The sequence below is a fragment of the Amaranthus tricolor genome, chromosome 2 (assembly GCF_026212465.1).
Source record: "Amaranthus tricolor cultivar Red isolate AtriRed21 chromosome 2, ASM2621246v1, whole genome shotgun sequence".
Classification (NCBI taxonomy): Eukaryota; Viridiplantae; Streptophyta; class Magnoliopsida; order Caryophyllales; family Amaranthaceae; genus Amaranthus; species Amaranthus tricolor.
Window position 1 is genome coordinate 12410952 of NC_080048.1, and position 122500 is coordinate 12533451.

At 34.2% G+C, this 122500-nt stretch overlaps 5 protein-coding genes and 2 non-coding genes across 8 annotated transcripts; 2 read left to right on the forward strand and 5 right to left on the reverse strand.

Moving 5' to 3' along the window:
• Positions 1 to 8814: 8814 nt before the first annotated feature.
• Positions 8815 to 16234, reverse strand: LOC130805919 (uncharacterized). Its single transcript, XM_057670758.1, has 5 exons — positions 15809 to 16234; positions 13110 to 13232; positions 12591 to 12690; positions 10411 to 10526; positions 8815 to 9608 (listed from the first exon to the last, which is right to left on the reverse strand). Exons 1-5 carry the CDS (start codon positions 16148 to 16150, stop codon positions 9399 to 9401), a joined length of 891 nt encoding a protein of 296 aa, XP_057526741.1. The 5' UTR covers positions 16151 to 16234; the 3' UTR covers positions 8815 to 9398.
• An 11016-nt stretch (positions 16235 to 27250) lies between these two features.
• LOC130807176 (U4 spliceosomal RNA) lies at positions 27251 to 27396 on the reverse strand. Its single transcript, XR_009040541.1, has one exon. It is a non-coding gene; the product is annotated as a U4 spliceosomal RNA (small nuclear RNA).
• A 26073-nt stretch (positions 27397 to 53469) lies between these two features.
• Positions 53470 to 54643, forward strand: LOC130805531 (uncharacterized). The gene is made up of 3 exons (XM_057670303.1): positions 53470 to 53757; positions 53875 to 54314; positions 54400 to 54643. Exons 1-3 carry the CDS (start codon positions 53470 to 53472, stop codon positions 54641 to 54643), a joined length of 972 nt encoding a protein of 323 aa, XP_057526286.1.
• A 10578-nt stretch (positions 54644 to 65221) lies between these two features.
• On the reverse strand, positions 65222 to 76569 carry LOC130805258 (reticulon-like protein B8). 2 transcript variants are annotated; one of them, XM_057669950.1, is made up of 6 exons: positions 76306 to 76421; positions 73939 to 74129; positions 73660 to 73840; positions 73422 to 73563; positions 66249 to 66318; positions 65222 to 65671 (listed from the first exon to the last, which is right to left on the reverse strand). In XM_057669950.1, exons 2-6 carry the CDS (start codon positions 74120 to 74122, stop codon positions 65502 to 65504), a joined length of 747 nt encoding a protein of 248 aa, XP_057525933.1. In that variant the 5' UTR covers positions 74123 to 74129; positions 76306 to 76421; the 3' UTR covers positions 65222 to 65501. The 2 variants fall into 2 exon arrangements, with proteins under 2 accessions (XP_057525933.1, XP_057525932.1); XM_057669949.1 differs by having other exon boundaries at positions 65224 to 65671; positions 76282 to 76569.
• A 3457-nt stretch (positions 76570 to 80026) lies between these two features.
• Positions 80027 to 83697, reverse strand: LOC130805260 (uncharacterized oxidoreductase At1g06690, chloroplastic). Its single transcript, XM_057669951.1, has 10 exons — positions 83157 to 83697; positions 82427 to 82518; positions 82298 to 82338; positions 81975 to 82139; positions 81855 to 81877; positions 81679 to 81750; positions 81420 to 81587; positions 80835 to 80917; positions 80684 to 80746; positions 80027 to 80458 (listed from the first exon to the last, which is right to left on the reverse strand). Exons 1-10 carry the CDS (start codon positions 83422 to 83424, stop codon positions 80273 to 80275), a joined length of 1161 nt encoding a protein of 386 aa, XP_057525934.1. The 5' UTR covers positions 83425 to 83697; the 3' UTR covers positions 80027 to 80272.
• Positions 83698 to 96898: 13201 nt separating this feature from the next.
• On the forward strand, positions 96899 to 96971 carry TRNAF-GAA (transfer RNA phenylalanine (anticodon GAA)). Its single transcript has one exon. It is a non-coding gene; the product is annotated as a tRNA-Phe (tRNA).
• A 590-nt stretch (positions 96972 to 97561) lies between these two features.
• LOC130805532 (NAD(P)H-quinone oxidoreductase subunit J, chloroplastic-like) lies at positions 97562 to 98163 on the reverse strand. The gene is made up of 3 exons (XM_057670304.1): positions 97915 to 98163; positions 97684 to 97857; positions 97562 to 97591 (listed from the first exon to the last, which is right to left on the reverse strand). The coding sequence occupies exons 1-3, from the start codon at positions 98161 to 98163 to the stop codon at positions 97562 to 97564; spliced, it is 453 nt and encodes a 150-aa protein (XP_057526287.1).
• Between the last annotated feature and the right edge of the window lie 24337 nt (positions 98164 to 122500).

Consider the following 122500-nt stretch of genomic DNA (forward strand, 5'->3'; position numbering starts at 1 on the left):
TATCTTCATTCAAGTTCTTCATGCTTTCATTAATGGTTTTGTTTATTGATTTTCCTCTAGTCATTTCTAGTATAAGTGAGTAGTTTTCTTAGGGGTTTGGTTTGGTGAAACCTTAGGTTCGGTCTTGTTCTTCATGTGTTAGGTTAGGGTTTGAGATTGTTGTTATTTGATTGATTGATATTCAATGTGAATCTTATCCTGCCACTCCTTAGGAAACATAGGGTGATTATAGGTTGTTTGTGTGATTTATAGGGTCACAAACTTCCTATCATCATCTAGAGTGTCTTGATTGATTGTGGAATGATTTTCCTTCAACTAGTTTTTTGTGAGTTCGTATAGACCGACCTAGGGTGGATCCAATCCATCCCCGTTTGTCTTTCATTCCTATTTATCGCTTTTACTCTTGTCTTGTTATTTTTTTAGTAGTTTAGTTCTGCCAACCCTATATCCCTTATTCTCCCTACATCAAGTGTTTAGTCTTACAAGTCTTACTTTTGTGGTTGATCCCATAATCCTGCTATACTATGTGTAGTGTTTTGGGTGTTAATAATTGTTTGCATAGCCTGGCCTTTGGTTGACGATGCTAGAAGCCAGTTATCATGTCTCCATCATCTTCTTGTATGGTAAGTTCATGAGTGAGAAGTTTGCCGAGGATATCATCAAGGGGCAAAATTTTCAAATCCTGAGCTTCCTTTTATGGTCGTCACCTTTATCCCCATTTACACTTTGGAAGACATCTTAGAATCTTCCGAAATTTTTCATCATTTGTAAAGGATTTTCCCAAATAATGAAGATTATTCACTATGAGTGTGAACCGAGTGAACATCTCTTTTATGGATTCATTGGGAGCCATTTTGAACCACTCGTACTTATGAAGGAATATGCTTATCTTGGTTTCCTTGACTTGACTAATGCCCTCATAAGTAACAATGATTTTATTCCATATTTCATGGGCAGAAGTATAAGAGGAAATTCTTTCAAATTCATCTCCATTCAAATTGCAATACAAAAGATTTATGGCTTTGTACATTTTGGTCGCATTGAGCATAATTATTTCACATTTTGGGACCCTGATTCCATCCCTTTTAGTCACAGGCTGTCTTAGGATCATTTTTGATAATATCCCAAATTTCAAGATCTTGATCAATAATAAACATTTGATTGAGAGAACGCCAATGAGCAAAGTTGTTTCCACAGAAAAGAGGAGGATAGTTAAAAGCACGTACTTAAGCAAAACCACCATCACCTTGAGGATTCATAATGAAATACCTCACGGATTTTTAAATCAAGCTTTTGTGAGTTAGGGTCTAATTTCTAATTAAAGAATCAATAAGGGTGATGGAATACTCTAGGGGGTTGAATAGAGTATGACAACATTTCCAATTTTTGCTTAAGAAAAAGTCCAGGCCTTGACAAGGTAAGTCGGAACCTTGACAAACTAAAAACAAAAGTTGTTATGCGTAATAAGTTTGAGACTTGTTATTTGAGCAAAGATAAATACAGAAAGTAAAGAACAATAGTAAAGAACACAAGGACATAAAGATTTCAGTCCTTTAATGAACCTAATCTCTACCTTTGAGCTTTTCCGTAGCTCTTAGGATTTTGGAAAATACTCTTTATTAACCTCCCCTTTAGATTTCTAAATATAAGCTTCTTCTAACAACTCCCCGTAGCCACAATGCTACCAAACTAGAAACCCTAATCCTAGTGAATTAAAGGTATTTCTCTTTTACTTTTCTTTCTTGCAAGAATCAAATATTTCAATTATGAATACAAGAGATTACTCTAATGTATATTACTAGACAACCTAAAAAAGTTAACTTGAATGTAGAGCTTTAGAGTAATTCTTGAATGAGGATTCCTTGAGACTTTGAAAGACTTAGCAACTTATGCGTAGAATGACTCTTTGTGTGTTATATTGTCTCTTGTAGTGCGTTGTCTTTCTTCTATTCAAGTTTCAGGTTATATCTAGTAGTTGAAACTTCGAATCCTTAACGATAACTTGCCTTAATTGACCCTGTCAAGGCCTTGAAATTTCTATACTGTACCTTTGTATCCAAGGTGTTTTGTTCCTAGAATAAAACTTGTTAGCATAACCAAAATAATACCGTAAAGTGAAATTATTACTTGCGTAGAATATCTCATATGATTTTAGACAAGTAAATATACCAAATACCTTTTAATGTATATGGCAACCTTTTATGTCATATATTTGAGATCTTTAACAAATCATATAAATATTACCGAATACAAATACATATGGAAATCATATATTGTAAGATCTAATATGTAAGGATGGAAATCATACCTTGGAAGATCTTGTACCAACCGTTGGATGAATTATTTTAAGGCAATATAGACTGCATTATATTGGTCCGGCATAACATATGACGAAGGCTCGATCAAAGGGGTCAAGTCAATCCTTTTTTCCAATTGATTTTGAAGGATATGAGCAAAACAACCTAACCTTTTGGCTTATACAATCATTAGACATCTAGAAATCCTAAGCTTTAGAGATAGTTTTAAGAAAACCCAAAATTTAAAGTTCTCGAAAAGGCAATATTTTATCAAGGAGAAAAGAAACAAACAATTTTTAACTTTTAGAATTATGTTTATTATGAGAACTTTGAATTAGCTTATCGAGACTTGTCAAATATGTAGTGGTTAAAGAATTGTGAAATAGTTTTCCCCATCAAATTGGTGTTTCCTTAATCTAGGAGACATAATAGGCTTTAGGCATGTTGTAGGAAATATAGTACCTGAGGAAAATGACATTGTTGGTTTGTCACTAGCCTAGGAAATATAGATTGCATTATTTCGTCCAGATGGTGTTTATGATGCTAATAATATTCAGTTTCCTAGAAAGTGTATTGAATTATATACTAAATGCATTATGCATGATATTACGCTAGCTAAGGAAAGAATAAAATTAGAAAAAATGACCAAAGAGCAAACCTTGGTGAAGGAATACCTTTGCGGACCTTAAAGTTCCGTGATCATACAATAGATACATGTTCAATTGTGTGTTCATTGATCCAAATAAGTGTTTTCTATCCCTTTTTAATCCATTCAATCTCCCATTCAAGTTCTATGATCTACCTAAAGGCCTCGAATTGATGTTTTTAACACCCTTTGGTCTTGTTTGTGTCTCTAGCCATCCTTTATAGATTCCATGCAACATTCTCAATTTTACATCTCAATTAGCGTTAGGGAATTATGGATAACTAGTAACCTACACTTGAATCAAGAAGATCCTTAGTTTGAAGGCCAAGACCATTGTAGAAAAGGTTTTCAAAATATTTTCATGTTCGTGGTGAGGGCAAACTCTCAACAATTTTAAAATTCGACCCAAGCTTCTTTTAATTTCTCAATCATCCTTTTCTAACTTGGTCCCAAATGGTTAACGAATTTGGTTTAGAACTTTATATCGTTCTTTAGCCTCAAAAACTAAAGTTCTCCTAAAAAGTGCATGTTTGCATAATCGAGGCAATCTAGACATGGTGGTATAAGAACATATCAAATTATGAATCAATCTAAGTGCTCTAGTGGCCCTTCCTTATCTTACCCAACGAATAAAATTTCCATCAACATTATGGTATAGGCAAGATGAATTTGGTATTCTAATCCCATTGCTAGGGGTGTAGTCACCCGGCAAATCAATTTTTCCGACAAGGATGTGTAAGGGTTGGCCATGTTAAGGTCAAGTAAATCAAATGGTGAGGGTAGAAAGTGGAAGGTGCAGTGAATACTCTAGCAAAGAAATCATAAAAACAAATACACACTAAATAAATATTGGTAATAACAACTCAAACAAATCAACTAACATGAAAATATTCAATTATTTACAAGACCACTAATAAAATGCAAACTAGCATACCTTGCTTCCCGATAACTGTGACATTTTGATCGATGGTTCTTGGATCATTGAATCCTATGACCAATTAAATCAAACAAATTTTAAAAATCCCCATATCTTCTAACAAACAACTTTTATTAGTGGTAAGAATGAGTACATCTACATAGGGAGCTATGGGTAGTCTTACACAATCTAAGTGATCAAAGTGAAAATAGATTTTAGGTTAAAATTTTAGGTTGTCTAACAAACAATAGCAACTACAATAATAAAACTTGATATAACACATCTAGGATTTTAGGACATTTTACTTCATAAGTTAATAGGCTAATAATCGATATTGACTAGGCATTAGGCTAAATAAACATAATAATTAAAGAGATATCCCCATGGCGGGCCTCAAGGCTGTCGACGGTTAGGTTTGTGGTCGGCATTTGATGACTGGTTCTCATTAGCGTTTTGATTTCTCTTTAGAGGCTATATTTTCCTAGGGTTATAGCTATTTGCGGTGGCGTTTGAGCAAAATTTTAATATGGTGGTGGTATTTGTTTACGGATTCTTATCCGGTGGAAGGGTTGATGTCCTGATTGTAGTACTAAGTTCTTAGCTTTCGTATTCTTTCACTGATGGTTTAACGTCAAGTATTGTGTTTGTTTTATTGGTTGTTCTTTGCTGTTGATTTTAGGGTGCTGGGTTTTTGGGGTGGTTGTGTTGGTCGCCTGGGTTCTTTTATTTGAAGTTGGAAGCTGTGTTTTCCAAAAGGTTATGGTGGTGTATGTTGGTTCAAGGGTCCTAGTTTTTCTAGTAGCATTTCATATGGTAAGTAGGTGTTAGATTTAATTTTTTAGTGAAGGGGTCCTAGTGTTTCTGATGGCGACTTTATATGGTATATGGGTGTCAGATATAATGGATGTTGCGGAGGTTTTTTTTATCTGGTTTTCGGAGCCTTTCTTTTAGTGGAGTTGTCACAGATTCTGGTGGTGATGCTTGGGTGCTATAGGCTATGTTCCTGGTGGTGTTTCGGTAGGCCCTGTGAAGGTTGTTGTCTAAATGTTGGGTGGTGGTGTAGTTTTCAGTGACCACCTTATTTCTGTTTTGGTTCATGGGGTTTTGTTTTAGGTCGGTTTTGATTAATTCCTTGATGGATTTGATTTTCCTATTGGTGTTTGGTAATTCTATTTGCTACAATGGTTGTTGTGGTGTTTTCGTCTGGTGCTTTTTGTTCTACAATTGGTGAGGTGAAGCTTGTTTTCTCTAGGTATCTAGGAATGTTGTTACACGATGAGCGAGTACTGCTACTGTTATTTTTGGGTGGTGTATTTTCGGTGATGATAATGGACGGAGGAGATGTTTGTTTATACTCTAGTGGTGTTATTGGTTCCATGGTTTTATGTCTACAGGCATCTTTGAGTCGTTGAGTGACTATTCCGACCCCTATTGACTTCTAGTTTTGAGCTTTGCTTCCATACGGTCTTGGGTAGTGATGGTGGTTACTGGCGACGCTTTGGCGTCTGCTCTTAATTTTGGTGATGGATAGTAAGTATCGACTGCAACTTCCCTAAATTAATCAAAGTGTCGTATTAACCCTCTTTTTGTGTCATTCTTTGACTTCCGTTGTTGAGCCATGGCTCCATGTTGCCATAGGTTGTAATGGTTTCTATTCACCTTTTCGTCAACTTCTAATGTTTGAGATCCTGGTAGTGTTGGCTACCACATTATTTTTTGTGAGTTCCATCGTGTTGGCCACCATCACGTGTTGAGGGCATGACGGTGAATAATAACTCTAATGATCAATTATTTTATACTTGTTTAAATGCTCAAGAAGAGGAAAATGACACATGGTACATTGATAGTGGTTGTTCCAACCACATGACCGGAAATAAAATTTTCTTTATCACTCTTGATGAAAATATAAAATCACAAATAACTCTTGGTGATGGGAGTAATCAGGAAGTTTCTGGAAAAGGAATAATTCTTGTTAAAACAAAAAATGGCTCCTCTAAATTCATCCCCAACGTCTTTTGACAATTTAAAACTGTTAAAAAATAGAGAAATGGTGATTGGGTTACCACCAATCACTAATGAAAAGAAAATTTGTGAGGGTTGTATCTATGGAAAAATGCATAGATCACCATTCCCAACCTCATCTTGGAGGGCTAGAGCTCCATTAGAGCTTGTCCATGCTGATATATGGGGTCCTACCAGGAATCCGTCTCTTGGCGGAAAAAGATACTTTCTGTTGATTGTGGATGATTTTTCAAGCATGATGTGGGTGTATTTCTTGGAGAAAAAATCAAAAGCATTATCCCACTTCATGCAATTTAAAGCCCTCACTAAAAAACAAAGTGGGCATTCGATAAAGGTTCTAAGAACCGATCGTGGGGGAGAATTCACAAGCAATGAATTCAACAAATTCTGTAAACAACATGGCATCAAAAAGGAGCTCACAGTCAGACGCACACCACAACAAAATGGTGTTGCAGAAAGGAGAAACAGGACAATTGCTGAAATGGCTCGGAGTATGATGCAAGGAAAAAATCTGCCTAAATATTTTTGGGCAGAAGCTGTCCACATAGCTATTTACATACTTAACAAGTCTCCCACAAAAGCGCTAAGAAGCAAGACGCCGTATGAAGCTTGGCACAAAAGAAAGCCAAGGGTTGAGCACCTCAAAGTTTTCGGGTGCATTGCATATGCCCACGTCCCAAAGGAGAATCGGGATAAGCTAGACGGAAAAGGAGAAAAATGTATCTTCATTGGATACAGTGACGAGTCTTAAGGATATCGTCTCTATCAGCCCGAAACTAAGGAGTTGATCATCTCCGGAGATGTCATATTCAATGAAGGAGCACAGTGGCAATGGAACAAGAGCAATCCAGAAGTTCACAATCCAGAAGTTCCAGTGACAGTCATTCCACCTCCAAGCCCAGACCAAGGCGAAGGTACAAGCAGGCTAAGATCAACACCAAACAGCCCAAGATCACCACTAAGCAGCCCTAGATCACCATCAAGCTCGAGTCCAACACCAAAATCAAGTCCAACACAAGAAGTTCGACGATCACAACGACCCAGACGTCCTCCAGCCTACTTGGATAAATATCAGTGTAATCATTCTATCATGGCTCTCATTGCCAACGAACCACAAGGCTTCCAAGAGGCAGCACAAGAAGAGGAATGGATTGACGCCATGAATGAAGAAATCAAGATGATCAAGAAGAACCGCACATGGAAACTTGTTGACAAGCCTCGAGATAAAGAAATAATAGGCCTCAAATGGGTCTATAAGATCAAATACAATGAAGATGGCTCCATTGAAAAGTACAAGGCTCGCCTAGTTGCAAAAGGCTATTCACAACAACCCGGAGTTGATTTCAACGAGACATATGCTCCAATTGTTCGAATGGAGACGATCAGGTCAGTCCTTGCACTCGCAGCTCAATTTAAATTACAAGTTTTTCAATTAGATGTCAAATCTGCTTTTCTTAATGGCGAGTTAAAAGAAGAAGTATATGTTGAGCAACCGCAAGGATATGTAATCGAAGGCAAGGAAGAAAAGGTGTATCGTCTTCGAAGTGCCCTCTATGGGCTCAAGCAGGCTCCTCGTGCATGGAATAGCAATATTGATGGCTATCTTATTCAAAATGGGTTTACAAAAAGCCCAAGTGAGCCATCACTTTACATCAAGACACAAGAGTCACATGATTTTCTCATCTTGTGCCTTTATGTAGACGATCTCATTTTCATGGGCACTAACTCAAAAATGATCGAAGATTTCATGAAAGCAATGATGTTGGAATATGAGATGACCGACCTTGGAGCTATGAAATACTTCCTTGGCATGGAAGTTAAGCAAGGTCCAGGAAGAATTTTTCTCTCACAGGAGAGATATGTTGAAGATATGCTCAAAATTTTCAACATGAGCGATTGCAAGCCAATGACGACATCAATGGCTACGTTTGAGAAACTTTCCAAATATGATGGAAGGGAGAAAGTAGACGCATCGCTCTATCGTAGCATGGTCGGATCTCTCATCTATCTCACAAACACAAGGCCCAACATAGTACATGCAGTCAGCATTGTCTCTAGGTTCATGAGTGAACCTAGCAAGGCACATCTTGCAACAGTAAAGAGGATTCTAAGGTATATCAAAGGAACGAAGAGCCATGGAATAATGTACGAGTCCGAAATCGAGTACAAGCTCACAGGCTACACAGACAGCGACTGGGCTGGAAGCATTGATGATCGAAGAAGTACGAGTGGATACGTGTTTCAGATAGGATCGAAGTCCATCTCCTGGTCATCAAAGAAACAGGCAACGGTGGCACTATCATCATCAGAAGCAGAATACATATCAGCTACGAGCGCAGCATGTGAATTAGTTCGGCTAAGGAGAATTCTTCAAGACCTACGACAAGATACATAAGATCCAACTACCATCTATTGTGACAATATGTCAGCCATAGCCATCACGAAGAATCCAGTTTTCCATAGTCGCACTAAGCATATCGAGATACGACACCACTTCATTCGAGAATTGATCGAGAAACAGGAAATCGAGTTACAATTCTGCAAGACGGGAGAGCAGCTCGCAGATATATTCACCAAGGCACTACCAACAGATAAATTCATCCAGTTCGGAAAACAGCTCTGTGTTGAAGAATTTTCATATTAAGGGAGAGTATTAGAGAATTAGTCTAGAAAATTCTTAAGATAACTAGAAAAAATATGTATACAAAATATCTATGTAAAATATCTAAGCTATAAACATCTAGGATATATATCTAGAATATTGTATAAAGAAAATCTAGTTAAGAATATCTTAGGAAAAATCTAGATTAATAATTCTTCTAGAATACACTACCCAACTAGAAGAATAACTAACATAACCTACTATAAATAGAAGCATATACTTGCATGTAACAACTTAAGCATTACAATAAATCCATTGCATCATTATTGACTCCATCCCACAATACAAATTCATCAATTACAATTTCACTACAAACCCACCACATACCTACTCCTTAAATTTCTAACATTCCTCAACATATTAATCAACAAGCTATTCATCCTTATGTCGCGATGATCATTCGTTCATAAAAAAAACCTATCAACTAGATAATGAAGTCCAAATCTCAAGACACTAGGAAAATTCTAGTGCGTTAAACTTCATTGGGAATGGGGATAATACCAAGACCACAATATCAACTAATATAAGAGCCATGAAAACTATTGAGCGCCCACTTGATACTCAATAACTGTCTCTACTAAACAGAATGTTGACATTAAATAAATATATCAAAATTAACAAGGCTATGCTGGTGTATATTGAATTAGTGAGTAGCTGATAATTGTTCCAACTCCACAAGGCCACGTCAAAATATTTTCTTCATTTTTGCATATGAACTAATTATTGAACCACAATAAATACAATGCACATCCTCAAATATGTTACTGATGGGAGAATATTGCAAAATTATAATATCAATAGCAATTTTTCAAGGCCCAATTCGGGTGGGAGGGGTGGAGCTAGCCCAAAGCAAAATTAAGAAGGTGGTTGTAGTCGACGGCGTGCTGCAGCTTTCTCAAGTGCCTTCTGTCTTTTGGCTTCCATAAGTGATTTTTCTTCTTCTGTAATCTTAGGATTGGAGCTCCCACCTCCAACACTAGATGGCTTATCATTTTGCTCAGTGGATTTTTGGCTTTGCAGCACACCGACACTTGTGTTATTAGCTTGCCTAGTGATGGATGTTTCCTGTAGCAACATATCAAGCATTAATAAGAAGTAACATCAAGTATAAGGAAAAAAGGTTAAGGCACAGTCTATTTATGCATGTTGAAGTGATTGTTTTATCAACATAAATATAGCGCCCTAGATTGGCTCTCTGGAGCTAAATGATTATTCATTTTCTACTGCTTGCATTAGAAATGATTTCAATAGCTCTATCATGCCCAAAACTTATTCATTGTTGAGTGATCACCAATCCTAATGCAATTTCTTTATAAGACACAAAGTTGTTCGTATTGAGTTAATTTTTTCAGCACCTCCAGTCCTTACATATGAATAGCATTTATTCCGACATAGAAAATAGACATTCTGCCTTTGGGGACAACATATTGCTATAAACAAACATAGCTAATTGAAGGTAAAATGAAACAGATGATTATCTAAATGGAAGTAGGCATTCGAAAAGCTTGATTCTCTTCCAAGAAAAGCTAGACTTTGAAAAAAAAATTTTAAAGATTTTTGATCCCTTCTATGGTTGTAAGAACTATTACACCTATCTACTTTTAAGAGCATATGTGATTCCCTTTATCATATTCCCCCTTATCACCTGCACGCCTTCTCTAAAAACATCCACGCAATTGATGTAAACTTTAATTTTGCTAATATCCCTCTATCTGATTGATGAAATTAATTTCCTGCAGCCTAATCTTAACCAGTGGATTAGGTAATTCCAACATTCACCTCCTTTAACCAGTTTATATCACAATGTTGACACCAATAATACAGTTATGCGGTACACACACACATAATGACGTTGTAATTAACTTACTTCCAAAGTCTCGTTAAACATTTCATTGAGTATATCTTCTTCCATGTCATTAGCACAATTTCCATTGAAAGTCAAGTCTTCTTGATTATTAGTAGGCGCCTCCATATTCCGGACATCTGAAAGAATTGAATGGCACAACAATGTGAGGACGAAAGAACAATGATCTACTAGTAATACACGTCATAACTAAATAGTGAATGAAAGCTTCATTAAAAGGATGTACAATTAGTATTTAATTTCATAATTTTATATAATCCTCTTTATGTATATATACATAAAAGAGGAACAGAACGTCTACACTGATGAGTTTCCTATCAATGCAACGAAAATAGTTTGTTTCAACAAGATAAATGTGTAGCTTGTAGGTCTTTTTTCTTTTTCTTTGCAGTTCTTTTGTTACGCACAATATATAACTATGAAACTGAAACATCTTCAAGGCAAAAGGGTAAACTGTGAACCTAAGTTTAAAAAGAACTTCACATATCTGGAGTGTTTAAATGGATATTATGCCTCACTTTTAACGAGAAGAATTCAAGGGACAAAAAACAAAGTTTCGTAGATTGATTGTTATTTGTCTGGACAGACTGAAAAAAGGGAAGGTAAGAAAATGTGTGCGCAATCTACTGTCCTTTTTCTTCAATAAACTAAATATTACATTATTGGATTTTTTATTTTTTTTTTGAGAGTTAAAGTGAATTATATTGCTCAATCTAACCAATTTACAACAAAACTCCAAAATACAGCGAGGTTTATAAAAATCCTAGACTACGCCTGCGCCTAAACTATAGGGAGTAAAACCAGGTTCTATCCCTATCAGATAGTCTATCTAATTTATTTACATAAATTATTGGATATATTTGTATAGATGATATTAATTTCACAAAAATAATCAACTAGAGTTACAAGTGATAATAGGGTCCCAGCATGATAACTTTACATCTAACACTTTTAAGGCCACCAAATCATGCAACCATCTTCCTTAAGATACTTTGATGAGCAGAATAAGCCTAGAAGTTAAATCTAATTGCTAGTATTATCATTCCACTATGAAATCCCCACCCCTTTCACTATTTTCTTTATCACCTCTTAAGTTATCAAGGACTTTATCAATCAAATATGAAAGGAATGGTACACCAAAAAGCCACAATGATAAAGAACAATTATCTCCAACTAAGTGTATCTCAAGGCTTTTCATAACAAAGCTAGATGTATCTCATGGTTTTATTTTCAAATAACTATATTTAGTTTTTCCAACTTTAACACTTTTTGAATTTCAACAGATAGAGCATCCGACTCGTGACTATACCATTTTTTAATAAATAATAAAACAAGCACACTCTTGACTGTAATTCAACAAGAAAATAATTGTAGTAGATAATTTTCACCACTCCAACCTTAATTAGTGTAACTATTAAGACATTAAAAGGTTAACATCACAAAAAGAATCAAAAAGTATATTTCCCTGTTAAAAGAAGTAAACCATTCTTTGAAACAATACAAATCAAAAAGTAAAATGCTTACGCTTGGATACGGACAACAATGACAATGACAAAGTCTTAATTCCAACATATTGGGAAACATTAGAATAAGGAGAGCTACAAAAATACTATAAACCATTATATGGATCATGTCTAACATACTCAAGGTTCATAATACAATTACAACTCAATATGTCATCAATATAGAGGTTAATACAACAAATGCTCATTTAAAAAAACAGTAAAATTTAATGTTAGATCAAAAGAAGAGTGATTGGAAGCACGAGAACAAAGATAGACAGAAAGATAGATGTTTGTTGTTCATATTCAAAACTAAAGCAAACCCAATAAATACTTGATGCCCTTGTCTTAAAGAGTAATGACCATGCCGAAACCTTTTATCTGTCAAATATTAATCCAAAATTATTGTAATAGAACCTAAGTTTAACAGTAATCAACCAAAGAAAATAAAAATTGAAAAAGAGAACAAATTCATATTACTTCACGAGATATGATTACTTTGTTAGGTTCTTTATCTTCTTCGACGAGTAATCATTTTTCCCCGCGACAAGTTTACTTTAATCTATCTTACTATTTCCATTATTCTCCTTTTAAACATCAGAGAATACAATTCACAATAAGGTCCAGCCTCAAAACAGTAAAATAAGCATATATGACAATGTAATATGCAAAATAAGATACCTTCTTGCTCGTTTAAAATCTCATTTTTAGTATTGTTCTCTTTCAGCTTTGTGGGATCCCCTCCATTGGCAACTCTTTCCTTTAGATCAGCAATGCATGACTGGAAATTTCATGTACAGGAGATCAATCATAAAAAAAATTGTATGTTTACAAGTTAAAAATGATTATATCAAACAAAAAAATGACATAAAAGCCCTTAGCGTTATAACCCATGCATGCTCCCCACATGCATTCAGAACGCCAAAAAATTATTCTTATTCTGAAGCAATAATCCTTGTCTCTAATGAATAATTATTATGAAAAGAATATTCACTCACTATGTGTAATAGACAAAGGTTGTCAAGTTATAGAAATATTTTAACTAAAATAAACTTTAACCCACACTACTTTTATTAACTAAATACAGGAAATTGACTAGGGGAATCACAGATTTCCAAAGGAAAGGCAAAATTACAAATGGTGGTTGAGAGTAAGTCATTGATAATGCTGGCAGAATTTAGTAAAAGGAATTCACTGTACCTTCAAACGTTTTGAAGATCCAGCTTCCTCAACTTTGTGTATGAACTGATCAAATGGGAAGTATGGAAGAAATTTTTCATGCCATTCAGCATACATACGAAGTAAATTCTTCAAATCATTTACCTGTAGAAGATAACATGGAAGTTATAAAGTCATTTCCAATCAAGTTTTCAGTAAAATAATAAGAATGATATACAAGCTTTTAAATATGCAGTGATTATTTTTTCTTGCTTATCAATTTTACTTATGGGTTGTCTTGAGAAACAAGAGTATGAGGAAGCACATGAGCAGTTTAAGGCATCCTCAAAAATTGAATGTCTTTTACAATTTGATATATTATACTTGTAACCTTGTACATTCTATTCAAATTTTAAAGAATAGGTTGCAACAAAGGTCATTGCTAAATGATAATTTTGTTAATGGGCTCGTACACAATAAGACCCGCATAAGAGAAGAGTTAACTGCACACAAACCCAATAAAGTTAGCATCCTAAAACCAATTGATAGTAGGAGGAGTGGCCCATTAACCTTATATATTTGTCAACCTCTCTCTAATTCTTCGATGTGAGATCATATGTAGGTTATTTTTCCAACACTAAATATTCACAGCACTACTAGAAAAACCATGAAAAACACTTTCTATTATTATTGAACGGATTTAATATTACATCAATAACAGAGGTTTTCGCATAAATACATGCTTAATTGTTTAAATAAAGCCTAACTTTGGCATTCCCAACCTCAAAATTTATGTAGTCATGCGAGTACTTCTCATTCTATTATCCTAGCCTTCCATAAAATTCTTCAGTTGTTTTGAGATTAGAGGTACCGAGAAAGATTGAAATGACTTGATCTCCCTTTCACTCAAAAACCTTATCTCGTCACTACATGAAACTTAAAAGTTGGTACATTGATTGCTTGAAAAGTTATAATTCAATTGCTCGAGATAATGGTTCACGTTTGGCAGACTGTTGCAATTGTTAATTTTACAAATAAACATAGGAAACATTAGTAGATCATACAGATAATTACATGTGGAATCAAAGTTCACTTCTTCTTGCCTTTCTTTTAGGTCTTCAACATGGACTCTAGTAACATATAAAGATTAGCAGCTTATAAATGGCATATTTCCTAGAGTGCCAATGGTTCAATATGCATGAATATGTCTGACTATGTCAAGAATGTCATATATGGAAGGAAATTGGTTTCTTGGCATGCTTTCATAATAGACATATCCCTATCTGACATATTAAAAGGGCACGTATACACCTAAGTTTATGCTAATTTGATTGTTGCTTTATGCTACGTTTGGATGGAACGAAAGAGAAAAAGGAAGGGGAGACATATGAAGGAATGACATTTTCTTCATTTGGATGCCAAAACAAGAAGGGAGGGGAACAAAAGGGTAAGAATTAGAAGGGAATTAGAGGAGCAAACTTCCTTAGAAGTTATATAAAACCAATCCTTCCGACAATGGAAAATTTTGAAAGGAAAATACATCAATCTTCCTAAAATGTTATCAAATACACTCTTAAAGTAAAGTATGCAATGGTTTGCCTCTTGCGTGATATATTTAGATGACCAAGAAATTATTATGCAGATCCCTTTTCAAGTTTCCACTAAATTGTTAGTTTTCACACAAGCCATATGCCCTTCTTTAGCACTATATTCTTAAAGGACCACTTTTTAAGGAGATCATCATAGACCATTAATTACCAACTCTACACTGATGGAAACTAGTGCTTTCACATGCGCATGAAGTACATTATAAATCTACTGTACAACAATCAATAATAGTGAAATTGAATTTAATGAACAACATCATTTGATCACTCAAGTTTTGCAAATACCGAACTTGATGTGCTTCTTTAACTCATCCATGTCACCAACACACAAAAGAGTGTATTTAGATAACATTTGAGTAAGGAGATAAAAGGAAAAGGAAGTGAAGAGAAGGGATATTGATGTTTTTCCTTTCAAATCATTTTCATATTGAATTTTTTTGTTTAGTACAAAATGTGAAATAACTCTTCATTACAATTCCATTTCCTCCATTTTCCTCCCCTCCCCTCCCTTTTGGAGTTTTAGTATCCAAATGAAAGAAACTATCTCCATCCCAATCCTTCATGCATTTCTCTCGATCCATGCATGGCACAATTGTACTTAGTGTAACACACCTTGTTTTATATCTTTCTTATTTCTTATACAGATCATTCTTGGTTTGATCGTTAAACACAGCTCCTATTAGTAAATAAAAAATTGTACGGCTCCCTGCCAATTGTTCAAACTACCTGGATGCACTCTGGATATTGAATCTTAACAAAATAGTCCTGTACTGATTAGTAACTTTCAGATTTTGAAAATGAAAAAAAGGATTGTAAATGAAATCAATTCCTCGCAATTATTTGCGTTATAATTTTCAGATTTTCCTGTTCCTTCCCCCTTCCATACCCATTTTGCCCTCATGTGTGACTCCAATATACGAGCCAGCTACTAAATTGGTACCAAAAATGGAAAAAAAAAAAAAAATCAATTCCAACACACGCCATTGATCTTCATCCTCAATTGAGACAGACATATAGAACCTAATGGAAAATGTTTTGCCAGTTTCACACCATTGATATTGAAATTGAACAACGCAAAATAAAAAGTAAAAACCAAAACATAACATAATCATAAAGATAGAACAAAAACATTACCTCATATCCACGACCTCTAAATTTGAAATTACGCGGAAAATAACGGAGAATATATCCAAGACCTTCATCGGCAAGTAGCAAGTCAGGGGTGACCTTAGGACGAGTTCTGGGAACCTTTTTCGGCTTCGAATCTTTAGCAGTGGGCTTCAATTGATAGTTACTGTTACCTCCACCACCATTACTGGTCTTTGAGTATTTAGTGGAAAAATCGGGAGCAGAAGTAGAATCCAGATTAGAATTATTAGGGTTAGGTTTAGAAGAAGGACAGTCGCGAGACCAGTGTCCAGGTCTACCACACTTGAAACATCCAGTCGGAAGGGCACCACCGCCGGTATCCGCCATTTTTGTTGACCGAAGAACTGAATATGGGTTGTGAGATGTGATTAGGTGAAGTTGATCCGACTTGTTCTCTTTTGACCTATTTGTTTTCTTTGTTGGCGGGAAATGTGAGCGGGAAATCTATTTTTTCAGTAAAGCTTTATAGACTCAATAAATTAAAAAATTTACCGTGAATAATATAATATTTTATTAATTTTTTTATAATAATACTAAGTATTGATTAACTATAAATAATACCAACTTAAAAGGGTGTTTTTTTAAAACATCCCTAACATGTTAAAAATCAAACTATAGGTGATTATAAGACAAAAAAATTTATATATTAGTTAATAAACTAAAGTTGATATTATTCTAGGAAAATACCCCACTAAGTTGATATTATTCTAGGAAAATACCCCACTAAGTTAATATTATTCATGGTTAATCAATAGTTGGTATTATTGTAGGAAAATCAACAAAAAGTTATATTATTCACGGTTAGGCATGGCCACGGGGCGGGTTACCCGGAACCGAACCGGTCCCGAACCGCTTGGAACCGGATCCGGAACCGGAACCGTTTGCGACAGGTTCCGAACCGCCCCGAACCGCGAAACCGTGAAACCGCCGGAAAAAAAGTTGCCGGAACCGTAAAACCGCCGGAAAAAACCATCGTGAACCGGGTAAAAAACCCGCGGTTTGGAACCGGAACCGGTCCAACGGTTCCATGGAACCGGTTCTGGAACCGGAACCGGAACCGGGACCGGTCCGGTTGAACCGGCCCACCGGTTCCATGGAACCGGTTCGCCAAAATATGACCGTTTGTTACCGTTAACTAGCCGTTGCATTCTCCTCTATATATACTCATCACTTTCAATCATTTTCATTCACAACTCATCTCTTCTCCTACTCTCTCTACTTACTCTCTCTACTTAATTCTTTAATTACGCAATTATTCTCTTAATTACATAATTAGTCTTTTAATTATTTCTTAATTTAGTTAGTTACATAATTAATTATTTATTTATTTCTTAATTCTATATTTCTATTATTACTTCAATATTATCAATCATGTCTTCATTTTTGAAAAAAGCCACAAAAAAAGTTACTAAAGTGGCAAAATCATTGGGAGGTTCCAGTTCGTCCAAAAGAAAGGCCACTTCTACTCCGTCGGTATCAACAACACCTTCCATTAGTAATTATAATTATGAACATAATTATCCGGAAGGGTACGACCCGGAGTTACATAATTATGCAGAAGAAATGGAAAGAGAAATACAAATTGATGAAGAAGAAGAACAAGAAGAGGAACCAATGACCCCAATTGGGATAAATATATCTCGACAGTCATCAACAAGATCATATGAAGAACAAGGAGAACAACAACAACAAAGACAAGCTCGTGGTAAACGAGTCAATTTCCAAACTATCGGTTAGTTTTATAATTTTATTCTTCAAATTAATTAAACTTTAAATTATTTATTTATTTGATTATAGTTTTATAATTTTAAATTATTTATTTAGATGAAGATGAACCAGTAAGACAATCTTTTCCGGCAATGCCACCTCCTAGTGGTAGAGCTGTTTCACATGTGTGGTCGTATTTCACAAGGACTAAGGAATGATGATGATCAAGACGACGATGATGATCCATGGATGATGATGGATACATCTGCATCATCGTCAGGAGGAGAGTCAGCGGAAGCATCTAATCAACCACATGATGATGACGAAGACGAATAGGATCAATCCGACAAACGACAACGATAAATCAACATTCAACAACTATAAATAAAAGGTATGACAAAGAACTACGTGGGCTTTGATTCCTTCGGGATACGTAGGCAGCTTAGTATTCATTTGGGTACTAGGTTCAAGTCCATTTTCTCCCTCTTTTTTTATTAATCATCTTTATCGACATTATCATTGATTCGTTTCTTATTAATTTATTTTTTTCATTCTTTTTAGTAAATATTTCAATAACGATGACAACTTGACATGCAATGAATTTCGCTAATAATCAAGTAATCATCAAAGGTACGTCCGCGATATTATAGTATTTTTTTATTATATAAATATTTAAAGAAAAAATAAAAATGGAACCGATGGTCCGAGCCGCCCGTCCCGTGAGTTGGAACCGCCGTAACCGCCTCATGAACCGCCAAGGAACCGTTTGGAACCGCCCGGAACCGGAACCGTTCGCGACAGGTTCCAAATGGAACCGGAACCGGATGGAACCGGAACGGAACCGAACCAACCCGGACCGTGGCCATGCCTATTCACGGTAATTTTTCCAAGAAAATTTATCCTTTTTTGTTTGGAGCTAAGGATACTCGTTTTGTCGTTCAAAGTTACAAGTAAGAGGAGATAATTGATTTTCATCTTCGTTTAGTCTTCTTAACCAAATTAGGTTAAGGATTTGTGTTTAGTTTAATATATATAAAAAAATCAGAAATTTTTTGATTTGAACTTAACTTTTTAATTAATCAGCGTGAAAATGCAATCTTAACCTGCTTTGTAATATACAAAGGTAATATTATAAAATTACATGTAAGTATAAATTATAATAGATCCATAAAAAAGTAATAATCAATATAAATTGTTTATAACAACATAACTGATATGTATATAATTGATATATAAAATAAAAAATTATTCAATTTAAATAAACAATAAAGTTTATATTAGGTGTATTGAACGTGTTCTCTCTCCTCTTTTGTTTTCTCTCTCGGTGCGATTGCCCAGCCATGGCGCGAGGTTGAGGAAGAACCAAGAAAAAAGTGACTCCTCCACATTTGTCTTCTGCTTCATTTTCTTGTAAACACTCTTCATCTTCTTCTCTTGCTTCTTTTCACAATATTCCTTCTTCTTCCCCTGGCCTTCCCCAATTTTCTCCCATTTTGGAATCTGAAACGCGGGACCCTTGCACCTCAGTACCACCACATGTTGAGGTTGTTAGGGTTTCTAGGCCTGTTGTTAGTCCTGTACCGGTTATTCCAAACCCGGTTACTGTTTCATTGCCCGTTAACTTCTGAAAATTGCTCTCCAATTTCCCATCTTAAATTTGATTTTGTGGAAGTTGCTAAGGAAGTAAGGTATTGGGAAGCATCTGTAGTTTGTTATGTTATGGGTGCTAACCCCCTGTGAATGTCATTGAGGATTTTGTGAAGAGGATTTGGGCAGTGGATGATATTGATAAGGTGGGTATGGTAGACAAGGGTGTGTTCATTGTTCACTTTAAGACCTCAGAGAGTATGACGGCTGTGTGTGAAATGAGTGGGATTTTTATTTGATAAAAAACCTTTCGTAGTTAAACCTTAGGCAAGGAATATTTCTAATGATAAGGAGAGTCTTACTACATTACCTATATGGGTTAAGTTCCCCACTCTAGAAATGCACTACTGGGGTGAAATGCTTTGAGACGAATAGCTAGTCTGCTAGGGAAAATGCTACATATTGATAATGCCATTCTCAAGAAGGACCAGATGATGTATGCTCGTGTCTTATTGACATGGATCTGTCCAAGGGTTTTCCAGAGGAGATCTTCTTTACTAATGAGGTTGATGAGTTAGTGTCGAAGAGGGTGACCTATGATTAGAAACCTACCAAGTGTACTAAGTGTCACCAGCTTTGGCATGTGGAGGACAGGTGCAGAGGTGTTGCCCAACAGAAGTGGGTACCTAAAGCCTCACAGACACACCCCACAATGGCTAAGGAAGATATACCTAATGATGTCTTTCAGATAGTTAGGAGTAAGCATAAAGGCAAAAATATTGCTTTGGATCAGTCCACTTCTGTGGTCTTCTTAGATACCACTAATGGTTTTGAGGTTCTAACTGAGGTTATGAAGGAAGGCACTGAGGCTGTGGAGGAAGGCATGGATGCTGAGGTGCCTGAGGATGGGATTACTCAGTTAAAAGCGTTGGGGGCTACACCCCATTCAGTCTTATGAATAATATTCTAGCATGGAATGTGAGGGGGCTAAATATGCTTCGGAAGCAACGTGAGGTATTTCATTTCATATCTCAAAACAATATTTGCTAATTTGGCCTTCTTGAGAATAAGGTGAAGAGGCAGAACTTAGGTTCTCTTACCAAAATGTGTGCCCTGGGTGGAGTTTCTCTCATAACGCATATTATAATGGGGGGGTAGAATTTTAATTGGGTGGAAGCATGAGGAGGCAACGGTGGATATTATCTACAGTAGTAGCCAGATTATGCATTTGAAAGTCCTACCCAATACAGGTTCTTCCTTCCTTTGTTCTTTTGTCTATGGTGAAACTGATAAGAAATTGAGACTGTAGTTGTTTCAGCAGCTTGATAGTATTGCCCTCTCCTGTGTTGATCCTTGAATTATATTGGAGACTTCAATTGTTTAGAAAATTTGGATGAGAGCAACCTGTTCGTACACATGAGGTTAAACATCTTAGATTGTGCATGATATGAAGAACTAAGGGAGATTTAATACATGGAATAACAAACAACAAGGGGCTAAAAGGGTTATAACTAAGATTGATAGAGTGTTATGTAATAATGTATGGATGACACTTATGCTAATGTTGAAGCCTCTTTCCTTCCTGAGGGTCATTTTGATTATTCCCCCCTTTTGATCAAATTTTTTATTCAATGTTTGGGTAAAAGACCTTTCAGGTTTTATAACTTCTGGTCTGAAAAAGACTCTTTCAAGGACCTGGTTAAAGAGGTGTGGCAGATGAATATGTCGGGTGTGGTGAGTTTTCAAATTCAAGAGAAACCTTAAGATTCTTAAGCACATGTTCAAGGAGCATTATCAACGTACCCCTATACAAACTGCACTGGTAGAAGCTGAGAGGAACTTTGCTTTGGCCCAGGATAATATGCATAAATACCTTAGGGACGAAATGCTAGTGAATGCTGACTGCCTCATGGCCCTAAAGCTTGCTCAGATTAAGAAAGATTATGCTTCTTATTTGTAACAAAAGGCAAAGGTTGATTGGATCAAGTTTGGAGATGAAAACACATCCTTTTTTCATAATAGTCTGAAACATAGATACACCCATAACTGAATCAGATTCACATTGATGGTGAGCCTATGTATGACCGGCATGTTATTCAGAATGTGTTTACTTCTTTCTACATTGATCTGATGCGTAGGAGTTTGGAGACTTAGAGCAGGATTAATATGAAGATTATCAATGCTGGCCCCATTCTTACTCAGGATATGAGATCTCAGCTACGTCATTGTTTTATAGCTGAGGAGATCAAGCAAGCTTTGTGGAGCATTGCCGATAATAAAGCCCCAAGGATTGATGGCTTTAATAGTAAGTTTTCCAAGGCTGTTTGGCCTATTGTTGGGGAGGATGTTGTCCAAACTATTCAATCATTTTTCCACACTGGTAAGATGCTAAAATCTTAAAATATCATGTCTATTACTCTTATCCCTAAAATCCCTTGCCCCTCTTACCCTGGTGATTATAGACCTATCTCATGTTGCCATATTTTGTATAAATGTGTGGCTAAGCTTATTTGTTACGGGCTTTCAAAGGTCCCTAGTTCTATTGTTAGTCTGAATCAAGGGGCTTTTGTCAAAGGGAAAAATATTTCCCATAACATCTTATTATGTCAAGACCTAGTCAAACACTATTCACGGAAGGGTTGTTATCCTAGTTGTTTGATTAAAGTGGACATTAGGAAGGCTTATGACACTCTAGATTGGTTATTTGTCAGGGACATGATGGTGGCTCTTAATTTCCCCTCTCATTTTGTTAAAATCATAATCGCATGCATTACCTCAACACAGTATGCTTGATTATCAATGGCTCCCCTTCTGAGGTTTTTAAGGCCAAGAGAGGATTACATCAGGGTAACCCCCTTTCACCATTACTGTTTGTTATTGGGATGAAATATTTATCTCGTAGTTTGTTGTGTTTGATGCATAATCCCCAGTTCAAACCATACCCTAGATGCAGACAACTTAAATTGAATCACCTTTGCTTTGCTGACGATCTTATGTTTTTCTGTACGGGTGACCTCACATCAATTAAGTTGCTATGTTATGACCTTGAGGGATTTGCTCAAATGTGTGATTTATGTCCTAACTTGGCTAAATTCGCTAGGGGTATGCAAAAAAACCCGATCCGAAATATCCGATCCGGATTACCCGGTATCCGATTTTCAAAACCGGATAATTTACCCGATTTTTGTAAAGCGGATAATCCGGATCGGGTACCCTGTTTTTAAACCAGATACCGGATCCGAATCCGGGCCACATATTTTTGGAAATCGGGTACCCGGTATCCGGTTTTTTTTTTTTTTTTTTTTTTTTTTTTTTTTTTTTACTTTTTCATAAATAAAATAATGATGGTATCTATTAAGATAATTTTGGGTTGAATCTCTCCCGTAGATAAATTTTTTTTGTATGATTGTTCTTACTTAAACCAATGTGTAACAATATTATTCTTTAATTTTCTTAATTTTTCTTTTATGACTAATTGAGTTAAATATTTTTAAAGAGTTAGTATTTGAATTTTATATAAAAAAATATTTTAAATAAAAATAGAGATAAAAACGCATAGTTGAACGAAAAAAAGACAAAAAAATTTTTAAAAAAAAACATTCTAAGAAAACCGGGTATCCAGTTTCCGACCCGATTTAAACCGGGTCGGAACCGGATCACAATTTTAGGTACCCGAAAAAGCGGGTAGCCGGATTTTCGGATCCGAGTCGACCCGGTACCCGGTTTTGAACACCCTTAAAATTAGCCATATACTTAGCTGGGATTCCTTCAGAGGTTCGATCTCATTTTTCTCAGGAGGTGCAACTTCCACTTAGCTCCCTCCCCTTTAAATACCTTGGTATCCCTCTCATAACTAAGAATATTTCAGCTGCTGACTGTGAGGCTTTAGTGGACAAAATGACTACACGTATTAGAGTCTGGTATGCTAGAAACTTGTCTTATACTTCTAGACTCCAGTTGATCACTTCTGTTTCGATGGGTATTACTTCCTACTGGTGTCAGTTGTTCATTCTTCCGAAAGTGGTCATCAAACGGGTTAATGCCATATATCGTTCCTACCTTTGGTTTGGTATTTACAACAAGGATACTGCCGGTAACGTTAACTGGAATCATGTTTGTTGGTCAAAGAAAGTTGGAGGCCTTGAAGTTAGGAACCTTGAAGTGTAGAATATTGCTGTTGTAGGCAAACTTGTGTGGCATATTAGTTCAATTCAGGAGTCTTTATGTGTAAAGTGGGTTCACGGTGTATACACTAAGGGTGCTAACTGGGCTATCTTCAACTCTCCACCTACTGCTAGTTGGGCTCTTAGGAAGCTTTGTGGGATCAAAGATAAGCTCAGTAGATTTATGAGCCTTACTACATATAGTATTCAAGAGGTATATAAGGAGCGTTTGAATCTAAGCCAGCCTGTGCATTGGGATAAGTGGGTGTGGCATAGACTCAATACTCTTAGGGAGAAATTTGTTTCATAGTTGGCTATGCTTTGAAAACTCTCTACAAAGAAAAACCTCTTTCATTTTGGTGTTGTTGCAGATGATTTGTGCCCCTTGTGTTGGATCATAACTGAATCAGTCCACCATCTCTTTTTCATCTGCCATTATAGCACTTTGTGTCTTTGGGGTCTGGAAACGTGGTTGCAGCTAAGATTGAGAGCCACCTCTATCCTAGATATTGATCCAAGGAAGTGGTGTACTTCCAAGATTAAAAGGAAAGTTGTTGTGGCTAGTGTTTGTAGCTTGTTCTATCATTTATGGCAAGCTAGAAATGAGGCAGTATAGCATTACAAGCGCAAACATCCTGATGCTGTTTTGAGAAGTATTATAGATGAAGTGCAGCTGAGATTGCGCTCCATGCTTTCAAATGTTTCCTTAGCTTTAGTATTGTAATGGGTTTCAGTTTTTGCTGTGCTTTGGTTTTGCATTGATGAACTTTGTTCCACCCTGGGTGCTTTCCTTGCTTTTGCACATGAAGAGTGGAGTTGCACAAACCTTCCTCGAACGTGGGTGTTTCTTCCACACTGATGCAATATAGAGCGAGGGCGGTTTCCTTGTGTTTGAGCTAGTCTCGTGTTTGTTTGGATTAATGAAATTTTTTTATTTCTCTAAAAAAAAGTTCATATTAAAAATAGAATGTAGATGTTTTGAAAAACCTTTTTGAATAAAACAATTCTCATTTTAATTAGGAAAAATTATCCTAAATAACTCAATCTTTTCCTGATTTTCCTACAAGAATCCTACCTTTTGATTAATCATAAATAATCCCAACTTTTGATTAATCATAAATAATCCCAACTAATAGTTTACTTACTCAAGAATGTTGTTGCTCATATTGTAACTTGCTTTTTGTAGGTTACCTTCCAAAAAAAAAGATAAAATAAAAAAACAAAAATATTATAGGGAGTCTTTTGAAAGACCGTCTTTTATAGAGACAACTCTTAAGGCCCGGCCCATCAAATTTCATTTAAAAAAAACTAATGTCAGGTTCAAAAAATCACGCACGTGAAAAAGAATGTGAAAGGTCTCATTGTTAACTGTCCATCTTCCTCTTCCCCACTTTTATTACTTCCTCGAAATGAAGAAATTAGTTTTTTCATCTCCCTTGTACAAGTTTCATCTGTACCATCCTTATTTGCTCTTCAAATCATCCAACAATACAAAGATTTAATACTTGAATTCGACTATTGTTATGCGAATACTATGTTCTGATTTTTTTTTTTTTTTTGAAATTCAGCTTCATCATTGGTGAAAAACAGTGATTTTGAAGAAGACAACAATGTTTACCGTTTGGGGAAAGGTAATAAAAACAATTGTGGTTATAATTCATATATTTAGGGGTATGACCAAAGGTAATTTGTATTATAACTAAAAACATTTGACATTAGGTTCACTGAACAAAACTTTTTCTAAAAGGGTTTGGAGTTATAATTCAGAACATTTTGTAGTATAATTATACGTAATTGGTATTATAACTATGCATGTTTGCTTGTATGATCATAGATAATCATATGTATAAAAAATGTGTTAAGATCCTAAGTTAAACATATAACCCCAACTAAACTATATTATAACTCTAACTAATCAATGTTATAACCCCAACTAAACTATGTCATAACTCTAACTAAACAATATTATAACCCCAACTAACCAATCTTATAAACCCCAATTAAACTATATTATAACCCCAATGAAATAATATTATATTCCCAACTATATTATGTTATAACTCCAACAAAAAAATTGATATAACCCACACTAAACAATGTTATACTCCTAACTACATCAACCTATGTCAAATATTTATAATTATAATATAAGTTATATTTGGTTACATCACCAAATATATGAATTTATAACCACAATTGCTTTTATTACCTTTCTCCAAATAGTAGACATTGTTATCTTCTTCAACATTACTGTTTTTCATCATTAATGAAGTTTGATGACTTAATTAAAAAAAAAAAACAGAAGATTGTACATTTATAATTACAATCATTTTCAACAAATAAAATCTTAAATTTTCATACCTTTCAAAACAATCGCATTCCACATTAAATCTTCCATTGTAATATGATGTGAGAAAAAACCCGAAATAGTATACTTGAAAAAGAAGAAGTAAATCGACCCAAAATTATATACTTGAAGAGGATGAGAAAGAAAATCAATGTCATGGAAGAAAAAGAGAGTAATTGAAATAATTAAAAATGAAAGTGTCACAATTATTGAGGGAAGACGTTTTAAGAATGGGATGTCTCTTAAGAGACGGTCTTTAGTAAGAATTGGGTAAAATATTAACATTAAAAGAAAAAAAAAATCAAAAATAAAAAAACAAAAACCCTCCCTCCCTCCCATACTGCCACCCCACTCCAACCACTTCAGTCACCGAGCCTCCTAACCAGACACCCTCTGTATTGCCTATCGTTCTCCCTCCATCATCCACCCAGCTGGCTGCATCACCACCATCGATCCACTGTACATCATTCCCACAATCACCACCGGGAAATCAAGTATTATTTGTCAACAACATTATAAGAGGGATATTTCTCAATTTTAATCCCAAATGAACTCGTAATCTATAACATGTTTTCTTAATTGAAGTATAAATTACCTAAAAACTGCCATCCACTAGATCTTTGTACCAGTCAAGCTTCAGGTAAAAAATGTTGTATTGTTAATTCTTACTCTTCTTCCACCACTCCCTAGGACTGATAATGAAGTGCTTTTGATATCAATAGTTTGAAGACTCTTAACCTATATTACAATTGGATTACATCTCAATTATTACAATTGGCGGTGGGGGAGGGGTTGGCGGTTGAGGAGGTGTTGGGGTGGCAGTTAGGGAGGGAATTGGGTGGTTAGAGTTCTTTTTTACATATATTTTTTTGTTTTTCAATTAACTTTTTAAGTTTTGTAATTTTATTTTAATTTTTCTTATTTTGGCAAAATTTACCTGTTCTTGTAAGGACCTCTTAAAATTCGAATTATTTATGGTTAGTCCATAATTAGATTATTATAAGACAAGTTAAGTAAAGGTTGAATTATTCAGGTAATTTTTCCTTTTTATTAACCACTCACCTTAAACCTATTTCACCATAAATAATTTTTATATGTTCATATTTTTATTGCAAAAAAATTACCTAAAATAACCCCTCACCTATTGAATAATTCCAACTGTAGGGTGTATTTGTCTAGAGTTATCTCGGGTAATCGGATGACCTGTTATAGTACGTAGTTTACATAAAAAAATTCTAAATTATATAAAATAAGAAAAAAATAATTATCATTTTCTTACGTCTTTTTTAATATTTTAGTTTACTTTATCTTTTTTTAAAATAAAATTCAATAACATCTAATTAACAGATACACTCTAGGCAAATATCTATTAACTTTAAATTATTTATAGTTGATCAATAAGAATAAGTTCCTTAATCCTCATGCTAATATAACTTATGTATGATTATCTAAACTAAATAAAAATAATGTCATCTAAAAACTCTCTCGTTAAATATCTATACAAAAATAATCTTTTTCACAATATTTAAAAAACTTTTTTAATGAAAATAATGTCATTTAAAAACTCTCTCGTTAAATATCTATACAAAAATAATCTTTTCCACAATATTTAAAAAACTTTTTACTCTAGAACAAGAGCATTTCAGAAATTGTCAACAGCCAACGTTTACCCCAGGTCGAAGAGGAGGTACAAAAATAGTTTTCAACCAGCAATTGACGCACCCCGGTTATTACCTCAATAGTTGTGTCATTACCCCAAGCACAAAGATGTTAATTAATACTCCTTCATTTCATTTTTCTTCCTATTTACTTTTTCATAGTTTTCAATAGAAATTTTAAACCTTAATATTTCTAAATATATAATAAAAAATTATAAAAAATACATAATAAAACATATACATTAAGATGAATCTAATAAGATATCACATAGATATATTTTATCTTCTAAATATAAGTCAAAAACATTATTTAAATTTTTCTTTCCTTAAAATGGAATTTTACAAATAAGAAGAATATTAAAGAACGGACAGAGTACTTTGGATATAATAAGAGATACAACACTTAGATTAACACTAATAATGGTCATGGGGCGGGTTTGGAGCGGGTCTAGCCAGACTCGAATCCAGACCAATTTATTTTTAATGGATTTAGATTTCAATCCAGACACTAAGGGTCTAAAATTTTCAGACCCAAACCCTCCAAATCTAATAGCTCTAGAATTCTTAATGGGTCCTTAATAGCTGTAAAAGAGTCTCTCATATAAAAAAATAGTTTATATTGCTTGATCATCAACTACTAGTACTTCATTGTTTTTTATACTCATTCTTCAGTTCTAACATGCTTTTTGTATAAATTTTTTATGCTATAAACTTATATAACATTTTATAATGAATTTTATAACAATTCTCATACTATATTTGGAAACATTTCACAATGAATTCATATTTTTCAACAAAAATATAGTATTGGATTTTCATTGTTTTATATTCTGGTACATATGAACAAAACTAATTTATATGCAATTCACGGATTTCTTTGTGTAAACATCTATAAAAAAATTAAATTTTCAAAATAACGGGGAAAATATATATTAACCTCATAAGTTTAATTTTTTAATTTAAAGTATAATACATATAATTAATTGAATCCAAACTCAAGTATGTCTTCTCCTCTCTAGAAAAAAGTGATAATATATGTTCGTTCACCTTATCAATAATCTCATTTGTTGGTTCTAGTATCGCCCTCTCTTTAATGAACGCACTATTCTTTTTATTTTTTCTGCTATTAAAATAGAAATCGATAAAGGTACTATGAAATCTGTATTACTCATACAGAAGATTATTTTGTTTAACATAATTACAACTGCAGTGTATAGAAATAGTGTTGAAATTAATTTAAAAGATTCTGCAAATAATATTGTAATTTATTTTATAGGTTTTTCTAACCTATGCCACAATAGCATAGGTTAAGAGCATTAAATTCTTTTATGAGCTTACTTTATTCTCTTAAATATGCTATTGTAATAATTTCATATATACATTACTTAAAGTATAAAATAAGAGAATAAATAAGGAAATCCTTAAATAAAGTTGGTAAATAAAGGTCAGTAATACTCCCTTAACCTATGTCTTGTGGCATAGGTTAGACAAACTGAAATTTTTTATAAATGCAAATTTGTCTCAGCCAATAAATAACTGTTACCCAATAAATGTAATTTTGCCTCAGCCAATAATTAGGAACAAATATGGTAACCATCTATAAAAACTGAAAATTAATTATACGGAATACCATATTAAAATTTTGTTTAAGATAATCAAAGCTTTTGTGTTTTGAAATGCTAATAATATTATTCTAAAAGACTTCATGCAAATTATATTGTATTTTATTTTATTTATAATTATTTTGATGATTCTATGCAAATTATTTTGTGATTTGTTATGTCATTTAGTATAGTATAAAATGATTTTAATTAATGCAAGTGCTTATCAATTATCAATCAATTTATGTAAATTTGTCTCATTCAGAAATATCAATCAACAAAACAATCAAGGCAAATTTGTCTCAATTAGTAAAAAAGAAAATACAAATGGCAATAAAATTTTAAACGTGCAAGTTTTTTTATTGCAAAAATCATAGTTAATCATCCTTCAATCTGTGCGAAACTATATTATGCAATAAATTACAAACAATGCAAAATCTCTACTAATAAGCATTCAGCCAATAAAAAAAATACACATGACAACATTATGTTAAACTTCCATTTGTTAATTTACCTCAAAATTATTAGTTTGTATGATTGCTAATCTATAAGTGATATTATTATAAGTTCCTTAATTCTCATGCAATAAAAACAATTCTTGTATGACTAACTAAATTAACCAAATAAAAATAATCTCATCATAAAATTGTCTCATGTAATATCTGTGCAAAAATAAATAAGAGAAAATATTCTTTACCACAATGTTTAAACTGTGAATAACATAACCGCCTCCATTTTCTTTACTCTCTACTGTCTCTAAGAAAAACCCTAATCTTCATAGTTGATTTTGGGCTATCATCAAGGATGAAGGGGGACGAGCTCTCTTGAGACAAGAGGAGATCAAAACCAGATGACTCTAGTACTTCTTCCAGCTACTCAATGAGTCTAGGGGGCCAAAGGAGGCGGATAATCAAATTTTTGACGTCCAAAGACCACTGGAATATGGGTCAATGAATGATATTACCACAGGAGAAGCTCTCAAAAAGATGGGGAGAATAAAGACAGTCGGGCCAGATAACATCCCGATTGAGGTGTGGAGGGGTTTAGGAGCAGAGGGCATTCGATGGTTGACTAACATCTTTAATATTATTTTGAGGACACATAAGATGTCAGAAAAATGGAGGAATAGCACACTAGTACCTCTGCTCAAGAACAAAGGCGATGTGCAAGTATACGACAACTATAGAGGTATCAAACTTCTAAGCCACACAATGAAATTGTGGGAAAGAGTGATAGATGAGAGAATTAGACAAGAAACGGTGATTAGAGGGAACCAATTCGATTTTATGCCAAGAAGGTCAGCCATTGAGGCAATTCATATTTTGAGGAGACTAATGGAGAAATATAGGGAGCGAGAGAAAGATCTGCATTTGGTGTTCATTGACATGGAGAAAGTGTATGATAACATACCACGACGTGTCATCTGGGATAGTCTCAAGGCTAGAGGTATTTCTTCTGTGTACATTGAGGCTATACGGGATATGTATGACAGAACTTCGACTAACATTCAAACACTGGTGGGGATAACAGAGCCTTTTCCGGTTAAAGTTGCACTACATCAGGGATCAGCTCTAAGCCCTTTCATTTTTACTGTCATAATGGAAGAGATTTCTAAATCTGTTTGGGAGACGGTACCATGGTGCATAATATTCGCTAACAACATAGTGTTGGTAGCAGAAATTAGAGAGGAGGTAAGTAATAAATTGGATGACTGGAAGGAAGCTTTAGAAGGTAAAGGGTTTCGCATTAGCCGTACGAAGACCAAGTATTTGCGCTGTGACTTTAGTGGGACATCAACAGTAGGTGAACCAGAGGTATCCATAGATGAAACAGTTGTTAAAAGTACAACCAAGTACAAGTATTTGGGATCGATCATTCAAAGGATGGGGAGATTGATGGGGATGTAAATAATCTTATACATGCGGGTTGGCTCAAGTGGCGAGCAGTCACCGTAGTGCTATGTGATAAGAAATTCCCAAGCAAGTTAAAAGAAAAGTTCTATCGGGCGGCAATCAGACCTACTCTGCTATATAGGACCGAATGTTGGTCTGTAAAGAAGATTTTTGAACACAAGATGGAAGTGGAAAAAATGCATATGCTAAGGTGGATATGTGGGCACACATTGATGGATCGAATTAGGAACCAAGATTTTAGGGACAAACTAGGGGTAGCCCTTATATCTTGAAAATGCGCGAAATAGATTAAGGTGGTTTGGGCATGTGCAGAGAAAGACTTTCGACGCCCCTATGAAGAGGGTAGAAAGCATTATAGTAGAGGGTAAGAGGAGTCGAAGAAGACCCAGGAGAACTTGGGACGAGCAAATAAGAGTTTACTTGCGTGAGTCAAACCTCTCTGCGGACCTGACTAGGAGTAGGAGTAGTTTGAAACGCCATATCCATGTCTTAGATTTCTCATGTCCTCTTAGTTTACCTTTTAGTGTCCTTTTACCTTTAGTTTTTCTCGTTTCCTTTCCATTAGTTCTTTGTTTTCTTTTTGTAGTAATTCTTCTTTTTATTTTATTTATAAGCCTTAAAGTTATCTTTCCCGTGTTATTACGTCTCTTTATCTTCCTCGAGCCGAGGGATTCCTTTGGCGGTGCTCTCCTTTATGGGTATGAGTTGCTACCGTCTTTCCCTCCCCAGACCCTGTCCTTAGTTTTTCTATGAGCAAGATATACTGGGTAGGATGATGATGATGATGATGATGATAAATCTTTTGGTTGATGGTAAGCTCCTAAATTTGTTCATTTTAAGCTTTTTGAATATGATTAGAATAAATATTTGTCCTCTCTCTACAGGAGAGTTGTTCTACCCATTCATTGGGTTGATTCTACCCATATATTGGGTTTTGATCTCTCTCTTCGTGAGAGTTTGAAGTTATGAAGGTTGGTTTGTAATTGATTTGTTGGTAGAGATTAATGCGATAATACAGCAGACACCAAAATTACAATTACCATCAACTACATCAAATTTATTTCTATTTCAAGACTACAACAGATCGAAAGACCCCCTCGTAGAAGGCTGCATCAAACATCGATATGAAAGAGGATATTCAGAATTGTCAGATCTCATATACAACAATCGTAGTTTTGTTAATTTTGAATTATCTTTGATTAAAATTATTATATATTTGCTAATTTTAATCTCTGAGGTAAATGTCGTATGCCTCTTTATTAATCAATATTGTTTTATTAAAAAAATATGTTTAAACTGTGAGTTGTAGGTCTTTACTCTAAAAATAGAGCATTTCCAGAAATTCTCAACAGCGAAGGTATCTCGGCTATTATCTCACTAGCTGTGTCAGACTTTGTTTTTATATCTCTTATTACTTGGAATTTTTGAAATTGTTGAGCGAAAAAATAAAAAAAAGTAATTAAATAAGCGAAATTTTAAACAAATCCCAAAAGTAAGCGTCCAAACCCCAAAGCTGTGCTTTGGAGCTGTTCCCAGTTACTAACTGCGAACAGCTATAAAAGACAAAAGAGCTGTTCGCAGTTAGTAACTGCGAACATATATTTTGTCTTTTATAGCTGTTCGCAGTTACTAACTGCGAACAGACCTGATATACAAAATCAGATCAGTTTCTGTTTTTCGCAAAATCGCATTTCTCAAACCCTACTTCATTTGACATTTCCACCTTCTCCCTCTAAAACCTTTGATTCATTCCATCAAATCGTGCAATCCTTTTTCAATTTGGCACTTCAAAATTAGTGTGGGATACTATAGCTTGCGCAAAGGTAAATTTTTTTGTGTTTTTTTGGTGTATATTTGGATTTTAGGGTTTTAACCAAATTTGTTTATTTTTTCAAATGTAGGTTTGTAGTTGTTAAATCAAGACTAATCTTAATCATCCATAAGCATTGAAGGTAATTTCTAATTGTTTTTATAGCTTTATGTTGGATTTTGAAGTAATGTTGTTGTATTAGTTGAATATTATTAGAAAATGTTGATGTTGATGTTGGTATTAAAAATGTTATTTGTGAACTTATGAATTGATTTATTATTTGGATTATGTGTATTATATATGTATGAACTTAGCTACATTATGGATTTGAATAATTTGTAGACCAAAAAAGATTATAATCAAATGAATATAATGTACTTGTATGGGCATGAGTTGATGTTGATGTTGATTTTCTTTGTGTTAATGTAGAAAATGGCATCATTTCGCGTCACTATAGTATGTTTTTGGAATGGTTGTATTAGAGAAAATAATGGCAAAGTTCATTATGTTGGGGGAAGACGTAAGTTGTTTGCTTGCAATTCGAACATGGATTTGAATCACTTTAGACGTTTTATATCTTCTAAGATTGGATTGGACCCTACTAGAAGTACCGTAAATATAAGCTTTAAATATGCCTTGAGTGGAGAATTTATTGTCTTTCCTGTTGTGGGACCCATACCCAGCGGAAGCCTTCGCAGCTGTACCCGAACACTCGGGGATTCATTTCGGGGCGTGGAGGGCTTCTGTGCCACTCATATGCTTTGACATTGTCGAAGTACATCTACCAGAGCGCGTAATGCGCCAATATGGGTTGGTACAGGGCATTCCACCGCCTTGTGACACTGAACCCCAGCTACATCTAATTTCGCGAAGAAATCAAGCTGGGGCAAACTGGATGGAGATCAACGGGCGCCACATCGCTCGTTGGGATCATAGACTTGAGCTGTTGGCACAAGGTGCGCCGATCGATGTTGTCGGCGCACCTACTATGACTGACTATATGCCATGGTTCCTCTCCATCACGCGCAGATGGATGACACCACGTGCCATCTTGGAAGCAGCACATTACGCACCTGCTGCGCCTACGATGACCCAATTTGTAAGTCTTCATTTGCATTTATTTGATTAAGTTGCCAATTAAATAATAAAATGTTACATTATCTAAATATTAATTGCAGGCACAAGGTGCGGCAAACGTGATGCGGTATAGCCAGAACGAGCCGGTGAGGGAGATTGCGCATGGCATGCACTTCGGCTCGCAGTTCCAGCACTTCATACCGGAAGTCGCTCCACAGCACTCACCGACTACATCCCATACGCACATGGCATGCTCTCCTTCTCATGACTACCATTTGGAGGAGATGGATCATTCATATCCCGTTGACGCTGCGGGGACCTCGCAGGCTGGGCCATCACAGTACCAGTCCCCTCCACTGCCAGAGCGTCAAGCGAACGCCTCTTTCTATCGTAGGAGGCGAAGGAGACCAACTCAGTTGGATAGGGTAGATGAGGGTTCGTGAGCGTTAATGATTACCTTTTGTGTATTTGGATCGACTATGTACATATATATATATATATAATTGTATATATATATATATATATATATAATTGACTTGTATATTTCAAACATTTGTATATATTTTGTTGTATATACATGTTTAATTACTTTATCATAGACCCCAAACTTTGACTTATGAATGATCGGAGTTTTGGCGATGAATCATGCCGCCTTAAAGATACATCGACTTGTAATTACCTATTCTAATGTCTCTAGTGCAATTACAACAAACAACAACTCAAAAATAAAGAGAAAAAAAAATTAATTAGCTGTTCACAGTTAGTAACTGCGAACAGCTATAAAAGACAAAATATCTGTTCGCAGTTACTAACTGCGAACAGCTCTTTTGTCTTTTATAGCTGTTCGCAGTTAGTAACTGCGAACAGCTCCAAAGCACAGCTTTGGGGTTTGGACGCTTACTTTTGAGAAAAGTTTAAAATTTCGCTTATTTAATTAATTTTTTTTATTTTTTCGCTCAACTTTTTCAAATTTTCTTATTACTTGCCACCTACATTCATTTATTGATGTGGGATAATATTTATATGTAAAGTTTACACTCATGCTAATAAAAATCAATTTATTATTTTGAATGTTAAAATTAATACTTTACATATGATAAAACATTCAACACTTTGATTAATATACTCAGGGGTATTTGGTATAAACAGTGGAAAGGAAATGAAAATGTTAGTCTTAAAGAAGGGTAACGATAATGATAAGAATTATTATAATTAGTTGTTTGGTATAATTAGGTAAGGGAAACACATTGTTTCCCATTATTTTGCTATTTGCCTCTATAGTAATCAAAGTGATGAACAACAATTTACAACAAACAAAGTCAAACCTAAAAAATATAAAACAAAAATAAATTTTAATTTTCCTCTACATTATTGGGTCTACTACTGACAACTAGATTTAAAAAATATAAAATATATTATTTTAAATTATTCACATGGGCTGAAATTTGATTTTTCATAAGTGCAGGTGATAAACACAAAGTTATGATAGAAGTGTTTCGAAGTTTTTGAATTTCGCAAGATAGAAAGAGGGAAGAAAGGGAATTTGTTACCATTGTTAAATGAGAGGAAACAAAATAAGGTTATTTGTTACTCTTAATTAACGGATTCGCTTAACCAATTTTGATAACAAACAAAAAGTAAGCTTATAAGTTAATTCAATCCCTTACCTACATAGAAAAACCTTTACCAAACACCCCCTCAATTTGAACCTATTTCAACATAAAACAATTTTTATATGTTATTGTAAAGTTTGACATAATTTTTTAGAAAATTTACATAAAAAAATTCTGAATTATTAAACAAATAAGAAAATAATTTTAATTTTTTTTACATTTTTTGAACATTTTATTTTAATTTATTGTTATTTAAAAAAATTTGGAACAGCAATTAATCTTATTACCGTATTTATTTAGAAAAATACCCCTAAACTTTTAGATTATTTATGAATAATCAATAAATGGTATTATTTTAAGTTCTTAATTCTTATATGAGTAACTAAATTAACCTAATAAAAATAATCTCATTATAAAACTATCTAATTTTGATGTCTAAAAAAAAATAAGTAAAAAATGGAGTAGTCTTTACCACAATATTTAAACTAGAAATTATAGGGCTTTGCACGGTTATTACCTCATTAGCATGCTTCTGCCCCAAATGCAAAAATATTAAGGAAAAATTACCCTGAATAATACGAACTTTCACTGATTTTTCTACAATAATACGAACTTTCAATTAACCATGAATAATACGAACTTTAATACATATTTCCCGCTAGCATACCTGACCGGTTCTTTACCTGGAGAAACGGTAAATTCCCCATTTCTACATTATGCTAGCGGGAAATATGTATCAAAGTTCGTATTTTATTCATAGTTAATTGAAAGTTCGTATTATTGTAGGAAAATCAGTGAAAGTTCATATTATTCAGGGTAATTTTTCTTACATAGTTTTATCAGCCAAAAAAAAATTTTTTAAGGAATGAGTAAGTTTACCGGTAACAGGTAAAATGGTATGCCAGCGGGAAATATGTATCAAAGTTCGTATTATTCATGGTTAATTGAAAGTTCGTATTATTGTAGGAAAATCAGTGAAAGTTCGTATTATTCAGGGTAATTTTTCCAAATATTAATTATCATTGTCAGACTTTGTTTTATATCCATGATTACTTGCTAGTAGCAACACTTATGTTAAGGCCATTATTATTCATATTCATCCTTTTTATTTTATCGCCACTATCTAATAAAATTATAATTTTGTTCCTGGACTTAAAATTTGTTTAGCAAACGTAAATCTCACTTAATAACACTATTATCTCTTTAAAAATATTAAATTTAAAGTTTAAATGTAATCCCGAACATTTTTATCGCGAGCCTATAAATATTGAATTTTCAGTAGCGCCCTTGCATGATATACAAATTCAAACACAATACTATCTCTCTAAAATCTCTCTAAAAACGTTCTTTGATTTTAAACAAGCTGATAGTTGGAATCGATTTACTATGGCTAACGAAAGCGACTATGAATCGGATCGCGTACGTACTTAAATCGAACTAAATGTTTTTTTTAAAAAAAAAGAGGAGTGGCACAAAACGTGCAAGTGGACCACGGAGGAGTCGCACAAAACGTGAACCGCGGTCCAGTCGCACGTTTTGTGCGACTCCTTCGTGGTCCACTCGCAAGTTTTGTGCGACTCCTCTGTGGTCCACTCGCACGTTTTGTGCGACTCCTCGGTTTTTTTTTTTTATTTTTCTGTTATTTATTTATTTTTGATTACTTACATTATTATTATGTAAATTGTATAAATAATTTTTTTTTATTTAGTTATTTATATTATTATTATTTAATATACTTTGTAGTAAATTATTTTATTTTCTAATTTATTATTATTTTTTGATTTATTATTTACTTCTTCTTCTTCTTCTTTTTCTTCTTCTTCTTCTTATTATTATTATTATTATTATTATTATTATTATTATTATTATTATTATTATTATTATTATTATTATTATTATTATTATTATTATTGTAGTTATTATTATTATTATTATTATTATTATTATTATTATTATTATTATTATTATTATTATAATTATTATTATTATTATTATTGTAGTTATTATTATTATTATTATTATTATTATTATTATTATTATTATTATTATTATTATTATTATTATTATCATTATTATTATTATTATTATTATTAATTTAATTAACTTATAAATAATAATATTTTCTTATTATTAATTTAAATAGTTCATAATTATACATTATTATTATTTTCTTATTATTTAATATTAATTTGTTTTATTATTATTACAATTATTTTATTTTATATTTTGTATTGTTATTATTTTAATATTAATCATTGAAGTAAATTATATTTTTTATTTAATATTAATTTGTATTATTATTATTTTAATATTAGTTATTAAAGTAAATTATAATTTTTATTTATTATTGAATATTTTTATTATTAATGTTTGTATGTATAATATTTTAATAACCTAATGTATGGTTTATTTCATATTTTAAATTTGTAGGGCTTTGAAAACTTAGGAGACAATATAGATTACTCTGGTAGATTTGTTACGGATAGGGAATTTGATTTCGTAGATGAATTACATAGTTGCGCCGATGAGATAGCAATAACAATTGGTTTTCAATTTACACGTGCTTCTTATAAAGAAAAAGAAGGACATTCTAGAGTTAGTTTGTATTTAAGATGTCAACGCTATGGTACTATTAGGGGTAATTTGCATAACCTAGATAATGCTGCCCGACCTGGTTCTAAAAGTAGAACATGTCGGTCTAAATTTAAGATTGTAGCAAGTAGTCGTAAACCAGAAGAAAGATCTTGGATGATGAGGGTGTGTCCTGGGGAAAAAGGTAGATATAACCACCGTTTTTTAGTGTACAGAGATGGTCATGTAAGGGCAAAAAGGTTGAATGTGGATATTCGGCAGTACATACGATAGCTTAGTGCAACCGGCATGCAACCTGCCTTTATCATGACTTCAATTAGAGAGAAATTTCCTGGGTTTTTTTACTAGAATGAATCAAATATACAACGTTAGACAGTCAATTAGAAGAGAAGAGATGGAGGGTAGGACTCCTCTTCAACACTGTCTTTATATGGCCATAGAGCATAATTACGTGGTTTGGATAGACTTGGATAGTGAAGAGGATTTGAGCAGATTATTAGTTGCAAATCCTACCTCAATCTAAATGATACGTACGTGGCCGTATGTTGTGTTGATAGATACAACGTACAAAACAAAAAAACAAAAGTGGCCACTGTGTGAAGTAATCGAAATGACGCCAACCAATCACAACTTCTTGGTTGCGTTCTGTTTGATGTGAGATGAGGCGGATGTGTCATATTCGTGGGAGTTACAGGGATTGAGAGATATTTTTGGCACAGCTCAGACTCCTAGCGTCATTGTCATTGATCGAGATGAAGATTTATCTGCATATATTTGTGATGTCTTCCCAGGTAAAAAGGTTTTGTTGATTAATTATTGTCGTTCTCTTTATTGAATATGTCTTAATTACGTTCAATGTTGTGTTTAATGTAGATGTGCGGCATTTGTTATGCATATGGCATATTTCCAACGGCGTTGAGAATATGGTGGACAAGTTGTGTGGTGGGAAAAGAAATCAACAATGGCATGTTTTCAGGAAAAGTAGATGAAACCCCTTGGTTGAAAGTTCTACACTCGACGAATTTGAAGAGAGATGGCAATCGATTGTGACTACCTAGTCGGTTAGGAACAGAAAGGTTGTTCGATATTTGGTTGGAACATGGATTTCTCTTAAAGAGAAATTTGTGTGTGCATGGATGAATGACTGTTTACACATGGGTAACCAGACTACCAGCAGAGTTGAAAGCCAACACTCATCTTTCAAGTATTATCTTGGTAGCGGTAATAGCTCATTTGATACCCTGTTTAGAAGGGCACACGCACAGATAAAAAATCAGCAAGCCAGGATCCGACAAGCGCTACAGGTTTCCATGAATTCTGTTTCAAGGTCGTTGCGACATCATTTCTGGAGTACTTTGACGTACACAGAGGTAGGAGATGACACAAACGAAGGAGTACGGCACGTAAACGCCGATGACAAAGAGTACTTTCAATCGTTGTTCGATGAAGTCTTAAAAGTATATCCGGCTGTTGTACGACGCTTGTCTCAGGTACTTGAACATGAATTACACCCTGATGGAGCCGATAAACCTGTGCCTTACGCAAGCCCACCTAGAAAGGGAAGACCAACCACAAGCAAAACCCTTAGAAGAAATAAAAGCGCATTTGAATATAGTAGATCATCTTCTCGTGGTCGAGGGTCTTGATCTTCATCCCGCGAGAGATCCAGCGGTAGGTCTAGTGGTCGCAAAACACAATCCTCAGTTGGAATTAAATTTAGTTTCAACTTATCCGGTACATGACTTTCCTTGCCGTTATTTAAATTAGTTTGTTACAGCTTAATCTTACTAACCTTATTTTCAATAATTGCAGATGATCCAGTAGGTCGTGATTTTTCACTGTTTCCATGGCCCAATCACATCCTGCACATTCTCCCTCCTTACTTGATTGATTGGATTGATGTTATAAGTGATGGTAATTGTGGTTTTAGAACTATTGTCATCACAGAGTTGGGAGGCGAGGAGGCCTGTCCACTTTTAAGATGTGCAATGTGCATGAAAATGCAAATGAACAGAGACCAATATATAAGTTTGTATCTATCGGAGGAGGTGTTAGACAATGCTATATTCAGAATTGGTTCACACAGGAATGGACCTGCTCCTTATATTCACTGAATGGAAGCACCGATGGCATTGTACTCTGTAGCAAAATTTCTTAACATTGGAATTGCTTAGTATGGTTCTGCTGACGGTAATCCGATGTACAACTGTTTGGTTCTTCCGTTAAGGAAAGCAGCGGGTGTACATAGTGTAAATAAAGTTATACATATATGTTGGGTGAATAGAAATAAGTTTGTTCAACTATTAATGAACGACGATTCATCTCCACTGTCGCCAGTCCAGCAATCAGGAGAGAAGCAGTTGACAATTCTTCTAGACATATAGAAACACATTTTAGTAGCAGGATTTTGCTTTGGAATAGACTATGCAGGCCACGTCCACCACAACGTAATAACACCGCTGAAGATGCTGTAAATTTAGATAGTCCATAGTGTAACACATTGTGTACATCATTATTTAGTTTAACCACACATGTAGATAGGATTCAATTTGTAGATAGTCCATGGTGATACTATTGTGTACATCATTATTTAGTTTAACTACACTCCACCTCAGCAGGTTCAGCCGGTAGTGAACCTTCAATACCTATGCATAATATGCGTTACACGTCGTGCAACATAATCATCATCTCCCCCCATGGCATGTGGAAGGTGTTCGTATCCGGCTGCCACATTTCCACGAATGCCGATATCCAAACACAGTCAATGTGCTGGTGCATAATGTAGGGTAGTCGGCCGAGGGGAGTGGCAGGTAGAACATCATAAAGCGCATCAGACATATCCGCAGTCCGATGATCGCCTCCAACGGCTTCTTTCTACTACAACACTCTAGAACCGAAGGCGTATGCTCAGAGCCGTCAAAAATAACTTTAGCTATGTGCTCGCCATAGCTATCAGACGCGTATCTGTAGGCCCTGGGGCTGGGGCGATGTGACCAACCAGTCCGTTCCAACGGATTGTGAGCGGCTGCTCCCCCGTGGCGGCTAATCATCAACGTGACTATGTCCGGCATGCTTGGATGCGTCTGCAGAACTACGGGCGGCACGTGTGAATTTACCGTCGACCCCGCGGACAACAGTGCAATCCCCTGAGCGACCAACAGCGCCTTGGTACTCAACATCATTATCATCATCATCACTAGAAACCCCCCAACTACTCTGGATGCTAGCATGGTCATCAAATCGAGTGCGCACTTGGTGCAGCGTACTCGATCATTGGGCCTCATTGTGTCTTGCAGCTTCTTCCTGCCTAGCCCTCCTAGCAGAACCCGTTACACCCTTCTCATGAGGGTCCCCTCTGAGTAGGGTAGGCCGAGAACTATTGCTGCTCAACAAGTGTCTAAAAAACCCTTTCCTTTCCCTTGACTACCAGCCATTTACTACAATTTTGATAACAAATAAAAATAATCAAATTTTACGTTAAATTAACCACATGAACAAAAGACAATAATTAATTAACATATTAAACTACTCATTATCAACAAATATAATTTAACAACAACAATATTTAACTAATCATTATCAACAAATATAATTTAACAAAATAATAATAATAATAATAATAATAATTATTATTATTATTATTATTATTATTATTATTATTATTATTATTATTATTGTAATTAATTTTCTAAATTAACAATAATCATAATAATAATAGTAAAAATAACAATAACAATAATCATAACAATAATAACAAAAACAATAATAATAATCACGACACTAATAACAAAAACAATATTTAAAAATAACATTAAAGAAAAATTTACCAACAATAACAATAATAACAATAACATCACCAACAAAAATAATAAAAATAATATTTAAAGGAAAAATAAAAGTTAAAAATAATAATAATAATCATAATAATAATAATAATCACAATAAAATAATAATAATAATAATAATAATAATAATAATAATAATAATAATAATAATAATAATAATAACAATAGAAATAATAATAATAATAATAATAATAATAATAATAATAATAATAATAATAATAATAACAATAATCACAATAATAATAATAATAATAATAATAATAATAATAATAATAATAATAATAATAATAATAATAATAATCACAATAATAATAATAATAATAATAATAATAATAATAATAATAATAATAATAATAATAATAATAATAATAATCACAATAAGAAATAAAAAAAAAATACGAGCAGCAGCCCTCCCTTCTCTCTCTACTCTCAGCGACCTGTTTCCCCCACCAAATGGGAGGACCCGCTGTGGCTAAGGGCCGAGGTAGGCCGAGGAAAGAGGCGGTGAAGCTTGCTACACCACCACTGATCTCAGGTGCACCATCATCTTCAAGTTCCATGGAGAATTTCACAAGTATGGAAGAGAATGACACAAACCCTAAACCGCCCCAATTGGGGGTTATCTCTCAATCACCACCTTCTTTGAAGCCAAGTTGGTCCTCCATTGTTCAAGGACCATCGTCCCATGACCGAAATCAGCCTCTACCACCACCATCAGCTTCACCCATGCTTCAGGAGAGCACCACACAACAAATAGCAAGCCAGGTTGCGAGTCAGCCCCCCACGGTGGCCACCCCTGTTGCCAGACCACCGCCTAGTACAGCAGCTTCCACAACTCTTTGCTGATTCCATTCTAGTGCCCTCGCAAGGTATGAATTCCACTAAAATTAGCTTTGTTGATATTGAGGATGAAGTTAAATATTGGGAACCCGCTGTAGTTTGCTATGTCATAGGAGCCAATTCCTCGTTACATGTTATTGATGGATATGTGAAACGTATTTGGAAAGACCTTGATGTGGAGAAAGTTGGAATGGTTTGGAAATGTGTCTTCATTGTGCGATTGAGTGACAAAGTAGCCAGGAATAAAGCTTGTGAGATGAGTGGTATCCTTTTTGATAAGAAACCTTTCATGGTGAAACCCTGGAAAGTCAAAATGTCCTTGGAAAAAGAAGCCCTATCTACCATCCCAATATGGGTACAACTACCTGCTTTACCGATGGAGTATTGGGGAGAAAGATGCATAAGGAAGATCATCGTGATATTGGGGAATGTAATCAAAATTGACAATGCAACTAAGAACAAGGATAGACTAATATATGCTAGAGCCCTTGTAGAAATGGACATTAGGGAATGCCTACCAGACGAGGTGTTCTTCACAAATGAGTATGATGAATTGGTTAAAAAAAACCCGTATTATATGACTGGAAACCACTGTGGTGCCATCAATGTCAACAGTTGGGCCATCACTTAGGTGCCTGCAAGCCAAAGGAAACCTTGAACCCAATACATAAGAAACCACCAAGAAGAGAATGGGTTAAGAAAGGCAGTCAATAAGATCGTTTCACAGCACAAACCAATCACCAAGAAAATTGTGAGACCCGCAAAATCATGGCAATACAACCACTAGAAGAGAATATCCAATTGGAGAGCCAATGCACGATGACTACTATCTCCAGAGGCGAGTCACTCTAGGCACCGAAACACGGAAAGTGAATAGGCATGGCCTACATGTTGATTCGGAGGATCAATCCCTAGTGTCTAACCCTTACAGTGTGCTCGTTGTTGATGATATAGGTTACCAACCTGACGATAGAACCCAAGATAAGATCCTTCCTATCAAAGCGCTGGGTTACCCTATCCAAGATCATGAATAACATCCTCATATGGAACGTAAGGGGGTTAAACAAGGCCAATAAGCAAGTTGAAGTGGCCCGTTTCATCGCAAACCACAACATAAGCCTATTTAGCCTCCTGGAGACGAAAGTAAAGTGGCAAGGAATAGGTGCCCTTTACCAAAGAATCTGCTCGTCTTGGTGCATCACACATAACCTAGCTCTCCACAAATGAGGTAGGATTATAGTAGCTTGGAAACCCGAGGAAATGAATGTTGACATACGGTTTGTTAGCAATCAAATCATCCATCTGAATGTAAACCCTATTGTGGGTCATAGCTTTGGGTGCTCATTTATTTATGGTGCTACTGATAAGAATGAAAGGGGTATTATGCTTACGGAGCTTGAGAACATAGGCACAACCGTGACAAGACCTTGGATAGTTATGGGGGATTTCAACTGCATAGCCAATCTTAATGCTAAGATAGGGCAAAAACCACATCTTCATGAAATCGAACCTCTTTGTAGCTTCATGGCGAGCTGCAACATCCATGACATGAAAAGTACAGGGGGTTTCTTTACTTGGTCCAACAAGCAAAGGGGAGAGGCCCGAGTTCTTAGCAAGATAGACAGAGTGTTGGGAAACCCAGCTTGGGAGCGCTCCTTCCCCACAGCAAAGGTCTGTTTCCTACCAGAGGGGGATTTTGAGCACACTCCGATGCTAGTTCAATTTCTTGAACCCCCTAAACGTGCAAAGCCTTTTAAATTTCTGAATCACTGGGGGAAACACAGAGAGTTCGTGGACACCATCCAAACAGCTTGGAATACTATCTCGCCAGGGAGGTCAAACCACCTTGACCAAAAAATCAGATCGATTAAGGAGGCATGCAAAGCAAAGTTCAAAAACACAGAAGCAGGGGACTTGGCCAAAGCTGAAGTTGATCTGCAAAAATCCCAGGAAGACCTCCACCTTCACCCACGGGACAAACACCTAGCTGATGTTGAATACTTGAAATTAGAGACTTACAGGAGATTAAAGGTAGAATAGGAAACCGGTCTCAAACAGATGCTAAACTGAAGTGGCTCACTATGAGTGATGAAAACACCAGATAATTTCACAATTCTCTCCAAGATCGCAGGAAATGCAGCACTATAAATATTCTTCACCTCCAAGATCGTACCACTAGCTATCTGTATGAAATTCAGGCAGCCTTCCAGAACTACTACCTTGACCTTCTTAGAGGTAAAATGAAGGAGAGAACGAGAATCAACATGAATGTGATACATAATGGCCCTGTTCTCAGCTAGGACCAACAACATCTGCTTTCACCCCATACGAGATTAAGGATGTCATGTGGAGCATCCCAGAAGACAAAGCACCAGGGTTGGACGGTTTCAACAGTGGTTTTTTACAAGGCTGCATGGAAAATAGTTGGATCAGATGTTATGAAAGCAGTTCAAGACTTCTTTGCTAATGGCACGCTTCTGAAATCTTGGAATACCATAGCTATAACCCTTATTCCAAAGGTTGCCACACTGAACACCCCAGGTGACTATCGTCCTATCTCTTGCTGCAATGTTATCTATAAGTGTATCTCTAAGCTCATCTGCAGGAAACTCCGTCATGTACTGCCATCCATTATAAGCCCCATGCAAGGAGCTTTTATTGAAGGGAAAAGCATTCTCCACAATATCCTCCTAAGTCAGGACATAGTCAAGCACTACGGTTGGAAGAACTGCTCCCCCCGTTGCCACTTGAAGATCGACCTCAGGAAAGCCTATGATACACTAGATTGGGATTTCCTTCATGAAATGCTGACTGCACTTAATTTTCCGAGGAAGTTCACAGAGAGAGTCATGGCATGTGTCACTTCCACTTAGTATTCCTTGGTTATCAACGAAAACCTCCTTCCCTCTTCCAAGCAAAAAGAGGAGTAAAAAAAGGTGACCCAATGTCCCCTTTACTTTTCGTAATAGGCATGGAATACCTATCGAGAACCCTCAATTTGGCCAGCGAACCAGAGTTTAAATTTCATCCTAGGTGCAGCAAAATCAAACTCAACCACCTAGCTTTTGCAGACGACCTAATGCTGTTCTGCAAGGGTGACCTCCAATCTATCAGCATCCTGATCAGGACAGTTGACTACTTCTCCTCTTGTTTCGTCCTCAAAGCAAACAACTCCAAGTCAGGTATCTACCTCGCAGGAGTCAACAACGAGTTCTGAACCTAGGCTGAGAAAACCGTAGACTACAGCTTTAAAAGCCTTCCAGTTAAGTATCTTGGGATGCCCCTCAACTCAAAAAGGTACTCAGCCATAGACTGTGAGTATTTGGTAGATAAGATGATAGCCCGAATCAGAGTATGGCATGCAAAACACCTCTCCTACACTGCTCGCCTCCAGCTACTCCATCCTAATGAGTATTACTAATTACTGGTGCCAAGCTGTCATCCTTCCCAAAAAGGTCATCCGACAAGTGAATGCAATCTGCAGATCCTTCCTTTGGTATGGATCCATAGAGTCTAAGAACCCTGGAAACATCAGCTGGGAAAAAGTATGCAAACCAAAGAAAGAAGAGGGGCTTGGAATACGAGACTTGGAATCTTGGAATCTAGCTGCCATGGGTAAAATAGCATGGCACATTAGCACCCTCCACGAGTCCCTCTGGGTGAAATGGGTCCATGGAGTGTATATGAAAGGAGGCAACTGGATACTGTTCAACCCCCCGTTACTTCTAGCTGGGTCATCAAGAAACTTTGCAAGGTCAAGGCGAAGCTGTTGAGATGGATGAACACTCCGACATATTCCATCACAAAAGTCTACAACGACATCAGGGGAGGAGGTAATAGATTTAGGTGGAACCACATGGTCTGGAATGGGTTAACCACCCCCTGAAGCAGGTTCATAGTCTGGTTAGCGTTCAACAACCGACTGAAAACAAAGCATCGCCTAAAGCTTGCTGGGGTTGTTGACTCTGACACATGCCCCATCAACGAATTGGAGAGTGAAACAGAGAACCATACTTTCTTCCAATGCCGCTTTAGTCAAGAATGTGTAGCCCGTCTAAAGGAGCGACATGAGTCCAACAATAAAATTGAGACTCTAGAAGATACCCTCAAGAGGAATCAATTAGGGCGCCACCAAAGGAAACAGTTTGAGGCCATTCTGTGCAACCTCATCTACGCAATCTGGAGTGCAAGGAATGATACCGTGTGGAACCACAAAGTACCAATGGTAAAGTTGGTAGTGCACAATGTCATCGACGCCTCAGAGACCAAATTCAAATTTCTAGAGTCCTTGAGAGCAGACATAGCGTGAAGCTTCTAGAGCTTGTGTCTACCCTCTTTGTTTCTGGCATCCTTGGGTATGTCTTCAGCTCCTAAGCCCGATGCTCACCTCCATGATAGCTGTTGCCTTAGGCCTCGATCACTATTTCTTAGGGCTAAGATGTTGTTAGGCAGGTTTTGTTTTTGTCTTTGACTCTTGGTCCTGTCTTGTCAAGTAGGGCATGTCCTCCTGACATAGATAGTTTCGCTTACTAGCTTTGTCGTTATGTATAGCTTTTTTGAGGTTTCCCGCTTACCTCTCTTGCACATGAAGAGTGACACTTTAAACCCCTTCCTAGAAGGTAGGCTTTGAGTTCACACTTATGCAATCATGGGGAGGTAAGCTGGAACCCTATGGGCCTGGTCCCGTGTATCCCGTTTTTTGCTTGGGTAATACAAATCATTTCCTCGAAAAAAAAATAATAAATGAAAATAATAATAATAATAACAACAACAACAACAACAACAATAATAATAATAATAATAATAATAATAATAATAATAATAATAATAAAATTAAAAACAATAATAATAATAACATCAACAACAACAACAACAACAATAATAATAATAATAATAATAATAATAATAATAATAATAATAATAATAATAATAATAATAATAACAACAACAACAACAACAAAAATAATAATAATAATAACAATAATAATAAAAATAAAAAATAATAATAATATTATTAAGTATATTATTTCAAAAGATAAAAATTTTTAAAAAAAATTGGGTGAGTCGCACGTGACTCACTTTTTTTTTTTAATTTAAAATAATACGATTCGAATAAAAATTACCTCGATTATTTGTTTGCGGATTGAATTCCTTAGCTTTTGCTCCAAAAATTTTATGTTGTAATTTTGTTTTTTAAGTGTGATAAAGGTGTTATTTAGTGAGGTTAGAGTGTATGTACGAAATTTTAAGTCCAAGGGCAAAATTGTAATTTTATTAGGAGGTGGCGATAAAATGAAAAGGGTGGCGATATTTAAAGATTGTGCATGTGAAACTTTTATAGTTTTATGGGACTCATCTTTTTAAGCTTTGACAATGACGGTTTTATCACTAAAAGGAAAAAATTATACTTTAATCAAAATAATTGTTCTAACTCATTATAAAAAAAATAATCATATATGGTTTTAAAAAAAGCAACTCATTAGATAATGAATGTTAAAATTAATATTTTTGATATAACTAGAGATTCAGCACTTTAATCAATACAATCATTATGTACCTTTTTCTCCCTAAACCAATTTTTATATGTTTATTTTTTTTATTGGAAAATAATTACTCAGAATAATGGAATATTTTCATGTTTTCCTATAATAAGTTCGCTTTTTGATTAAACATGACTAATCCCAATAGAATTAAACTGGAATTCAATGTGAAGTTAGAGAAATTCTTTTTGAAAATTTACGTAAAAAATTCTAAATTATTAGATATATCATAAATTTTTTTGAAAATTTACGATAAAAAATATTTTGAATTATCAAAAAAAAAAAGGGAATTCCAAGTCATTTAATTACCATGTTTACTTTACAAACATACCCCAAAACTTTAGATTATTCTTATTTAATTAATAAGTGATATTATTATAAGTTCTCTAATGCTCATGCAAATAAAAATAATTCTTGAATGAATAACTAAATTAACCTAATAAAATAATATCATCATAAAACTATAACTTCATCATAAAATTGTCTCATTTAATATTTAACCACCATATAAAGTTTTTCCATCATTAGTGATAATTAGAAGCAAACAACACTAACTAAATAAAATATATAATTGTGAAAAATAGTACAACAGGCAAGCGACGAGTTGCCGTTACAAAGCCGACTCGACTTTGGGTTTTGTCCCAAAATATTACACATCAGTAACTAAGAGACAACTCGTCGCTTATAGGGGCGACAAGTCAGCGTTTCTAGTTGACTTTTATCTTGCGATTTTCTTTTAAGTTATATGTTTGGACTTATTATTTATTGGATATTGTCTAACTACTATATTTAGTATGTAGTGTATATATATATATATATATATATATATATATATATATATATATATATATATATATATGTATATATATATATATATATGTATATATATATATATATATATGTATATATATATATATATATATATATATATATATATATATATATATATATGTATATATATATATATGTATATATATATATATATGTATATATATATATATATACATATATATATATATATATATATATATATATATATATATATATATATATATATATGTATGTATATATATATATATGTATGTATATATATATATGTATGTATATATATATATATGTATGTATATATATATATGTATATATATATATATATATATATATATATATATATATATATATATATTTATTTATTGCATTATTTCATTAACAAAAAAAGTGAGATAAAAGTAAATAGTGTGTGAAGGAAAGTGAACATTGATGATTTTGTTCAATCACGAGTTGGAAGGCGATGGTTTTTTACTATGAGGTGGTCAAAAAAGTTTAAAAAGTATGACTATTCCGGTTATGCATACTCCCCCAACTTTTTAACCAATTCTCTAAACTTAAGTCTTTATCAACAAGGTTTAGCTTGTTTGATTGGATGTCTATGATCTGTCCTTTGTAAAAGAAATGATATCTTCGATTGACTCTTGATAGAAAACATCATTAATAGCTTTACATAAATTTTTGCATATGATTTGCTGCTACACATGGTCTACAAAAAATCATTGAGAATGTATTTGGATGGAAGGAAATAGAGGGATAGAAAGGGGAGGAATTTAGAGGGAGGAAAAATTCCTTGTTTGAATAGCAAAATGAGAGTGAAGGAATTTAGATGGGAGGGAATTGGAAGGATATGATGGATACTTGTGTAGTGATGAAGTTCTCCTATTTAAGCTGTGTATTGAGCGTTTACATTATGTTTGGATAGCAAATTATTAGGAGAGGAAGGGGAGGGGAAGAGAGGGAAAAGACTCCATTGTTTGTATAGGAAGGAAGGGGACGAGAAAGAATGTAATTTTATTTTCTTTTCAAATCTTTCTTTTTATGGAGGGATTTGAATATTAATAAAATAAAGAGTTTTAATCCCTTCAAATCTCTTCCCTATCTTTTTGCGATATAAATAAGGGAATTTCTATCCTTCTAAATCCTTTTTTTTTCATTTCCCTCTATTTCTCTATATTCAAACAAGGCCTTAGTGACTAGTTAATTATCCATCGTTAGAAACTTGTGTAGTCATTAACTTCTGTGCATGGAAATGCATGCTAGCTAAACACTAGCTCTTTTTAGACTTAACAATTTGGCCCATCTCTTTCAAGAAAATTTTTAGTTGTTTATTGGTAAAATTTAATATAAAAGCATATTTTCTTAGCATTTGAAGTCTCCCTGATTCACACTATGTTTGGATAGTGTTAAGTGTTAAAAGTTATAGTATTTTTATTCCTTTTTACATATAATTTTACTACGTTTATTAAATAATATATAATATTTAGTATATATTTAATTTATGAGTTAATATCTACACTTATATAATTTTATTAACATTTTGTAGGATTTTTGATTAAAAATAAAATTGGACGAAATGAGAACATTGAAGCCGAACGGAAAAAAATGTAATTCGCGAAGTACATGACATTCCAGTTTTGAAATGGGCATATCTTACTCATACGGACTCCAAATCAGGCTTTTTTTAGGCTACGGACATCTACTCGAAAAGATCTACAACTTTTATGTTTTGTACAAAGCTTGATTTAGCTTACAAATATGACAAAACAGTTGTAGAAGTCGGCTGTAATAATTTCAAGACAACTCAACTAGATAAGTGCTATTAAATGTCAAGAAGTAAATTTCAACTAAAATTCTCTTGCTAGGTGGTGGAAGCTTGCCTTATTTCTATGGTTCATGTGTTCAATTCTCAACCATAATATTTTGCAACTTGGATATTTTTGTCTTTTACTTATTTTCACCTCTATAAATAAAATCTTTACCATCCAAAAAAAATAAAGTGTAACATATTCTCATGATATAAAATTAAGCAAAGAGAAAAGAGAGATTAAAAATACTTTTGAGTCTCTTATTCTGTATCAAAGTTTTAATTAATGAATTTCTCTAATTCTCCCTACTTTGTCGTGTTTAACTTAGAGTAATCTTATTTTGTAGTAACATTTATTAATGTCTTGGCATATTATTATTATGAGATTTGAAATGGGTCTTTAATTTATGCAACTTTATTATTGAGTATTTATGTAAACTAGTTTTTATTTCTAAATTTATGTAAGATTAATTTTGTTGGGTACACTAATTATTCTTGCATAAGTTATTGTTTTAAAATTAATTGAACTCTGTTTAGTTAGTTTTATTTAAGAAACAACTAGTAATAATAACTGCATCTAGTTTTATTATTAGAGTTTACATAATATTGAATTTAGATGGGTTATAGGGTGTCTCCTTAATTAAATTTAATGGTTGGTGAAGACTTCCTAAAATTAAAGCAGTCAATTCATTAAAATCGGATTAATGAACACTAGGGCTTTACTATCTTGGGTACATATAGTGAGCTAATATAAAAGGGTTAACAGGGGATTTACGAGAATATTATAAATCTTACGACCGCCTATTCATATAAAAGTTGTAATTAATCAATGATTAAAGATAATCTTGCCAATGACTAAAATACATGTTGCTACTACTTTCTCTTATTGGTTTATTCTTTTATTTACTTTACGTATTTTATTTTCTTGTATTAAGCTTATTTTATTTTAAGTTCTTAGTAGTATAATTACAACTCATTCCCCCCATCTTTTTACTTTGCATATTTTCTATTAAAATAAATAATTTAGAAGTATTTTTAAAATTAGTAATTGTAGTCTCTGTGGGATTGACCTTTACTTACCACTTACTATATTTAGCAAGTTGTAATAGGGTAAAATATAATTCTTAATTTTAATCATTTACGATTAATTCTTAATTCATTCAATTTAACTCCTAATTCTTGATTATTATCTCACTACCTATCAATTTAATTAAATAATATTGTCCCACATTAATAGATGAGCGTTGATAGCCCAAAGGTTTTTATTATTATTATTACGAAAATTTTAAAATTGTTTTTATTTTAATTTTTGGTTTTCTAAAATTTTACGTTTAAAATTCTTATTTATAAATTAATTTCGTTAATTATTATTTTAACGGCTTTAACACTTTTATCTAAGCTATTTTAATCTACTATAATTTTATCATTAACTTTGATTAAATTTTTAAGCAAGTTTAACACCTAAACTAATTTTTATCATCAAAAATTTGCTTTGGTCAAAACCTACCCATATTATTTTATACTTGTACACTTGTACAAGAAAATTTCTGGGACCAAAAAAAAAAATCAACCCCTCTCTTACTTCTATAACCCACGGTTTGTATATGAAATCATGGGCCAAGATTTTTTCTAATTTTTAATCCAAATCCCCTTACCTATATCTAGGAAGCACAGACACGCCCCAGGACTTGCGTGTCGCATGTCGGACATGTGTCGGACATGGACACGTTAAAATCCGTGTCCAACACGTGAAAATCCGTGTTCGACACGCCAAATGAAGTGTCCAATATTTTAACATTTTTCCGGACACGTGGACACGGCAAGGACACGCGACGGACACGGCAAGGACACGGAAGGGACACGTGCCCCACGTGTTTTTTTTAAATAAAAAAAACGAAAACAGGGACTTGGTTACTCAATTACTCCCTCCCGCAGACCCGCACTCTCTCTCACTCTAAACCTAAAAACTCTTCCTCCAGTCGTTGTCGCCCTTCCACACGGCCGCACAACCCCACCGCCCGGCGCCGGCTGCTTCTCGCCTACTCCATCACAGACGTTGTCGGTGCTACTGCCTGCTGCCTGCTGTGGGTTGCTCGAGCCTCGAAGCAGCGAAGCCTAGATTCGAAGTTCGATTGTTCGAACACAGTCGAACCCTAATCCCTAAAAATCGAAATTTTTGATTTTGTTTAAGGTATTTTCACTCTTTATCCTAAATCCTAATATTAATCTTGTTCTAATCTTTAATCTTAGTGTTAATCTTAAATTCTTAATCTTGTTGACTTGTTGTTTTAACATTTATTTTTAAATCTTGATTTTTAAATCTTTAATTGTGGTTGTTTGAATTTCAAGAGTTCGTGTCTAGTAGTGGGGCTAGTGGCTTTGATTCATGCAATGTTAGTGGTGATGCTACAAATGAAGAGGATGATTTCGGTTCTTATCCTTTGTGGAAATATGTTGTTAAAGGGGACAAAATGAGTGGGGGTGGGGGTGGGGGTAATTATACTTGGCAATGCAACTTTTGCAAACAAATAAAGAGTGGTTCATATACTAGAGTTAAAGCACATTTCCTGGTTACAATAAAATGAGAACTACTTTGTTAGATAGAGAGAAAGAAAATGTTGAAAAGCTTTTAGAACCAACAAAGGCTACTTGGAGGGAAAAAGGGTAATTATAGTGAGTGATGGGTGGAGTGATCCACAAAGGAGACCTTTAGCTAACCTCATGGTGGCTTGTGAAGTTGGTCCTTTGTTCTTAAAGGCCGTTGATTGCTTAGGAGAGGTAAAGGATAAAGACTTTATTGCTAGTTTGTTGAATGATGCCATTGAAGAAGTTGGAGATGACAAATTTATTGTACAAATTCTCACTGATAATGCAAGCAATTGCAAGGCCGCTGGAGAACTTATAGAGGGTAGATATCCACATATATTTTGGACACCATGCATTGTTCACACTCTTAACCTTGCTTTTAAAAATATTTGTAATGCTAAAAATGTTTCATACAATGAGGAGGTTTAAGATGAGTATCATTGGATAACCGAAGTTCATGGAGATGCTTTATTTGTCAAAAACTACATAATGAACCATTCAATGAGGTTAGCTATATTTAATTAGTTTTCTCCATTAAAGCTTCTTTCTGTGGGGTATACTCGCTTCGCTTCAGTAGTTGTCATGCTAAAGAGGACGAAACTTCTTAAAACTACTTTTCAATCCATGGTTGTTAGTGAGGCTTGGTCCACATATCGTGATGATCATCGTGGACAAGCTATACTTGAGACGGAAAAGATTCTAAATGACGATTGGTGGGACAACATTGATTACATACTTAATTTTACTCGTCCCATTTATGACATGATAAGAGCATGTGACACCGACAAAGCATCACTTCATCTAGTATATGAAAATTGGGATTCAATGATTTCAAAGGTGAAGGAGATCATATATAACCATGAGCATAAGCAAAGGCATGAGTATTCTTCTTTCTTTAGTGTGGTCGAAACAATACTTCTTAGCCGTTGGAAGAAAAGCAACACTCCACTTCATTGTTTGGCACATTCTTTGAATCCAAGGTATTATATATTTTTGTATGTTTAAATGTTTAAAGCATTAGATTATGCATTAACTAAATTTTCTTCTTTTTTATGTATTTAAAAGGTATTATAGTGACACGTGGCTTAAAGAGGTCCCCGGTAGAGTTGCTCCACATGCTGACAATAAAATTTCCACACAAAGATTCAATTGCTTTAGAAGATTGTTTCAAGACTTGGAAGATAGAAGAAAGGTTAATATGGAGTATGCTATTTTCTCGGCAAGAGATGGTGGTGTATTTACCGAACTAGAATGCTTAAATGATATGTACTTGATAGCTCTAAAGCATTGGTGGGCAACTTATGGCTAACAAGTTCCGATGCTTCAAGCATTAGCATTCAAGTTGTTAGAACAACCATCATCTTCCTCTTGTTGTGAGAGGAATTGGAGCACATATAAATTCATTCATTCATGTACTAGAAACAAACTTGCACCAAAACGTGCTCAAGATTTGGTGTACATTCATAACAATCTTCGTTTTCTTTCAAGGAGAGGTGAGGCTTATAACAAGGAAGAACAAGGTTGTGGGATGTTGGAGGAGATGACTTTGGAAATCTGGAAGATTCTATTTGTCTTGGCATGGCGGATCTTTCTCTTGATGAGCCCGAGTTGGAAACTACTTTTGTAGCGGAGGATGATGATGGATGTCATATGGATGATGTGTGATGATCAAACTTAAATTTACCTATTTATTTGGTTTTCTTTGATTTGGTTTGTATGACTATTTTTAAATACTCATGTTGTTTATTTGGTACTTATTTGCATTTTATGTGAGTTTTATGTTTTTAAAGTGTTTATTTACATATATCAAATGAAAGATTGTAACATTATCTTTAATTTGATATATTTATTATATTACCATTTTCGTGTCCCCGTGTCCGTCATTTTTAAGTTGGCGTTTTTTCGTACCCGTGTCATGTCCATATTCGTATCCGTGTCCGTTTTAGTGCGACTTAGACCCATATGTCCCCCAAAGCTTAGTATTAAAAGAACCCATGTTCTTGTGATTAACACTTAGCAAATTGGAGCAAAACACCTCCTAATTAAGCCCCTCCTAGCCGTGAACTATCAAGGCTTTAAGCCTGTTGATTTTCTTTTCCATCGACTTTCTAATTTCATTTTACAAAGTAACACATTTATATTCATCTCCTAATTATTTTTTTTATATAGTTGATGAAACTTAAGAAAATGGAGTTTAGAACACTAACTTAAAGAGTTGAAAATTTATTTTGGGAGCTTATATGAACATCACTTTGGAGCATTGGAGCTTGGAGTATTTAGCTTGGAGGACCTTATTTTTTTCCTAATTAGTACTTAGTACTAACTCTTGGTGTTAATCTCTAATACACGGACACGCCAATTGGCAGACGTGTCCCGTGTCGGACACGGACACGCGAAAATCCGTGTCCGACACGCCAAATGAAGTGTCCAATATTTTAATATTTTTTCGGACACGCGGACACGGCTAGGACACGTAAGGGACAAGCAAAGGGACACGGCAAGAGTGAAGGACACGTTTTAAAAAAAAAATTTAATGTGATTTTTTCTTAAGAGTTCAATTCTTAATTGTGGTTTTTTTAATGTGTTTGTAATTTGATTTTTAAATTTTTAAATTTTTTTTGAATTTGTATGACTTATTTTAAATACTCATGTTGTTTATTTGGTACTTATTTGCATTTTATGTGATTTTTATGTTTTTAAAGTGTTTATTTACAAAATATCAAATGAAAGATTGTAAAATTATCTTTGATTTGATATATTTATTATATTACCATTTTCGTGTCCCCGTGTCCGCCATTTTTAAGTTGGCGTTTTCCCGTACCCGTGTCGTGTCTGTGTCCGTGTCCGTGTCTGTTTTAGTGCAACCTAGGTGTTAATATGGTATAATTTAATACCCTGCTCTTTTTGAGGAATTTTACATTATATTCACCTTATAATATGCTAAGTATGAAATATGTTGAGTATTTTTAAGTAGGAAATTAGTTTATGCTATGTTTGGAAATGTTGATTTCATTTGAAAATATGGATTTGACTCAAAGTTAGCGTTTGGGAAATAAAAATATTTTAAATTTGGATTTGAGTCAAATTCACCAATGTTTTAAAAGTGGTTAAAGATGAAGATTTGAGAATGACTTCTCAAATCTTATCGTTCTCAAATTCTTTATTAATGAATTCATAATTGAAATCTGCAATTTGAAATGAAATACTTGTTTTCAAACGCAACCTTAATGAAACTGTGATCAAGTTTATATTTATTGTGTTTATGCTAAAACTATTTTTTTTGTATGTTAATTAGTAATTCTTGAACATGTTTAGGGAGTTGGGTGAAAAATTACACTCTAGTTATATTAAGTATTCTTTTTATGTGTTATATTAGGAATGTTAATATATTTAAGAATGTTTATGTTAGCATTATTGTTAATATGTTTATATTAGCCTTTAAGTTGGTTTATAAAGTTGTGTGTTATTGTATGAACATTTTTTGAGTATAATTATGCTAAGAATGTTGTTATTATACTTTATTTTTGATATTAAGACTTATCGTTAAAGTTGTAGTAAATTTAAAAGGTATTGTGTAAAAGTTTCTACTTTTTTAATGATAATGTTAATTATTTAAATTTAGGATTTACTATGAGGAATTAAATTAAGTTTTTTTCAAGTGAAAAATGCCCAAAAATACTCATAGGCTAATCCACCACTACCATATTAAAGAACAAGTTTTATTTACTATTTAAATTATAACAAGCTATATTTTTTATAATAATAAAATACCAAGTTAAAAAGATATTTTTGAGAAATTTTATGATTTATTAATTATTGAAGTGTTTTTCTTGAATATATAAGATTTCATAATAAAAAGTAACCTTTGTGATATTGAATAACTAGTTTGTACAAAATATTTCTTTAGTTGACTACTTGATCAAAAATTTATGTAAAAATATGTAAAAGTATTTTTAGTAAACTTGCCTTTAAATCATGTGTGAAATATTGATTTTTATGAAAACATTAAAATAAATTAAGCTCTACTTGCTTTACACAAGAAATATTGATTTTTGTGACATTTTGAGTTTTACTTGTTTTGTCACTAGAGATATTGATTTTCGTGAGCTATAAAGCTTTAGCTTGTTATTTTTATTTAAGTTTCATGTATTACAAGAAATATTGATTATTTTTTTGGAAAATTATACGTTTTATTTGTTTTACAACTAAAATATTTATTTTGGGAATTTATTTCAAAAGAAATAAATTTTAGTATAGCTACGTGTGAAAAATGTCAAATTGGAGACTATTAGTATTAAGTTATTAGTTTGAATTTATTTAACAAGAAAACTATTAAAGATAAAGTTATAAATAAAGTTTAATGTAAAAAAACTTAGTAATGAACTTATAATGGCATAAAGGTAAATTTAACATTATGATTAAGAATCTTATTAAATAAAGGAAGTTACCACCTAAGTTGATCAAAGTCAAAGTCAAAGTCAAAGTCAACTTGAGTAGTAAAAATGTGATGTGCTTGTGTGAAATTATTTGTGTGTTGATTGAATGACCTTGATAGTAAGGTAATGTCGACCCATGGACCGGCATGTAAAATTTCGACGCACATGTTAGCCGGCACGTAAAATGTGGTGTAAGACAGGGGAATAGCTACCGTTCTTGTAGAAGCTCGAGCATAATTGTATTGGAGGGTTGACGACTCCCACCGCAGTTAGACGTAGGGCTTCGGCCCTAATCTACCCAAATCCTTACATATATCAGGTGTCATATTGTTGTGCTTGTTAATCAGTGATAAGCTTGATTAGTGTTGGTGCTATAATAAAAGGACTAAGAGTCGATCCCTGATGCGGTCCTACTTTAACCGGAAAAGACTCTGTTATCCTCACTGGTGTTTAAATGTTAGTTGATACTCTGTCATACATATTCCCTATAGCCTCAATGTACACTAAAGAAATACCTCTAGCCTTGAGGCTATCCCAGATGAAGCGTCGTGGTATGCTATCATGTGCTTTCTCCAAGTCGATGAACACCATATGTGGATCCTTCTTCCGCTCCATATATGTTTCCATCAATCTCCTCAAAACATGAATAGCCTCAATGGTTGATCTTCCTGCATAAAACCGAATTGGTTCTTACTAATCACTGTTTCTTGTCTAATTCTCCTCTCTATCACTCTTTCCTACAATTTTATTGTGTGACTTAGAAGTTTAATATCTCTATAGTTCCCGCATACTTGTGCATTGCCTTTGTTTTAGGTATTAGTGTGTTGTTCCTCCATTCTTCTAACATCTTACGTATCCTCAAAATAACATTAAAGAGCTTACTCAAGCAACACTTGCCCTCTTCTCCTAAACCCCTCCACATCTCAATCGGGTTGTTATTTAGGTCGACCGCCTTTGTTCTCCCCCATCTTTTTGAGAGCTTCTTCTACTTCTTTTGTGGTAATATCACTCGTTAACCCATATTTCTGTGGTGTTTGGACATCATAAATTTGACTATCCTCCTCCTTTGGCCCCCTAGGTTTATTGACGAAACCCTAATCCCTAATTGAACAATTATAAACCTGAATTGTTGAAATATATATAGTTAGTGTGTTTAATAAGAAGAGAATAATAAGAGAAACAATAGCTACCATGCAAATGGCTATGAAAGGGAATAGAAGAAGGGGAGAAAGAAGATTCAAATCAGGAAGAAAGAAATTAAAAACTACATACGACAGATTAGCTTTTACTTTTGGTATTTTGGTTAGCAATTGAATTAGAAATTCGGAAATTGGGAACCGGTAATTATTACTCATTCTGTCCCACTCATTTTATATTTATTGTCTTATTGGTCTTGTCTTGAGAATTTTTATTTTTAGACAATGATCCACTACTTTTCTTTAATCTCATCCATATGTTTTAATTCTATTTTAATTTCATCCAGTGCTACCATGAAAAGAGCCTTTTCGGCAATGAAGATAGTAAAGAGTAGACTTCATAACAAAATGGGCGACAATTTTCTTGTTGATAGAATAGTGATATACATTAGGATACAAATAACAAAGACAAATACTATCAATAAAATTATAAATGAGTTTAAAGTGCTAAAAAAGATTCGAACTTTACTTTGACTTAAACTTACGTTATGATTTTTTGTTGTACTGATTAAGTATATTTTAGATGAATTTAATTTTTTTTTGTTAACTTGGCCCCTAAATTTTGTTTGAGTTTTGTCACTATCTTCAGTTATTCCTAAAAAAAATTCTGACAAAAGGCAGGCAACATGCTGATCAGATCCCCATGCTAAAAATATATTTGCTCTTGCCGTTTAATCTTTCAATTATGTCCTTTCTCATTTTTTGATTGTGTGTAAAATACTACGTTCTTTCTTTAAATTTGTTCCGACAATAAATGTTATGGAAAAATTAAGAAAATTAAAATATATTTAAGATGATAAATATATTATTTTATTAATTAAGAAATTTAATGAAAGAAAAGTGGACACTAAATAAAATAATTGTGGATGTATCTATCACATTTCGAGCAACTAAATTTTTCAAAACATCTAATTTTAGTATACTAAAAATTCCGACTTTTATTTATTTGACATTTTATTATAAATGTTAATTTGACACTTTAAATATTTAAATATTTATTAAATAGTATAATAAAATATTTAATACTTGTTTAACTACGCTCACTTTAAACATGTCTCATTATCCTATTACTTATAACTTATTAGTTATTACTTAATGCTTATTACATAATCTTTTGTATTCAATTTCTTAAATTAAATAAAATCAAATAGTTTGAAACATAATATGAAAATGAGGAATTGTAGGGCTTTACTCTCTCGAGAGGTGATGCAATTATGAATAGCTTGCAATTTAATATCAAACAAGAAGAGCATAATTGCATCATGACATTGGTAAAACCCATTGAACCTCCATGCACTAAGCCTACTAAACTTGCTGTTCATTACTTAAAGGAGGGAGATCACCTTCAAAGTAGATTAAATTTCAATGTGGAAGCATGGCAAGGTTATAAGGAAGCAAGAAAAGACCTCCCAGCAACTTGCAAGCAGAACAGTAACATACAAAGAAGCATGCCAGCAACAGAACAAGCATCTGACGACCAGCCTACCTTGCAAGCATTGGCAAGGCTAACCTGGAGTGTGTATGAGCGTGGGATTTCGAGGAATGACATCTTTAGACATGGGAGAAGAGGCCAAGACTCAAGAAGCACACAGAGAGTCCTCACAAAGCCCATGGGAACAGCTGCAAGGTCCCACACTCGTCAGTTTCTAGACATGGGCTGAAGTCAGAATACTTAGGCTATTTTCATGTTTCTGTTTTGATTTGTTTTATGCACGTGTTTGTAATAATAGGCACTGGGTAGTTTAGTTTGTTAAAACCCCCAACTAGCCGTTGATAGCTCTCTATATAAGGGCATCCCCATTGTAACAAAAACTCAGTTGTTGATTAATGAAAAAGTCCATTCAGTAATTGTGAGCAATTACATCTTGAGTATTACCTTTGTGAGTGAAGCAAGGGAGGTATTCAATCAATTCCATGAGGATTAGGAGAGTGAATCTTAATTTTAGTGTGAGGAAGAGGCCAATTGGTTGAGTGAAGACCAATTTGTTTCTATCCACGACATAGAACCATCCCCACGGATTGTTCTTGTCACCCTTCTGTTTTCACACAAAACAGAAGGTTTGTTGTTCTTTGTGTACATTCATAGTGTTCTTGGCCATATTCTTGAAGGCATTAAGGGGGTTCTTGGATCATTCCAACCCGTACATGCATCAACTTGGTATCAGAGCCGCGTTTCGAGAAGGGACACGATCAAGAGGAGTCGAGAAGATCAGGTAAAAGAGGGCAATATACACGCCTGGTAAGAACAATCTGGAAAACAGGTATTGTGCAATTTTTTTTCAACTTTCACAAATTCAGGTACGAATTCAATCTCATAATCTCTTAATTTCAATTTCCTTTGTTAATCATTCATTTGTAATCAAGGATTATAGAAAATATTTGATCATAATACGAATTTGAATGTGGAATGGAAAATTCTGAAAAACTGATTTTCGCATGAATGAATGTGCTTCAATTTGATTGATGATATTTTGTTTCTGAGTCATTATACATATCAAATTTTGTTTACTAATTCATTTACATTCAATTCTTGAACGTCCTAAGTGAATGTTTGTTGAAATTTGATGACAATTGCGATTTAACTGTTCGAACAATAATCTTCGCTGCGAAAATTGATAAATGCGATTTCTGCTTCTTGAATTTGATTCTCTGATTGTTTTGAATGTAATTTCTGATAAGAATTGGGTAGAATTTGTTGTGAATCATTGAGTATTATGTTTTCTTTCAAAGATTGATCATAACAATCTGGTTTACGAAAATTTTTCTGGAAAATTAGGGTTTGTCATTGAACATCTGAATTTCTTCCATTACTGTTTGCTGCATTGGATTCTTTGTAAACAATTGAACAAATTAGATTCTTTGATTATTATGTAGACTTTAATTTTTGCATTGTCTTACATCATATCACATTCCGGTATAATCATTGCATCAAGTAATCTGAAATCTCATTGCTGAACAGAAGAATTTTGGCTACATTCCTGTTGTGCTCTTGTTTCTGTTTCTGTCTCAAATTGTTAGCCTTGAAAACTTGTTGTGGTGATCTTTTTGTTTGTGGTAACAAGAGCAACATGAATAATGATGAAAGATTTGCTGAAATGGCCTTGGCCATCCAACAACTCTCACAAACAGTAGCTAGATTAGCCATGAACCAACAAGAAGGAAATATGCCTGTACAGAACCATGGAAGGAACACTGAGGACAGGACCATGAGAATTGATGTGACTGAATTTGGAGGAACAACCCATAATCCGGAGAATTACCTAGAATGGGAAGCTGAATTAGAGAGGTATTTTGAGTTCAAGGACACACCGGAAGAACAGAAGTATAAGTTGGCTAAGATAAAAATGAACAAGCTGGCAGCCATTTGGCTCGATGGGGTGCAGAAACAGAGGGGGAGGGAAAACAGAGAGAGAATCAATACTTGGGGTAAATTGAAGAAACACCTTAGGAGAAAATATGTGCCTTCATCCTATAAACAACAACTTTATGTGCAGTGGAGCACACTTAGGCAAGGCAGCAAGTCTGTAGCAGACTATATTCAAGAGTGGGAAAAGCTTGCTGTGCTGTGTGACATTAATGAACCCGAGGAAATGAAGATAGGCAAGTTCATAGGAGGCCTAAGAGAAGACTTGAGGGAAAAACTTGAGGTCATGCAACACTTGACCTTTGACATAGCATGTAATAGTGCCATAACCTATGAAAAATATTCTAAAAAGAAGACTACCTGTGCACAGCCATTCGAATCAGCACCACCTAAACCCAACACCGTAGGTAGTGCAGCACGAGAGGGACCAGGTACTGGGCTACACAACAGAACCCCACATACAGTAGCATCAAACAGAACCAAGAACAGTGAACCTATGAAAGATGTTGTGTGTTTTAAATGCCATGGTCATGGCCCATGGGCACTATAGGAATGAATGTCCTAATGCAAGAGCTTTCACTAACTTGGAATGGACTGAAATTAACAATAGGGAGAGGGGACCTAGGGCTATGTTAGTGGCTAAGGATGGAGAGGAGAAGGTGATACTACCACCCACACCTGCTGATGAACCAGAGGGTTCATACATATTAACTAACTTAGGAACACTTCAAAGAACAAATCCTGAAGACCCTGAGAGTAGTGAGTCAGAGGGGGAAAACATCGAGCAAATATACCCTGAGGAAGGTAATTACCACCTGCTTATACAAAGAAACTTCCATGCCACACCTGGAGGGAAACAAACAAACCAAAGGGAGAGTGTGTTCCAGACCAAATGCAGGGTACAGGATCAAGTATGCAGCCTCATAATTGATGGAGGAAGTGAAACCAATTGTGTGAGCAAACAACTAGTGCAGGACCTGGGATTAAACACTGTTGACCACCATAATCCTTACAAGCTACGTTGGTTAGACAATAAGGCTGAAGGATATGTAAAGAAGCAACGTATAGTTAGCTTTGCGATAGGTTCTTACCATGATGAAGTGCTGTGTGATGTATTAGACATGAACGCATGTCATCTACTGTTGGGAGGGCCGTGGCAACATGATAGACATTCCATGCATGATGGCCTTACTAACATCTATACCATCCAATATGAAGGGAAGCTAAAGGATCTTATACCCTTACCCCCATGTAAAACCATGGCTGTCTCCACAAAACAGAAGCAGATAAGCCATGATTTGAATCAAAGTGAGAGAAGGAGAGCAGCTGTGCATTTGTTCACTAAGAAAATTAGTGATAACCTGGGTCCACAACAATCTAAAACTTTGACATCATTAGAAGAAAAGGCCCTAGATCTGAATTTCGTTAAACTTCTACCTGATGATGTTACTGAATTGCACACACTGTACCAAGGAAGCTCACTTACATGCTGTGAGGTAAGTGGGTTTTATTTCATAGAAGACACCATTACCGACTTTTCTTATTGTTGTAGGTACCATATGAATGATGAACACCAAGCTAACGAAGTGGTACACTTACAAAGAATGAACAGAAGGAATTCCACCAACACAGGAGGAGACAGCAAGCAAAGGATGATGCAGGAAGGAACTTTGACTGAGATACATTTGCACCTACTAAATTGCTATGGAATTTTGAAGACTTGCAACGTGGGTGACTACAGCCAACATAAGGGCCACGCAGAATTGAGGACAATTCTGTTTAAAGAAGGAGGGATTGATGCAATTATGAATAGCTCGCAATTTAATATCAAACAAGAAGAGCATAATTGCATCATGACATTGGTAAAACCCATTGAACCTCCATGCACTAAGCCCACTAAACTTGCTGTTCATTACTTAAAGGAGGGAGATCACCTTCAAAGTAGATTAAATTTCAATGTGGAAGCATGGCAAGGTTATAAGGAAGCAAGAAAAGACCTCCCAGCAACTTGCAAGCAAAACAGTAACATACAAAGAAGCATGCCAGCAACAGAACAAGCATCTGACGACCAGCCTACCTTGCAAGCGTTGGCAAGGCTAACCTGGAGTGTGTATGAGCGTGGGATTTCGAGGAATGGCATCTTTAGACATGGGAGAAGAGGCCAAGACTCAAGGAGCACACAGAGAGTCCTCACAAAGCCCATGGGAACAGCTGCAAGGTCCCACACTCGTCAGTTTCTGGACATAGGCTGAAGTCAGAATACTTAGGCTATTTTCATGTTTCTGTTTTGATTTGTTTTATGCATGTGTTTGTAATAATAGGCACGGGGTAGTTTAGTTTGTTAAAACCCCCAACTAGCCGTTGATAGCTCTCTATATAAGGGCATCCCCATTGTAACAAAAACTCAGTTGTTGATTAATGAAAAAGTCCATTCAGTAATTGTGAGCAATTACATCTTGAGTATTACCTTTATGAGTGAAGCAAGGGAGGTATTCAATCAATCCCACGAGGATTAGGAGAGTGAATCTTAATCTTAGTGTGAGGAAGAGGCCAATTGGTTGAGTGAAGACCAATTTGTTTCTATCCACGACATAGAACCATCCCCACAGATTGTTCTTGTCACCCTTCTGTTTTGCACACAAAACAGAAGGTTTGTTGTTCTTTGTGTATATTCATAGTGTTCTTGGCCATATTCTTGAAGACATTAAGAGGGTTCTTGGATCATTCCACCCCGTACATGCATCAAGAGGCCTCCCAGAAATTCTTAACAGCCAAGGTCAAGCCCAGATCGAAGAGGGGGTTTGAAGATGCTAATATATCAGATGCTCACTTGCTTCCAACCCTCATCTATACCACTTCACATTAATAAATAAATAAATAAATAAAATTGCATGATGGTAGACAAGGTCCACAAAAAATCATTGAATCAAAGAGACTTAATATGTTAGGAAAATATGCTTTTATATTAAATTTTATCAGCAAACAACTAACAAGACTAAAAATATATGCCACTCTATTTTCTTGAAAGAGATGGGCCAAGAGCTAGTGTTTATCTAGCATGCATTTCCATGTACAGAAGTTAATGACTACACAAGTTCCTAACAATCGATAATTACGTAGTCACTAACGCTCAGTCCACCGCTTAAATACGAGATCTTCATCCTTATTCTTTTACTCGTGTTTCTTTGTCCAGTACGTTCTGGTGGGCATTTTACTGAGGAAACTAGCATCAACCTTCTTATAGTGGTGTGTCACGCGGTTCAGGACCTTGTCTATAAACCCATCAACTTCATCTTCATATTTTTCATACAGAACTGGTAGTGTGTGTGCGGCAAAAAAACCTGACACCATGGACGATATAAGAACATGAGCAACTACAATACAATAATAACACACAGCAACTCCGTCTCGTAGTATTTTTCTTAAGAAGGCAGTTGTGCAGACATGACTAAAAGTTGGCTACGACATATAAAATTTACACCTCTTCTATGATCATCATCTATCTTTAGAAGAGGACCATGTATATTCAATATCATCCCTACAAAAGACTATGGCAGCATTAATGAAAAACCAGCGGAACATTATAATTTGTTATGTAAGCTTGTTAATCCAGTGAAGTATAACCAACAAATTGATCAAAGAGCTGGGATGGTGGGGATCTATGGTTCATAAATTCACCCATATATTAGCAAGAACATTACCAAGACGATGCTTGAATGTTAGTGAATATATGAAATAAACCTATTAAGGATATGCAGATGTCTAAAGAGATGAGCAGGATTCAAACAAGAGTGTAAATTCAATTCATGTTACACCGAGATAATACACAAAATAAGCATTGAAAAATGAGCATATGCATTGTGATTCAATTGTAGAAAAACGAAATTATAAAGCGCATTAAGCTTTAGTCACTCTTACCAAGATAGATAACAGTAAGGAAGTTGCACCAGCTCCCAATGATAGCAGCAGCCACCAAGGCTGATACAACCTAAAGATAAAGCAAAATGATTTTATTAAAAAAATTCTTGATCCTATATTAATTTATTTCTCTGCATGTGTGGACGAGTTTATATGAAGTTTGACAAGAAAAAACAGATGAAAGAATAGTGACATTAAAGAGTATGCCGGTGTTGAACAATCTTCTGGAGAATGTATAAATGCAATCTAAGGCAAATGATGAAAACATTAATAACTTAGAAGTGATGGATGCAACATCATAACTTCTCTTACAAGAACTCAAACTTCATATTCAAGTATTCAACTCACCACCGTACCATAGCCCCTAACAACCTACAACGAACAACCAACCAGATTCCAAGGAGCTAGCTACAAATCACCACCATATAAATCAATTTTAGAAGTGATGATGGAGTCATTCATGGCTTCACATCTAAATTTTAATTAAAACACTTCTAATCACATCCAAAAAATCTAGGCCAATAAAACCACATAGACAACGAAATGGCTCAAAAGGCACAGCACATAAACAACCTTTCTTAGCCAAGTAGGCATCTTCCAAGCAACATAGAGAAGAATTCGGCAGGGCACATCAATGTTTTATTTGTGAGTGATTAAATGCTTAAGTTGATGGTGAATTTGGAGATGTTAGTTATGTTTTGGTTTTCTTAGTTTAGGTTGACTATGATTAAGGGAAAGAAAAAGAAAAAGAAAAATCTAAAGAGAAGGGCGGCACTAGGAGTTGCATAATTCCAGTGAGGCTCGAAGGTGTAGTGAACTTTGGCGGATGGCTCTATTATTCGCTGCACCTTCGAGCGTCACTGGAATGATGCAACTCCTAGGGCCGCCCTTCTCTTTAGATTTTTCTTATTCTTTTATTTATCAACTAGTTGATGTTGTGAAAAATAATTCTGTTAGTGAAATTGAAATTCTTTTGTGACTTCTATGTCACCCACAGGGCATATACACCCAAAACCATATAGTACTAATAGAATCACTCAGCAAGCAATGCAAGTTCACAACCACTATTTTAGTGATGTAAGATCTTCCTCACATGTGAAGTAGTTTTCAAACAAACCAATCCTACACGAGTCAAAGAAAATGTATGGGGCATGTAATTAGAAAGAAACCAGAAAAGAAATTGTACGCAGCTTTAAACTCGAACGTTTCTGAGTAGCATCTGGAGGATGGTACATTTTCTTTAATGGGGAAAAGAAAGCAGTAGTCAAGTCTATATAAATCAATCAGCCACACAGGCACAAAAGATCGGGCAGAAGCGGCAGAACAACATCATTTATGATAGAGTACACCACTCAAAGAAAGAGCCAATGAAGAGGAATCTTGATGACATAACAGACTATTGAACAATCCTCTCTTTTCAAAATGAGTGGTGTAGAGAATTTTGCTTAGTGTCTCGTCACGGGTCTATAGAAGTTCAGGAACGACTCGGTTAGAAACGGATTCGGAAAAGGAAATATAAAGGGAAGAACAAACAGAGGTACACACCAGAATAAACAGCTTTAAGCTCCCACCACAAGCAATATTTTGAAAAAATCTTAACGTTCGGTTGATTTCTCAACCAATTGCGATGCCAGCATTACCAAACCAATCTGGCAATTGGAATTATGGAACTTCAGCTTGTATTAAAGCCAATATACATCAATCCCCCAAAGGGGCACAAAAGATCAGGCAGAAGCAGCTGAATAACATCGTTTATGATATAATAGACCATTCAAACAAAGAGACGAAAAGATGTCTTGATGAAATGACAGACTATTTAACAGTCCTTACAGAGTCACACCACTACTAAAGGCAACCATAAAGCGAAGGACCCCATAAGACAAGGCAACAGGAGATTCAACAAGTTAGAAGCTCAAATTTAAATGCCATTTAGATTACATTTCAAATTAATGCAAGGCAGCCTACTAGACCAAACTAGCTATCATTCCAGAGCTTCATATAAGGGATTAGTTTCTACATCAATGACACTTAATCCAAGGCTTTCAGAGATCATGATCAAAACCCAAAACAAGAGCTTGCAATGCAATGAGCGTTAAAGAAATTAACTTTAATTAGAACATCAGCATACTTCAAAGACTTTTTATCAAAGTGCTGCAGCTTACCTTTGTGACCAAGAACTAAAGAAGCAAATGAATGAATAAGAAGATCAAACAGTAGGCCAGACCTCTTGGGCCTACAATAATTTACAGTTACCAACGGTTCACGATGCAGTAACGATCAATCAAGTAATCACGCAGCCTTGCTTGCCTCTACATTACAACCTCATCTGTTGTTAAACAAGACCTTCATACGTGCAAACGTTTCAGTTGCAGCAGCGGGGTAATAGTGCTGGTGGTGTTAGTAATGAGGGTGGTAGTGGTAGAGGCCGCGGTGGCCGAAACAGTAGAGGATGGTGACATAGATGAAACTCCTATAACGATGATAATGTGCAGATCTATAATTATCTAGTGAAACCTACATGTGATGACAACTTAGAACCCAATGTGGCCAGTGAGTCGCTCCTCAATGGGCTTCCCCACCATTCCCTTACCCATATTAAGTGTTGGATATTAAGTGTATCTAAGAGTTGATTTGGAAGTAGAATATAATAAGTTTAAATGTTAAATATTTCATTCACTGACATAGGAAAACAAAGTAGTCGCAAGATGTGCATATGTGCACAAAGTGCGAGAAACATGTGAAAACAAGAGTTTTGTGCAGAACGCTGGTAGCTTGGTAGCGACATGCGATCATTGCACGGTGCTGTTTTGTTAATTAATGTTCATGAATGGTTGTTAGTTATGAAATTTGTCTTTATACAGTTGATAGTAATGGAAAGGCACATTTCCTAAGTAATGTAATGTTTCAATCAATCAAAGTGTTCATTGTATGAAAGAATTGATGGATTGATGTCTCCTTAATCTATAAATTAGCGAGATGGACATAACTTGATGTATGATTGTAATATGCTTTTCTCTGCATAATTTTCAAAATCCAAACGTACAAAGACACAAATGCTTATAATTTTCTGATCAATTGTTCACCTATTTAACAACCTTTCCTTGTCCTTAGAATTGGTGTGTGCTTGATTTTATTCTCAATACAGTTTTTTGGTTTTATAACCCAAAGCACCATGTAGGGGAAATGTTTTGATAATGAAAGTTCCTAGAACGACTTCAAGTAATATTCAAAATAATATTGAATCTCTTATTGTGTTCAAAGTCTAGTTTTTCAAGATTGTAATATTAAAGGGTAATCGATGATCGAAGATTAGAAGTTAATTTTTCATCGTTTGCGTGCTTTACATTTGTTTTATACATTTTAAGTTATTAATTGTACTCCTATAAAATATCTAACAATTTGTTACAATAATCTTATCCATAATGTTTAAGTAATTGTTCCCAAAATTTACGGTTACATAAATAAATATATGAAATCGAATTGGAGTTGAATCACAAATGGGCGGTTGAAATCTCATAATTGTGATTAGTTCTAGATAAAGGTGACTTATTATAGAGACACATTAATCACGTACAAGATAATTTACCTATCTAAGTTTTGAAATGTGGTTGCTTCAGCAAAATCAAAGTGGACTAAGATGACTTTGTAGAACTTTCAAAACAATATAGAAATGAGCCTTAAAGTGTAGTAAATAAGTCATCAATGAGAACTTTTTGTTTTTGTATCTAAACTTCAAGTGATATTTTCAAGTGATATTCAAAATAATATTAAATCTTCATTGTGTTCAAAGTTTGGTATCTCAAGATTGCAACATCGACAAGTAATTGGTGATAGTAGATTAAAAGTTAAGTTCTCATCGTTTGTGTGATTTACGTTTGTTTTATACATTTTTTGTTGTACAAAACATCAAGTGATAAAATGTATACTTTGATTCAATCCTCTATGACAACATTAGATTGCTATCATTTGTTAAGTGTGATTTACTAGATGTAAATTCAATAATTAATGACATTTACATAGAAAGACAAGATGAAAGTTGGTGGTAGGGATGGCAACGGGTCGGATCTAGACCGGGTCCAGATGGACCCGATCCAGATACGTTTGTCAAAAACAAGATCCAGATCCGGACCCGGATCCGCGGGTCCAGTTTTGCAAGACCCAGATCCGGATCCGTGGATATTACGGATCCAGTACCGGATCCGGATCCAAAATGGGTCTGACTTGTTTTTGTTTTTTTTTTTTGTATTTTTTAATAGTTTTGAGATTGCAATAAAGCTATATTTACAGACTAATGATAATAATATATATAATTTCACAATTGATCACCAGCTATTTTTGAATTAACAATGATAAACAACATAATCCAGACAAGTTTAAATTATTCAACATGACAAAATTAAAAACATTAAATTTTTGAGAGAGAAATACAATTAAAACTTAATACTTACCGATTAACCAGTAAATTGATCAGCAAGCAAATATAGAGTGTTGAGAATCAAGAGTAAATAAAAATAATCAAAAGGCCAGCATTTTTATAAAAATACAATTGATAATAAATGAACTCAATCAAAATGAAAATGATTTGTAAAAATTGGTAAGTCAAAACAAAGAAAAATGGCCTGTATGAGACGAAATGAGAGTAGGACTAGGTCACTGGGAGCGGGGAGTCTGGGAGGGAATAAGGGAAATGGAGATTTGGCAAAATGAAATGGAAATAGGAGTTAGGATGGGTAGTAGTTAGAAGATTATATATATTTAATAATTTAATATATATAAAAAAAAAAAACGGGTCCTCCAGATCCGCGGGTCCGAGTCTGGTTATTTTTCTCAGATCCGGATCCGGACCCGTGAAATTTAAACGGATTCGGATTCGACCCGGATCCGACGGGTCCAATTTTTTAGGACCCAGATCCGTGAAAACGGATACGGATCCACGGATCCGGGTCGGGTCCAATACCCATTGCCATCCGTACTTGGTGGCTAATATAACGTGTTTGAAGTTTTTTAATCCTCACATACTCTAAATAGTTGATTTGGAAGTGTAATATACTAAGTTTAAATGTCAAATATTTCATTCACGAACATCGCAAAACAAAGTAGTCGCAAGATGTGCATGTATGCACGAAGGGTGGGAAATACACAAAAATACAATTTTTGGGCACAACGTTGGCCGCACCCGCAAGAGGTGCAATGATTGATCGCGATTCGCGACCATTCGAACGGGTGTGATAGGTTGTTGTTTCGTGTTTTCTTGCTCTGTTCGCTCATCAATATTCATGAATGGTTGTTGATTATCTAATGTCTCTTTATACATTTTAATTGCAATCAAAAGACAACTTTCCTAAGTAATGTAATGTTTGATTCAAATTAAGTGTTGATTGAGTGAAACAAGTTGATGAATTAATGTACCCTAAATCTATAGAAAAAAAACATGGACATAAGGTGATGTATGATTGTCATTTCCTTCAAACCAAGCTTTCCTTATTGATGCATAAGATATGCACACAAGCATGTACAACATAATATTTGATCTAAATTATCATGAAATTAATCAAAGAAAGAATGGGAAAACTGAAAATTTAGAACTTTCTACGTAACACCTTGTTTAACTTTCTTACTCCAAGACCACACCAATAAGCCAATGTTTAATATCAATAATTTGAATAGTAGTTGTCGTCTGACAAGTCACAAGTCACAAGTCAACTTCTAAGATTCCAGAGATAATATTTACCATTAATTGATGATAGAGTATGCTCAATTACAGTGTAAAGAAGATGAAACATTGTTCCTTACAAAATTAAAGTAAAAGATAAAGCACTTAATCAAATATATGGTTTTGATGATTAGCACTTAAGTAATTATAGATTTTGAAGATACTCCATCCGTCCCTTTGGTTATGTTCCATTTGACCAAAAAAGCTCACAAAAAATGATCAAATGAGTCAAATTCAAAGAGACAGAGTAGTTAATGTCAAATTAGATCAATCCTCTGTGACCAAGCATTAAAGATGAAACACTTTAGGCATTAGATAAAACATTTAGCAACAAAATTCAAGTGGTAGAGAAGAAACAAAAATAACAGAAAAGTAAGTAATAGAGTAACACCAACAAATTCTCGCCTCCATATCTCTCTTGATAACTACCCCCTTAATGTAATTTCTTGCTCTGCTAATGTATCTACTATTCTTTCATGTTTTTGAAGCACTTTGCTTGGTAAGAATGCTCCATTTTTATCCCCTAAAACTGTAACCTTATTGTCTGCAACATTTATTTTTCAACTTCATTAATCAAGTTTGGGTACATCTGACTCCCAAAATCCAACTTGGGGTCGGTAGTTGATCTAAAAACTACATTAAATGGATTCAAAAAGTCAAAGTCGAAGTCAATAACAAAGTCAATGTTATATTACTAAAATGTTTGTAATTAGTAATTCGCACTATTCAATTTATCAATTTAATACAGTTACCATAGATAAATATGAAGCATATATGAAACTTAGATATATCAAATAATTATTATTTGACTAAGAGATTTTAGATTTTTGCCAATTTTTGTTAGAAAAGTAGTCATTTGTATTTTCCCACAAACCATAGTCTCTCCAATACAAAAAACTTATAGCTTATTATATATTTATACTCGTTCAAATTAATTGATAAACGTCATTATACTATATACTACTTTCAAATGAGATTCTTTTTTCAGTTATTTATATGTCAAATTGGTACAATACAATAATTTTAATTTACATTTTTTATCATACCTGAACAAATACACCAAACTTTTCAAGGGTAGAAAGAATAAGGTGGGACAAATGACCCCATAGCCTACTATGGGCATTCGCCCCTGGTTGAGGTGATGGAATGTTGTATTATGAAATCTCAAATGATATCTCTTGTAAGCACAAGGTGCTCATTATTATTGATGTAGCTAATTAGACTGTCCTATCATGCAAATTTCATTTAGGGGTGCATATTACATAGCAATACGTACTAATGCTTGTCTGATAGCTCATTCAAAGTGTTTTATCAGGAGTATAATTTTTTTATTATTCAAATGAGTTGTATAAAGAATATCATTTAGTGTTTTATCAAGTAAACAGAAAATCAGGACGGGTGGTGTTAAATAGGGAAATGAGAAAGGAATTATAAAGGGAAGAATAAACAAAGTTACACACCAGAATAAATGGCTTCAAGCTTCCACCACGAGCAATATTTTGAAGAAATCTTAATGTGTGGTTGATTTCTCTACCAATTGCCAAGCCAACATTACCAAACCACTCCTCCGGCAATTGGACCTGTGGAACTTCAGCTTGTGACCTGTACACACAGATTGTATAAACATTCTAAGCTGAATTCAAGAACGTTAACTTAAGATAGCACCCATGAATATTGGAAATTTAAGCAACACATAACCTGTTAATGAAACCAGAGGCATTTGACCAAAGAAACTCGACAAGCATACACGCAGCCAAAGAAAAGCAGACAAGGGACAGAAAATTGTAGTTCAGCCATTCAAAAATCACCCAGGTAGCAGTAGCACCAGCCAAAACACTGCCGGAAATTTTCTTGTTCCTCCAGAGCAAGACATCAGCAGCTGCTCTTACAAGCAAGAGAAAAGAGCAAAACATAACTGCCCTTTTCATAAGGTTGAAGGAAAAGCACAAGAATCGAAATACAGAAGAACAAGCTTACACTTTCCACCTCCCAAAACTTTATGCAGAGGATCCCGACGTCCAAAAAGACGATTAAACTGAGAAGACACAGGTCTGGATACTTCCTCTTCAAAAAAGGAACCAGAATTCTGTTTATGAATGCCTTCAGATATTGTTTCCAATATGTTGTTCATAAGATTCTCAGCTGTAATGTTTTCAGGCATTTTCAACCTGTATATTAAGTAAAATAGGAATCAATTGAAATAAAATGACCTATGGAGTTTCTTAATCAGATTCAAAACAAAAGGCTCAGACTCAAAGCAGTAAAATGTGATAGATCTTAGCTCATTTCAGACAACTAAATCCAATTGATCTCCCAAAGTGTATGGAACATAGTGTAAAAATGCGGTAATGATTGTGATTGCGGTAACAGAACGATATAGTAACAAGAGTGATGTAGTTATTGTAACGCCTAAAAAATGGTCGAATCATAACATATCCTTTGATGCAGCCCAAAAATGCTGGAAATATCAGTTTGTTTGTTTTGAAAACCTTTACAACGCGGTCGATGCGATGTGGTCTTGTTTTTACACTATGGTATAGTATCCTAGTTTTCACTCAATCTATTTATCTGTTACTGGAAGTAACCCTTTCTCTGCAAATATTTACCCCCTTTTTTGGTTCATTTAAATTCATAACTCGCATTGCAACACACATACAGACAAAAATTTAAGAGGATCTCAGCAGCTCACAAGTCAAGAACTTGAGATCGACATCCCTATGATGCTTGTACAATAATTTGTTCATTTAAGTAGCATGTAACCTCAGAAAAGCTAGACTGACTTGATGAAACCTACACAACAGCCTTATTACTCTACCACAGTCCACATGCATTTCATAAACTCACCATCAAAATGCAAAAAAATGTAGATTGAATAGTGGTTACTGAATGAACATAAACAACTATCTATGTGGCAATGTGAGCCTATACTTCGAGCCTGCTGCTTCCATAGGACAATCATTAGTTCATATCAGAAAAATTATACATAAACTTTTTACATGTTAAAAATAAATGTTAGCTATCTTCCTTTTTCAACTTATCCGACTGTCCAAACCCAGCTTAGGTGGGAGCCACTTTACGCCTTTCACTAATGAAATTTCGTTGCTGTGTATCTTCTTTTTCACGCTTTATTTATAATATACGAATATATGACTACTTCCTTCCAAATCCCAACTTGCAATCACACAAGAAACTACAAACATGAAACACTTAGATATTCACTTTCTGATGTTTCTCAATCAATGACATGAAGTTAATGTGGAAAGTATTCAGAAATTCAGTTGTCCCTTACAATTGAACATCATCACTCAATATAAAAACATAACCATTTATCAGATCCCAATGTAATAAAGAAAGCAACATTACACTATAAAAAGATGAGAAATTTGTTAAGTTGAGTTCATAGCGGAAAAACAAGGCCGCATCGCACCGCATCGGCCGCGTTGTAAAGGTTTTCAAAAGAAACGAACTGGTTTTTCCCGCGTTGTAAAGGTGTAAAAAACCATGTTTTGGACCGCATCAAGTGATGCCTTATGGTTTCAACCGAAATTTAGGCTTTATGATAACTGCATCAGCGTTCCGTCACCGCGATCGCGAGCGTTACCGCATTTTGACACTATGGTTGAGTTGGACTCATTATCAATGCAATCGGGAAAACGCAAGGTGCACACTTGAAAATATTAGGAGTATCATCCCAAAAGAGTTTCTAAGCATGTTCAAAATGTACGATCGCATAGTGCTCCAAAAAATTAGAGGCCTCAGTATAAACTATGTATTAAACTATGTAGTATACATATTAAGTGTTTTAAAGATATAAAGTTAAAAAGATACCCTAAGTTCTGAAATTTGCACAGGCCCTATAAAATTTTTGTCAATTTTTACACCGCCCCTGCCGGCCTGCCCAAAATCATATGGCAAGGAGAGGAGGAGCTCTACAGTGACTTGTACACATCTTTGATTCGTCAGATGAACCATTCCAACAAATTCTACAACTTTCAAATGAAGGTGACCATCAATAAAAAAGCAAAAGAAAAAAGACATCGAACAAAAGGTACCCTTGAAGTGTCAAAAAAACTAGTCTTTCAAACTCAATAAACAAAGCTGGGAAAGTAAAAACAAAAATTAACCCAAATGACAAAGATATGAACATTTAATTAAGAAAATACCCACTTCACAAAAATTACAATAGAATTCAACCAAGTTAAAATGAATGTAAAAAGATAAACAATTCACAAATCTGAACTATCATATCCAGTACCAAAGAAAAAGAACTTGAGTGAAATCATATAACATAGAGAAATGAGAATGGAAAATAACACAAACCAAATAGCAGGGATGAACAATCACTTGTAATTTGTAATTTGAGTAGACGGAAATGGGTGGTTTTTTTGCTTGAAGTTGGTTGTTTGTAAATTGTAAGAGACGAGGAAAAGTTTTTATTTGCACAGGAAATATAGAATCTTTTCGTCAGAGAAAAACCGTCAGGCGTCAATTAAAGATTTTTAAATTCTAGTTACAATGTTTTTTTATCCGGATTCTTATTTTTCGCCACCCTTTTTATTTTATCGTCGTCTCTATTTTAAATTAATTTAATAAAATGATGAAAATGCCCTTAGACTTAAAAATTTTAAAACTTCTATAAAATACTTCAAACTCATTCAATAACACTTTTATCACTTCAAAAAACACAAAATCTACACATAAAATTAATCGGAGCTAAAGTGCGATTGAACCTAGGAGGAGTCGTTAACAAAAACTCGAGGTAATTTCTATTTTAATGTAATTCAAAATAAAAAAAAGAAAAAATTACGAGTCGCACAAAAAGTGCGACTGAACCTAGGAACAGTGGCACTTTTGTGCGACTCCTCCTAGGTTCAGTCGCACTTTTTGTGCGACTCGTAATTTTTTTTTTTTAATTTTGAAATTTCTTTTGTTTATTTAATTTATTTTTTAAGTTATTATTATTTAATAAATGTTGTAATAAATTATTTTCTTTTAATATATTATTATATTATGATAATATTATTATAATAATTAGTTTTGAATTTAAATAATTTATTTAAATGTTTAATTATTTTTTAATATAATAATAATATATTAATTAAAATTTAGTTGTTAATCATTTTTTAAGATAATAATTGTTAATAAAAGTTTATTTTAGTTGTTAATTAAATTTTAGTTGTTTGAATATTCATTAATATAATAATTGTTTATTTGTTTATATGTGTGAATTATTTTAGTTGTTAATAATTTATATGATTGTAAGTGTTTATTAAATTTACTTAAATGTTTATTAAATTAATATTGTCAGCGTAACTAAAATGAATATAACTTAATATATTTTTTTATGCTTTTAGTTTTTTATTAATAGTTTATTAAAATAAGAAATTGTAGTAAATGGCTGGAAATCAAGGAAAAGGAAAAGACTTTTTTAGAGGGTTATAATAGTTCTAGGCCGAGTTTACTGAGAGGGGATCCCCATGAGATTGCTTGGGGTGCAGTGACGCTGGCTAACATGTATCGCCAACTGGGTATGGCGACAAGGACTGGGTGCAAGACTATTGCTGATTGTCTGATACTGTTGCAGACATAGAGTTACGAGTACTTCCCATCCTTCCGCCCCCATCCTCGTCAAGCTGATATGCCTAACAAGACTAGGGCGAAGATGTGGTCCCCGCAGAAGCTAGTTCGTGAGCTAAGCAGACTGAGAGACTGTAGGATTATATTGGACTCCATGACAGACACAGGTTTTGTACATGACCTCACTCCGTTGAGACCTACCCAAGCTCTGCAACCAGCACAAGGTTCCTATTCAGTGACATTCGCTTTTCCGTCTATGTACACGGAGATTTGGAGTAGGTTCCCCTATTGTGCCCGCGTTGGTGATCAGACACTGCGTTGAGCATTTGTTCCATCAGAGGCTGTCCTTGAGTATATCGACTGGTTTAGGGTGTCTTCCCACACATTTCTGATCCCCGGTGAAGGACCTACTGCTGCATTTGGTGCAGCGGATAACAGAGTTGAATTAGCATTAAGTTGACTTTCTATCATCTCTATCACCTGCCCAGTCTGCATCTGTATATGCCACAAGATTAAGATGATCGTTCTTCTGATATAAAATTCCCTTTCCAGGGCATCCTTTGAGGTACCGGAGAATCAGATGAACTGCGTCCATATGTTGAACCTATGGTCTATGCATGAATCGGCTGACTACTCCTACTGCATATGCAATATCAGGCCTTGTGTGAGCTAAGTAGATTAGTTTCCCTACCATGCGTTGATACCGCATCCGATCAGCTGATTTCCCTCCTTCAATCATCTGTAGTCCATGGTTCATCATCATTGGTGTTAGTGGTACGTTCTTGTCTTTCCCTTTCAACTTCATCCATGGATGCATGTCCCTCAGTACTCCATCCCATTGCTACCTGTCCGGTCCGATTTTGTTCTGGAAAACGTGCTGGTTTCCCCCCTTTTTTTTTTGCATCTGGCCACCATTCCGGGTAGCCTACGAGTTTAAAACACTCGTTCTTTGTATGTCTTATGCCTCCACAGTGGGCGCATTTGAGGTGAGTTTTGTCATCCTCACGTCGGTAAGTCCTTCCTTTTGCCGAGAAAACGCCACCGGAGCTCGGTGATTCCAAATTTGATGAGGGCTCCGTTTTCATGATTCCACGCCTCAATATTTCTCTTCTTATACTTGCATAGGCCTCCTCCACTGTAGGAAGTGGGTCTAAAAGTAAGAGGTCACGTCTATCCTTGTCGAACGTCTGATGGATTCCTGCTAAGAATTGGTATAATCGATTTTTTTGGATTAATTGACTGTAAACGATGATATCGTCTGGATCTTTCATTGGGTTTGGTTGCCTTCTGTTGATTTCTTTCCATAGCATGAGTAGCTTGCTATAATATGTTTCAATTGTGTCGGTTCCTTGTTGGATTTTGTTGACTTTGACTGTTAGATCGAATATTTGCAGACTGTCTCTCCCACTATTGTAAAGAGTTTCAATCCCTTGCCACAAAGCTTTGGCTGTTGGGAAATCGAGATACTGATTCACTAAGTCAGAATCTACATTCTCTAAAATCCATGAGATAACAATCGAGTCACGTTTGATCCACTGGCTGTACGCTGGATCGTTTGTGGAAGGCGGGTCGTCGATGATGTGATTGAGACGATCTCGTCCACTAATGGCTAAGTGCATCAGCCTGGACCATTTTGTGTAATTTTGGTTTGTTAATTTCTCTGAGATGGAGAGGGTATGGCTGTTGGTCACGGTTTCAGTGGGCGGTTGGTTGGAGTTTAACTGTTTGAACAGTTGCAACAATTGCTCCATTGTAACCGGTTGGTCTGGTATTATGACAGTTCTTGATTCGTCTGCCATTTCTGGGTTTTAGGTAGGTTAACGGTATATGATGAAGCTGCAAAAACGATTCAGAATCGTTGCCGCTCTGATACCATAATTTCTGGTTTATCACCAAGTTTTGGGTGTATATTATTTCTGTGTTGTGTTTTCATTCAATTGTAATGGTATTCATTTATACAAGGGTTCAAAGAAACTAATAAGCAACTGCTTCTGGTAACTGCTATAATACTTGCCTATACTAATAACTATAATACATGTAACTGCTATACACAATCTAACACTTAGTTTCCAAAAGATCCTCTATTTGTAGATTGTTTTACCAACACAATTTTCCTTTTAAAAGTTAAACATCATTCTAGTAATCATCTTTTCTCCTGAAACTTGCAGGTTATATCCCGCAATTCTAGTTGATCGTCATTTACTTGTGTTGAAAGTGTTTCAACGTAATGCCAATTCCTGCACACCAGAATAGTCTTACAAAATTTTCAGAATGATCAGTAAGACCCTTATACTGCATGCATTAGAGTGACAGTATTCTGTACCAGAGGAACTCATACCGGAATTCATCAAATAAGCGATAGTGGCTGACTTTGCCGCAAGTCTGTTTAGGGCCCGGAGTACCCAGAAGATATCGGCAACCAAGACAATTTTGTTGATATGAATGAAATTTGTTTGTTTGAAATTTGCTATTGAGCAGAGAGAACATATACTTAACCTGATATATTCTTGGATGGTTTTCATTCTATTAAAGTTTTGTTTCGTCCCATAACATCTAAAATATGTACTGCAAAATTTGATATTACATGACTCAAATTTATTTACAAATATAATGGGTATTTTGAGTATAGACGTATATTACCAACGCTAAATGAGTGCTGTATATGATTGTTGTTGACGATGTCGATTTTACAGCGACAAAAACAATTTGATGTTGAAAATACCAGCTGACATTTCTACAGTTTTTCAACCGGAAAGCCAATAATGGGCTTTATTTCTTTTGCTAGAGAACGCAGCTCTGCAATTTCTTCGTCACTGAGTTGCCACCCAAGTGCACCCGCGAACTCTGCAGCCTGTTCCCCATTTTTAGCACCAGGTATAGGAACCACATTTTGTTGTGCTATCAGCCAGTTCAGAACCACCTGGAGAAGGTCATGAGTCTCATTCAGTAACACTAAACCAAATATTTGGCCCTGTCTTTATCTCAAAATAGCTGCATAGTCTTAAAAAACGATATTTATAGGCCTCATTTGGCAAATGAAAGAAGTAATTCTTTCTGGCCAGCCTAAATGAAAAGGGAGACTGCACTTCACTAGTTGAAGGTGCAGAGGTGGTCTGTAAATTGACATCAAGATTCAACAACATACCTGGGTGTTAGTCTTGTCATAATTCTGTCCTATCTCCTTAATCCTGTTTACTAGCGGTTGAAGCTGCATTGCATTAAGCCATCACCATAAGTTTGAGCAGTAATCTTTATATCTAATATATGTGCACAGTTTTACAGGGTACAGTAGTTACCTTGGTGAGATATTCTGGAGTATATATGCGACCTCGTGGACCTGAAGGTGGATTTTCTGGGGTGTACTTTCCGGTTAAAGCACCTGCACATATGCATCATTTTCAATCACAAAATATCAATGAAGTGTTGTGGATAAGTTGCACAATGGTGGATTTAGCCCCATCGAAAAGACATTAGGAAGAGGAAAACAGCCGCAGTGGAAATTTTAAGGTCATTTAGGGTGGTACCAGCATCACATGGTTGTAAATTCTTTTAGGCAAGTGAATTGTGCACTGGATGTAGATAACGCACTAGAGATCAACAGTATAACATAATCATTGTTGCTTGGTTGGTATCATAATCATTGTTGCTTGGTTGGTATCATCTCTGGTGGGAATACTCTAATTAACCCGAGTACGCCAGTCGGACAAGAGGGAGTTCTAATGAATTAACATTTGTTAGAGGAGCTATAATGTCGACTGTAATAAATAGGTTGTCTCAATTAAGCTTAAAACCGAAATCAACGGAACTAAACATGACTACTAACGACCAAAAAGATTCAATTTTGCAATACGAGTAGTAGTTTAAACTTTAAAAGCACAAACCTTGAGCAATTGGTGAATAAGCAATCAAAGTGACCCCAAGCTCATCGCAGGTAGCCTTGACACCATTCTCCTCAGGGAGCCTATATATAAGGCTGTAGTTGACTTGGTTTGAAGCCAGAGGAATGCCTCTTTTCTTTAGCTGCTGATACGCATCACGTAGCCGCTTCGCTGAATTGGACAAATGGTTTCGGTACAAATTATGACCGGAGGCTATAACTTGAAGAAATAGGAATATGTCAGCTGAAACCTATAGACGTACCACTATAATTAGAAACCCCCACTGCCTTCACGAGGCCCTTCTCAACAGCATCACCAAGACCATCAATATACCCTGGAGAGCCATCCTCACAGTAATGTAAGACCGCTTAAGGAGAAACTAAATGTCGGCTCATTAATGAATGAAACTAGATGATGATGATGTTATTGATGAGCTACCTTCATTTCCCCAAATTCCTGGCCTGGAATTAGCAAGATACATCAATTGATTTTACTTCCTTCAGAAAGAAAACGAGTAAACGACATCTATGTTGCTACATTTTGTATGATCATGCTCACCAGTGTAGTTGATAAAGCTCAACAGAAGAGAGACCAAGGCGAGACAGAGAATCCTTGAGAGCAGCAACAACACTTTCACGTCCTAATCTCCATGGCAGTGCAGCGAACTTGGTTGCAACTGCAACGTCCACCTCTGGATCCTTCTTTTTCCGTTCCTCAATAAATCTGCCACATAATTCACAATCTATGCTTCATGAAGTGTCAAGAACACTAGAAACAACTTCCTAATATTTGAGAAATGTAAATACTACATGAATATGTGAGAATATAAGACACTATTTATTTAGCGTTACAGAATGATGCAAACAAACTTCCTGTATTACCTTCCAAGAAGAGTCTCAGAATTGATTGCTCCAAACGAAAACTGCACGTAAGACAGTGAATCACAAAATTATTGTACACCAGGAAGATTTGTGATGCTGATCAAACGAATAGGACATTAAATCTCTCACCCTGGAGCCATAGACCTCAGCAGTGTCTATGAAATTGATTCCATAATCAAGACTAGTGTCAAATGCTGCCTTGGCTGCTTTCATCTTCCTGTCTGCCAGATCATTATGATGTCGAATATGCTGAGGTTAATGAGATGAGGAGAATGCCGAAGAGGGTAAAAGTTCTATTTTTTTATTCGGTTGTATGTTGGGGAATCCCCTTGGTAACGTGGGAGAAGGGACTAATCCTTTCTCGTCAAAAGGGTGAAACCAAAAGCCCCACTGACCAGGCTTACTCAATCTATTTCCATTGAGAATTTCAATATGTTGTATAATTTGTAAGTCCCTTCAAAATGTGTTTACTAATCCTAATAAAAAAAAAACATAGGCGTATGAGGGAATTGTCAATAATAAAACAACTTTTGCTTGATTCGCTGAAAATAATTCCTCATTATTATATCCGGTGTCTACCTACATTTTAATTTTATATAAATCCAGCTATTAGATATGTTTGCATAAAAAAACCTACATATTGTTTAGAACTATCTTTAAAGTTTCGTTGTGATCAAGCAATTAGGAATAAACAATAGTCGAGTTTATTTTCAGCAATTGTATCAAATAAATAAGTTTATTTAAAAATAATCAATAGTTCAATTAATTTTCAGCAAATCGAACAAAAATTGATTTATTTTTAACAAATTATCCATATAATAAATGAAAAGAAAGAGAAAGAGAAAGAAAAAGATGATACCATCCCATTCAAAGTTGTTCCAGTAGCTGGTATCACCCCAAGACCAAGCACCAATACCCAATTTAGTGACATCCAAATCAGAACCTCCCAACTTTATCTTCTCAACAGATGATGTAGCAGTAGAAGTAGAAGTAGAAGTATTATCCTCAACAGATGTAACTGCCCTTATAACATTTCTTCCTTGGTTCATGTTCATCTTTTGGTTATTGTTACTTGTACCATAGTAATTGTAAAAACAAGATGCAGTAGCATTCAACTGTAAAGCCATTTTCTTACACTTTTCACTTTGTTTTTATTGATTAATCCCTCTCTGTATTAATCAATCTGCAGTTTATTTAGCTATTCAGAGCTGATCAATGGTATTAAAATGGCAAGAAATTAAAATCTTACAGTGCTTTAGTTTGTGTACGTGGGGTTGATAGGATACAGTATAAACAACAAGAAAATTGGAGGATTAAGAACACAAAAACCACACAAAATGTGAATGTTTGGTCCAAAAACGTGGTGGACGGTTGATTTTAATTAGAAAAAAAAGGAAGAAAGAATGGCTATGGATTTTACAGGTAGTTATGTTATGACTTAGTAGCTCTGGTGGGTCCCATTTTGTTTGTGGCATTGGTGACCGGTGATTGGATTATCCATATTTTTTTTTTCAAACTTCTCTAGTTCTCTATTTTGTGATGTCCAAATTAAAAGATATTTTTTCCAACATTCATCCAAGGGATGTTCATTCGATCTCCGAGTTGATTACGGATTATGTGTTTTAGACCGATTTAAAGTCGGATTTTGTCTTATTGATTTTTACTAATTTTTAAATTCATTTTCAAATAGGTTGAATTCGAGTTTTATTACAAGGCTGGATATATGTTGTTGTCGGGTCCGTTTTGAAGACTTTTAATGAATTAATTAAGAGTAAATATTTAAGTGGAAAATAAAAGTCAAACTAAGAAAACTAGTCTATTAGAGGATAGAGGATAAAGTTAAGTAATTATAATTGTTGTCAAGGGTAAGAAATGATTATAAAGTAATGGGAAAAGCGGAATGGAAATAGGATGAATTATTCTCCCTATTTTGGGTTAAATATCTACCTTAGAGTGTTGGAAGAGATAAATACTGCAAAGTAAAATCCAAAGCCATGCTTAATTTTCATATTTAGGAATTGTTGCAATACAATCAATATTAACATTGAGAAAGGAATCTTCATCTAAAAAATCAACTAAGCTATCATTCAACAATGATTTTCCCATACTATTTCTCATTTTACTTTTATATAATTTATTCCGAAAAAGGTTGTTTTCGACACTTGTTGTCACAGGAAGAAGCAATGCCAATTTCGACAGCAAGTAGACATTTAAATGCGTTTCATGCTTTCTTATTTCAACAAGTTTTATGGAAAGTGTATTTAGAGTCTTCATTTCAAAAATTGCTCGTCATTTCTCACATCCCCAATGGAACTTTAAAGTGATTCCTTAAAGAATATCACATCTTCTTTCGAAACTCACTTGGATAAGATTTAGCAAGTCAAAGCAATTTTTTTGTATCAAAAGATGAGAATCCATTACAAGGATTTAAAAGAAGGCATACAAATAAGCAAATCTTTGGTTTATTCACTAAATCGATTTTTATGGGAGAGAATGTTGGCCCATAAAGAAGGTTTACGAACAGAGATTGGAAGTAACATAAATGCGTATACTGAGGTGGATATGTGGTAATACTATGATGGATAGGATAAGAAACCGTTCAGGGAGAAGTTAGGGGTTGCACCTCTATCCGCAAAGATGCGGGAGAACAGGTTGAGATGGTTTGGGCATGTGCAGAGAAAGACACATGACGCCCCAGTAAGAAGGATCGAATGCATCATAGTGGAGGGCAAGAGAAGTTGAGGAAGACCTAAGAGAACGTGGGAGGAACAGATTAAAAGTGACATGCAAAAACTTCACCTCTCCAAGGACCTGACCAGGGATAGGGGCAGTTGGCGACGCCTTATTCACGTCTTGGATTACTAAATCTGTCCCTTTTACCCATCATTTGTTATTGTTTATTGCCTTTAATTATCGAATAATAATAGGAAAATAAAAACTCAAAGAAATAAGATCCAAAAGAGAAAGTCTTCAACGCTCCAAGCTTCAAAGAAGTAGATCTTCAATTACCCAAAAAACGAATGATATCTAAGTTCCAAAAGATAATACTTGACTTTTCAAAAGTTGATGATTATTGGCTTAAGAAGTGATAAGATCAAGCTCCATCTTCATTTGATTCTTCAACTAATAAAAGGGTATAAAGTTAGTAAGATGTAAAGTGAAGATATAAGAAAGAATGGTAGAAAGATTTGATGATGGGAGTGCAAATGATCTCATGGCTAGGGGGTATTTATAATGGATTTTGGGCAACTCTTTAGTTCATAAAATATATGAAAAAGAGTATTAGGAGTATAAAAGAAGGTTAACTTGTGTAAGTGATTTAGAGTGTGTAAGTGAATGTGTAAGAGTTTGGATTGTAGAAGAAGGTTAGCTTGTGTAAGGAAATGGTGATAGCTTGTGTAAGTGATCAACATCATGGATTGATGTAGAAAGAATTTTGGTTCATCAAATTTTTGTTCTAGTTTATACAAGTGAAATGTTTTAGATTAATGGGAAATTTTGATTAAGGTTTGATTATAAAAATATGATAGTTTACTTAGAAAATTTTGGTTAAAACTTAAAACTATACTTAAAGTTAATAAGAAAAATATAGTTAATTTTTAGGTATAAAATTATTAAATCAAAGTTGTATGGTTAAAATGATAAATAGTAAAGTTAATTTAAGGAAACGAAATTGAAATGTAACGTTTTAACAAAATCGTGAATATAATATTAAAATTTTACTTTTTGTAATATAAAATAATAAAATAATATTTTAGTGCTTATAAAGAAATTTAAATATATATATATATATATATATATACATATATATATATATATATACATATATATATATATATATACATATATATATATATATATACATATATATATATATATATATATATATATATATATACATATATATATATATACATATATATATATATATATATATATATATATATATATATATATATATAATATACATATATATATATATACTATACATATATATATATATACATGTATATATATATATATACATATATATATATATATATATGTATATATATATATATATATATATATATATACATACATACATACATACATATATATATATATATATATATATATATATATATATATATATATATATATATGTATATATATATATATATATATATATATATATATATATATATGTATATATATATATATATATATATATATATATATATATGTATATATACATATATATATACATATATATATATATATATATATACATATATATATATATATATATATACATATATATATATATATATATATATATATATATTTATTGTTTAAGTTTAATATTTAGAGCATGTAGGACATTATCCAAAGGCATAAAGCATAAACTAAGCAAGAAAGTAACAACGGAACGAAAGTGGGCTTGCTCGATCACCATGCTCGTTCAAGCAAAGGTATATATGCTCGTTAGAGCACCTTTGTGCTCGTTCGAGCATGGTTGCTGACTACAAGCTATTTACTCCAAAACCTTCTGTTTGGTAATTTTAGCATTTGCTCATTCGAGCACGTATAGTGCTCGGTTGAGCACTTATGAAATTTCGTGTCAAAAAGTTTCTGGAAGTGGTTTTGGTTCATGCTCGTTCGGGTATATATTATGCTTGTTCGAGCACTTCAGAACAGTGCATTTGTTCGTGATGCGAAACTTTTTTTCATGGAGCATTGTGTTGTTATGAACTAATGTTTTACGTCATTATTAACTGATAATTATCAGTTATTATTGATGTATGGTTTTGGATGAAGCCTTGCTACTTTAACTCTATAAATAAGAGTGAGTGCATGGAATTCATTTACGACTTTGAACATAATTTCTGATTTATCTTTCTCTCATTCTCTTGAAACATAAAAGAGAGTTATAAACTCTTTTATGGTTTTTCTGGTTTTAATCTCTACATAAACACATAATAATTTAGTTCAATCGGTTTGTACTAATCGGGTTGAGTGATTGAATGTATCTCATTGTGAATTTTCATTCTCATAACCCAAGTACCTTTGTGGGGGAAATATCACAATAGGAGAGCTTGTAGTCGCCTTCAATCTATATCAAGGTTTCCGAGTGACGTTAGCGTTGCAAACTAATCTTCTATACAACACTTTCTATTTTGTGGTTCATTCAAGCAAGGAGTCCATTACCATACACAAAGGGGACACTACAAAGATCAAACTTGTATTTGTAGTTTCATTTCCGCATTATTATTTGTAATAATCTATGGTGACAATTTATGTGATCATGGCAAGCGTTGAGAACTCAATTTAAACTTCATGAAATTAGACAAGTTTTTGTATGTGGAATTCAGAAAATGGTAAAAGAAAATGCTCATCCTCTTGACTTCCCTAAATGTGGCCTATGTGATAAGCTCTCTGAAACCGAAAGAGGAGAATGAAACTTTGGAGGAGGCAAGGAAGCACCATAAGTGGGAAAACGATGATTTCATATGTGGAGGACATATCCTCAACGGTATATGTGATTCTCTTTTCGATATTTATCAATTTCATGAATTCGTTAAGATTTTATGGGATAGTTTAGAAGATAAATATATGTCTGAAAATGCAAGTTCTAAGAACTTTCTAATTAGTAATTTCAATAATTACAAAATGTTGGACAACCGTCCGGCGATGGATCAATTCCATGAATTACAATGTATGTATAATAACATGAAAGTGCATGACATTACAATGGATGAAATTTACATAGTTTCCAGTATCATAGACAAGTTACTAAACACTAAAAGGGATGTTAAACATGTCCTCAAACACAAAAAGGAAGAGATTACTCTCTCGAAACTCGCTCAACATCTTCAAGTTGAAGCAAGTTTAAGAGAAATTGAAAGTTCAAATGGAGACAATCCCAATCTCTCAACCATCAACATGGTGATGGATGATGAAAAGGCTTCAACAAGTGGAGACAAGAGGAAGAAACTACAAAATCTCAAAGGAAAAGGCAAGAAAAAGATTAATGATAATGCTCGTTGGGAATGTGCAAAGATCAGGCATCGCAAGAAAAATTGCTTTGTGTTCAAGAATAAACAGAAGAAGATGAAGGGTAATGCTTCTGCAAGCAAAGACCCTCCTACTAAAGGTAATCTTGCAATTTTGGATGAAAATTCTGGTTTGAGTTTATCTTCCATAGATTCTAATGTGAATATTGTGCAGGATGATGACATGTCTAGGTGGATTGATTTAGGGGCCTCGAGACATGTGTGCAAGAGTAAATATTGGTTCAAAACTTTACACAATGTTGTGGATGGAGAGAATCTCTACATGGGAGACAATTCATCAATCAAAGTCCATGGCAAAGGACAAGTGGAACTGTTGTTTACATCGGAAAATACTTTAGTCCTTCGGGATGTATACTTTGCTCCCGATGTTAGTAGGAATCTTGTTTCCAGTCTCATCTTGAATCAATTAGGATATAAGTTAGTGTTCGAAGCTGATAGATGTATAATATCTAAGTGTAACTTGTTTATAGGTCGTGCTTATTTATGTTGTAATTTGTATAAACTTTCTTTGAATTGTAATAACATGGTATGTAATATTAATATGTGTGATGATTTACATTATTTATGACATCTTAGATTGGCACATGTTAACTTTGGTAAAGTTTCTTTTATGTCAAAGCATGAGTTAATTCCTTTATGTCAACAAAAATCTGAAAATTGCAAAACGTGCATGCTTAATAAGATCACAAGAACACCTTTTAAGAGTGTTGAAAGAAAATTTGAAATTTTAGAACTTATACATAGTGATCTTTGTGACTTTTATAATACACCATCATTAGGAAATAAAAGATATGTAATTACTTTTATTGATGATTATTTACGATTTTGTTATGTTTATCTTTTGCATTCAAAAGATGAGACACTTAACTTTTTCAAAGTTTATAAGAATGAAGTTGAACTTCAAGTTAGTGGTAAACTTAAGAGATTAAGAACCGACAAAGGAGGAGAATACTATGATCTTCATTATTTCCAATCAATGGGAATTATACATGAAACAACGCTAGTTATGCACCACAATCCAATGGTGTGGCGAAAAGGAAGAATCGAGCTCTTCAAGATATGGTCAATTTCATGTTGTCATACTCAAACTTGAGTGATGGATTTTGCGGAGAACCAATGTTGACCGCATGTCACATTCTAAACCGGGTTCCATCAAGAACCAATAAGAAAAATCCTTATGAACTATGGTACAAAAAGAAACCAAACTTAAGTTATCTTAAAGTTTGGGGTTGTAGGACTATCGTAGGGGTACCTAGACAAAAGAGAAAGAAACTTGGTAAATGAGGTCTTGAATGCATCTTTATAGGTTATGCTAATCAAAGCAAAGCATATAGGTTCTATCTTATAGAACAAAATGACTATATATTATTTGATAACTGAGTCTAGAGATGCAATATTTGATGAGAATAGATTCTCATCAATTGGTAGACAAAAAATGTACACATAAGTATCGATGATAATGTTGAAAAACTTAAATATATACAACAAGAAAATCCACAAGAAGATATTGTTGATGACAATAAAGAAATTGTCTTACAAGATACTCCATTAGAACAAGAAGATATCCCTAGAACGAGTAAAAGACATAGAAAAGCAAAGATTTATGGTCCCGCTTTTCATGTATATCTAGTAGAAGGTACTAGAAATGACGTTCATTCTAGTGTTCCATATTTACTAAATGTGGAAGGAGACCCATTGACGTATAGCGATGCTATGGCATCACAATATAGTTCCTTTTGGAAAGAAGCTATCAATGATAAAATGGATTCCATCATGGAAAATAATACGTTGGTATTAGTCGATTTACCTTCATCTTGTAAATCGATTGGTTGCAAGTGGATCTTTCGAAAGAAGATGAGAATTGATGGTACTATCGATACGTTTAAATCCTGTTTAGTGGTACAAGGCTTTCGACAAAAGCACGGTATCGATCATTTTGATACAATTGCACCAGTTGCAAGAACAACCACCATTCGGTTGTTGGTAGCGTTAGCTTCGATTCACAATCTAGTGATTCATCAAATGGAGGTGAAAACCACCTTTTTTTATAGAGAATTAGATGAAGAAGTTTATATAAAACAACCCGAAGGGTTTGTTTTGAAAGGACATGAGAATAAGGTGTGTAAACTTGTAAAGTCGTTATACGGACTAAAACAAGCATCGAAACAATGGCATCAAAAGTTTGATGAGACGGTTTTGTCCTTTGATTCAAATTGAATCAAGCCGATAAGTGTGTTTATAGAAAATTTGATGGGCAAGGCAACCGAGTCATTATATGTCTCTACGTTGATGAAATGCTCATATTTGATGCTCATATTTGGTACTGATTTAGTAAGGGTTCAAGAGACAAAAAAATTTTGTGAAGTTTATTCCAAATGAAGAACATTAGGGAGGCGATTTGATCTTAGAAATCAAGATCATAAGATATGGCAACCGAATCAAATTAAGTCAAGCTCATTATATCGAGAAAGTACTTAAAAAAGATTCAATATGTTTGATATACCTCCGATTTGAACCCCAATAGATCTAAATGTCAAATTTTGTAGACATGATAAAGAACCAGTTTCTCAGTTAGAGTATTCAAGGGTTATTGGATCTCTAATGTATGCGATGACTTGTACGAGACCTGATATAGCCATTGTAGTGGCAAAGTTGAGTAGGTTTACAAGTAATCTAGGGCTACATCATTGGAAAGCGGTTAGATGAGTATTAAAATACTTGAACGATACTATGGATCGTGGTATCTCTTATAGTGGAAAACCTTAAATCTTGGAATGTTATTATGATGCAAGTTGGATCACAAATGAAGAAGACAATTCTTCTGCAAGTGGTTGGGTGTTCGTTTATGGGGGAGGAGCCATATCATGGTCTTCCAAGAAACAAACATGCATTGTCGATTCCACTATGGCTTCAGAGTTTATAGCGCTAGCATCTGCAGGAAAGGAAGCAGAATGGTTACGGGATCTCATGTTTCAGATACCGATATTACCAATGCCTATATCACTGATGGCAATTCACACGGATTGCAGGACGACATTAGTGAAGGCTTATAGTCAAGTGTATAACGGTACATCTCATCATATAGCTCTCAGGCACAACCTAGTGCAAGGATATATCGTCAATGGGTCATATCTCTTGATTATGTGAACACTAAGTTCAATTTGGCTGATTTCTTCACAAAAGCCATGAGTAGGGATTCAATTGAACGCGTCAATTGCAATCGGATTGCATTAATTAAAATTAAATTAGAAAGCTCAATTTACACACGACTAACGTTGTGTTCAGAATTCAATGTGGTGACATTCTTTTTGAATTTTGAAATCAACAAGTTTTAATGACCCATAGTTGCTTTATATCGTGAGTAGCGAGGTAGTTGTCAATTAAAAGTTCTCAAGACGTAGAGTTGCAGAGCTCTTGGTGAAGTATCCATTCGCGAGGATATTTTATACATAAGAGGAACCTACCTATATAAGTTTGAAGTTCTGGTCGTTTCAAGTAGTCAAGATTAACGTATAGACTATGATAATCTTATGAATTAGATATGGACACGGCCATTATAATGTGTCACAGAAATGACATTGTGTTATTTGTTCTATGTGTACTTCATCTTCAAATGGTTAGAGATGTTATATGATTTAAATCCGCAGGGATGTCATTTTAACACGATCGTTTGTAAAGTGTCTTGTACTAGATGTTAATTCAATTCGCAGGGACATTAGCATTGATGCATAGAATGTGATTTTATAATCAGTTTTTGAGAAAGATAAAGAACTCCTAAAGGCTCTAAATAGAGGAGGATTGTTGAATATTTAGAGCATGTAGGACATTATCTAAACGTATAAAGTATACACTAAGCAAGAAAATAACAACGGAACAAAATTGGGCTTGCTCGACCACCATGCTCATTCAAGTAAAGGTCTGCTCGTTCGATCACCTTTGTGCTCGTTCGAACATGTTGCTGACTGCGGTTTGTTCACGCCAAAACCTTCTGTTCGAGCACCTATAGTGCTCGTTCGAGCACTTATGAAATTTCGCATCAGAAAGTTTCTGGAAGTGATTTTGATTCATGCTCGTTCGAGCACATATTATGCTCATTCAAGCACTTCAAAATAGTGCATCTATTCGTGATGTGAAACTTTGTTTCATGGAGCATTGTGTTGTTATGAACTAATGTTTTACGTCATTATTAACTGATAATTATTAGTTATTATTGATGTATGGTTTTGGATGAAGCTTTGCTACTTTAACTCTATTAATAAGGGTGAATGCATAGAATTCATTTACAACTTTAAACATAATTTCTGATTTATCTTTCTCTCATTCTCTTGAAACATAAAAGAGAGTTATAAACTCTTTTATTGTTTTTCTGGTTTTAATCTCTACATAAACACATAATCATTTAGTTTAATCGGTTTGTACTAATCTGTTGGAGTGATTGAATGTATCTCATTGTGAATTTCCATTCTCATAACCCAAGTACCTTCGGGGGGGAAATATCACAATAGGAAAGCTTGGAGTCGCCTTCAATCTATATCAAGACTTCCGAGTGACGTTAGCGTTGCAAACTAATCTTCTCTTCGACACTTTCCATTTCATGGTTCATTCAAGCAAGGAGTCCATTGCCATACACAAAGGGGATACTACAAAGATCAAACTTGTATTTGTAGTTTCACTTCCGCATTATTATTTGTAATATATACAAACTTTTAAATATTAAGTATAAAACAACATCGAAGCCATGCTTTGAATTGGGTGTAGGGATGGGGGTGGGGGGTAGTTTTCCTTGACGACATAAAAAAGGTTCTATCACGTATGGCTGGAAAATATTCAGGATATTTCTATGTTAACAAGTAAACGCGGAATATCATGATCATAGGCGGATTTACCAAGTAACTATGGGTATCATATGCTACCCTTGTTTTTTTTCAAATAAATATTTTTCCTTTTTTTTTACATTGTACTTCCTCCGTTTCACTATACTTGTTACAATTGACGTTTTACGCAATTCAATATGTTATTTTAATCATTTATATATTTATATTTGCACATCTAAAATTTACAAAAAGTTAATTTTGTGAAAGTATGCGATTAGATGATTCAAACAAGATCTCACTTGTATATATTTTTTCTTATATATAAGTCGTATAAAATAAGCCTGAATGATGAATACTGTCAATAATCGAAATTTAACGAGTATTTTAGAATGGAAAAAGTATTTCATTATGTCAAACTTTAATCTCGTTGTAACTTATATTTTGTAACTTTGTAGGTTGGGATATGGATGATATATATCGCCTTTTTCATTTTATAGTGAAAATGACATAAGATTACTATTGCGATATTTTAGTGACTGATTAATTTGGAGTAATGAAAAATATTTAGGTAGTTTATTACGAACAAAATTCCGCAGAATTTTACTAATGCCTAAATTCAAAAGCGGGTTTTTAAAAAAAGCGAGATGTCAACAATCAAAAAAACGTTAACATCCTACAATGTTTTATCCTCACAATTAATATTGTTAGGTAATTTAAAATAGAAAAAATTACCATGAATAATAAAATCGTTTGTCAATTTCTCTATAATAATATCAACTTTTAATTAAACATTAATAATACCAAGTTTTTGCCTTAGAATAATTTTAACTTTAGTTTATTAACTAATTTACTAATTTCTTTTGTCATATAATCTTCTATAATTTGATTTTTAACATGTTCAGAATATTTTAGATAAACACCCTTAATTAGTATTATTTAGGGTTGATCAAAAGTTAGTATTATTATAGGAATATAAGTAAAAAGTAATATTATTCTTGATAATTTTTCGTTTAAAATATGGCAAAAAAAGTATACCAAATTCAGTTTAACGTAAAGCTTCTCCTAGACCTCCAACACTCAACTCAATCAAATACAAAAATATGTGTTAAATACAAATTGAATCAAAAATTTATGAATCAAAAAATATATATTTACATATAAATGCAAACTTTTTAACAATTATGATTCAATGAAGAAAAGAAGTAAAGAAAGTGAGTTAAAAAGTCATACATTTAAAACTCAATTAAGCAATTAAACAGTGGCAATTCTGAGAAATTTAAACAAAAAAATAATTGAAAATTGAAAAATGTATTAAGCTTTGAATTTTTAATGTCTTACCAATTTCCACGAGCTTGAATCTTTGGAATCTTTTCTTATTAAATTTAACTCCACTATTATTTATCTCCACTCTATCTCAACTGAAAAAATTGCAAAAAAAATTATCAACGAAAAAAATGGAAAAATAGTTATACAAAAGATCAAAAAATTAAAAAGGGGAAAAATATGATTAGCAAAATTAATTTGAAGGTGAATAGACTTAAAATGTTGAATTACCTGCTTATAATGACTATGTAAATTAAATATTTGTTTGATGAGATGCAAAAGAGAAGGAGATGGAACAACATGATTATAATTACAGAGTGAATGCTCGTTTCTCCCGCTTGCTTTTTCAATTTTTACTTCTGAGTATAATGAATTTTTTTTTTTTTTTTTAAAAATTACCCATTTGAGTTTTATAAATTTCAGCCTTGAGCGGTTGCACTTTAAAACAACCTTTAAGATCGGGCCTGACTTTGATATATAACAATGTCGAGTTGACTTCAACTCACATTAAGTACAATTTTTCAAAAATATTATTGATATTATCTGATTTTATTCTGAATCTGCCACTAGCGTTAATGTTGTTTGGAAGTACCATCAAACTTTTATATTATGGTTGAAGGTGGAGTTTGAAAGCATTACATAGATGTGATAGCTTGAACAACAAAAAGGTAAGAAATTTGTCATGATAAGTTTATTAACGCTATATCTGTAAAAAGGTTAGGTGAACGGATTTTAAGTTGAATAACTCTCGGTGTATTCCAATTTGAGCTAGATCATTTTGGCTTAAGTAAATTTCGAATTCAATCGTACCGTGATTGTGCAGGGTTTGGGTTAACCCAAGGAGTCAGTAATTTTTTAAAACATATTTTATCATCAATTTGTTGTTGACTAAGTACATAAAATTGTTTTAAATAAATATTTTTGTATAAAAAATCAATAAAATAACTTCAAGGCTACAACAAAAAAATATTCACTCAAAATACTAAAAAAAAGAAACTAAAAATATAGAGTGTATTGACTAAACAATAAATTACGACCTACTAATTTTTTAATTAGATTTTGGTTCAATTTTAAGTTTGATCAAATTTTCAGATTTCTAGTCACCATTCATTATCTTATTTAGTTAAAATTTTATTTCCAATTTTAATGTTTTTGAGTGACTTAAATTGAATACTATACTATTACTATTTCATTTATTCATTGGATTACATAAATGTCCATTATTTGTCCCACCTTAACAATAATTATTAAAAGACATTCAGATATAACATGTTAGTCATACTCAATTAGTGATCACCAAAATTAGTTATCTATTTCCATTATTATCATTTCATGTTTAAAATTTCCAAGAAACTCCATTTGCATAAAAGGGTATTTGAGACAAAAATAAAATAAAATAAAGGAGAAGGACATCACCCTGAGATCCTAATCTTAAAAAAATCTTAAGAAAAAGGGGGATATGGCGAAATCGGTAAACGCTACGGACTTAATTGGCTTGAGCCTTAGTATGGAGACCTACTAAGTGAAAACTTTCAAATTCAGAGAAACCCTGGAATTAATAAAAATGGGTAATCCTAAGCCAACTCCTTTTTCAAAAGTAAAAAAAAAAAAAATAAGGATTCAGAAAGCAAGAATATAAAAAAGGATAGGTGTAGAGACTCAAAGGAAGCTGTTCTAACAAATGGAGTTGATTGTGCTGGGTTGTTCGAAGAATTCTTCCGTCGAAATTCCTGATTAATGGCACTTCGAATCTATTCTGTATTTCTATTTTTAGAATTTTTAGATATTTCTGATTTCGAGATAATATAGAATATGAAATTTTCTAGAAAAAAAAATGAATATGAAAAAATGGAAGAATTTTTTTGACTCTATTTCAAGTTGAAAAAAGAATCAAATATTCATCAAATCATTCACTCCATAGTCTGATAGATCTTTCTTTGAAAGAACCGGTTAATCGGTTACTCGGACAAGAATAAAGATAGAGTCCCATTATACATGTCAATACTGACAACAATGAAATTTATAGTACGAGGAAAATCCGTCGACTTTAAAAATCGTAAGGGTTCAAGTCCCTCTATCCCCAAAAGCTTTTTGACTCCCTAACTAGTTATCGTTTTTTTTTCTTTTCAAAATAGATCTGGACGGAAGTGTTTTTCTCTTATAACAAGTCTTGTGATATATATGATAGACATACAAATGGATACAACAAGGAGTACTCATTTGAGTGATTCACAATTCATATGATTACTCATAATAATCAAATTACAGACAAATTTCGAATTGGAAAACCAAAGAGATTTCGATACCTAGATAAGACTTTGTAATAACTTTCGTCCTTTTTTTAATTGACATAGACCCAAGTTATCGAGTAAAATGAGAAGATAATGCACCAGAAGGGTGAATGAATGGTCGGGATAGCTCAGTTGGTAGAGCAGAGGACTGAAAATCCTCGTGTCACCAGTTCAAATCTGGTTCTTGGCACATACCTTTTGTATGAGTATATATAATATATTCTACAAATTAACCAATACGGATTGATATACATATTCATTACTAGTCGAGATCATGACACGTACATAAGTTATTTAGCTAGTTATCGCCCAAGATACACCACCTATCCCTAAAAAAAAATAGATGGATCCAAAGTTTTTAAAAGTAAAATGAAAATAACGAATTTTTTTGTTTTCGATTTTTTTTATTTTTTCATATTGTGTTTACTCTCAGACAAAATGCATATTAATACTTCATACATATTCCAAATATTCAAAAAAAGTTGAAACACTCAAATAAAAATAGAGTCTCGAAGAGTTAAAGGATGACGATAAATAAGAATTATCTTAGATAAATTCCAAATAGAATCAGATTCCCTTTGGTATATATTTCTTGATTTCCTAATAATATAAGAATTTATAGATATAGGACTTTCTGACCCCTCTAAGTAAGTAATTGATGGATACGCGGTACAAAGTTCATAATACATAACTTTTTAGTTCATTCTATCGGTTCTTAGCTCATCCAAAAGAAAACTTTTTCAAATCTCAATGAATTCGTGACTTGTCTTTTATTTTTTTTTATCTATCCATATTCCATATATAGAATACCTGCGGGACATCAGTTACTCTATTTAATCTAGAGCAGAACATATATAATATAAAAAGTCTTTATGTCATAGAAGTGAAAATAAATTCCTTACCATTCCATAAGCATCTTGTATTTCATAAAAATTGGGGACAGTATAATCCTTACGTAGGGGCCACCCTATCCAACTTTCAGGCATTAAAATACGTTTCAAGCGTGGATGATTATCATAGGAGATTCCCAACATATCATAAGATTCCCGTTCTTGAAAATCCGCGCTTTTCCAAACCTAGAAAACGGACGGAATTCTAGGATTCCTCCTTGAAGCAAATACTTTTATGCATACTTCTTCTAGTTGATCCACACCGTATTCTATTCTCGTAAGATGATACACACTAGCTAACAGCCCGCCTGGTGCTACATCATAAGCACATTGAGAACGTAAATAATTGTAACCATATACATATAAAATAAAAACAATGGAATGCCAATCTTCGGGCTTTATTTGTAAAGTCTCTATTCCTTGGTAATCGAAGCCCAAAGATCTATGAACTAGCCCGTGTTTGACTAGCCAAGCAGACAAACGACCCTGCATCTTGTTTATATCTCCTTCCTTTTTTGTATAAATATTTTACATTGACTTTAACGATACGATGAGATTTATCAAAATTAACTTGCTGCTTACAATTAAAAAAACAAAAAAACCCTTAGTTAATGAAATATATTACGTTTTAACGGATAGTGCTATAACTCTTTTAAACTTCAAACCTTATTGGTACTATGTTGGAAAAAACTTAAAAATTGTTATCACTCGCGTTTTCCTGAACTAGTCGCTAACATATAGACTTTTCCATAAAAATATAAATACTTTCAAATGTTTATGAACAACATTTGGGATTTTTAGAAACAATATATACAAAAACATCCCAATTTGTTCTAAAAAACTTAAAAAATCACCATGTATAAATATACTTCGACTCCTAGCTCTAAAATTACTATATAACTTTAGGTCCTATACAAATCTACAAGTTAGGTCATTACGGGGTTTACTTAACAAATTTTTACAAATGTATATTAATAACAAATTTCCTTTTACAGACGTGTTTTATTTTTTGGAAAAATATACATTTATAATCCAACCATTCACCCATTCGCTATTAATAATTCCAAGTTTGGATTATCTTTTAGAATATTTTGTCAACTACAGACTTCAAGTTTAGTCGTTTTAAAAACTATAACCTCAAAGTTTACTTTTACGACCTCCAATCTCCAAGTTACAAAATCGACATCGATACAATCAAGTTACCAATATTCAGTGACTTTTGCCCAAAATACCCTTTGACCTTTTCTATTACCTATGACCTTAACCCAATTCACTCTCAACTAACTCACATCCCAAACAAGACCCCTTCACAACCTTTTCACCTCCCTCTCTACCGCTACTACCACTACCCCTCACCATGACTTCCCTTTCCAATCCACCATTTTCTCTCTCCTTTTTCTTCTTCAACCTTTTACTTTCATGATAACTCCCACCCCCATAAATACACCCCTTCATAATCTTCTTATCTCCCTCTCTACCACCACCACCCCTCGCCATAACTCCCCTTCCCCAACATTACTTTCTCTCTCCTTCTTGTTTTCTTTATTCGTTCTTTACATAGAAGTTTTCACCCATCACAAATACACATCTTTCATTTTTAACATGCCTTTCATCTTCCTTTTGCTTTTCTTCCTTTTTTTAATTCTTCATTTATCATATTCCTTACTTCGCAAAAAATTTGTGTATGCTAATTGACTAAGGTTTTCAACCCACCATAAATACACATCTCAAATATTTTCTTTATTTTTTTTCATTTTCAAGCCATCATAAATACACATCTGAGAAACTTTTCGATACCTAATTAAATTAGGTTTTCTAGTTTTAGGACTTGTGTATGCTTATTCTATTTCGGAAATTTAAGGATTCCTATTTGAACAAGGTTTTCGAATTTCAGGGCTTTTCTATGCTCAACTTATATCCTAATTTCCTATGATTATGGTTATACTGTGGGTGATATATGCATCACAAAACTATTTGCTGCGGAATCATTTGATGCGGTTTTCTTTAGACGCAGCATTTAATAGCAAAAAAAAAAAGAAAAAAAATATATCAAATGCTGCAGTTGAAGTAAAGCCCACAGTAAATAAGTGAGTATATGCTGCGGTTTTAGCATGCCCGCAGCAAATAAGGTGGTATATGCTGTGGTTTTCGCAGCCCGTAGCAAATAAGTGTATTTTATTTTTTTTTTAAATTACGCGCCTCTATAGTCTTCGTAAATACGCATTAGTCTTCATTACTGTTGAATTCACTCTTCTCTAAACCCACGAAAAACCCTCTGCTTCATACTGTTGTATTCATTCTTCATTGTCTTCATTAGTCTTCGTTCTTCATTGCATCTGCTGCTACTTCGTCGTTCTTCACCATTTTCATTGTCTTCACTAGGTTTTGTGAATATATTGTTGTTTGCCATTGCTGTCTTCACCTTCAAACCTTCTTCAAAACCCTTGAACAAAACCCACGAATTTGTACTTCTTTAACCTTCTTCAATACCCACAAATTTGTTCAAACCAAACGCACGAATTAGGGCTGAGTTTTTTAAAGGTAATTTCTCATTGTAATTTATTTTAATTTGTTCTAATTTTGGTCAATACAAACGCACGAATTTAAGAATTGAAATGTTTGTGTTTTTGACTTGTATATTCTTAGTGTATTTGTTCTAAGTTAAATTTTTGATATGTTTGTGTTTCTAACTATAAATGTTGATTTTATTTAAGAATGTGATTTTATTTATGAATGTGGTTGTTATTTAGAAGTTTTACATTTTACTTAGTTTATATAATTAGTTTGTTCATCAGAATATACATAACATTATTATGATTAATTAGGATTGAATGAATGTGGTTATTATTAGAATAAATGTTGTTATTGGAATATACATAATATTATTATGGTTAATTAGGGTTAAATGAGTGATTATAACTTAGTTAGTTAATTAGGGTTAAGTATATATTTTCATTTATGTGTATTAATTTTATTTGAAATTAGGATGATAAAAGATCGTTCTTGGATGTATGGAAGCATTGAATCGTCAGAATTTATTGATGGCGTATTAGAATTTTGTAGTATTGCGGTTGAACATCAAGTTAGGACGGGGGGAGTTGGTTTTTATTGCCCATGTGTCACTTGTGGCAATGTATCAAAGGTAGATAGTATTCATATCCTTAGGGAGCACATACTTCAACGTGGGTTTAGGCCTCAATATCATGTTTAGGTTTGGCATGGTGAGGAGGGAGTTTACAAAGAGAAAAGTGTTGTTGAGGATGTTAATAATGTGGCCGATGTCAATGAGGATGTAGTAGATCGTGTTGATGGGTATGAGACAGATGAAGAGAATGTCGATGAGGATGTGGATCGTGTTGATGAGATGACGGAGAGAGTTGAGGATGAGTCAGAAAAACTTCCTCATGTTTTTGACTTGTTGACAGAGGCTTATCAAACGCCTTTGTACGCTAGATGTACAAAGTTCACCAAAATAACAGCATTGTTGACAATTTTAAACATTAAGTCAAAGTTCAATTGGAGTGACGCTAGTTTCACTATGTTATTAGAAGTGTTGGACCTCTTGAGTTTTGATGATGACTACACTTAAGCAAATATGTGTTTAAAGATTGTGTGCAGGTCGATATCCGATTGAAATGGTGATCGTTGATAGTACCTATGGCTTAGTTCATGGGAATGCACGTGTCAAAAGGATTCAAGGGATGTTAGAAGAAGTATATCGCTTGGGATGTAAAATGGAGACAGTAGGTCTACTGTTCCTAAGTTGGATGTTCTAGCAAAACTGGATTATGGAAACAGCGCACTGTTCCCAAACCAAAGTCAGCCTACGTTAACTAATAAATTCTGATTTTTATTTTTTAGTTAATGTATTTAAATTAATTTGTTGCATTTATTTAATATAGTTAATTGGCAAAAAGTTTTCTGAAAATTTCTTTTCGTATGAAATTCCAAATAAAGATCCTTTATTTTAGGATCTATTTTTAGTAAATATTGGATTTGCTAAAAATAGAAATAGTGGTTGTTGAATGGGTCTTAGCTATTATTTTTAACCGGTCTTTACTTTTGATGATAGGTTATCATGTCTAGTTTTATTAAGTATAACCGTTTCTAAAAATAGCAAAAACGTTCCAGCAGTTAGTACTGGAACAAGAACTGCTGAAGAAACTGCTGCTTAAGGGAACAGCGGTTATTATTAGGGAACAACGGTTATTATTAGGAAACAGTGGTTATTATTGCTTTAACCGTATGTTTGATTTACTCAAGGCTTATGGATATAACCGTTTGATAGTGTAGTCCACATTTTTCCCATGATCTTTTGATAGGGAATAATGGATTGGAATATTTCTCTATTTTTAGAGATTTTATTTTTTATAAATAGCTAATGAACTCGGTTGTTCCTAAGCGCATGCATTGAGAGAAAAAACGTATAAACCTTTTTTTCATGCGATTATTTTTGGAAATTCTACAAGAAATATTTTGTTTTTAATATTGCCAATTAATTCATAATATTTTCTTGTGCAACTCATTGATTTATTTTAGAGAATTTCATTCCGTTTGTAAGGGTTTTTGAGAGAACTTGTAATTAGACTCGGGTGAGTCTAAGGGGGGAATTATATAGCTTTGAGTGAAGCTATTGAGGAGCTTAGCTTTTTGTGAAGCTAAGTTTGTTGCTTTGAGTAAAGCAATTTGAGAGAGAAGAGTTGGCCTAGTAGATTCGCTTCGAGTGAAGTAAGGTGTTTATTGTAATTGTAACTAATTGCTTTAAACATAGTGGAGTTTTTAGAAATCCCAAGGGGTCGTGGTTTTTCTTTCTGTTTAGGCCCAGAAGGTTTCCACGTAAAAATCGTGTGTTTCTCTTTTATTATTTTGCTCTAAGTTTAAGCTTTATTTAACTTACTCAATTCCGCAAAAACAGGGCATAAACGCTTAAACTAGCAACAACAACAATTCACCCCCCCTCTTGTTGCTGTTCCCGTTCTTAATTGAGTCAACAATTGGTATCAGAGCCCTGTTCCCAGTAGCTCAGGAAACCCTGAGGGCAGAATCCTGGTGTTTCCAACAATGTCAATTATGAACGAGCGAATGGAAGAAGGGTATTCAGCTCAAAGACCGCCAATGTTCGATGGAAAATTCTATACATACTTGAAAAATAGAATGGAAATCTTCATCAAGGCTGAGAACTATCAAGTGTGGAGAGTCATCGAAATCGGAGATTTTGAGGTAACCATTACTAATTCCAACAATGAAGTAGTTCCCAAACCAATAACAGAATATGAAAAAGAAGATTTTCGAAAAATGGAATTAAACACTCTTGCAATAAAATTACTTCATTGTGGGCTTGGACCAAACGAGCATAATAGAATAATGGGGTGCAAATCTGCTAAGCAAATTTGGGACCTGCTAGCTGTTACCCATGAGGGAACAAGTGAAGTCGAACGGTCCAAAAATGATTTGTTAATGTCTAAATACGAGAGATTTGTTATGGAGCCAAGAGAAAGCATCCAAGAGATGTTCACTAGGTTCACCAACATAACAAACGAACTTGTCTCTCTTGGTAGAATAATTCCCACTGATGAACAAGTAAGGAAGATTCTTAGGAGCCTTCCTCAAGATGAGCGCTGGAGGGCCAAGGTTACTGCTATACAAGAGTCCAAAGATTTTACAAAGTTTAATCTAGAGGAGCTGGCTGGTTTCCTAATGACGCATGAATTACATTTGGGAACAACGGACAGTTCCAGGAACAAGGGACTGGCCCTGGCAGTTGGGGAACAAGACGAGTCAGAATGCGATGAAGAAGAGGCTGTCTTACTGGTACGAAAATTCAAGAAGTTCTTCAGGAATAGCAGGTATACAAATCAAAGAAACAACAAAGAAAGAAGAACAAAAACCAATCTTGAATGCCACAAATGTGGAAGTACCGAACACTTCATCAAGGAGTGCCCAATGTGGAAGAATGATAAGGGCAAGAGAAAGACAATAGATTCAAGAAGACCGTTGAACAAAGAAAACATTAACAAGACCGACTTTCGCAAGGCCATGATTGCTGCATGGGGAGAAACTGAAAGTGAAAATGAAACTATCGTTCCCGAAGAAGAGGAGACAGCTAACCTATGTCTCATGGCTACGCACGAAGGCAAGGAAAAGCAGGTAAATACTTCTAATCCATTTTCTATCCATTCATCCAATTTAAGTAAAAATAAATTGATTGAGTTGCTAAAGGAGACAAAAGCTAAACTTGAAAATTGCAATGTTAAGTGTCTCCAATTAGAAAAGGAACTCAAGGTAAGCAAAGACCATGTCTCCTATATAAACACCTTTAGATATGATGTCCAAAACAGATCTTTCAGTTTGTTGGATCAAAACATAATTCTAAAGGAAAATATGGAGAGAATTAAAAAGGAAAATGTTATTCTTACTATTGAGTTGTCGCAATACAAATTATTAGGCTTGAATAAAGAATTGAATGATGCATCTACTAAAGATTTGTGCAATGATTTTCAAAATTTAAAGTTGAATCTAGAATCCAACCGTAACAATGATGATAAGCTTGAATTAAATTCAAGAGAAAAAGGAAAAATCAAAATTACTCCCAAATGGATTCAAGATGCCAAAAGTAAAAATTCTAAAGGCCTAAATTACTTTAAGAATAATAAGAAGAAGAAAGCTTATGTAGATCTTCCTAGTGATAGATTCTGTTCCTTCTGTGGAGGAACTGGTCATCTGAAGGACCAGTGCACCAAAAAGGAACAGTACACTGTCTCTTACAGAAACTATGTCGATAACATTCAGAATAAGAAAAATGATTCATGCAAAATCGACAAGGAACCCAAGAAATTCTGGGTTCCTGTAACTAACCATTAATTTTTTACAAGTCCAAGTGAGGGGGAACAGCTCATGGTATCTCAACAGTGGGTGTTCCAAGCACATGACGGGTGACAAATCTAAATTTCTCTCACTTGAAGCCTATGATGGGGGAACAGTAACCTTCGGTGACAATATGAAGGGTGAGATAATCGCCAAAGGAAAGGTTGGAAGGTCATGTTCCCATGCCATTGATAATGTATTTTTAGTCGAGAATTTGAAACATAACTTACTCAGCATTTCTCAATTTTGTGATAAGGGTAACTCTGTGAACTTTACTTCTGAAAAGTGCATTATTTCTAGGAATGACACAGGAGACATCGTTCTTGAGGGAACCAGAAAAGGGAATACTTATGTAGTGAACCTGGACACTGTTCCCAAAAGCAGTCTAACGTGTCTAAGCGTTATAGAAGACGACCCACTTCTTTGGCATAAGCGTCTAGGTCATGCTAGTTATACATTGATTAATACATTAAGATCAAAAGACCTAGTTAGAGGACTACCAGCTATAAAATTCCTTAAGGATGAAATTTGTGATCCTTGTGCCAAAGGAAAACAAGTGAGGTCATCTTTTAAATCAAAGAACTTTGTGACCACCACTAAACCACTTGAATTATTACATATGGATCTATGTGAACCTATGAGAACACAAAGCCGGAGTGGCAAAAGATATGTGTTTGTTATTGTTGATGATTACAGTAGATTCACTTGGATTTTATTTTTAGTTAGTAAAGATGAAGCTTTTAATGAGTTTGTTTCTTTCGCTAACAAAATACAAAAATCTACCAATAATCAAATTATTCACATAAGGTCAAATCATGGAAGAGAATTCGAAAATTCAAGTTTCATGAACTATTGCAATGAACATGGATTAAGTCATAATTTTTGGGCACCACGAACACCACAACAAAATGGTGTAGTAGAAAGGAAAAATAGGACTTTAGAGGAAATGGCTAGAACCATGTTAATTGCTAGTGGTCTACCTAGAAATTTTTGGGCCGAAGCTGTTAATACTGCATGTCATATTTTGAATCGTGTATTAATAAGACCAATCACTTCAAAGACACCCTATGAATTGCTTAAAGGTGTTAAACCAAATATTTCCTATTTTCGTGTGTTTGGATGCAAATGTTTTGTACATGTTAATGGAAAACGAAATATAGGGAAGTTTGATGAAAGAAGTGATGAAGCAGTATTTCTTGGCTACTCATCAAATAGTAAGGCTTACAGAGTTTATAACAAAAGAACAATGAGTGTGGAAGAATCCGTTCACATAATTTTCAATGAAACTAACTTTTTGTCAAGTGAACAGGATACAAATAATTTTAAGATAGGTCTTGCAAATCTTGAGAATGATGAAGAAGAAATGAAAATGCAAGATCAAGGAACAGCAGGTGAACAGCTGATCCCAGAAGAGGCAGAAAGGAACGATCTTGATCAGGAACAGCCGGTACTTCAGAACCAACAGACTGTTCCCAATACAACTGTTCCCACAGAAGAGCAAAACGATCCAGTAGCTGAACAGAATGTTGATCAAACTGATGAACCAGAACATGCTATTGTTCCCACAAGAGAATTTGTGCCCAAACCTTGGAAATATCAAAGTTATCGTCCTCTTGATTTGATTATAAGTGATTTGAATAAAGGAACACAAACTAGATCTCAAATGAGAAACTTTTGTGCACACTTTGCGTTCCTATCATCACTCGAGCCCAAGAATCATGAAGAAGCTCTAAAGGATTCCGAATGGATCGTAGCCATGCAAGATGAATTAAATGAATTTGAAAGAAATAAGGTATGGCACTTAGAACCCAAACCAAAACACAAGAAGGTAATTGGTTTGAAATGGGTATTTCGGAATAAGCTAGATGAGCATGGAATAATTGTTAGAAACAAAGCAAGGCTTGTGGTCAAAGGATACAATCAACAAGAAGGTATTGATTATACCGAGACATTTGCTCCGGTAGCAAGGTTAGAGGCTATAAGAATCTTAATTTCTTTTGCTGCATTCATGAACTTTAAATTATATCAAATGGATGTGAAATGTGCTTTCTTAAATGGTTTTCTTGATGAAGAAGTTTTTGTTGAACAACCCCCAGGCTTTGAAATTACCTCTTGTCTTGATCATGTCTACAAGCTTGATAAAGCTCTTTATGGCTTGAAACAAGCTCCTAGGCAATGGTATGAAAGACTATCAAAGTTTTTGATACAAAATGACTTTGTAAGAGGCAAAATTGACAAAACCTTATTCTTTAAGAATAGAGGTTCGGATATTTTAGTTGTTCAAATATATGTTGATGATATTATCTTTGGAGCCACCAATGAACTGTTGTGTAAAGAATTTGCCAACCTTATGAGCACTGAATTTGAAATGAGCATGATGGGAGAATTAAATTTCTTTCTTGATTTGCAAATTAAACAAACTGCTAATGGTATCTTTATTCACCAACAAAAATATATAAAAGAACTTCTCAAGAAATATGGCTTGAATAATGCTAAAACCAACAACACACCTATGGCTACAAATGTTAGATTAGATGAAGACCCAAATGGAACAAATGTTGATCAAACTATGTATAGAGGCATGATTGGCTCTTTATTATATCTAACTGCTAGTAGACCCGATATTGCTTTTAGTGTTGGTTTATGTGCTAGATTACAATCCAATCCTAAAGAATCACATCTGTAACATCTCGGAATAACTCGGGTCGTACGAAAAGAGAAAAATGACCTTTTTTTTAAAAAAACGAGACAACTAAAATCCGAGTCAAACCGGGATGTTAGAAAACATTTTAAAACGGTTTTGAAGTTAAGGAAAACGTGCGGATCGAGTTCTATTAGCGTTATTAAGATCTACTAGATAATAAGAAATTCTTAGCAGCGGACAAGAACGAAAAGTTAAATCTACTTATTACAACTTGAGAACGAAAGTCGCCTCATAAAAACCAAATGTTCTTTAAACTAAATTTTGAAGATCTTATTAAGACCTTTCTACCCTAATAATTTATTTCTTCAAGGGACAATCCTCACTCCCCAGACCTGCAACTTAACTTACTGCTAGTCATTGCCCAGATAGGACACAACATCATCGCAGGGTCGTTAAGACCAAAAGCACACGTCAGCGAACGTCGCATACCAATAAATAATAACACAAGAGAAAGTTTTAATTTATTAGCTAACAAATCACAGAACCGTACGCTTCGATCATGCTTATTAAGAATATTTATTTTCATGTAAAAGTTAGTCAGCCATACTGCTGTACTATCCAGCCATACTGCCGGTACACTCCAAACTCCATAAGTGAGACAATACATTAGGGGGAGCTAACCCCTAAGCAAGCCTCTACCATAGACACTCGCCTTACTTCGGTGTCTATAGTTAAGTATGCATACCCCCGCGGTGGCTCATAATGCCCTCATATACCGCGAGTAATTCTTTTCCACCAATTGACGTCATACTACGTCCACTTTTAAGTTAGTGAGGTCATACTACCTCCATTTATCAAAACAATATATACAGATTGACGTCATACTACGTCCACTTTTAAGTTAGTGAAGACATACTACCTCTACTTATCATAATAATGTATAAAATTATTGATTCGAACGATAACATTATTCGTTCTATATACCCATGCCTTACTTTCGGGTATCATTAATACATGATACATCGGACTAATGCGAACCACGCTGCGTGTACATACCTTAAGCAAGATAACCAACTCGCAAGCGTCTTAATCAATTCCCGGTCACGAATCGACTTCCTACAAGGTTCAATCGTATTCGGGAAATAAGCACACATACACATTTTCCTCAAATCATACACAACACACATATACAATCACATCCATACCTAGAATGCTACACACAACATGAACATCCATCACATACTATAACATGGTATAAACACAAAACTGGACAGCCTATACAATCTGTCCAGAAACTCATCTTAAGACTGTCAAACTGAAAATCCGACTTCACCGATGCGTCCGGAAGGCGTCAAAACCCCCGGTTACCAATTTCCATAATTTATAACATAGTATAAATATTTTTAACTTAATTTCAAAGCCAAAAATGCTCCAAAAACACAATTTTTCCACTATTTTCAAAACCTACGGGATTTCATTTTTTTTATCACAAAAATATAAATTTCAATGCTTTATTCCCTAATAAATCTAAACAATAAAATTTACATAATTTCCATGATCACATCCAAAAATAAATTTTAATTAATTATTTATATTTTTCTCAAAAATAAAATTCTTTTTACACCAATTTACACACACAAACACACCACACATATACATGTATATTTCTCTACCAACATTATAAATCTCCACTATTTATCAATAAAAATAAAAATAAATTTCCATCACCACATATATTTTTTTTTATATGAGCAACCATTTTTTTTTTTTTTTTATGTATATACATATATATATATATTTTTTTTTTTTTCAATCATTCATCAAACAATTCTTCTTACACATGTAAACACATCTAAAACCCTAAACCCATACATTAAATTTAGATAGAAAAACATCATACTTCCACACATGAAATTTTAAATCATGAACAACTCACAAACTATAAAAATAACACACATAAACATCATGGAAATTTAAATTAAAACTTAAAAATAAAACTAGGTTAAGAATTACTTACAATTGCTCAAGAACAACACCAAAATTTTATGAACCAAATGGATGATATTAGGCGTGTGGACTTAGAGAAAATTTGAGAGTGTTTTCATTACTTGCAATTGATTTTGAAATGAAAAGGAGTAAGGAAAGGAGTAAGGAAAAGAATAAGGAAAGGAATAAATTAAGGGATTTATGAGATTTTATTGATCATAATTTTCTTAATCATTCAATAGCCAAAATGGAAGTTACAATCTTCCCAATATTCACCCTATGGCCGGCCACCCTTACACATTCCCATTTTTATTTTTATTTATTTTTTTTTTTTTGAAATTAAAGATAGATTAGGAAAAGATTTGGACTAAAAATGATTTTAATTGCCTTAAAAGTTGAAGTCTCATGATTTAACCTACTAACAAAATAAATAATAAAAAGAAATATATATTTTTTTTTTCTAAAAAGAATAATAATAATAAAAATAATAATATTACTAGCAAATCATTTAATATATCGGGAAAATATCGGGGTGTTACAACATCTCACTGCAGTTAAACGAATTCTAAGATATTTGAAGGGAACAGATGACTTATCCTTATTTTATCCTAAAAGTGATGTTTATGATTTGAAAGGTTTTAGTGATGCAGATTATGCAGGTGATCTAGTTAATAGAAAAAGTACATCAGGTATGGTACAATTCCTTGGCTCATGTTTAGTTTCATGGAGTTCCAAGAAACAAAACACTGTTGCATTATCCACTGCCGAAGCTGAATACGTAGCAGCAGCAGCTTGCTGTTCCCAAATGCTATGGATAAAGCAGCAGCTAAGAGATTTTGGTATTAAGTTTGAATGTGTTCCTATTTATTGTGATAATACCAGTGCTATATGCATATCTAAAGATCCAGTGCATCATTCAAGAGTAAAACACATACACATTAGGCATCATTTTCTTAAGGATAATGTTGAAAATAAAAATATTATTTTAAAGCATGTAAACACCAACGAGCAAATAGCAGATATCATGACTAAACCGCTTCCAAGGGAACAACATGAAAAAATGAGATTGGAACTTGGCATGATCAAGCTGCATTGAAGTGAGTGACATATGTGATCCTTAAAGACAGAATGAAAATTGAAAAGGTCGATCAACCACAAAATCTTGATTGAAAAATCGATTATCGAAAGGATCAGGTACACACCATTTAAAAGTATATACTTGAATGCTCAAATGATTGCTTGGTTGGTTTGATCAGATTATAGTAGCATAAAATTTCCATTCATTTCATCTTCATAAAAATTTCATAATATTTAATATATATATATTTACCCAGCAATTTCATTAAAATAGCGGGAGTTAAATCATCATAGTTCTTCACTAAACTAGTCTGTTTCCATTTCACTTTCTGTGTCCATATACCTAAATAAGAACAATGAAGCAACAAAACTCATTAAAGTAACCGTCACCTCACACTTATTAAAGCCACTCTCTCACATCAAATCCATCATTTCATCTTCAATTTCACTCTCAAAACCGTCTTCAACTCACTGCATTTCAAAACCGCCTTCAATTGCATTTCATCATCCCATTCTTGCCTTCTCCTTTTCTTAATTCTTCAAATCACCATGAAAACAAAGAATCAAACACCAAAAATGAAGCAACCCAAACCTCTACAAATCATCCATCCAACACCTCTCATTACCGAAACTGAGTCCTCATCTAGAAAGCAACAGGAAACCCCAGTTGCCTCTGGAGTGCATGAAACCAAAAAGAGAGAGAGGGACTCTACAGTAAAGAAATCATCTTCAAAAAGGGCAAAAGTTGATGTTCAAGTAAGTGCTGAAGAGCTATCTAAAGAGATGATTGTTGGTTTCGGTCTTGATAAACAACGGTATGAATCCAATTTCTTTCCTCAATTTCACGCCATTTTGCAAAATCAATTTTGGGAATCATTAATGACTGAACACTGCTGTAATCCAATGTATCCCAACTTGATGCGCGAGTTTATTTCAAATTTTTCTTTTGACCATGGCGTTTGTACTAGTGTTGTTAGGGGAATTAAAATTGAATTTAATAGTTTGATTTTAGGAGGGTGGTTAGGTGTTCCCTCCACTGGATTTGATATATATGTTGTTGGATCAAAAATCAATTTTTCTGGGATAAATGAGAAGGTAGTTTGGAAGTTTCTAGGGATAAAAGAGAAAAAAGGAAATGTTAGTCACAATGTGCTGTCACCAATGCACAAGCTGTTATACAATATAGCAAAACGATTTATTCTGCCTTGCATATCTAAAAGAAGTGAGGTTAGTTTAAGGGATGCTACGTTAATATAGTGTATGGCTAATAACATCAAGATTAATTTTCCCTCTTTGATGATTTGTCACTTGAATGATTGTATTTTTAAGCGTAATGTGTTAGGATATGGTGGATTGTTAACATGGATATTTATGAAGTTGGGTGTTCCTCTTGATGGTCCAAATTATCCCATGGGTCCAAATAACAAAGTAGGTGTTAAGTGTTTGAATAACTTGCATCTAAGATTAAATGAAAAAGGGACCCTTGAGAATATCTCTGAACAATCTGAGGGCACAAATGAAGAAGAAAATGAAGAAAATGTGAAGGAGGAGGAAGTAAATAAGGAGGAATAGGAGGAAAATTCTTGTAAGGGGGAAGTTGAGAAGGAACCTGTGAAGGATGCTGTGGAAGAAGAAGAAGAAAAAGATGAGGAGAGTTCCTTACCTAGTTCAAACCTTAGGAAGAGTCGTAGGCTAGCTTCCAAAGGAAAGAAACCTGTTGTTATTATTGATGATGACTCAGCCTCATACACAACAGCTGAACCAAGCCATCCTTCCTCACCTAAACCTGCCACACAGTCACCAATACAACCATCTTCACCACCAAAGTCACCAATACAACCATCTTCACCACCACAGTCACCAATACAACCATCTTCACCACCAAAGTCACCTATACCATCATCACCACCACCAGTACACCCATCACCAAATCAAGGTTTAGGTGACACTACAGTTCCTACAGCCCCTCTATCTTCCATTCTCCTAAAACTCACAGAATTGTAGACAACTTCCTTGTTTTTAAGGATGAAATTCGTGTCTCCATAGCCTCACTATCTGCTCAAATGGACCAAATGGAAGCACGTTTGGGGGCCAAACTCGACACAGTAGAGGTGGAAACAGAATATATAGATGAAGAAGCTCCTGCATCTTAATTTCTCTTGATAATCATCATACTTTCTTATTTGTTGCAACCATCACTATTATCAAACAATCTTTTCTTGCTTTTGTTTTGTACCAGCTGGGGTACTGTTTGTATTAATTCAAACTATGACCTACATTTTCCTTTATGCTACTAACTATCTGTGACGATTAATCATAGCTGATCTTGTTTGCATTTATTGTTACTGCTTTTTACTTTGTGCATCCTTATTCTCTCTTTGACTATGTCTATATGCTTAGTGCTGTGGTTTGATTGCTCCAATTCTTTTTGAATGATGTCAAAAGGGGGAATATTTGACACAAACTTAAATAATGCTTGAGTATGCTTAGCTCTGATTAAATCTATTATGTTGGACTTTAGGATTAAGGTTATGCTTCATGATCTCTGAACTAAGGCTGTTTGGCTGTGTGCTGCTGATGATTGTTTATTGCTTGCTGATTTTGCTCTGCTCTGATTGTCAAAATATAGCTTAGGCTCTGATTGTCAAAATATAGCTAATCTATTGTCAGTATATAGTTAACACCTTTTGTTTATACATTGAAGCTCTGATTATGATTTGATTATACATGATGCTTGTTTTGAACTTGTATTGGATGTATCTATTCTATTTTTAAGTTTTTTTTAAGCTCTGATCATTTTACATCATTGTTTAAGTTTTATGCTGAAATTGTATGAGTTCTTGTTATGTTTATTTTTAGAGTAATTTGATTCAAGATATGCTTGGTGAATTATATTTACTAAGTTAAGAAAAGTTGTTTTGATCTCTAACATGCTCTTCAACATTGGTTTACTCTATTTTGTTTAAGTTTGTTTAAAAGTTTGTCATCATCAAAAAGGGGGAATTTGTTGGACCTCTTGAGTTTTGATGATGACTACACTTAAGCAAATATGTGTTTAAAGATTGTGTGCAGGTCGATATCCGATTGAAATGGTGATCGTTGATAGTACCTATGGCTTAGTTCATGGGAATGCACGTGTCAAAAGGATTCAAGGGATGTTAGAAGAAGTATATCGCTTGGGATGTAAAATGGAGACAGCAGGTCTACTGTTCCTAAGTTGGATGTTCTAGCAAAACTGGATTATGGAAACAGCGCACTGTTCCCAAACCAAAGTCAGCCTACGTTAACTAATAAATTCTGATTTTTATTTTTTAGTTAATGTATTTAAATTAATTTGTTGCATTTATTTATTATAGTTAATTGGCAAAAAGTTTTCTGAAAATTTCTTTTCGTATGAAATTCCAAATAAAGATCCTTTATTTTAGGATCTATTTTTAGTAAATATTGGATTTGCTAAAAATAGAAATAGTGGTTGTTGAATGGGTCTTAGCTATTATTTTTAACCGGTCTTTAATTTTGATAATAGGTTATCATGTCTAGTTTTATTAAGTATAACCGTTTCTAAAAATAGCAAAAACGTTCCAGCAGTTAGTACTGGAACAGGAACTGCTGAAGAAACTGCTGCTTAAGGGAACAGCGGTTATTATTAGGGAACAGCGGTTATTATTAGGAAACAGCGGTTATTATTGCTTTAACCGTATGTTTGATTTATTCAAGGCTTATGGATATAACCGTTTGATAGTGTAGTCCACATTTTTCCCATGATCTTTTGATAGGGAATAATGGATTGGAATATTTCTCTATTTTTAGAGATTTTATTTTTTATAAATAGCTAATGAACTCGGTTGTTCCTAAGCGCATGCATTGAGAGAAAAAACGTATAAACCTTTTTTTCATGCGATTATTTTTGGAAATTCTACAAGAAATATTTTGTTTTTAATATTGCCAATTAATTCATAATATTTTCTTGTGCAACTCATTGATTTATTTTAGAGAATTTCATTCCGTTTGTAAGGGTTTTTGAGAGAACTTGTAATTAGACTCGGGTGAGTCTAAGGGGGGAATTATATAGCTTTGAGTGAAGCTATTGAGGAGTTTAGCTTTTTGTGAAGCTAAGTTTGTTGCTTTGAGTAAAGCAATTTGAGAGAGAAGAGTTGGCCTAGTAGATTCGCTTCGAGTGAAGTAAGGTGTTTATTGTAATTGTAACTAATTGCCTTAAACATAGTGGAGTTTTTAGAAATCCCAAGGGGTCGTGGTTTTTCCTTCTGTTTAGGCTCAGAAGGTTTCCACGTAAAAATCGTGTGTTTCTCTTTTATTATTTTGCTCTAAGTTTAAGCTTTATTTAACTTACTCAATTCCGCAAAAACAGGGCATAAACGCTTAAACTAGCAACAACAACAATTCACCCCCCCCCCCCCCCCCCCCCCCTCTTGTTGCTGTTCCTGTTCTTAATTGAGTCAACAAGAAGCATTAGGTGAGATGCTTCGTGAGGGAAATGAACTTCTAAAGTCAACATATTATGCAAAAAAGCTCATGTGTCCTTTTGGCTTAGAGTACTAGAAGATTTATGCATGTCTGAATGATTGTGTACTGTATCGGAATGAAAACGAGAACTTAGAAGAGTGTCCTAGGTGTGGGTTAACGCACTAAAAGCGTAAAAGGGCTCGGGATGCTAAAGGGCCCCCGGCTAAGGTATTGTGGTATCTTCCAATAATACCTAGATTCAAGCGCTTGTTTTCTATAAAGAAAGATGCGTTAAATTTGAGGTGACATGTAGATAGGGTGAAGAAAGGTCACTTGCTCACACATCCATCTAATTCTCCGAAGTGGAAGAGTATTGATAGGTTACATAAGACTTTTGGGGATGAGGTTTGTAATTTAAGGATCGGACTGTGTACGGATGGAATGAACCCATTTGGCAATCTTAGTCCTCAACATAGTACTTGGCCGGTACTGTTAGTGATCTATAATTTGCCACCTTGGTTGTGTATGAAGCGTAAGTATATTATGCTTTCGCTTCTTATCTCGGGTCCTAAACAACCTGGCAATGACATAGATGTATATCTTGCACCTCTCGTTGAGGATTTGAGAAAGATGTGGGATGAAGGCATTTCCGCGTTTGATGCATGTGCTAATGAGGAGTTCACCTTGCGTGCAAGGCTTTTATGCACCGTTAATGATTTTCCGGCATATGGAAATTTATCGGGGTATAAGAACAAAGGGAAGAAAGCATGCCCAATATGTATCGATGACATGGAATCCACGTGAATTCCTAAGTGCAAGCACATATTCATGCACCATCGAAAGTTCCTCCCACGAGATCACCAATATCGTAAGAAGAAGAAGATGTTCAACGGGGAGGTTGAGGACCGTATAGCTCGTCGACCGTTGACCGGTTATGAGGTTTATGAACAGGTTAAGGGAGTTAAAACTATATTTGCTATACACATTGTCCAAAGCAGATAAGCGGACATTTTGTGAATCTTTGTATGGCATTAAGGTTCCGTCTGGGTACTCATCCAACATAAAGAGATTTGTGACCCTAAATGGTGAGCTGAAGTTGGGAAGCATGAAATCTCACGATTGCCATGTAATGATGCAAGTGTTCTTACCAATTGCAATCCGTAGAATACTGCCAAAACATGTGAGATATGTTATTATCGAGCTATGTTCATTCTTCAACACAATTTGTAGTAAAGTTCTTGATCCCTTTAAACTTGATGCTCTTCAAGTCGACGTGATTGTAACTTTATGCAAGTTTGAGATGTATTTTCCACCTTTTTTCTTTGACAGAATGGTTCATCTTATTGTCAATCTCGTTTGTGAGATCAAGCTTTTGGGTCCAGTTTTTTTAAGGTGGTGTTATCCTTTTGAAAGACACATGGGTGTTTTACAAAACAAGGTGAGTAATCCAGCACAACCTGAGGGGAGTATGATTCAGGGCACTGTGAGCGATGAGATTAGTAACTTTATAGCAGAGTATATAGCCATGGCAAAGCATATTAGACTTCCCACCTCTTGACATGAAGGAAGGCTTGAGGGAAACGGAACAATTGGCTCTAAATCGATCACACCTCCTCGATACAGTCTTCTAAAGCACACTTGTATGTGTTGCATCATATTCTTGAAGTCCATCCTTTTTTGAGTGAGCATTTAGATATATTGCGCGCAAAATATCCTTGTAAAGGGGATAGGGGATTGATGCAGTTGCATACCAAGACGTTTATTGATTGATTTTATAATCGAGTAATAAGTGAAGAACTCAAGGGTGTATTAGAAATTGTTAAGTGGTTAGCTTTTGGTCCTCGTGATGATTTCAACAAATATGAGGGTTACGATGTCAATGGCTTCACATTTTGGACTGAGAGTCAAGATAAGCAGTCATCTTATCTACAGAATAGTGGGGTTTCTATTTTAGTGTCATCTATATTTTACGCGAGTTCCAAGGATCAAGCGCTGGTTGATGCTAAATTGGTATATTACGGGCGGGTACATGAAATATGGGAGCTTGACTACTCTACTTTCACTATTGGTCTTTTCAAATGTAAGTGGGTAGATAATAATCGACGATGCATAAAAAATGACGACCCTTGTGGATTCACTCTTGTAGACTTAGCTCGTTTGCGTGATAGTGAGGAGCCATTCATACTAGCCACAAAGCCAAGCAAGTATTCTACATTGTAGACCCGTCTGACAAAAAATGGTATATTGTTGTACCGGGAAAAAGAAGTATCCTTGGTATAGGTGATGTTGAGGATAAGGGAGAATATGAAGCTTTTGAAGAGTCCCCGCCCTTTATCAATCCAAAATCAGTGGATTAAGATGATGTAGATGTTGGTTATATGCGTGTGGATCACACGGAAGGAAAACATTTGAATTAAGTGATTCACAAGGTATGAATTTTAGGTTTTTAAAGTTTTTTTGTCACTTTTGCGCATAAAGTAACTCAAACTTAGTTTGTTTTGCATGAAACATTCCACACAACACTATTTGGTATATATTATTGTGTTAAAGTGGTTAGAATTGTAAATCATAGTCATATTCTTAATATTACTTGGTAAGTTGCGATTTTAAGGTTTATTTTAAGTTTTTTTGGCACTTTCGCGCTTAAAGTAGCTCAAACTTGGTTTTTTTTCCATGAACTTTGCACACAACACTATTTGGTATATATTATTGTGTTGAACGTATTAGAATTGTAAATCATAGTCATATTCTTAATATTACTTGGTAAGTTGTGATTTTAAGGTTTTTAAATCTTTTTTGGCACTTTAACACACAACACTATTTTGTTAGAATTGAATTTACGTTCCTATGTTCTAATATATTTCTATTCATACTCTTTCAGGTACTGATATACAATGCATCTTTTCAGAGACGAAATTGTCCCCGAGATTGAGACCTCGAATAATGAGCATCAGAGTTATGACACTGAAGAGGACCAAATTGTTAAATACGAGCGTATGGCTGAAGACGCTCCACCACTTAACAATGATTATGACACTGAAGACGCCCTACCAACGGATGCTCCCACTACCACTAAGAAAACAAAAGGGCGAGGTCCTACGAAAAACCTCAAAGTCACAGAACCCAAGCATTTGGAATACAATGCATTGGGTCAACCTTACGAAAAATGGCGTAGGCAATATGGAAAAAAAGTGGGCATATGTATCTGCAAGATTTCCATATTGTACGCATAGAACAAGGTTCCAGAGGGTTTGAAGAACTCTCTATGGAATGATACTGTGGTAAGCAACTTTACTATTTTTATTCATTTAGTTTCATTTTAAAATTAATTTAATTGACACTAATAAATATAATGTTTTTTGTAGAATCTTTTTCACATCGAGAGCGATGGGGAGAAGAAGAATGTGTTTCTTTCAACTGTTGCTGAAAGATTCAAAGATTTCAAATCCAAGCTAGTAACTGGCTGGATCACGAAGAAGCGTGCCCGTACGACCAAAAAGGTCAAAACGAGAAATAAAGGTAGAGAGCAAGCACCTTCGAAGATGCCCTACCAAATATGGGGTCACATATCAAAGAAGGAATGGGAGGCTTTTGTTGCCAAAAGAACAACTCCCATTAAAGTTGTAAGTATTCCATATTATATTATAGCTTTTGATTTGAATTTACTTCTTTCAATTCAATCATTAAACTAATATATGACATTTGATTTCTATTGATTAATTAGGAAAAGCGTGGTAAAGCTTCTGAATCAGCAAGCAAAAGGAAGTTTTACCATCGCTTGGGCCCAAAAACGTACGATGAGGTTCGAAAAGAGTGGGTGGATGCGGGTTTATACCCCAATCAAAGTCCAGCTACGCCCACATCTACGACTACCTCCGCATCCGTGAATACTTCTGCTGGATATCGGGTGCGAGATTAGTATTGCGGGCTTCATTCCCGAGATGCAAGTGGTAAATTTACCATTAATGATCCGGGAACGAAGAAGGTTGCAGATGCAGTGTTGAGTTTTGAAATTATTAAGTATGTTATTGATTTGTTTTGTATTTTTTGGATTTGATTTACTTATACTAATTGTTATATATGTCACTTTTTATCTGAACAGATGGGCTGGAAGGAAAAAGAAGCTACGGGGGAGTTCACCCCAAGAGGCAATGTTGATGCATTGCATATGGTCTTAGGGAAAGACCATAGAGGGCGGGTAGTCGGAAAAGGAGGCGTCCGTGTGGGGTTAAAGAAGGAATTCGGCAAAGAGTGTGTTGCTACTCAATCCCAAACGATGCCACCTGATGAAGTAGTTAGAATTTAAAATAATAGTTATATGCTAGAAATTACGTGCTAAGTTTCGATTTTATGTGTTTCTAAGCTTTTTTTGGACTTTCGCAGATAAAGTAGCTCAAACTTGGTTTGTTTTGCACGAAACATGGCACACAACATTATTTGGTATATATAATTGTGTTGAAGTGGTTAGAATTGAAAATAATAGTCATATGCTACAAATTACGTGCTATGTTGCGATTTATGGGGTTTTGAGCTTTTTTGGATTTTCGCGCATAAACTAGCTCAAACTTGGTTTGTTTTGCACGAAACTTGGCACATAACACTATTTGGTATATATTATTTTGTTTAAGTGGTTAGAATTGAAAATAATAGTCATATGCTAGAAATTACGTGCTAAGTTGCGATTTTATGAGCTTCTAAGCTTTTTTTTGACTTTCGCGCATAAAGTAGCTCAAACTTGGTTTGTTTTGCACGAAACTTAGCACACAACATTATTTGGTATATATTATTGTATTGAAGTGGTTAGAATTGAAAATAATAGTCATACGCTAGAAATTACGTTCTATGTTGCGATTTTATGGGGTTTTAAGCTTTTTTTGGATTATCGCGCATAAACTAGCTCAAACGTGGTTTGTTTTACACGAAACTTGGCACACAACACTATTTGGTATATATTATTTTGTTGAAGTGGATAGAATTGAAAATAATAGTCATATGCTAGAAATTACGTGCTAAGTTGCGATTTTATGGGTTTCTATGCTTTTTTGGACTTTAGCGCATAAAGTAGCTAAAACTTGGTTTGTTTTGCACGAAACTTGGCACACAACATTATTTGATATATATTATTGTGTTGAAGTGGTTAGAATTGAAAATAATATTCATATATTAGAAATTACGTGCTATATTGCGATTTTATAGGTTTTTAAGCTTTTTTTTTGTATTTTCACGCAAACTAGCTCAAACTTGGTTTGTTTTGCACGAAACTGGGCACACAGCACTATTTGGTATATATTATTGTGTTGAAGTGGTTAGAATTGAAAATAATAGTCATATGCTAAAAATTACGTGCTATGTTGCGATTTTATTGGTTTTTAAGCTTTTTTTAAATTTTCGTGCATAAACTAGCTCAAACTTGCATTGTTTTGCACAAAACTTGGCACACTACACTATTTGGTATATATTATTGTGTTGAAGTGGTTATAAAAGAAAATAATATTCATATGCTAGAAATTACGTGCAAAGTTGCGATTTTATGTGTTTCTAAGCGTTTTTTGGACTTTCGCGCATAAAGTAGCTCAAACTTGGTTTGTTTTGCACGAAACTTGGCACCCAACATTATTTAAAATATATTATTGTGTTGAAGTGGTTAGAATTTAAAATAATAGTCATATGCTAAAAATTACGTGCCATGTTGCGATTTTATGGTTTTTTAAGCTTTTTTTGGATTTTCGCGCATAAACTAGCTCAAACTTGGTTTGTTTTCCACGAAACTTGGCACACAACACTATTTGGTATATATTATTTTGTTGAAGTGGTTAGAATTGAAATTAATAGTCATATGCTAATAATTACAAGCAATGTTGCGATTTTTTGGTTTTCTAAGCTTTTTTTGGACTTTCGCACATAAAGTATTTCAAACTTGGTTTTTTTTGCATGAAAATTGGCGCACATTACTATTTTGTATATGTTATTATGTTCAAGTGGTTAGAATTTAAAATTATAGTCATATGCTAGAAATTACGTCCTAAGTTTCGATTTTATTGATTTTTAAGCTTTTTTTGGACTTTGGCTCATAAAGTTGTTTAAACTTTGTTTGTTTTGCACGAAACTTGGCACACAACACTATTTGGTATATATTATTGCGTTGAAGTGTTTAGAATTTAAAATAATAGTCATATGCTAGAAATTACGTGCTATATTGCAATTTTATGGGTTTCTAATCTTGTTTTGGACTTTCGCGCATAAAGTAGCTCAAACTTGGTTTGTTTTGCACGAAACTTGGCACACAACACTATTTGGTATATATTATTGTGTTGAAGTGGTTAGAATTGAAAATAATAGTTATATGCTAGAAATTACATGCTATGTTGCGATTTTATTGGTTTTTAAGCTTTTTTTAGATTTTCGCGCATAAACTAGCTCAAACTTGGTTTGTTTTGCACGATACTTGGCACACAACACTATTTGGTATATATTAATGTGTTGAGGTGGTTAGAATTGAAAATAATAGTCATATACTAGAAATTATGTGCTAAGTTGCGATTTTATAGGTTTTTAAGCTTTTTTTGCACATTCGCGCATAAAATAGCTCAAACTTGGTTTGTTTTGCACGAAACTTAGCACACAACATTATTTGGTATATATTATTGTGTTGAAGTGGTAAGAATTAAAAATAATAGTCATACGCTAGAAAATACGTGCTATGTTGCGATTTTATGGGTTTTTAAGCTTTTTTTGGATTATCGCGCATAAATTAGCTCAAACTTGGTTTGTTTTATACGAAACTAGGCACGCAACACTATTTGGTATATATTATCTTGTTGAAGTGGTTAGAATTGAAAATAATAGTCATATGCTAGAAGTTCCGTGCTAAGTTGCGATTTTATGGGTTTCTTAGCTTTTTTGGACTTTCGCGCATAAAGTAGCTAAAACTTGGTTTGTTTTGCACGAAACTTGGCACACAACATTATTTGGTATATATTATTGTGTTGAAGTGGTTAGAATTGAAAATAATATTCATATATTAGAAATTACGTGCTATGTTGCGATTTTATGGGTTTTTAAGCTTTTTTTGGATTTTCGCGCATAAACTAGCTCAAACTTTGTTTGTTTTGCACGAAACTTGGAACACAACACCATTTGGTATATTTTATTGTGTTCAAGTGGTTAGTATTGAAAATAATAGTCGTATGTAGGAAATTACGTGCTAAGTTGCGATTTTATGGGTTTCTAAGCTTTTTTTGGACTTTCGCGCATAAAGTAGCTCAAACCTTGTTTGGTTTGCACGAAACTTGGCACACATTACTATTTTCTATATATTATTATATTGAAGTGGTTAGAATTTTAAATAATAGTCATATCCTAGAAATTACATGCTAAGTTGCGATTTTATGGATTTTTAAACTTTTTTGGACTTTGGCGCATGAAGTAGCTTAAACTTTGTTTGTTTTGCACGAAATTGGCAGACAACACTATTTGGTATATATTATTGCGTTGAAGTGTTTAGAATTGAAAATAATAGACATATGCTCGAAATTACGTGCTATGTTGCGATTTTATGGGTTTCTAATCTTTTTTTGGACTTTCGCGCATAAAGTAGCTCAAACTTGGTTTGTTTTGCACGAAACTTGGCACACAACATTATTTGGTTTATATTATTGCATTAAAGTGGTTAGAATTGAAAATAATAGTCATATGCTAAAATTTACGTGCTAAGTTGCGATTTATGGGTTTTTAAGCTTTTTTGGCACTAACAACTATTTTCTCTTAGTGCTTTCAACAAGCTGATAATACCAT

Coding starts and splice junctions, on each gene's coding strand:
- LOC130805919 (XM_057670758.1), bottom strand. CDS start 16,150: ATGGCGGATACCGGCGGTGGTGCCCTTCCGACTGGATGTTTCAAGTGT. Junction 13,233..15,808: donor TTAGAGGTCGTGGATATGAG/GTAATGTTTTTG, acceptor TATCTTCTACAG/GTAAATGATTTGAAGAATTT. Junction 12,691..13,109: donor GATCTTCAAAACGTTTGAAG/GTACAGTGAATT, acceptor TGAAATTTCCAG/TCATGCATTGCTGATCTAAA.
- LOC130805531 (XM_057670303.1), top strand. CDS start 53,470: ATGGTGGCTTGTGAAGTTGGTCCTTTGTTCTTAAAGGCCGTTGATTGC. Junction 53,758..53,874: donor ATGTTTCATACAATGAGGAG/GTTTAAGATGAG, acceptor TCTCCATTAAAG/CTTCTTTCTGTGGGGTATAC. Junction 54,315..54,399: donor GCACATTCTTTGAATCCAAG/GTATTATATATT, acceptor TGTATTTAAAAG/GTATTATAGTGACACGTGGC.
- LOC130805258 (XM_057669950.1), bottom strand. CDS start 74,122: ATGCCTGAAAACATTACAGCTGAGAATCTTATGAACAACATATTGGAA. Junction 73,564..73,659: donor GCCTCTGGTTTCATTAACAG/GTTATGTGTTGC, acceptor CTGTGTGTACAG/GTCACAAGCTGAAGTTCCAC. Junction 66,319..73,421: donor GCTTGAAGCCATTTATTCTG/GTGTGTAACTTT, acceptor CTTTATCTTTAG/GTTGTATCAGCCTTGGTGGC.
- LOC130805260 (XM_057669951.1), bottom strand. CDS start 83,424: ATGGCTTTACAGTTGAATGCTACTGCATCTTGTTTTTACAATTACTAT. Junction 82,519..83,156: donor GAACAACTTTGAATGGGATG/GTATCATCTTTT, acceptor ATGATCTGGCAG/ACAGGAAGATGAAAGCAGCC. Junction 82,339..82,426: donor CTGAGGTCTATGGCTCCAGG/GTGAGAGATTTA, acceptor TCTTACGTGCAG/TTTTCGTTTGGAGCAATCAA.
- LOC130805532 (XM_057670304.1), bottom strand. CDS start 98,163: ATGCAGGGTCGTTTGTCTGCTTGGCTAGTCAAACACGGGCTAGTTCAT. Junction 97,858..97,914: donor GTGTGGATCAACTAGAAGAA/GTATGCATAAAA, acceptor TCCGTTTTCTAG/GTTTGGAAAAGCGCGGATTT. Junction 97,592..97,683: donor TACAAGATGCTTATGGAATG/GTAAGGAATTTA, acceptor GATGTCCCGCAG/GTATTCTATATATGGAATAT.